Source organism: Bubalus bubalis, chromosome 7 (assembly GCF_019923935.1).
Source record: "Bubalus bubalis isolate 160015118507 breed Murrah chromosome 7, NDDB_SH_1, whole genome shotgun sequence".
Classification (NCBI taxonomy): domain Eukaryota; kingdom Metazoa; phylum Chordata; class Mammalia; order Artiodactyla; family Bovidae; genus Bubalus; species Bubalus bubalis.
This window is the reverse complement of record NC_059163.1, coordinates 65,407,027-65,551,205: the sequence shown is the minus strand read 5'-3', so window position 1 is coordinate 65,551,205 and position 144,179 is coordinate 65,407,027.

Genomic DNA, 144,179 nt, shown 5'->3' with positions numbered 1-144,179 from the left:
TAAAACTTCAACCTATTTTCATAATTATAATGCATATATATGTATATATTTATGTGAAATTAACTCAAAATACATTTTTAATAAACTGGCATAAGGTAGATTAAAAAAGCACAAATGGACTTTATAATACTGTTTTATGGTAATTATGTCACCAAACAATTTCATTTTCTAGGACACTAGATGATGACAGAGTTAGTATCAGATACCATTTAAGGATCCATCAATATACAGTACTTCTGAAGGCAAAAAAGCATATTTCCGTGAACACTTAAAGTGGTTTTAGGAAAGAGAAAATTGAATTAATAATTAACTAATTCTTTCTAAAAGGGCCTCATTTGGCAGGTTCAAAAACCAGATGGCTCATCGAGACTGACAGAAGCTTATTAAGATCTGAAAAAAGTATTTCTCTATTGGTTTTACAATGCCAGTACAGTTTAATCCATAAGAGAAGAGTAGTTTGTGGCAAAAGACAGGTGTGTTATTATTGATATGGAAATTAACTAGTTTCTTTTTTATAAGAATATTATAAAACTACCTAAAAATTTTAATACAAAAAGCAAAATAATTGTTGCAAAGTGTAAGGCCCAACACCAAATGTGAATTCAGGCTATTTCTTGGCTTGCAACCACCATGGAATCACTCCTTACAGTGAATAATATTATACTTGCCTTGATCCCGTGAAAAATTGACTAAGAAAGTCAATATTTGATAGGCCTTTTTGAATTTTGAGGAAATCACATTCAATAATTAGAGATATTAGTTGGTCTTAAATACCAAATAATTGGCATAGAAGCTATGAAATGTTTTCTTTACTAAATTTTACTGAATAGAGGGGTTAAAAAGCACTAGTGTTTTAAACTACACTAGGTATAAAATCAGAGAAGGCAATGGCACCCCACTCCAGTACTTTTGCCTGGAAAATCCCATGGACGGAGGAGCCTGGTAGGCCCCAGTCCATGGGGTCGCTACAAGTCGGGCACGACTGAGCAACTTCACTTTCACTTTTCACTTTCATGCATTAGAGAAGGAAATGGCAACCCACTCCAGTATTCTTGCCTGGAGAATCCCAGGGACAGAGGAGCCTAGTGGGCTGCTGTCTATGGGGTCACACAGAGTCGGACATGGCTGAAGCGACTTAGCAGCAACAGCAGCAGATATAAAATACATATTTTTTTTCCTATATTGATTCTTTTTTTTTTAATTTTATTTTATTTTTAAATTTTACATAATTGTATTAGTTTTGCCAAATATCAAAATGAATCCGCCACAGGTATACATGTGTTCCCCATCCTGAACCCTCCTCCCTCCTCCCTCCCCATTCCATCCCTCTGGGTCGTCCCAGTGCACCAGCCCCAAGCATCCAGTATCGTGCATGGAACCTGGACTGGCAACTCATTTACATTGAAAAAAAAATTAGTGTTATAGTTCTTACTGTAGAACTTCTCAAGGAGACTCCACAAAGGGAGGTCGTATATCTAGGAGCATGTCAAACTCTGTGAAAAGGACAACATTCATGAAATACTTGAACAAATGTTTATGGCTCTGAGTGTCATGCCCATCTTCTGACACTTTACCCCTGATGTAATGTGATAAATATAATCAACAGAGACCTTGGTTAATAGATCCAAGTGCTAAAATGGCTAAAAACAATTTTGAAGAGTTATTGCTTAACATCCTGTCAATGGAAAAATAGCTTTCTGGATGTTGTGGCTAAGCATCTGCCATAAAAATTATCTAAAGAAGAATGCATTTGACTCATCACTGATAGTCAAGTGGTTTTGGAGATAAGCACAGGGAAGCAGAGATACTGCAATATGGCAGCAGGAGTTGTGGAAATTACTGTGTTTCTAGACATTAAGCTCTTGGGGCTACACAGATACCTCATAGCTCAGTTGGTAAAGTATCTGCCTGCAATGCAAGAGACCTGGGTTCGATCCTTGGGGTCCAGATGATCCCCTGGAGTTGGAAATGGCAACCCACTCCAGTATTCTTACCTGGATAATCCCATGGACAGAGGAGCCTGGCATGGCGTCACAAGAGTTGGACACCACTTAGCAACTAAACCACCACCACCAGATACTTTAAAGGGTTTCCCAGGTGGCTCAGCCATCAAGAATCTGCCAGCCAATGCAAGAGATGCAGGAGACACAGGTTTGATTGCTGGGTCAGGAAGACGCCCCTGGAAGAGGAAAAGGCAATCCACTCCAGTATTCTTGCTTGAAAAATCCCATCGACAGAGGAGCCTGGTGGGCTACAGTCTATGGGGTCGCAAAGGTTCAGGCACAACTGAGAACACACACACACAGAGTTACTTTAAAAATGTGTTCCTAAAGTCAGGTTTGCTGATGTGTGAAATACAGAGCTTATGGAATATAAGCTGTGGACACAGAAAAATTAGATGTATGAGATGGGTAAGTATGGGAATTCAAATAGCACATAGGGGTGGGTTTATTTGAAGTGACTGCCTTAACAATTAACAAAGTCTAGAAAAACATGAGTCCAAGACTCACCTGTGCTATGGACTGAAACTATTAAGCAGTGAAATTTCTAGAGGACAGCATCTTGAATTGTTGTAAGAAGCATTTTTCTTTTGTATTTATGTCCACAGCACCAGACAAGGTTAAAGGAGGAGTATAATCCAATAGCAAATTAAACATTAAGTTAAAAATTAAAAAAAAAAAAAAAAAAACCTCTATATGGCTTTACTTTTATGGTCCCTACAAATTATTCAAGAAAGAGCTTAGAGCAAATATTTTGTTTGTTTTTTTTTTTTTTTTTTTTTTTATCAATTTGGACCTCCTGCTTAGATCTCTAATCAAAGAGTGCCTACACAGATTCTGTAGTGCAGAGAGAACAAAACACCATGTTTTGAAATATTCTTTTCCATCCATTTATACTCTCAGAGCAATAAATGAAATAAGGATTAAACTGGGTAGACAAATCAGTTACTACATAAAATGAGTAGACTTTGGATGGAACATGAAGGACTGACTTCTAGGTTAGAAAAAACAAAGTGCAAAGAAGACATATGAAAAAAAGTATCTATTAACATAAAGTCATGGCATTCTTTTTTTCTTAAATGCATCAAAACAAGCTGTGGGGAGGTGGGTGTATGTAATCCATACTCTGTAAGAGATTATATTCAAAAGAAACATGCCTGAGAAATGATTTTCGAACTTCTGAATCATCCCAAATTCATCTTCAGTGCTTATCTTCTTATCTCAGTCCTGGCAAATCACCGAAGAAAAGCATGGGAGTTTGAAAGCTGGCATTCAGGGTGATTGCTGAGAACAGTTCCAAGAAACTAGACGAAGAAAACGGTCTATCCAAAGACATACCACTTTTTTCCAAACCACATTATGAAACCTCACCAGTTGCCAAGAGCGTGGCTCAGAGTTCTTCTGGACACGATGTGTGTGCTACTGTGAGTAATTTCTTTATTATGAAGCATCATTCCTCCCTGGGCTTACACATAAATGCTAATTTTTCAGTAGTTATGCCTCTGTTTATTTTAAAAATAATATATCATAAATATAATGTTTTGCTTTTTTCTTTTTAAAAATGAAGACTTTATGAATTTTTGACTAAAGCTCAACAATTTTGCAAGTAGTATATGAAGGTTTTAGAATGATTTTATGGAAATACCTTGCCTGGTCAATAATAATGTCTCACAAAAAAAAAACTTACCAAATCACCTATGAATTATCTTTATAGTAACCATTCCTCTTTGTTTTACTTTACCTAACATGTGATGAATTGATATTTGTGGGAAACAAAGGTTAAACAAGAAAGAAGGAATTGAACAGTTAAGTAGGACCAAAATCAAGTGGTAAACAAAATACAGACATAACTAATTTTACTGTGCTTCATTTTGTTTCAGTTTGTAGATACTGCACTTTTTTACAGATTGAAGTTTTTTAGCAACCCTGTTTTGTCAGATGATGGTTAGCATTTTTTTTAGCAATAGAGTATTTTTTTTATTAAGGTACATTCTTTGTTTTTTTAGACATAACACCATTGTACACTTATAAGACTACAGTATAGTGTAAACATAAATTTTACATGCACTGGGGAACACCCAAATTAGTGTGACTTGCTTTATTGCGACATTTGCTTTACTGCGGTGATCTGGAATTATACCCACAAAAATGTTTGAGGTATGCCTATAATTATCCAGAGAGTATGATTATACTAAAAATATGGTGATTCAATGGGTGAGCATTTATGAATTATGAATTTTCAGGAGAGACAGTAAATGTGTAGAAAACCTAGATGGTGATATACAAAATTATATAAGGTCCTTTCGTTGTGTTGGTTTAACAGTCTGATCTTAGAACATACCTTTTAGAAACCAGGCTACATAATGAGTAGTTAATCATAGAGAAACATGATTGAAATGTATGATGAACCCTAAGCATTTTCAATTTTTTGTTTGCTTTTGTTCTTTAATGTCTATATTGTGTTCATAATGCCCCAAGTGGTTGTTGTTGTTAGAGTAAAATAAATTAGAAAATTTCCACAAGGAAAAAAAAAATTGGTATCTATCTTTAAAAACAAAACACCAAACTCAAGGTACCTTTCCTTTGATTGTTTGCTGCCCTTCCCTCACTGTTCAATGCATTTTCATTAACACACACTCCACACTCCACAGGCAGCCATCTGTGCTCCTGTCTTTAAGTTTTATCCTACAAGTCTTTTCCTCATGACACTGCTGCCTATTACATAAATCACAGGGACATTCAAGCCCTTGGAATGGAATCAGAAACCCACAAAGCTGACTGCTGTCAGGACTCATAAGGAGTGCAATTAATAAATTTATTATTTAGGAGTAGAGCTGTTTTCATTCCAAAAATTCATGCAAAATTGGAGTGTTATCCAGAGTACATATCAAAGTAACTAAGCTAAAAGTGTCTTTTCATCTTCAAGTTCACCCATTTGACAGTCATTATGTTTTCTGCTTCATCTCTGCTTCTGTAAGCTCTGCTGGTGTCAGAACACATCATTCATTCATTCAATCAACAAAGATCTACTTAATGCCAGTTTTCTTGTGTGTGTGATGAACAAGACAAATCCCTGCCATCATGGAGCATATGATCTAGATTTTAAAATTTATTTCTGTACTTGAAACTACAAATGTAGCAGAATTTATAAAGCTGAAAAGAAAGTAGATAATAATTATGTTAAAGAGAAATAAAATATTAAAAATTAAAACTGGTAAAACTGGCCTGCCAATTAGCAGAAATGCAATATGACATAGTTAAACATTGGCTAAAGCAAAGTTTCATAAGGATTTATAGAGGTAGTGTGGTCACTGAGATGTCAACATAGGTTGTTCCTGACTTCAGTTCCTCTCACAAGTAGTGTGTGTCTGCTCAGTCTTCTGACTCTTTGCAACCCCATGGACTGTAGCCCGCCAAGGCTCCTCTGTCCAAGGGATTTTCCAGGCAAGAATATTAGAGTAGGTTGCCATCTCCTCCTCCAGGGCATCTTCCTGACCCTGGGATTGAACCAGTGTCTCTTGTGTTTCATGGATTAGCAGGCTGATTCTTTTCTACTAGTGCTACTTGGGAAGCCCCTCACAAGTAGACCAACTAACAAAAACCAACAGACAAAATACCATTATGGAAGTTCTGGAATGCAGGAATAAGGCTAAAGAAATGCCTTAGTAGAGAACATAAAAGGATCACATTAAAAAGTTAAGAGAAACAGTTCCAATTTTACTGCCTGGCTCTTTCATGGCTTCCCTGGTGGCTCAGAGGGTTGAGTCTGCCTACAATGCAGAAGACCTGGATTCCACCCCTGGGTTGGGAAGATTCCCTGGAGGAGGGCATGGTAACTCATTCCAGTATTATTGCCTAGAGAATCCCCATGGACAGAGGTACCTGGCAGGCTACAGCCTTACCTGATAGCTGAACACACCCTGCAGCCTTGTCCAGGCAGGGAACTCAAGCATTGATCTTTTCCAATTGCAGAGCATAGCCTGTGGCCCAATCCAACCAGAGAGCCTGGACAGTTGCCCCTACCTAAATGCTGAGCACCGTCTCCATTCCCATCAACTGTGAAGTATAGATTGAGGCCCTACCTCACAGTTGAGCCCAATCAGTAACCTCATCCAATAACAGAGGAGAGCCAATAGATTTTCTGATCATAGAGCTTGCAGTTCCTTCCAACATTGAGTTATAGCCTGCAGGCCCAACTGGTTGCAAAGTACAGCCTGAAAACATATCTGAATATAAATCATAGCTTATGGTCCCACCTGAATGCTGAATTCAGCCAGCTGCATCACTAAAGGAGTACAACTTGAGGCTTCACCCAACTGATTGTAATAACAGAGTGTGTCCCATACCCCTTTTTATCATGGAATCTAGCCAGTGGCACCACCCTTCAGGAGAACACAGCTTGAGATCTAACCCAGTCAGAGGTGATTTTAGAGGCCAGCTAATTGCCCCACTTGACTTCAGAGCATAGTCAGAAGCCCTCCCTGACCAGGGAGTTCATCCATTGGCCCTGCTCAATCACATAGCCCAATCAAGACAACTTCAGAACATAGGCAGTGGCCCTGCCCAACTAGAGAACCTAATATAAAGCTGCACTTGCCCATGACTGCTATATGCTGATCAATCCAATATTTACAAATAATCTGACTGGTGAAGACTCTTCCCTGTTAAAACAGATCTGTAAAATTAGAAAGAAGAGACCACATACTCAAATACCCAAATGCCAAGAAAAGGATACAAAGATCATGAAAAATCAGGTAAATGTGACATTGTCAAAGGAAACAAAATGTCAATCAGATCAGATCAGTCACTCAGTCGTGTCTGACTCTTTGTGACTCCATGAATCGCAGCACACCAGGCCTCCCTGTCCATCACCAACTCCCGGAGTTCACTGAGACTCACGTCCATCGAGTCAGTGATGCCACCCAGCCATCTCATCCTCTGTCGTCCCCTTCTCCTCCTGCCCCCAATCCCTCCTAGCATCAGAGTCCCTTCCAATGAGTCAACTCTTCACATGAGGTGGCCAAAGTACTGGAGTTTCAGCTTTAGCATCATTCCTTCCAAAGAAATCCCAGGGCTGATCTCCTTCAGAATGGACTGGTTGGATCTCCCTGGAGTCCAAGGGACTCTCAAGAGTCTTCTCCAATACCACAGTTCAAAAGCATCAATTCTTCAGTGTTCAGCCTTCTTCACAGTCCAACTCTCACGTCCATACATGACCACAGGAAAAACCATAGCCTTGACTAGATGAACCTTTGTTGGCAAAGTAATGTCTCTGCTTTTGAATATGCTATCTAGGTTGGTCATAACTTTCCTTCCAAGGAGTAAGTGTCTTTTAATTTAATGGCTGCAGTCATCATCTGTAGTGATTTTGGAGCCCCCAAAAATAAAGTCTGACACTGTTTCCCCATCTATTTCCCAGGAAGTGATGGGACCAGATGCCATGATCTTCGTTTTCTGAATGTTGAGCTTTAAGCCAACTTTTTCACTCTCCACTTTCACTTTCATCAAGAGGCTTTTGAGTTCCTCTTCACTTTCTGCCATTGGAGAAGGAAATGGCAACCCACTCCAGTACTCTTGCCTGGAAAATCCCATGGACAGAGAAGCCTGGTAGGCTATAGTCCATGGGGTCGCAAAGAGTCGGACATGACTGAGCGACTTCACCTCACTTCACTTTCTGCCATAAGGGTGGTGTCATCTGCATATCTGAGGTTATTGATATTTCTCCTGGCAATCTTGATTCCAGTTTGTGTTTCTTCCAGTCCAGCAATAGCTGATCCTAAAGAAAAGGAGATCTATGAACTCTCTGATGAAGAATATAGAATAATCCTTTTAAAGAAGCTCAAAAAATATGAGAATACAAACAACTAAACAAAATTAGGAAATCAATGGATGAATAAGAGAAGTTTATTAAGTATAAATAAACTATATTTAAAAAAAGAAATTCTAGAGAAGAATAGAATAACTAAACTAAAGAATTCAATGAAGAACAACAGTAGACTTGAAAAAGCAGAAAAATCAGTGAACTTGAAGACAAATTATTTGAGATTTTTCAGTCAAAGAAGTAAAAGAAAAGAAAAGAACAAAAGGAATGAAGAAAGTCTAGGGGATTCATAGGAATTTTCAGAAGAAATTACATACACATTGTGGAAATCCCAGAAAGGGATGATAAAAAGAAATGGGTATCTAATGAGGCTCAATAGATCTGAAATAGGTTAAACTGAAAGAGGGTTATGCCCAGATACATTATAATTAAATTTTCAAAAGTCAAAGGTAAAGAATTTTGAAAGCAGCAAGAGAAAAAATATTCTTCGTGTACAAGGGAATCCCCATAAGACTATCAGTGGCTTTCACAGCAGAAACTTTGAGGACAAGGAGAAAATGGAATAAAAAATTAAAAATATTGAAAAACCAATTGCCAAAAAAGAATACCATACCTAGTAAAGCTATTTCTCAGAAATGAGAAATAGTTTCTTAAACAAGTAACTGAGGTTCATCAACACTGAATTTGTCTTACAAGAGAAACTAAAAGGAACTCTACAAGCTAAAATGAAAAAGTGATGCCACTGTGAAAATAAGTGAATCTACAAAAGAGATAAGTAATGGTAATATATAGTCAAAATCATACTCTCTAATATTATAAAAGTATTCTTTAATATTTAATTATGTAAATAATTTACAATTTTGCTTTAAAAGTTAAAACTATTAAGATGACTATAACTACAATCCTTTATTATTGGATGCACAATATAAAAAATTTTAAATTGTAGCATCAGTATCTTAATGTTATGGGGGAAGAAGTATAAAGTTTATGTGTATTAAGAAAGTTACATCGTTATCAACTTAAAATAGGATGTTACAACTATAAGATATTTTATATAAGTTTCATGGTAAACAAACACAAAAGAAAAATGTGTTGTAAATACAGAAAAGATCTTGATAAAGGAGTTTTAGCATGCTGCTACAATAAGTCATTGAATCACAAATGAATAGAACTAGAGAAGAAATAAGAAACAGAGAGTAGATTGGTTACCAGGGTTAGGGATGGAGTGGGTACAGATGGTCAAACAGGACAAAGAAACAGATATAATATGAATAAGTTCTGGGATCTAATATACAGCATGGTGGCCATAGTCAACAATGTGACAGTATGATTGACAGTTGTTAGGTCATAGATACATTAACTAATATCACTATATGTTATTTCAAATCATACTTATATCACATCATCACAGTGTACACCTTAAACTTACACAATTTTATATGCCAATTATTTCTCAGTAAAGCTGGAAATACACTTTTTTCTAGATTTAATGTCTTTTTTTTCAAAAGGGAAGCTAAAAATTAAAACCTGTAACTAACTGTGAAACAGTAGAATATAAAATCCATTTTAGCTATGTATATTGTGACTAAAATATTACTTAGTTTAGCCTGAAGCCATACTTACCAAGCATGAAGGACAGACTATAAAAAATATGGAAAGACCTTGGTTTTAAGATCTAAATTTGTCTTCTTTTAAAATGCTAAATTGACCATCTGTACTTTTTAAGATAAATGTATTAACTCTATGAACTTTTTATACAGTTTTATAGTCTAATTTCATAAGAAAAATGTCATACAAATTTGTGACAGACAGACTTGTTTAAGCTTCTTTATGTTCAACAGTGAAAGATAGTGCCCTATAGATAAATAGAAGAAAAATCAGTTAGGGTATTAATTATACCCATTATTATTCATAATGTGACATATTGGATTATGGATTGAACATTCTTAGAACAGGTAAATCAGAATGAAAATATATTTTAGTAAATATATGCCTATGAATAAACAACACAGGACCCTGAAATAGAAGTTAATATTATTCTGAACAATGTAATTACTTTTTCTAGAATTATTAGTTTTATATATATATATATATATATATATATATAAAAAATAGCTACCATTTTAGCCCCAGATATAAATCTGTCATATTACATGGTTCATTAAATTAACACAACAGCTGTGCATAAGTATCATCATCACTATTCCATGGGTGAGAAAACTGAGGCTAATAATATTTAGATAACTGGTTTATGATTACATGGGTAGTAAAGAAAAATCATAAAAATCTAGGCTTTATGATTTCACCATTGTACCCTTTCCACTACACATTCTATTATTTTGTAAGTCTTTGATATATTTTCATTTGGTGGTGGCTTAGTCACTAAGTCGTGTTTGACTCTTGCAACCCCATGGACTGTAGCCTGCCAGGATGCATTGTCCATGGAATTCTTCAGGCAAGAATACTGGAGGGGGTTGCCATTTCCTTCACAGGATCTTCCCGACCCAGGGAACAAGCTGGGTCTCCTGCATTGCAGGCAGATTCTTTGCCAACTGAGCTACAAGAAAAGGCCTATTTTCTTTTAGTTGCTTAATTATATTCATATGTTAATGTTTTAAAATTTCATTTTAAAGGAATCTTCCTACATGACAATTGTATACCAGATTCAGTGCTTGACTTGCCTAGCCTACTTAGAAAACAAGCTAGGCTGGCTGTACCTAAACTTCTGCTTCTCTTTCTGCTTTGGGAATCACAACTTAAATCTGGATTGTGTCAAAGTCTGCTGATTTGCTTGCTGCTGGGTTCTGAATTTTCTTCTATCAATAAAGTCTGTTTTAGCTGTGTGTTTTAGCTGTTTCAAATGTTCTTATAGCAAAAAAAAAAAAAAAAAAAAAGCCTTTAGGGCATATACTTCTAGGTTCTCATTACATTCTGTAATCTGAGAAACCTGTATTCAGGCCAAGATGCAACAGTGAGAACTGGACATGGAACTGTGGACTGTTTCCAAATTGGGAAAGGAGTATGTCAAGGCTGTACAGTGTCACCCTGTTTATTTAACTTATATACAGAGTACGTCATGCGAAATTCTGGGCTGGATGAACCACAAAGTGGAATCAAGACTGCCAGGAGGAATATCAATAACCTCAGATATGCAGAAGATACCACCCTCATTGCAGAAAGTGAAGAGGAACTAAAGAGCCTCATAATAAAGGTGAAAGAGGAGACTGAAAACACTGGCTTAAAACTCAACATTCAAAACCTAAGATCACGGCATCCTGACCCATCACTTCATGGCAAATAGATGGGGATACAATGGAAACAGTGACAAACTTTATTTTCGTGGACTCCAAAATCACTATGGATGTTGACTTCAGCCATGAAATTAAAAGACACTTGTCCCTTGGAAGAAAAAGCTATGAAAAGCCTAGACAAAATATTAAAAAACAGAGACATTACTTTGCTGACATAGGTACATATAGTCAAAACTATGGTTTTTTCCAGTAGTCATGTATACATGTAAGAGTTGTACCAAAAAGAAAGCATAGTGCCAAGAAATGATGTTTTTGAACTGTGGTGTTGGAGAAGACTCTTGAGAGTCCCTTGGACTGCAAGGAGATCCAACCAGTCCATTCTAAAAGACATCAATCCTGAATATTCATTGGAAGGACTGATGTTGAAGCTGAAGCTTCAATACTTTGGGCACCCGATATGAAGAACTGACTCACTGGAAAAGACCCTGATCTGGGAAAGATTGAAGGCAGGAGGAGAAGGGTACAGCAGAGGATGAGATGGTTGGATGGCATCACCAACTCGATAGGCATGAGTTTGAGAGAGCTCCGGGAGTTGATTATGGACAGGGAAGCCTGACATGCTGCAGTCCATGGGGTTGCAGAGTTGGACACGACTGAGTGACTGAACTGAACTAACCTGAATTTAAATCACCATTCCTGGAAGCAGTAGCAAATAAACATCAAGTATTTTTTCCACTGCTATGGCTTTATACCTTCTATAGCTGAATAGCATCCTTTTCCTTAAATAGTGAGGCTATTTGCTCTTGAAATCAGCAAACAAAAATTACTTCATTTAAGACATATTTGACTAATACTTTTTCTCACTCTTCTTACTAACCCTCCAAAGTAATCTAAATTGATGGCATTTTGTTTATGTTCTGTCATTCCCTATGTATATCATTATCATCACAATCATGTTATATTGTAGTTTTTTGTGAAGGTTTGTTGCATGTGTATTTATTCATGAGTTTGTCTTGTGAAATGTGAGATTCTTGACTGCAGTGACTATAAGCTAAGTCCTATTTATCCTTTATAGTTTTTATTAAGTATCAAATCTACAGGGAGTCCTTCCCTTTTCTCTCAAACCCCTGGTATTTCTGTTTGTTCTTAATTAAAACTTTCCTTCTTATAGAAACTTTCAGCCTGTACAGTGACTTCAGAGATTTTACAGTTTTTTTTAATCCTGGAATAATCATCAATTCCTGAAATATCTGTGTGGTTTCTTATCTGCTATCATTCAGAAAACTGTTCAAAACTGACTTCCTCAGAGATCATTTTTGACCACTCAGTTAAGATCTCTTCTCTTCTCTATTACTGCTATTCCTTTAATCTGCTTTATTTCAAAATACTCATTGCTATTATACATACTCCTTATTACCAAATTCAGACTTAAATTGAAGAAAGTAAGGAAAAACGCTAGACCATTCAGGTATGATCTAAATCAAATCCCTTACAATTATACAGTGAGTGAGTGACTGAGTGAAGTCGCTCAGTCATGTCTGACTATTTGCGACCCCATGGACTGTAGCCTACCACACTCCTCTGTCCATGGGATTTTCCAGGCAATAGTACTGGAGTGGATTGCCATTTCCTTCTCCAAGGGATCTTCCCTACCCAGGGATCGAACCTGGCTCTCCCACACTGCAGACAGACTACCGTCTGAGCCACCAAGGAATTATACAGTAGAGATGACAAATAGATTGAAGGGATTAGATCTGATAGAATGCCTGAAGAACTATGGATGGAGATTTCTGACATTGTACAGGAGGCAGTGATCAGTATCATCTCCAAGAAAAAGAAATGCAAAAAAGGCAAAATGGTTGTCTGAGGAGACCTTACAAATAGCTTTGAAAAGAAGAGAAGCTAAAAGCAAAGGAGAAAAGGAAAGATATACCCATTTGAATGCAGAGTTCCAAAGAATAGCAAGGAAAGATAAGAAAGTCTTTCTCAGTGATCAACGCAAGAAATAGAGGAAAACAATAGAATGGGAAACACTAGAGATCTCTTCAAGAAAATTAGAGATACCAAGGGAACACTTCATGCAAAGTTGGGAATGATAAAGGACAAAAATGATATGGACCTAACAGAAGCTTAACAGAAATGGTATGGACCTAACAGAAGACATTAAGAAGAGGTGGCAAGAATATATAGAAGAACTATACAAAAAAGATCATCATGTCCCTGATAACCACGATGGTGTGGTCACTCACCAAGAGTCAGACATTCTGGAATATGCAGTCAAGTGGGGCTTAAGAAGCATCAAACAAAGCTGGTGAGGTGAAGGAATTTCAGTTGAGCTATTTCAAATCCTAAAAGATGATGCTGTGAAAGTGCTGAACTCAATATGCCAGCAAATTTGGAAAACTCAGCAGTGATCAAGGACTGGAAAAGGTAAGTTTTCATTCCAATCCCAAAGAAAGACAAGGCCAAAGAATGCTCAAACTACTGCACAATTGCACTCATTTCACATTCTGTCAAAGTAATGCAATGCACAAAATTCTCCAAGCCAGGCTTCAACAGTACGTGAACTGGGAATTTTCGATGTTCAAGTTCGATTTAGAAAAAGCAGAGGAACCAGAGATCAAAGTGCCAAAATCAATAGGATCATTGAAAAAGCATGAGAATTCCAGAAAAACATCTACTTCTCCTTTATTGACTACACCAAAGTCTTTGACTCTGGGGATCACAGTGAACTGCAGAAATTCTTAAATAGATGGGAATGCCAGACCACCTTACCTGTTTCCTGAGAAATCTGTATGCAGGTCTGTTGCTACTGCTGCGAAGTCGCTTCAGTCATGTCCAACTCTGTGCGACCCCATAGACAGCAGCCCACCAGGCTCCCCTGTTCCTGGGATTCTCCAGGCAAGAACACTGGAGTGCGTTGCCATTTCCTTCTCCAGTATGCAGGTCAAGAAGCATCAATTAGAACCGAACATGGAGCAACAGACTGGTTCCAAGTTCGGAAAGGATTATACCAAGGGTGTATATTGTCCTGCTTATTTAACTTACATGCACAGTTCAGTTCAGTTCAGTCCAGTCCCTCAGTCATGTCATACTCTTTGTGACCCCATGAATCGCAGCATGCCAGGCCTTCCTATCCATCACCAACTCCCAGAGTTCACTCAGACTCACATCCATCGAGTCAGTGATGCCATCCAGCCATCTCATCCTCTGTCGTCCCCTTGTCCTCCTGCCCCTAATCCCTGTACATCATGTGAAATGCTGGGCTGGATGAAGCACAAGCTGGAGTCAAGATTGCCAGGAGTAATATCAATAACCTCAGATTCAAGGATGACACAATCCTTATGGCAGAAAGCAAAGAAGAACTAAAGAACCTCTTGATGAAAGTGAAAGAAGAGAGTGAAAAATTTGGCTTAAAACTCAACATTCAGAAAACTAAGATCATGGCATCTGGTCCCATCACTTCATGGCAAAGATGGGAAACAATGGAAACTGAAGACTTTATTTTTGGGGGGCTCCAAAATCACTGCAGATGGTGACTGCACCCATGAAATTAAAAGATGCTTGTTCCTTGAAAGAAAAGCTATGAAAAACTTAAACAGCATATTAAAAAGAAGAGACAATGCTTTGCTGACAAATGTCCATATAGTCAAGCCTATAGTTTTTCCAGTAGTCATGTATGGATGTGTGTTTGACCATAAAGAAAGCTAAGCACCTAAGAATTGATACTTTTGAACTGTGGTGTTGGAGAAGACTTTTGAGAGTCTTTGGACTGCAAGGAGATCAAACAAGTCAATTCTAAAGGAAATCAGTCTTGACTGTTCACTGGAAGGACTAATGCTGGAGCTGAAACTCCAATACTTTGGTCACCTGATGCAAAGAACTGGCTCATTTGAAAAGACCCTGATGCTGGGAAAGATTGAAGGCAGAAGGAGAAGGGGAAGACAGAAAATGAGATGGTTGGATGGCATCACTGACTCGATGGACATGAGTTTGAGCAAGCTTCAGGAGTTGGTTTTGGACAGGGAAACTGGCATGGGACAGTCCATGGGGTTGCAAAGAGTTGGACAGAATTGAGGGACTGAACTGATTATACTTCTACATACTGAAAGTTTTTAGTTGGTGTCTCCCTTTCATCTGTAATTTATCTGCCTCTTCCACTAAAATGATTCTCCACTAGGTCATAATTTTAGTTTGTCTCATCTTGGATTTTAGCCCCAATATCTAAAATTGTGCTCAACACATTCCAGGAATAAAATAAATAGTTGCTAAATGAGTGAACTGTTTGACTCTTTCTTCTACTAGATTCTTAACTTTATGAGTACAAAGCTTATGCCTATCTGGTCCTTCTTTATCCTTGATGTCTATTATTTCATAGTCATTCATCTTACAGATGACAAAAATAACAGAAACAAAGGATTAACTACAGAAAAACCATATAAGTTTTATTACACAACTTTCTAAAATTGGTGCTGCTCAGAAATTGAATGTTGACTGCAATTTTGATTTTTTTAAATGATATTAGATTTTAATTGAAATTAAAAATCTATATAGTACAGAGATAGAAAATAACAAAAATAAATTTTCTTAAAGTAAGAATTACAGAGGCATCTCTGGTAGAATCAAAATTTTCAAAGGTCAAACATCTAAAAACTTAGAAGTGGAAGTAAGAGTGTGAATTGACTTTCAGTGCTCTTTTATATTTGGCAAAATGGCTTCATTCACAGTTTTCCAATTTCTTAACTCTTTTGATAAAGACTTTAGAGAATCTACTGCTGATTACAACCATAACAGCGTGATAGGAGAAATTTTATAACTTTTTCCAAATTGATAAGAATATTATGAGACTAATCTGGATTTAAAAGAAACAAGTAAATATAATACGTAATAGTGGCATTTTAATAGTGGCTTTACAGTTCTTCAGATATATCAGTTTATGAAACATCACAACAAATAAAAGAGAACAACAAACAAACAAACACCGGGGGCTGAGAAGGGAAATATGTAATCTAAAAATAGCATATTCTTCCAGAATACCCATATCCTAAGTACAGTTACAGCCTTCCAATAATAGAACAATGGCAAATGTACAATTCAGATTCTATCAGTCAAATCATAAGTGAACCTTAATCATAAATCCTTGTCTTGGGATCAAGCAGGTCATTGGGTGCAGCAGATATGTTATAGAACTGCTATGCCTGTCTTTTCTTTTTCCTTGGGGATAGGTTATTTACCCCACTGCTTTTCCTACACAGTTGTCAGATCCAAGCGTTGATTCCTTGTAATAGCCTTTGCCTGACACAGTTTTTAACATCACATAAATGAAAGACTCTAATCACTCACATTCCATTGTGTTAAAATGTGCAGAAGTTGGCTGACCACTGCTGGAAATTTGTAGAAATACAAAAATAAAACAGATGACCTTGCAATGTGTTTTGTTATTTCTAGGGATGTCTGGGTCAATGTATTTATATTTTAAGGAGTGATAACAGCACATTCTGACTTTTAGATGGAGCTGTAGGATGTGGATACTGAATAATGCACCGAGATTAGGCACCAGTGGTTCCCGTAGGGATGGTTAATTACTTCCTCATTTCTCCCCTCCTATGATACAAGGCCAGGGAAGGCAATGGCACCCCACTCCAGTACTCTTGCCTGGAAAATCCCATGGGACGGAGCAGCCTGGTGGGCTGCAGTCCATGCGGTTGCTAAGAGTCGGATATGACTGAGTGACTTCACTTTCATTTTCACTTTCATGCACTGGAGAAGGAAATGGCAACCCACTCCAGTGTTCTTGCCTGGAGAATCCCAGGGACGGGGGAGCCTGGTGGGCTGCCGTCTATGGGGTCGCACAGAGTCGGACACGACTGAAGCAACTTAGCAGCAGCAGCAGCATGGTTCAAGGAGCAATCTTCGTGTCAAAGCAAGATATACACCCTCCGGCACTCAAAATTGTTACTCACTTCTGGCTTTCTAAATCTCCTCACTTCATTATTCACCTTGATTGCTTCCAGGAGTCAAAGTACCTAGAACCTCAATCAAGGCATTTCCTTGTCTTAATGAAGGAATTACCCAGTAATCTGATCATAGTACCTCCCAGTGTTTTTTGTTTTATTTTTTGTTTGTTTGTTTGTTTTTCCCAGAGTTAAAGGCAAATGTTTAATAGATCACGTTAGAACACAAACTAATCAATGAAGGACTCTAAGTTCAAAGAGACTCAGATAATCTTCATTCCTAAGAAAGTGAATCAGTTTCTCATTCTGATGAGTATTTTCATATTGCATTTTGCTACCACAAAATAAGTAAACGAGCAGAAAAAAAAAATAAGTAAACAGACATATTTTAGTGTTAGTCTATCACTAAAAGATTCAAATTAGGAGACTGAAGGAAAACATTTTGTTTGTGTTTATTTAAAAAAAAAATCTATCCATGTTGAGGAACAAGTTATTGGTTTCCTATGGAGGGAACATTCTCACAGAGGTACTATATACAAGGTCAAGTCAGTCCGCTTCATTTCTTGTTCTTTAGCAGATTTTGTGGTGCTGCCATTGTCCTGTTCAGGTTCAAGAAGTGTATTCAGTGGTATTGTAACACCTTCATGAGGCAGTTTAAATTCTTATGCTCATGATCCCAAATTTACTTTGCTTCCAGCTTGGTATACTATGATTTCAAACTGAAGGGAGTTCTCAGTAATGCCACAGTCAGTAATCTGTTTTACAGTTTCAAGTACTTGGAACTAGAGTGTGATAATAACATTTATTCCAATAAATCATCCTATATTTGTTTTCATCATATAAAATGTCATAAAAGATCATTCAAAATCATCCATGTATTTACAACTTACGGATAAAGCCTGCATCAATGGGTTTTTCTGTGCTCTAGGAGGTCACATTGCTGGCGAAAACTAACAAGATTTATTGCAAGCTCATCCTCATGACCTCTAAGGAGCCTAACTAACATCTTTACTAATATTCGGAAGAGATAAAGCAGGGGAAGGATAAAGACCAATGTAAATATTAACTTACATTGTTGTTACAAAATGAATATTTTAAAGCAAAATTGTGCTGGGAATATTGTTTTATAAATTGGTGAAAAAATCATTTATTGGAGTTTCCCAGGTGGCTCAGTGGTAAAGAATCCACCTGCCAATGCAGGAGATAGGGGTTTGATCCCTGGGTTGGAAAAATCCCCTGGAGAAGAAAATGGCAACCCAATCTAGCATCCTTGCCTGGAAAATCCCATGGACAGAGGTGCTTGGTAGGCTGTAATCCATGGGGTTGCAAAAGGGTCTGATGTGATTTAGTGAATAAATAGCAACAACAACAATTATCTGTTTAGAGCTGACAATATAGATTATACTTAGGCTTTTGCATTCATCATCTTATTTAACTTGTACAATAATTCTCTGATTTAGAAAATATCTTCTTTTTTATAAATGAAGATATTGAGACTTAGAAAAGTTTAATAACTTGTAATAAATAGGAGGGCTCATAAGAGCTGGAGACAAATGTTGACACCAGAGACTGAATACTTTAAAACAGTTACAAACTATTGTATTTAAATTTATTTTAGAATGCTTTTTAAATATCCTTTTGGCTAAATGATGAGAAAAACATATATTCCTACTGCTCTATCTTCCTGAAAGTGAAATTTTAGTTCACACTCTCCATGTAGTGTAACATTTTTCTGCTAGTAAGCCTGCAAATCATATCATTTTCAAAGGAATTTATTTAAAACCTAAAAAAAAAAAAAGTCAGCCAAAATATAAGTCAAAACTTTTGAATAAAGTGAAAGTAAAGTCACTCAGTCATGTCCAACTCTTTGCAACCCCATGGACTGCAGCCTACCAGGCTTCTCCATCCATGGGATTTTCCAGGCAAGAGTACCTGAGTGGATTGCCGTTTCCTTCTCCAGGGGATCTTCCTGACCCAGGAGTAGAACCTGGGATGCTCTACCCTTCTGAGCCACCAGGGACTCTTGAATACGTACATAGTAAATAAGGTGTATTTTTCTTTGAAACTGCAAGGAAGTTAAAAAATCAATCATATGCCAAGCCTAGAAAAAGAGGCCATAAATTTTCAATATTATAGATACATTCTAACCTAGCATAGAAATATCAGTATCAAATTGTTATTAATAGTGTCAAGAATCAAAGCCCTAGAATTTTCCCTAGACTTTAGCATTACTGAAATTTTTTCTCAAAGATACACGTTGTCTCATTGTTTTTTACATAAGGTGATGATGTTACAGTCACCAGTTGGTAGCACTGATATGTCACTTTCTGTTTATTTTTTGGTATATTTTAAAAGAATCTGAATTTATGGCAAACTTTAAAAAGACTAAATAGTAAGGCATATCATTATAAGTAATTTCAACTATCTGTCTTGGTGGTGATAGTATACCCTTCTGTCCATGATATTGTATGTGGGACTTAAAGAGAGGTATTTTTTTCTAAATTTCAGATTTCTCATATGGAAAATGCTTATAGTCTCACAATAAAAACCACTTACTTTTTTATGAAAATTAATTTAATTGATACAGATAATGAAGTTAGAGAAATTCATGTTTCATGGAAAGCACCTCATTTAATTGCATAGCATCAGATCAGATCAGATCAGATCAGTGGCTCAGTCGTGTCCGACTCATCGCGACCCCATGAATCGCAGCATGCCAGGCCTCCCTGTCCATCACCAACTCCAGGAGTTCACTGAGACTCACGTCCATCGAGTCAGCGATGCTATCCAGCCATCTCATCCTCTGTCGTCCCCTTCTCCTCCTGCCCCCAATCTCTCCCAGCATCAGAGTCTTTTCCAATGAGTCAACTTTTTGCATGAGATGGCCAAAGTACTGGAGTTTCAGCTTTAGTATCATTCCTTCCAAAGAAATCCCAGGGCTGATCTCCTTCAGAATGGACTGATTGGATCTCCTTGCAGTCCAAGGGACCCTCAAGAGTCTTCTCCAACACCACAGTTCAAAAGCATCAATTCTTCGGCGCTGAGCCTTCTTCACAGTCCAACTCTCACATCCATACATGACCACAGGAAAAACCATAACCATTATTAAAAATTATGTAAGTATATTTATATGTATATATAGTTTAACATTTTAACATGATTCCAATGCTTTGCTATATTTTTTCAGTCCCCTTTACCATTTTCATGTCTGACATATTCAAATGTGCTTTTTCTTACTAGTAGCCAGCTCTTGTATTTTTTCATCAGAAGGTTGCTCTCATGAATTATTTACAATATAGAGATGTTAACAGAACCCTTGATGATGTTTTAAAAAAACTGTTCTAACCAATTAAGGTTCTTTTTTTTTTTTTTTTCCAATTAAGGTTCTTAAGCATCAATAAAATGAAGAGCTCTGGCAAATTAATCTGGGAAATTTTCACAGAATTAACAAATCATTGGGATAGCAGGTTGCTTATAGACTTAAAGGATAAACTGAAGGACTAGTTTTGGGAAATGCATAAGAATTATGAGAAAAAATCCAATTCTTGGGCAAAAGAAATTGCTAGGTGTCCTCTCCACGGCATCATAGGCAAAGCATGGCAGAATCTCTGGTGGTTACTTGATTCTATACAAGTTGCACCATTTATTGGCTTGCCACTGACAAAATTATTTACAACTCTGTAGGGTAAAAATATAAAATGTAGTAAATTGACAGTAATGCAGATGGTTCCTATTAATCATAATGCAAGTGAGTTATTTTCCACTGGAGAATATAATTTCTACAATTCAAATTCTCATATGAACTAGCTTTAACATCTAACTGATTCTCTCATTAGTTTATTTTTGAATAAAAATATTCACTTGAGTATTTTATATTTGCATAATAACTTTTTGGAAAACAAAATATACCTTAATGTAACCAAAAACAAGCAGTTGCAACCATACCCAAGTTAAGTCACATGAGACAGCCTTGATAACAGACTGCTGCTAACAGTTTGGAGGGAAGTGGTAGGAACAATGTAGAATATTAGGCATGTGTTTGGTTTATGTTGCCACTTTTTGCACAATTTAAAAAGAAAACAATGCACTTGAACTAGAATTGACATATATAGAAGAAAATAAAATAGTACTTGCACATTAAATAAGCTGGTTTTAAGAGTGTTACAGATCCATTATTGCTTAATCTTTCAATAGCCTTAAAGCAACATGTAGGACATGTTGGACATGTCCAGGCTCTTAGGTTTCCTGGGAGGTGGAGGGAGGGAGAATCATTTAAATTTTAAGAGTTTTGCCAGATAAGATAACTGGCTTTGATTGTTAGCACATGGGAATCAGCTGAGGATATAAGATGGAATTTTATTTTTGTAGAAATCAGAACCCCCTCCAACATAATTAAACACTACCAATGACAATAAAACCTGATAAGCAAATAAAGCAACTAGTGCCCCCAAACTCCTTTCAACAGTACTGTTTTTGTGAAATATGGTCACCTCAAGGAAAGGCATCCTCTCTAATATATACTTCAGCTGTAGTATTTAAGTATGACAGGAAGAGTGAATCTCTTAGCAGTCAGAGCTAGGGTTGCTGTAAATCTGGTTAATGAGCAACAAGTTAAATATGACTTGAAAACGGCATTCAACCAACAATTGATAGGAATTTATGATGTTTCCCTTTCTGACTAAATATTGTAATATTTTTCCCGGTTTCTTCCATAATCATGCTGTTGTTTAGTTGCTATGTCATGTACAAATCTTTGCGACCCCATGGACTGTAGCCCACCAGGTTCCTCTGTCCATGGGATTTCCCAGGCTAGAATACAGTAGTAGGTTGCCATTTCCCTCTCCAGGGATTAAACCCAGGGATCAAACCCAAATCTCCTATATGGCAGGCAAATTTTTTCACCACTGACTGACCAGGAAGCCCCTCCTGAATCATACCTGGCTGTGTAAGTGGCAAGTAAATTAACTCTTACTTTATATCACAAGATCACAGGGAAGTACATTTTGTCCATATAAAGGCAATTCAAATTCACTGTAATTTTATCTTGGTACAATAAATTGAAATAATATGTGTATGTTCTGAATATGTTCTTTGTCTAAAATGTTTATTGTAGATAGATTATAATGCTGTGTTACTTTCTGCTATAATCAGTTATACACATATGTGTGTGTGTGTGTGTGTGTGTTCAGTTCAGTTCAGTTGCTCAGTCATGTCTACTGTTTGTGACCCCATAAACTGCAGCACACCAAGCCTCCCTGTCCATCACCATCTCCCAGAGTTTACCCAAACTTATGTCCATCGAGTAGGTGATGCCATCTAACCATCGAATCTTCTGTCGTCCCCTTCTCCTACCCTCAATCTTTCCCAGCATGAGTATCTTTTCAAATGAGTCAGCTCTTCACATCAGGTGGCCAAAATATTGGAGTTTCAGCTTCAATATCTGTCCTTCCAAAGAACACCCAGGACTGATTTCACTTAGGATGGACTAGGTGGAACTCCTTGCAGTCTAAGAGACTCTCAAGAGTATTCTCCAACACTACAGTTCAAAAGCATCAATTCATCGGTGCTCAGATTTCTTTATGTCCAACACTCACATCAATACATGATTACTGGAAAAACCATAGCCTTGAATAGACGGACATTTGTTGACAAAGACATGTATCTGCTTTTTAATATGCTGTCTAGGTTGGTCATAACTTTCCTTTCAAGGAGAAAGCGTCTTTTAATTTCACAGCTGCAGTCACCATCCGCAGTGATTTTGGAGCCCAGAAAAATAAAGTCAGCCACTGTATGCACTGTTTTCCCATCTATTTGCCACGAAGTGATGGGACCAGATTCCATGATCTTAGTTTTCTGAATGTTGAGCTTTAAGCCAACTTTTTCATTCTCATTTACCACTGTCATCAAGAGGCTTTTTAGTTCCTCTTCACTTTCTGCCATAAGGGTGGTGTCCTCTGTGCATCTGAGGTTATTGATATTTCTCCAAGCAATCTTGATTCCAGCTTGTGCTTCCGCCAGCCCAGCGTTTCTCATGATGTACTCTGATATAAGGTAAATAAGCAGGGTGACAATATACAGCCTTGACGTACTCCTTTTCCTATTTGGAACCGGTCTGTTGTTCCATGTCCAGTTCTAACTGTTGCTTCCTGACCTGCATACAGGTTTCTCAAGAGGCAGGTCAGGTGGTCTGCTATTCCCATCTCTTTCAGAATTTTCCACAGTTTATTGTGATCCACCCAGTCAAAGGCTTTGGCATAGTCAATAAAGCAGAAATAGATGTTTTTCTGGAGCTCTCTTGCTTTTTCGATGATCCAGCAGATGTTGGCAATTCGATCTTTGGTTCCTGTCTTTCCTAAAATCAGCTTCAACATCTGAAAGTTCACAATTCACTTATTGCTGAAGCCTGGCTTGCAGAATTTTGAGCATTACTTTATTAGCGTGTGAGATGAGTGTAACTGTGTGGTAGTTTCAGCATTTTTTGGCATTGCCTTTCTTTGGGATTGGAATGAAAACTGACCTTTTCCAGTCCTGTGGCCACTGCTGAGTTTTCCAAATTTGCTGACATATTGAGTGTAGCACTTTCACAGCATCATCTTTCAGGATTTGAAATAGCTCAACTTGAATTCCATCACCTCCACTACCTTGGTTCATAGTAATACTTCCTAAGGCCCACTTGACTTCACATTCCAGGATATCTGGCTCTAGGTGAGTGATCACAGCATTGTGATTATCTCGGTCATGAAGATCTTTTTTGTACAGTTCTGTGTAGTCCTGCCACCTCTTCTTAATATCTTCTGCTTCTGTTAGGTCCATACCATTTCTGTCCTTTATCAAGCCCATCTTTGCATGAAATGTTCCCTTGGTATCTCTAATTTTCTTGAGATCTCTAGTCTTTCCCATTCTATTGTTTTCCTCTATTTCTTTGCATTGATCACTGAGGAAGGCTTTCTTATCTCTCGTTGCTATTCTTTGGAACTCTGCATTCAAATGGGTATATCTTTCCTTTTCTCCTTTGCTTTTCACTTCCCTTCTTTTCATAGCTATTTGTAAGGCCTCCTCAGACAGCCATTGTGCTTTTTTGCATTTCTTTTTCTTGGGGATGGTCTTGATCCCTGTCTCCTGTACAATGTCATGAACCTCAGTCTATAGTTCATCAGGCACTCTGTCTATCAGAGCTAGTCCCTTAAAACTATTTCTCACTTCCAGTGTATAGTCATAAGGGATTTGATTTAGGTCATACCTGAATGGTCTAGTGGTTCCCCCATTTTCTTCAATTTCAGTCTAAATTTGGCAATAAGGAGTTCATGATCTGAGCCACAGTCAGCTCCCAGTCTTGTTTTTGCTGACGGTATAGTTTGTGTGTTTATACATATCTCCACTCTTTAAGCTTCCTTTTTCATATAAGTCATTACAGAGTATTCAGTAGAGGTTCCTATGCTATAGATATTTATTTACAGTAGTTATTTAATTTATATGTAGTAATCAGAGAAGAAAGCCACATTAATTCCTATAATTATCATTGAATTATTTAGTCTGCTATAGGGTTATTAGTATTAGTGTAATTTGACAATTCTCTCTCATTTTATTAAACACAACTGTGAGTAAGTTCTCCACCTAATATCTCTCTGTACTGACTGACTAGCTGGAAATACTCATGGAAATAGTCATTAGCCATACACATAAAATGCTGTGTTATGGTGTTGATACAATATATGCAACTTCCTGATCCTTCAGTTCTTTGAGGATTTGAGAATCAATTAATTATGTTTCCTGGATTCTCTCCAGTATAATTTGGAAATTTATTATACTCTTAGAGTCCATGAGCATTATTATCTTTACCATGTAAAACCAGCAGTAGCACATTGATTTTTACAACAAAACTAAAAATAAATGCACAAGTGACTTTGGATCATTTTTCTCTTAGTTTGTCCAAATTCTAGAATCCTATTCTTTGGGTTAATGTGCATCACAGTTTTGGAAGAAACAGTGAACTATGTTACACTAGATACTTGATTTAGTATTCCCAGAAGGAATATGAAATTTGTTTCTTACATTGTTACATTGGCTTGCACAGATCCATGCTTTATTGATCTTATTTTTTTAAATAATTAATATTATTAATTCTGAGTAAAAATCAAATATGAAATTTTCTCCTTTTTTGTTTTTCCTCCTTTCATTTGGAGCTTATTCACAGGTTTCTGATAAATAAAGGATCCCTTTATGGGAATCTGGGCAGAAGTGGTTCTAAGAGCATGTTCAGACTTTGATATCTCTTTTGGCTCAGTTTCCCCAGACATCCAGGACCAGGACAAGGATTTGAGTGAAAAAGTGAAAGTGTTAGTCACTCAGTTGTGTCTGACTCTTTGTGTTCCCATGGACTGTAGCCCACCAGGTTGCTCTGGTCATGGAATTCTCCAGGCAAGAATACTAGAGTGGGTAGCCATTCGCTTCTGCAGGGGATGTTCCTGACCCAGGAATTGGACCCAGGTCTCCTGCATTGCAGGAGAATTATTTACCATCTGAGTCACCAAGGAAGCCTGAGAGATTGCTTATTTGGATGATTATCTGAGGTAGGATAAGTGAGAGAATAAGGGGATGAGAAAGAAGAGGCACATTCATTATTAAGATGTCTACTAATGTTATTGCTATGGATGATGAAGGATTCTTTCCCCTGGAAGCTCATGAGAAACCTCCCTACCTTGTCCCCAGGAATATCTGAAAGCTGGCACATTTATCAGTGGTTTATGCGCCCTCTTCTCTGTCCTCTGAGGATACTAACTACTGTGCACTTCGGGGCAGGGCTTATATTCAGCCTGAGCACACTCATGTTGGCTGTCCTCAGGAAATTCTAAAATGAAAGATAGAACAAAAAGTGCTGTCAGTGTAACTTTCTATGAAATTATTCACCACAGGTGTGACTAAATTCAGATATTTGGACTTGACATCGTATGTATTTGTGGAAGAATTAAGTTATTCACTGTGTTTAAAATTTTGCAAGGTTTCAAGTGATGAAACTTTTGTTAAAATCTATAAATATAATAATGAAACACATCTTATTCAAATATTTTATAGCAAATGTGAAGAAAATGCTTTAGTTGAATTAGTATTTAAAATTAGAAAAATGTCAAACTGCAGGACTCCTTGCCAGTCTCTTGTAGCTAAGGAAATCATATGATCACTTAACAAAGTGTCATAAGTAAGACTCAGAGTGAGGTAGGAATCAGAGAAAAATTCAGGATGCATTAAAGACTTTCTTTAATGAGTGTATGCCTGAATATGTTTAAAGAGTTGCTAAAGAATCATGACGGTTATGCAGGAATTTTAAACTTTTTCTAAGTAACTATTAGATCTGATTACATGATCTCAGTAAAGGAAAAAATACAAGGTCTTATAGTATGAGAGAAAGTAGTACTGGATAAGAGGAAAATGGGAAATGAATTATGCAGTATTTAGAATTCTTAGACAGAGAAAGAACAAAACCTTAGCTCATAAGATGGACATAAACATAAAACAAACCATGATACCATACAGCATCAGAAAAGCCAGAAACGTGGAATGGGAGAAAAGGGATGTGAATCAGGTAAACTGAGGTGCAGGGAGTTAGGAAAAGATTGCTTGATAAATTTCATGTAGTGCAATTAAATACACAAATTTGTCTTCCTTAACTTATGCAGGGAATAAAATATTCTTCCTCTTGCCCTTCAGAAAACAAGAGGTTTATTATTTCAGGCTGGAAGCCTGGAAAGCTTAAGACTCAGGGCTCAACCACAGTTGAGAAGAGGTATTTCAGTTAGGATCTGTATTTTGCTGCATGTAACGTAGACTGACCATAGTAGTTTAATCATGTTTTCTCATTTAGTAAGAAGACTGCAGGGAATGCTTTTTGGCATTGATTCAGCGGCTTAAAGAAGTCAAATATAATGTTGGAAATTTTCATGGCTTTTTACTTGTAGTTGCAAAAATGGCTGCTGGAGTTTCTATTATTAAGCCTGCATTTCTGGTAAAATATTGAAGCATCATATTTTGCATTGACTAATGTTGTGTGATATGGCTACAATCTAAAAAGAAACGAGAGCAAGAGGAAGAATATTCTATTCCTTGCATAAGTTAAGGAAGAAAAATCAGTGTATTTAATTGCATTACATGAGATTTTTCAAGCAATCTTTTCCTAACTCCCTGCACCTCAGTTTACGTGATTCTCTGTCCCTTTTCTCCCATCCCAAGTTTCTGGCTTTTCCGATTCTGTATCATATCATGGTTTCTCTTATGTTTATCTCCTTCATAAGAAGGAAATAACCTTTGATTGTTTTAAAACCTTGCATATTATCAATCCCCAGTGGGTTCTGATATTAAGAAAAAAGGGTGATAAATATTGGCTTTGCCACTGTCAACATGTGCCAGTCTCTCTTTGGACAGCCAAATAAACTATCTCTCAGGCTTCCTTGGTGACTCAGATGGCAAAGAATTCTCCTGCAATGCAGGAGACCTGGGTCCAATTCCTGGGTCAGGAACATCCCCTGCAGAAGCAAATGGCTACCCACTCTAGTATTCTTGCCTGGAGAATTCCATGAACAGAGGAACCTGGTGGGCTACAATCCATGGGAACACAAAGAATCAGACACAACTGAGTGACTAGCATTTTCACTTTTTCACTCAAATCCTGGTCCTGGATGTCTGGGGAAACTGAGCCAAAAGAGATATCAAAGTCTGAACATGCTCTTAGAACCACTTCTGCTCAGATTCCCACAAAGGGATCCTTTATCAGAAACCTGTGAATAAGCTCCAAATGAAAGGAGGAAAAAAAGGAGAAAATTTCATATTTGATTTTTACTCAGGGTTAATAATATTAATTATTTAAAAAATATTAAGATCAATAAAGCATGGATCTGTGCAAGCCAATGTAACAATGTAAGAAACAAATTTCATATTCCTTCTGGGAATACTAAATCAAGTATCTAGGTATAATATAGTTCACTGTTTCTTCCAAAACTGTGATGCACAGTAACCCAAATAATAGGATTCTAGAATTTGGACAAACTAAGAGAAAAATGATCCGAAGTCACTTGTGCATTTATTTTTAGTTTTGTTGTAAAAATCAATGTGCTACTGCTGGTTTTACATGGTAAAGATAATAATGCTCATGGACTCTAAGAGTATAATAAATTTCCAAATTATACTGGAGAGAATCCAGGAAACATAATTAATTGATTCTCAAATCCTCAAAGAACTAAAGGATCAGGAAGTTCATACATTGTATCAACAACACTGTAATACACCATTTTATGTGTATGGCTAATGACTATTTCCATGAGTATTTCCAGCTAGTCAGTCAGTACAGAGAGATATTAGGTGGAGAACTTACTCACAGTTGTGTTTAATAAAATGAGAGAGAATTGTCAAATTACACTAATACTAATAACCCTATAGCAGACTAAATAATTCAATGATAATTACAGGAATTAATGTGGTTTTCTTTTCTGATTACAAATCTCCCATGCTCTTATAATGGGGGAGGCAGATTGTCTTCAATAAATTGTGAAAAACCAGTAGTGACTTAGGCAGCGAAGGCCTACCATCAATTTTGATAGGTTAAAATAATTCTGGTTGGCCTTGAGTATATTTGTCAATTTTTTTTTCCAAATGTAATTAAAAGAAAGAGAGATATAGTAAATTTGTACTGTTCTTTCACAGAACAAATAAAATCACACATCAAAAGGAGGCAATTGACAACCTAACTGTACTTCAGTCAGTTCAGTTCAGTTCAGTCGTTCAGTCCTGTCCAACTCTTTGTGACCCTATGAATTGCAGCACGCCAGGCCTCCCTGTCCATCACCAACTCCCAGAGTTCACTCAAACTCATGTCCATGGAGTCGGTGATGCCATCCAGCCATCTCATCCTCTGTCATCCCCTTCTCCTCCTGCCCCCAATCCTCCCCAGAATCAGAGTCTTTTCCAATGAGTCAACTCTTCACATGAGGTGGCCAAAGTACTGGAGTTTCAGCTTTAGCATCATTCCTTCCAAAGAAAACCCAGGGCTGATCTCCTTCAGAATGGACTGGTTGGATCTCCTTGCAGGCCAAGGGACTCTCAAGAGTCTTCTCCAACACCACAGTTCAAAAGCATCAATTCTTAGGCACTCAGGGTTCTTCACGTTCCAACTCTCACATCCAGACATGACCACTGGAAAAACCATAGCCTTGACCTTTGTTGGCAAAGTAATGCTACGTTCAAATATTAGACTTGAAAATAAAATTCCAATATTTCACATAACTCAGCTTTTTTGATGGAAGAGAAACTATAATATTGCTTACATTTTAGGACCTTTCTATTATGTAGCTATTTTGAATATATCTATTGTAATATATTTCTCTTTTTTATTTTTTTATTTTTGGTCTTCATAACCAATTGACTCATAGATCAACTTAAATTATAAACCATTTCATTTAATTATTTTTGTCTAGGTTTATAATTTAAAATGACTGAAAGAATAAAAAAGTTTGTATTATAACATATTTATATCTGACCTGACCAAAACATTTGTTTACTATAATACTGACTCCTAAATTATAGAAATAAATTTTGAAATGTAATTATCATTCAGTATAAGACTAGCTGGACATTTTTAAAACTACCACTGAATCTCTCTAGTGTGAAATGTGGTTTGACAATCTAGTCCAGTTTATTATGTCAGACTACCTGTGTATTTTCATTACCATATTGATAGCATAGCGCATCTTAAATTCAAGACATTTTACAATAAAACTATACACAATATTCCAAAAGCATAGGCATACATGAAGACATGATGTCAGAAAGGGGATGCAGCATAAACTCAACTAATAGACAGTATCCGGAGTTTTGAATGAGGTCTATGAATGCAGTATAAGCCTAGGCCGATGTGTAGTTCCCATATGAATAACAGGTTCATAAATTAGAACTATAATCAATGAGTATAATGTCAATACAAATGACATGTGGGTTTAGCTACCCTACTTCAATAAATAAACTGGAATAATTTTAATTTGGTCAGATCTTGATTTCTAACATTTTATAGTAGAGAACCACCTGCCCACACACACTCACACACATCCAAAATAAGGGGTTAGGAAAATATAACACCTTTAGCATAAATTTTTAAGAAATTAGCTTGGCTTTGTAGACTAATTAGTGCATGTACTATTTTAAATGTCTCATGACCATAACATGTAAGCCATATCACAACTACACATATATATCAATACCAAAACTACACATGGTAAAAATGAAGTCGCTCAGGCATGTCTGACTCTTTGCAACCCTGTGGACTGTAGCCTACAAGGATACTCTGTCCATGGGATTTTCCAGGCAATAGTACTGGAGTGGCTTGCCATTTTCTTCTCCAGAAAACTACACATATATTTATAAATATATGACAGTGTTACAGAATTATTTTATGCCATCATCATACATATTTTTAAAAGTTTCTGACTTTAAAATATAACTTCTTTTTTTTTTTTTTCACCTAGATGTGAGATTCCCAACCTCTAAGCCATGGACCAGTATCTTCGGTCATTAGCAGCAACATTAATTAGCAGTCAAAGATGGAGAAGCTCTATACAGTCAGCAAAAACAAGACTGGGAGCTGGCCGTGGCTCAGATCATGAACTCTTTACTGCCAAATTCAGACTTAAACTGAAGAAAGTGGAGGAAACCACTAGAACATTCAGGCATGACCTAAATCAATTCCCTTATGACTACACAATGGAAGTGAGAAATAGATTTAAGGGACTAGATCTGATAGACAGAGTGCCTGATGAACTATGGATAGAGGTTTGTGACATTGTACAGGAGACAGGAATCAAGACCATCCCCAAAAAAAGAAATGCAAAAAAGCACAATGGCTGTCTGAGGAGGCCTTACAAATAGCTGTGAAAAGAAGGGAAGTGAAAAGCAAAGGAGAAAAGGAAAGGATATAACCATTTGAATGCAGAGTTCCAAAGAATACAAGGAGAGATAAGAAAGCCTTCCTTAGTGATCAATGCAAAGAAATAGAGGAAAACAACAGAATGGGAAAGACTAGAGATCTCTTCAATAAAATTAGAGATACCAAGGGAACATTTTAAAGGACAGAAAAGGTATGGATCTAATAGAAGCAGAAGATATTAAGAAGAGGTGGCAAGAATACACAGAACTGTACAAAAAAGATCTTCATGACCCAGATAATCATGAAGGTGTGATCACTCATACTCACCTAGAGCCGGACATTCTGGAATGTGAAGTTAGTTGGGCCTTAGGAAGCATCACTACAAAAAAAGCTAGTGGAGGTGATGGAATTCCAATTGAGCTATTTCAAATCCTGAATATGATGCTGTGAAAGTAATGCACTCAATATGCCAGCAAATTTGGAAAACTCAGCAGTGGCACAGGACTGGAAAAGGTCGATTTTCATTCCAATCCCAAAGAAAGGTAATGCCAAATAATGCTCAAACTACCACACAATTGCACTCATCTCACACGCTAGGAAAGTAATGCTCAAAATTCTGCAAGCCAGGCTTCAGCAGTATGTTAACCGTGAACTTCCAGATGTTTAAACTGATTTTAGAAAAGTCAGAGGAACCAGAGATCAAAATACCAACATCTGCTGGATCATCAAAAAAGCAAGAGAGCTCCAGAAAAACATCTTTTTCTGCTTTATTGACTATGCCAAAGCCTTTGACTGTGTGGATCACAATAAACTGGAAAATTCTGAAATAGTTGGGAATAGCAGACCACCTGACCTGCTTCTTGAGTATGCAGGTCAGGAAGCAACAGGTAGAACTCAACATGGAACAACAGACTGGTTCCAAATAGGAAAAGGAGTACATCAAGGCTGTATATTGTCACCCTGCTTATTTAACTTCTATGCAGAGTACATCATGAGAAACGCTTGGCTGGAGGAAGCACAAGCTGGAATCAAGATTGCCAGGAGAAATATCAATAACCTCGAGTATGTAGATGACACCACCCTTATGGCAGAAAGTGAAGAAGAATTAAAGAGCCTCTTGATGAAAGTGAAAGTGGAGAGTGAAAAAGTTGGCTTAAAGCTCAACATTCAGAAAACTGAGATCTTGGCATCTGGTCCCATCACTTCATGGCAAATAGATGGGGAAATGGTGTACACAGTGGCTGATTTTATTTTTCTGGGCTTCAAAATCGCTGCAGATGTGATTGCAGCCATGAAATTAAAAGACGCTTTCTCCTTGAAAGGAAAGGTATGACCAACCTAGACAGTATATTAAAAACCAGAGACATTACTTTACCAACAAAGGTCCGTGTAGTCAAGGCTATGATTTTTCCAGTACTTATGTATGGCTGTGAGTGTTGGACTATAAAGAAAGCTGAGCACCAAGGCATTCATGCTTTTGAACTGTGGTGTTGGAGAAGACTCTTGAGAGTCCCTTGGACAGCAAGGAGATCCAACCAGTCCATCCCAAAGGAGATCAGTCCTGGGTGTTCATTGGAGGGACTGATGTTGAAGCTGAAACTCCAATATTTTGGCCACCTACATGCTGACAGCTGACTCATTTGAAAAGACCCTAATGCTGGTAAAGATTTAGGGCAGGAGGAGAAGGGGATAACAGAGGATGAGATGGTTGGATGGCATCATCAAGACCTTGGAAATGGGTTTGGGTGGACTCCGGGAGTTGATGGACAGGGAGGCCTGGTGTGCTGCGATTCATGGGGTTGCAAAGAGTTGGACATGACTAAGTGAATGAACTGTACCTAAATGAACTATAGAAACAAAGTGAAAAGTGTTAGTGGCTCAGTTGTATCCAAATTTTTGCAACCCCACAGACTATAGCTCTCCAGGATCTTCTGTCCATGAAGTTGTCCAGGCACCAATACTGTAGTGGATTGCCATTTCCTTATCCAGAAGATCTTTCCAACCTGGGGATCAAAGCTGTGTCTTCTGCATTACAAGGAATTTCTTTACAGTCTGAGACAAGGGGGCAGAGGTGGTACCAGGTTAGAGCCAAAGTGCACAATAAATGTATCCCCAATCCATCCCCCCACTCTTTGGTCTATGAAAAAGTACCTTCAATGAGACTGGTCCCTAGTGCCAAAAAGTTGGGCACTACTGCCCTAAATTACATGCTATATAGAAAATAGAATCTTGTACTTTGATGATAATTGTTACTAAATGTAGACTTTAGGATACATTCCCTAAACTTCATTCTTTACCCTGGATGTTACAAAAAATTAACTAAGCTAAGAACTTAAAATATCCTTACTTCGGTGAAGAAAAGGGCTTTTAAAGATTGTGTCTGCAGGTGACTCTAATGATCACTGAGTTTGTAAAGACACACACAAAAAAATAGATACTGGGAAAAATTACTTTTCCAGCACACGTTTTTGATGCGTTTCACACCCATTTTGTTCTTTGTGCCATGTATGCAAGCTCAGTCTCATGCTTTGCAACCCTTTGGACTATAGCACACCAGCCTCCTCTGTCCATGAAATTTCCCAGGAAGAATACTGGAGTGGGTTTCCATTCCCTCCTCTATGGGATCTTCCCAATCCAGGGATCAAACCAACATCTCCTGTGGCTCTTGTATCACATGTGGATTCTTTACCCACTGAGCCATCATGAAACCCCTTTGTTCTTTTAATATCTTCCCTAACACACATGGAGGAAAAAAGGAAAACATCCAGCTTAATACAATTTAAGAAAACCTATGGTGGTTCGAAAAAGTGTCATTTGGGAAATAGCTAAACTAATCAGCAGTTTGCTAAATACTATTATTTTATCTTCTTGCTTTGCCGCAGCTCTTCTCTTGCCAAGATCAGCTTAACTGGTCCTAGGCTCAAATACAGATCAAGCTTGTTTTCTACTTTGTGAAAATAAGTAGAAGTAGGTTAAATTAATCAGATAATCAATATAAGTAAATTCATTAAGTGGTTCAGTTCAGTCGCTCAGTCCTGTCCGACTCTTCGCGATCCCATGAATCGCAGCACTCCAGGCCTCCCTGTCCATCACCAACTCCCGGAGTTCACTTAGACTCACGTCCATAGAGTCAGTGATGCCATCCAGCCATCTCATCCTCTGTCGTCCCCTTCTCCTCCTGCCCCCAGTCCCTCCCAGCATCAGACTCTTTTCCAATGAGTGAACTCTTCGCATGAGGTGGCCAAACTACTGGAGTTTCAGCTTCAGCATCATTCCCTCCAAAGAAATCCCAGGGCTGATCTCCTTCAGAATGGACTGGTTGGATCTCCTTGCAGTCCAAGGGACTCTCAAGTGTCTTCTCCAACACCACAGTTCAAAAGCATCAATTCTTCGGTGCTCAGCCTTCCTTATAGTCCAACTCTCACATCCATACATGACCACAGGAAAAACCATAGCCTTGACTAGACGGACCTTTGTTGGCAAAGTAATGTCTCTGCTTTTGAATATGCTATCTAGGTTGGTCATAACTTTCCTTTCAAGGAGTAAGCATCTTTTAATTCCATGGCTGCAGTCACCATCTGCAGTGATTTTGGAGACCCCAAAAAATAAAGTCTGACACTGTTTCTCCATCTATTTACCATGAAGTGATGGGACCAGATGCCATGATCTTTGTTTTCTGAATGTTGACCTTTAAGCCAACTTTTTCACTCTCCTCTTTCACTTCCATCAAGACGCTTTTTACTTCCTCTTCACTTTCTGCCATAAGGGTGGTGTCATCTGCATATCTGAGGTTATTGATATTTCTCCCGACAATCTTGATTCTAGCTTGTGTTTCTTCCAGTCCAGCGTTTCTCATGATGTACTCTGCATAGAAGTTAAATAAGCAGGCTGACAGTAGACAGCCTTGACGTACTCCTTTTCTTATTTGGAACCAGTCTGTTGTTCCATGTCCACTTCTAACTGTTGCTTCCTGACCTGCATACAGATTTCTCAAGAGGCAGATCAGGTGATCGGCTATTCCCATCTCTTTCATAATTTTCCACAGTTTATTGTGATCCACACAGTCAAATACTTTGGCATAGTCAATAAAGCAGAAAAAGATGTTTTTCTGGAGCTCTCTTGCTTTTTTGATGATCCAGCAGATGTTGGCAATTTGATCTCTGGTTCCTCTGCCTTTTCTAAAACCAGCTTGAACATCAGGAAGTTCATGGTTCACATATTGCTGAAGCCTGGCTTGGAGAATTTTCAGCATTACTTTACTAGCATGTGAGATGAGTGCAATTGTGTGGTAGTTTGAGCATTCTTTGGCATTGCCTTTCTTAGGGATTGGAATGAAAACTGACCTTTTCCAGTCCTGTGGCCACTGCTGAGTTTTCCAATTTTGCTGGCATATTGAGTGCAGCACTTTCACAGCATCATCTTTCAGGATTTGAAAGAGATCAACTGGAATTCCATCACCTCCACTAGCTTTGTTTGTAGTGATGCTTTCTAAGGCCCACTTGACTTCACATTCTAGAATGTCTGGATCTAGGTCAGTGATCACACCATCGTGATTATCTGGGTCGTGAAGATCTTTTTTGTACAGGTCTTCTGTGATTCTTGCCACCTCTTCTTAATATCTTCTACTTCTGTTAGATCCATACCATTTCTGTCCTTTATCGAACCCATCTTTGCATGAAATGTTCCCTTGGTATCTCTAATTTTCTTGAAAAGATCTCTAGTCTTTCCCATTCTTTTGTTTTCCTCTATTTCTTTGCACTAAGTGGTTAATTAATGGTTAATTAAAAGACAAAACAAAGTAGCCCTACCCCTACCAAATTAAATACAAGTTACTTAAGATATGGGCTACACCAAAATTTTCTAAACTTAAAACAGTACATGTTGTTGCATTCAATCGCTCATTTGTGTCTGACTCTTTGCAGCCCCATGGACTGAAGCACCCCAGACTTCCCTGTCCTTCACCATCTCCTAGAACTTGTTCAAACTTATGTCCATTGAGTCAGTGTGCCATCCAACCATCTGTTGTCCCATTCTCCTCCTGCCTTCAGTCTTTCCCAGCATCAGGGTCTTTTTTAATGAGTCAGCCCTTCGCATCAGGTAGCCAAAGTATTGGAGCCTCAGTTTCAGCATCAGTCCTTCAGTGAATATTCAGGAGTGATTTCCTTTAGGACTGACTGGTTTAATCTCCTTTCAGTCAAAGGGACTCTTAAGAGTCTTCTCCAACACCACAGTTCAAAAGCATCAGTTCTTTGGTGCTAAGCCTTCTTAATTGTCCAATTCTCACATCCATACACAAATGCTGGAAAAACCATAGCTTTGACTATATGGACCTCTGTCAGCAAAGTAATATCTCTGCTATTTAATATGCTGTCTAGGGTTGTCATATTTTTTCTTCCAAGGAACAAGTGTCTTTTAATTTCATGGCTCTAGTCACCATCTGCAGTGATTTTGGAGCTCAGGAAAATAAAATTTCTCACTGTTTCCCTATCTGTTTGTCATGAAGTGATGGGACCAGATGCCATGATCTTTGTTCTTCTAAATGTTGAGTTTTAAGCCAGCTTTTTCATTCCCTTCTTTCACTTTCATCAAGAGGCTCTTTATTTCTTCTTCTCTTTCTGCCATAAGAGTGGAGTTATCTGTGTATCTGAGGTTATTGATATTTCACCCAGCAATCTTGACTCCAGCTTGTGCTTCATGCAGCCCAGCATTTCACATGATGTACTCTGCATACAAGTTAAATAAGCAGGATGACAATATACAGGCTTGACGTACTCCTTTCCCAATTTGGACCCAGTCCGTTGTTCCATATCTGGTTCTAACTGTTTATTCTTGATCTGCATACAGATTTCTCAGGATGCAGGTAAGGTGGTCTGGTATTCCCATCTATTTCAGAATTTGCCACAGTTTGTTGTGAACCACACTGTCAAAGACTTTAGTGTAGTCAGTGAAGTAGAAGCAGATGTTTTTCTGGAATTCTCTTGCTTTTTCAATGATCCCACAGATGTTGGCAATTTGATCATTCCTCTGCCTTTTCTAAATCCAGCTTGAACATCTGGAAGTACTCAGTTCACAAACTGTTGAAGCCTTGCTTGGAAAACTTTGAGCATTACTTTGCTAGTTTTTCAAATAAGTCCAATTGTATGGTAGTTTGAACATTCTTTGGCATTGCCTTTATTTGGGACTGGAATGAAAACCAACTTCCAGTCCTGTGGCCACTGCTGAGAGTTCCAAATTTGCTGGCATTTTGAGTGCAGCACTTTAACTGCATCATCTTTTAGGATTTGAAATTGCTCAACTGGAATTCCATCACCTCCTATAGCTTTATTTGTAGTGATGCTTCCTAAATCCCACTTGACTTTGCACTCCAGGATATCTGGCTCTAGGTGAATGATCACATCATCATCATTATCTGAGTCATTAAGATCATTTTTTGTATAGTTCTTCTATGTACTCTTGCCACCTCTTCTTAATATATTCTGCTTCTGTTGGGTCCATACTCTTTCTGTCCTTTATTGAGCTCATCTTTGCATGAGACAGTCCCTTATTATCTAATTTTCTTGAAGAGATCTCTAATCTAGTACTTAAAGAAATCACAGTCTAGATGGTTCATATCTGCATTTACTATATGCTAGCTTTCCTTTTCTACCTACTCTTTTGCAAAATGAGTTCTCCTACTTTATAAATCAAAGACATTTTTCTCACCTAACATCAGTCTTGTTTTGGCATATCATTACTCCATGTATAAAAAATTTTAAGGAAAGAAACAAAAGTACAACAGGAAATATTGTTTTTAAAGGGGATTTTTTTTTTTTTATGATTAATCAAGGCACAGTTAATCACTCTGGGACTTTTCTATATAATCATTGTGTTAAAATAAGGTATTTTGCCTCATTGGTATGTTGTTAAATTTGATCTTGCAGAGAAAATGGGCAATGGGAGATTTTAGATCTTCCATTTTTAAATGTCTTTGAGTAATATGTGTCCCTTATGAGAGAGTGCTGTGAGAGCAAAGCTAAGAAAGCACTGATATTTAAAAAATAAAGTGGTACATTTTCTCACAAATTTAAACATAAGTTCTTAGCTATTCTCTTCTCAGTTATGATTGTTAAAACAGAAAGTACTTCAAAGAAATTCTATTGACACTGATCCAAATAAATATTTTCAAAACTATAATTTTTTTAGAGTTATATTGGATATGGGTCAACTTTAAAGATTTGTATTCTTTCTTATATATATATATTATGTCCATTATTTACAAAGCTACTTCCAAACTATTTGCACAAATCATGAAATATTTACTCTATAATTTATTTTGTTTATTTCTAAATGTTTAATATATTTTAACTTCTAATAACAAAAATATAAAATCAAATGATAGTTGCTAAAGCTATTCTTTTAAATAATATGGGCCTTTATCATTTACTAACTTCACAAAATAATTTGATAGTGATGTCTAATGAAATTAATGGAGTTATAAGTGAATATTTACATGTGATCTTTAAATATTTATGAATCTTCAAAACACTCATGCTTAAAGTAATTATTGAAGTAATGACATTTTTATATCCTAATTATGATTTCATAAATATTTTGTAAATTTATCTATGTATTACAATGTTTTGGAAAATTTTGTATTAACAAACATCATTTATTCATGTTAATAAAGCTTATTATTATGTTTGGGCTGTGTCTACCATGATTTGAGTGCTATTCGTAATAAAGCTTATAAAACATAAAATGCAATGTATTTGTCATTGTACTTTTAATGTTTTATGCCATGTATATAAACAGTTTCATCTACTTCACAAATAAAGTCCCTCTTTGTTTGACAGAAAGTAAATCAAATTTGTCAAATTGGTACAGATTGATTATTGATTTGCTAAGGTGGTAGGAATGTGGTATGTATATTTATTCTACACACTCAAAGAGATAAATATATACATATGATATTTTGACAAAAAAAAAAAAAAACAAGGAATATAAAAGCATTTTATCCAAAAATGTAGTGTTGACGTAGACATATTGAAATTAACTTAAAAAGTATATTGACAACCCTTTGTAATCAAATTGGGCAAAAAAAGTTGCCATGAACTGAAACAAATATTACAGACATAACTATTACTCTTGCTAGAGACTTTATGATATAAAACTAACAAAGTTCATAGTTCTGAACTGAGTAGATGCAAATTCTTTTGTAGATCAATTGAGTTTTAATTTACTGTTTTTAATAAATAAGAAAAATTAATAGTGTGCATGTCATTTTAATATGTTATTTTTGTCTGAATTATAATCTGGGAGGATTATAAAGAACTCAGCAAATTTTCTTTAACAAATCACATGTACTTATAAAAATGAAAATCAGTATGCAATCATATTGATGACAAACCCAATACATTTTTATAAAATGGTAATAATTCATGGATTTTTTAAAAAATTGCTTACTAATCTCATTAAGAGATTGAGTTTTAATAAACTGTACTTATTTTCTAATAATTTTCAGTAATATACTTTTTATTTATTTATATTATTTATAATATTAATAATATAATATAATTTTTGTTTTTACTATTTATGGCTTTATCTATAATCATAAGATTGTTGAAAATATCAATATATAATGCCTATTTTCATTGCAAAGATATGATTGTCATCAATAAAAGTCTACTTACAGAAAAATATATTAAACTAGAAAAATATATTAAACTAGAAAAATTCTGTAGCATAAGTGAAATGGAGTTTTAATCATGTAAATGAAGAACATACCCTAGAGAACAACAGGGTAATTACAAGTAATCTTAATGCATAATTATATTATGCCGTAGAACCATTTCCTGGCCCTAGAATACTGAGGTACCTCTAAACTATGAAAGAATAAATAAATTTCTATATTGTCTGAGTCACTACATTGATTTTCTTCTTTACAATAATGTAGCCTGTGACAGATTCCTTTCAATTTATTGATGTAAGGAGAAAAGCAAATCAGTTGTTGGTTGAAAGACCAGGAGAATATTTCAATTTAGAATGAATGGGAAAAGTTCAGATTAATCAATGTGGAAAATTTAATAAGAAAATCCATGCATGTTGCATTGTAAAATTCAGCTTTGCCCCTCAGAAGAATCTGTATTCTTTCAATTTTTGTATGTATATTTTTGAGACAGGGTTAGAAAGATGACATATTTATAAACTTTTCAGGAATAAAGTTACAGAGGCATTTCTCCAAGAGATATGACTTCTGTCATTGCTATTTTACCAAGAAATTCTACATCATCAAAGCCTCATCATTTTGGTGATATACGATACTAATAAAGCACCAGGATGACCATGATGATGTATATGTAAGTCATAATACATCATCACAATGGTATCTCTGAAATGATTTATCAGGATAATACATCACTATAGTGACGTTCCATTGATGTTGAAATGCCAGCAAGAATACAGCCTTCAGACTTAAAACCTTTATTTTAATGATGTGTTTTATTTTGTCAGAAGTTATTTTTATGAGACATGAACTATTAAAGTATGTAAGGTTGGTGGAAAAAACCCCAAGAAAATAAAAATATTAAATCTGTGTTTTTCACTACCATTGAAAAGGTACTGTTGCATAAAGATTTAAGTGCAAAAATCATTTGAACTATTCAATTATTTCAAGCAATATTTTACTCTCATAAACCAATTAACTATAGCTAAAATTTTGTCCCAGATTTCTGGTGTTCTTTTTTTTTTTTACACATGTAGCACATTAAATTTAGTTTACAATAATCATGTGAAAAGAGGTTTTATGTTCAAATTTCCTCTTGAAAACCATTGAGAAAGTTGTATCTGAACATCAAAACATAAATGTGCAAATGAAATTTCAGCCCCAAGTCATAGGTGAATATATTTATTCTCCCAATTCTCCGAGAGCTTAAAAACAAACACAAAACAGAAATTCATGTAATTATTTATCTAAGAGCAGAGTCAATACCTCACTTACTAAGATTTAAATTCGTGAAATTTTTGAAGTTAAATAGAATGCTATATCATTGTGACTGCTGACCCTTTCATCTGTGGTGGACTGGGATGGAGGTGAAATAACCGGTGTAATGTTTCTGGCTTTCAAGTAACATGGAGGAAAAAGTAATTGTAAGGATTGTTGTCATGTATCATTGCTAAGCCAATTAGGGGGAAACAGCAGGCCCAGATTGATTAATCAAAATGTAAAGTGTGGGAGAGTCTCCTTGACAGTATTTACAGAGATGTTTAACTCGTGGAACCAGGGGATGTACAGGAATCCCCCAGGGAAGAGCAGGCAGAGGATGTAGATCTTATATAGCTAAAATTGGCAGTCTCAAGTCTGGGAATGTAAGACATGTTCTGTCACATGTTTTGGTGACAGTAGCAACAATCCATTGTAAAATGAACATGGTACATATAAGGTTGGGCTTGGGCAGATTCAGATGGCACAAAGAAGCTACATGAACATTTTGTTTGGACTCTTGATTTTTTTCGGCTCACTTACAGCCTATAAAGTGCTCCCAATAACCAGCTGAGAGTGATAGAAAAAGGCCAAGATTGTTTTATGAATGGGTCAGGCAAGTATGTAGGAACAAGCTGAAAATGTGTCTTCTACACTGCAGTCCCTTTTAAAAGTAAGCCTGAATGACAATGGTGAGGGGAAATCTTCCTACTGGGCAGAACTCGGGTATAGCTCCTGATCACTGGCTCTGCCTTGTGGGCAAAGGAACAATGCCTCGACTTATTTATTATACAAGAGCCTGAAATCAAAACTGAGCAAAGGGAATTGAGGAGAAGACATGAGGAAAAGGTGTGTTATAGATATACTGGATAGGGAACAAGTTGTAAGAATCCTTTTATTGCATAATAATACTCACCAGAAGACATTCACTAAACAGAAACATTTATATATATATATATATACATTTCTAAGTCTGTTGGTGATTTCCAAATGGAACATTTGCAGTTACCTCAACTTGTCCAAAAGCAAACACATCAGGAAACTTCTTAAAACTTACTTCTTTTCATTGCTTATTAATATTAATTGATTTGTAACACAGTATACTTATATTTTTAGAGTTTTATCACAACAAATGTCATTCTCCTTGTAAACCATCTGTAAATATTTGACAGGTTTTTGAAAATCATATAGATTTGTTTGTCAACAAAGAATTTAAAACAGCTATAAATATATTCAAAATCGATTTGCTGTAACTGATCTCAGTTATCTGAGATAGATCTGTTTTCTCTATCATCTACGTAAAGAAGACATAAAAATAGATGTTTGGGAATGGAAACCATTTCATAATAGAAAAAGTTAAAGTTATCATGATATCAAAGAAAATACTCAATTGAGAATTTTGTATTCAGAATGGTTTCTAAAAGAATACAGGGATATTCTTGAATTCTATATGGTTTTTCATGAACTCAAATAGATATCTGAAAGGCTTGCTTTTATTTATGCAGTTTTAACTAAAGCAGCTAAAAGTAGGGGAACTGAAAGGAAATATGTCTAAAGTATCCATTATTGTGACAGGGTGTAGCATGTACCCAGGCAACCACTGGGTGATTAATGATGCCTCTTAACATATACTAGTCAAGCAGCTTGGTGTAGAAGACAAAGAACCTCAGGTTGAAGATATCTTGTATGAGTCAGTTCAGTTCAGTTCATTTCAGTCGCTCAGTTGTGTCCGATTCTTTGCGACCCCATGAATCGCAGCACGCCAGGCCTCCCTGTCCATCACCAACTCCCGGAGTTCACTCAGACCCACGTCCATCGAGTCATTGATGCCATCCAGCCATCTCATCCTCTGTCGTCCCCTTCTCCTCCTGCCCCCAATCCCTCCCAGCATCAGACTCTTTTCCAATGAGTCAACTCTTCGCATGAGGTGGCCAAAGTACTGGAGTTTCAGCTTTAGCATCATTCCTTCCAAAGAAATCCCAGGGCTGATCTCCTTCAGAATGGACTGGTTGGATCTCCTTGCAGTCCAAGGGACTCTCAAGAGTCTTCTCCAACACCACAGTTCAAAAGCATCAATTCTTCTGCACTCAGGCTTCTTCACAGTCCAACTCTCACATCCATACATGACCACTGAAAAACCATAGCCTTGACTAGATGGACCTTTGTTGGCAAAGTAATGTCTTTGCTTTTGAATATGCTATCTAGGTTGGTCATTACTTTTCTCTACTTGTATGAGTAGGTCATGTTAAATAGTTATGTAATACCCATTCTTTTGAGAATCAATCATTGAATATCTAAGCTAATTAAGACTGAAATCTTGTTCTTGGGGAACTTTTAGATTGGGATATTAAATTTAAAAAAATGTGAACTAAGACGTTCAGGAGAAGAATCTATTGGAATGACTACTGAATTCAGATCAGATTTAAGGAAATTAATAAAAATAAATAAATCAGTAATTTAAATAAATTGAAGTAAAGTATAAAAATGTGTAGTTGTGGACAGGGAGGCCTGGCGTGCTGCGATTCATGGGGTCGCAAAGAATCAGACACGACTGAGCGACTGAAATGAACTGAACTGATTGTGAAATTGAGTGAACTCATGAGTAAACTATTTCTTGTAGCTTTTTCCTAAAGTTACAAACTACACAAACTGATTTAATTTATCTGTAAAATCATAATTGACAGTTGTTTGTGTCACTGCATACTTCAGTTTGCTTTTTGTTTTGGGATCTCAGCCATTTGCAGAAGAATATATCATCAAAAATAATGATTAAAACTTAGGTACTGCTGGTTTTGAAAACATAAAATTCTGTTTTTCTTTTTAGAATTCCTTCTTTGCATATATTATTCTTATGTAATTTCTTATTTTAGAATGACTTACAAACATGTGACATTTTATTGCTAGGCATTAACTAAAAAACTAACTGGTGTAACCTATTATTTTAATGGCTTCCATTATTTCAGTGATAGCTGATAATTCAGAAACATGTTATTAAACTTTAAGAAACTAAATTTTAATATTATTTTTATTAGGATATGTCAAATTTAGTATTAAACTAAGACCATACTCTGGATCTGCTACAGAATTCATATAAAGAGAACAGATGAGAACCTCAAGGTCAAAAATCAGGTGTTAGTAAGAGCAGAGTTTTTCAAAGCTTTCTTAGCTCAATAGTTGAATCCCCAGATGTTCCAGATTTGTAAAGGCAGTTAAAAAGGGCAAAAAGAGGTTATTACTTTCAGGGTTTATATATATTGAGGATCATTTTATTATTGATTCTATTTTTAGCTATATTTTTATAAATATAGCTAAAATATCATTCATAAAGTTAATGAATGATTTTTATTCACCTTTAATTTTACACTTTGTAAGTATATAAAACTATATGTTATGTATAAGTATAAACAAATATATAAATCCATAGTTTATGCATATATAGTTAAGCTTTTGTGAGTAGAATTTTACAATACATGAATTATTCATTTGAAACTAAATAATGGAGAATTAAATCTTATGTATAAGAATATGAAGTCACATCCAGAAATGGCTTATGGGAAAATATAAAAATAGTATTTCAAGCTGAGCATAGCATCACATTTGAATATCAAACAAATAAATTGACAGTGCTATACAAATTGCAGGGAATCTAAATTGCTTTACCAAGAACAGATGACACCGTCACCTGGGTAACAAGATTGTAAGTTATACATAAGGAATTCATATTAGATCTTAGAATCTTTATTTCCCCATATTCTCAGTTGCACAAAATAAAATAAAGTTAATTATTATATTAAAACAAACCATTTTTGGAATATCGCTTATGTGTGTCTGTGTGTCTTTTTGTAAACGTGTGACAATTCCTGCATTTTTAATCCAAGACAAAAATTTATAGCTATTTAAAAGTGGTTTTGAAAAAGTGCTTGGGTCCTATAAGTTTCTTCCTCAGCACAGACAGTGATGATTTTCGAGGTACTAACTGAAACCTAGCAAACTATGCTTTTGTTATTAAAGTCCTATATTCTCATTTTCTTTTTAGCAAGACAAAAAGATATAAAATGGGGTTAATTATTTAACTTTTATCAGAAGTATTTTGTTCTACTGTAGTTAAAACTTTATTATAATACTGTTATGTTATATTTCCATGTATTGCTGTTGTTTAGTCACTAAGTTGTGTGTGGCTCTCCTGTGACCCCATGGCCTGTAGCTTACCAGGCTCTTCTGTCCATGGAATTTTCCAGGGAAGAATAGTGGAGTGAATTGGAATATCCTACCCCCCCAGATCTTCCCGACCCAGGGGTTAAACCCATGTCTCTTGCATTGGCAGGCAGATTATTTACCACTGAGCTACCAGGGAAGCCCAATATTTTCATCTACAGAGACTATAATTAACATTAAGTCCCTAAACCTATGCCGACTCATTAGAAAAAAACCTGATGTTGGGAAAGATTGAAGGCAGTAGGAGAAGGGGACAACAGAGGACGAGATGGTTGGATGGCATCACTGACTCAATGGACATGAGTTTGAGCAAGCTCCAATTAAAAGGAAGCCTGGCAAGCTGCAGTCCATGGGGTTGCAAAGAGTTGGACACAACTGAGTGACTGAACAACAAAAAAACCTATGTCATTAAAATTTGAAGAGTTGTCATTTTATTTTCAAAATAATGAGTAGAGAGGGAATATCAGTCTTCTCAAAAAAAAAAAAATTGCAATGGAAAGAGAATGAAAGAATGGAAAACAGAAGAGAATTTAAAAATGAAATTAAACTCCTGTAGTAGAAATGTTAACCATATTTGAAGTAAATTTCTAATTATTCATTAATGAATCCTTTTGTACTAGGACAAAGAAATTTGATGAACAAAATTTCTTTCACAGTTTTTACAATGGAAAATAATAAATAGGACCTAATAAAGAAGACTGAGTGCCAAAGAATCAATGCTTTCAAAATGTGGTGCTGGGGAAGACTCTCAAGAGACACTTGACAGAAAAGAGACCCAACCAGTCAATCCTAAAGGAAATCAACTCTGCATGTTCATTGGAAGGACTGATGCTGAAGCTAAACCACCCGTACTTTGGCCACCTGATGCAAAGAGTTGACTCATTAGAAAAGACCTTGAATCTGTGAAAGAATGAGACAGAAGGAGAAGGGAGAGAGAGAGGATGAGATGGCTTAATGGCATCACCAACTCAATGGACACGAGTTTGAGGAAATTCCAGGAGATGGTGAAGAACAGGGGAGCATGGCGTGCTACAATATATGGGGGTCACAAAGAGTTGGACATGACTTAGCGACTGAAAAACAACAACACATTCAATATGATGTGGGGAAAAAAAAAAAAAAACATCATTATGTTGACATAATATTGCATTAAGTTGCAACTATTTATATTTTATGCCATATTTAAATCAATATTTTTTTGTTATTTTAACACTTAAATGAAATATTTGTTATTAGCACCTGAAATCCCAGCTTGGGTGAGCACCCCCAAAGAGTTAGGTTAGGAGGTGTGCTCAGTATGGATAATACTTTGTTTCTAAATTCAGATTCATCCAAATGTGTTCTCCTAGAAATTGTAACATTAATAGTTTGGTGAAGAGAATTTTAGGTATTGTTAAAGGGTTTTTTTCACAAAAATCAGAGATCTGCTTGTAGGTTAACAAATGAAAATCATTCAGTAATTTTCACATGATACATATTAAAGTGATAAATATCTCTAAGTCACAAGATGAGCATTCAATGCTGAATATACAATTCTGCTTCTTAAAATTTTCCATTAAAATATTTTATGCAATAGCAACAAACTCACATTTGTCTTATCCACAAGATGAAATCAAAACATAAAATTACATATAAGCTCAGTTATTTGTTCAGATAACATCTTTGTTTCAGAAAAATATTCTTGAAAAAGTCATGTAGTTTTGGAATATAATTGCAAATAAGGGATATACTGCCTAAATTTTTTTTTCCTGAACTCCTTTTTAAAAAATAGAGATAAATGTCCTATAGATAAAACATGTTTAAATCATAGTTTGATTTAAAGTGATTTGTAACAACAGTTTTCAGAAAATATATGTCATCACTTTGGCACAATACTTCTGTTTCAATCCTTGGCTTTTTTTGTCCATGATTTCTGTGTCATGAATTTGAAAGGTTGTAGACAGTGATTAAAATCTGGAATCTAATTCCTCCTGGATAGTACTGTTTCTGCCTCATTGTATTAACTCTTCTTGGAAACATGTAGGTAATTATTTGCTTCCTAAAAAAGGAAGTCAAAGTCAAGGTCAATGAAAGCCTGATATAGGTATGTACTTCACTTCAGAAATACACACTTTCATAGTATAAACTCCTTACTGCCAAATTCAGACTTAAATTAAAGAAAGTATGGTAAATCACTAGATCATTCAGGTATGACCTAAATCAAATCCCTTATGATTATACAGTAGAAGTGACAAATTGATTCAAAGGATTAGATCTGATAGACAGAGTGCCTAAAGAACTATGGATGGAGGTCCATGACATTGTACAGGAGTCAAGGATCAAGACCATTCCCAAGAAGAAGAAATGGAAAAAGGCAAAACAGTTGTCTGAGGAGGTCTTACAAATAGATTTGAAAAGAAGAGAAATGAAAGGCAAAGGACAAAAGGAAAGATATACCCATTTGAATGCAGAGTTCCAAAGAATAGCAAAGAGAGATAAAGCCTTCCTCAATGATCAATATTGAGAAATAGAGGAAAACAATAGAATAGGAAAGACTAGAGATCTCTTCAAGAAAATTAGTAATACCAAGGGAATATTTCTTATAAAGAAGGGCACAATAAAGGACAGAAAGAGTATGGACTTAACAGAAGCAGAATATATTAAAAAGAGGTGGCAGGAATATACAGAAGAACTATACAAAAAAGATCTTCATGACCCAGATAACCAGGATGGTGTGATCACTCACCTAGAGCTAGACATCTTGGAATGCAAAGTCAAGTGGGCATTAGAAAGCATCACTATGAACAAAGCTAGTGGAGTTGATGGAATTCCAGTTGAGCTATTTCAAATTCTAAAAGATGATGCTATGAAAGTGCTGCACTCAATACGCCAGCAAATTTGAAAAACTCAGCAGTGGCCACAGGACTGGAAAATGTCAGTTTGCATTTCAATCTCAAAGAAAGGCAATGCCAGAATGCTCAAACTACTGCACAATTGCACTCATCTCACACATTTGCAAAGAAATGCTCAAAATTCTCCAAGCCAGGCTTCAACAGTATGTGAACTGTGAATTTGCAGATGTTCAAGCTGGATTTCGAAAATGCAGAGGAACCAGAGATAAAATTGCCAACATCCATTGGATCATCAAAAAAACAAGAGAGTTCCAGAAAATCATCTACTTCTGCTTTATTGACTACACTAAAGCCTTCGACAGTGTGGATCACAACAAACTTTGTAAAATTCATAAAGAGGTGGGAATATATCAGATCACCTTACCTGCATTCTGAGAAATCTCTATGCAGGTCAAGAAGAAACAGTACCAGACATGGAATAATGGACTGGTTCCAAATCAGGAAAGGAGTATGTCAAGGCTGTATATTGTCACCCTGCTTATTTAACTTATATGAAGAGTACATCATGTAAACTGCTGGACTGGATGAAGCATAAGCTGGAATCAAGATTGCTGGGAGAAATATCAATAACTCAGATATGCAGATGACATCACCCTTATGGCAGAAAGTGAAGAAGAACTTAAGAGCCTCTTGATGAAAGTGAAAGAGGAGAGTGATAAAGTTGCCTTAAAGCTTAACATTCAGAAAACTAAGATCCCGGCATCCGGTCCCATAACTTCATGGCAAATAGATGGGGAAACAGTGGCTGACTTTATTCTTTGGGGTACCACAATCACTGCAGAAGGTGACTGCAGCCATGAAATTAAGACACTTGCAGCAGATGGCCAAATTATTGGAGCTTCAGCATCAGTCCTTTCAATGAATGTTCAGTATTGATTTCCTTTGGGATAGACTGATTGGATCTCCTTGTAGTCCCGGGGACTCTTGGGAGTCTTCTCTGATGCCACGGTTTGGGGGCATCGATTCTTTGGAGCTCAGCTTTCTCTATGGTCCAACTCAGTTAAGGACATTACTGAGTAAATAACTGACAAAATTGGAATACAATTGATAGATTAGAGTATTACATTGATGTTAAGTTCACTGAAATCGGTAACTATACTATGACCATATTAGAGAATATCCACATTCTTGAACTTTTTAGGAGTAAAAGTCTAATTTTCAAGCAAAGGACCTTCAAATGGTTCAGGAAACACACACACACAAATGTAAAAGCAACGTTTATATAGTTACAATAGACAAATCTGGATAGAGAGTATTTGAGTGTTTTGTTTGCAAGTTTAATTTTTGCTACTATTGATAAGTTTGAAATTATTTGTTAAAATAAGTTTTTAAAAAGAGAAAATTTAAAGAATAATTTGAGAATATCCATAACAACCTTATTCATAACATCCTAAAACTGGAATCCCCCTGTGCTCATCGACAAGAGAATGAGTAAATAGACTGCAATATAGCCAAATCATGAACCTCAACAGGGAAAAGGAAGAACTACTGATAAGCACAGTGATATGAATATCCAAAATGCTGGATGAAAGAAGATAACATGCGCACACACACGCACACACACACACATGCACTACTTGAGTCAGTGAATGTGAAGTACAATAACAAGCAAAATAACAAAAGCAATAACAAAAATAAATGTATGAAAGAAGTCAGAAAATGGTTGTATTTGGAAGTGGGGTAAAATTGACAAGAAGGAGCATGAAGAAGCTTTCTGGGGTGATAACATATACTCTGTTTTGTTTGGGGTGGTGGTTTCATGGGTGTTTACAAATGTCAAAACTCATCAAATTGAACACTTAAGATCTGTGCCTTTTGTGGTCTGTAAATTGTAAATCCAACTAAGTGAATAAATATGAATGAATAAGCAAACAAATTAAAAAATAAAATAAAAGACACTTTCTCATTGGAAGAAAAGTTATGACCAACCTAGACAGTATATTAAAAAGCAGAGACATTACTTTGCCAACAAAGGTCCATCTAGTCAAAGCTATGGTTTTTCCAGTAGTCATGTATAGATATGAGAGTTGGACTATAAAGAAAGCTGAGCACCAAATAATTGATGCTTTTGAACTGTGGTGTTAGAGAAGACTCTTGAGAGTCCCTTAGACAGCAAGGAGATCCAACCAGTCCATCCTAAAGGAAATCAATCCTGAATATTCATTGGAAGGACTGATGTTGAAGCTGAAACTCCAATACTTTGGCCACCTGATGCGAAGAACTGACTCATTTGAAAACACCCTGATGCTGGGAAAGACTGAGGCAGGAGAAGGGAATGACAGAGGATGAGATGGTTGGATGGCATCACTGACCCAATGGACATGAGTTTGAGTAAACTTCAGGAGTTGGTGATGAACAGGGAGGCCTGGTGTGCTGCAGTCCATGGGGTTGCAAAGAGTCAGACACAACTGTGACTGAACTGACATGACTGATAATATAAAACTTGTAGGACGTATAGAATGGGTATGATACAAATTATCCATAGTAAATCCTTCAATTTTTAATAAAGAATAAGTAGCCTCAGACAGGCAGCCCTGAATCCTTTATCTTTATTTTTATTTTTTTTATTTTTATTTTTTTTGAATCCTTTATCTTTAAAAACATTTTATAGTTAATATGTCATCAAGTATTCAGAAACTCCAGGTTCATACTTTTACCTTAATAGTTATTTCCTGGTCTCATATTTCAGAAGAGTTATGAAGGTAGAATATGTTACTTTTATGGTACAAGAGGGCAGTGAGAATACCTATAGTAAAGATCATTGCTTTCATAATGTAAGAGCTTAATTTAGCACACTTATCTTTAGAATTATGCAAAATATAGTTATATTCACAAGGTAAGCTTATTCTGAGCTATATAAAATCATGTTTAGCTTGAATAAAAGACTCCTAAAAAAAAAGACCACATTTAAAGCTTTATTGTATTTCTCAAGACCTCTAATTAATAGAATGTTATCAGAGAGTTCATTGAATTATAATTCCTTACCACCAAAAAAATAATATCTAGCGTGAATTAAGTGCCATACATTGTACTGAGCATTTTTAAAGGTATATTAATTAAATCTTCCAACAAGAGCTCTGGTAAGAAGTTGTTTTCCCCGTTTACCATATGAGGAAACAGGCTAAGTAACTTGTTGTAAGTTCACACATCGTCCTTGTACTTGACCACAACTCCATGCAGCCTGTGTTATAGCTCTTCATTCTTTGTAATAGTATAATCAATTCTTGACCAACAATGGCCATGGGAAATAAACAGATAATGAATTTTATTCTCTCTTCCCATTTGAGATCTACTTAGCATATCCTTGCTGTTACCGCTGTTGTCATGGATCACTTGTTTCACTCCAGCAATATATGTGTCATTTGCTTGCTATTTGTCCGATTTCAGGCAGAGCTTATATTAACCTGTACCTACTGGTTAACCCACATTGTTGTTTATAGGCATATCCTTGATTTTATAGTGCCCAAAGTCCTGGTAGTTGACTAATACTTTGAATATTATTCTTAGTGCCAGTCACCAAAAAGAAAATCTTCATCTTCCTTTAGGTAGTCATGAAATAAGGTAAATTATAAAAGAAAAAAATTATTCAAATAAAATATTAAAATTTAATTCAATATATCCTTTTATATATTTTTAAAGAAAAGCCTTATTCATTATTATTATTTTTATGGATATGTTTGTTAAAATGAATATCAATGATATAAAATTTTATTTTAACATATATATGTCTTTATTCATCTAATACAATTAATCTCCAAGACAAAATTAATTACACTGTGTGTATAATTAGTTACATAAAACATGCTGATACAGCTACACATGACAATTTTAGTCATTGTTAATTGATTAATTTGTTTTATTTATTTATTTTTTTTAATTTTATTTTATTTTTAAACTTTGCATAACTGTATTAGTTTTGCCAAATATCAAAATGAATCCGCCACAGGTATACATGTGTTCCCCATCCTGAAGAACTATTGTTAGTAGCATTAGTAATAAAAATACTTTGCATACTGGAATATTTCAGTTCAGTCTCTCAATCATCTCCAACTCTTTGCAACCCCATGGACTGCACCGGACCAGGCTTCCCTGTCTGTCACCAACTCCTGGAGCTTGCTTAAACTCATGTCCATTGAGTCAGTGATGCCATCCAACCATCTCATCCTCTATCATCCCCTTCTTCTCTTGCCTTCAATTTTTCCTAGCATCAGGGTCTTTTCCAATGAGTCAGTTCTTCGCATCAGATGACCAAAGTATTGGAGCTTCAGCTTCAGCATCAGTCCTTCCAATGAACATTTAGAACTGATTTCCTTTAGGATTGACTGGTTTAATCTCCTTGCAGTCTTTTTCTCAGCTGTTTGCATCTTACATTTCTATCCTCTAAATACAATTCAGGGCCTTGATGAATTGGTTGAATCTCAAAAAAGGTTTTGCTTTCAGGTTGAAACAACCTTTTAACTATTGGGTTAGATTTTTTTATTAAGGATTTAGAAATATCATTTTCCACAGTGTTTTTTTGAAAAGAATACAAATTTTAAATGCTTTGTTAGAAGATTTGTGTGTGTGTGTGTGTGCTAAAAGATATTCTGATAAAAGATTTTCGAAACATGCCACAGCAAGAAATACAACTGGGACGTGTTGTTTGAAAATGTATTTTTTTGAAAGTGAGGTTGTGTCAGAAAATTCAGGATATGTAGTCAACCAACTGAGGATTACAGAGACATGAAAGTAAGTTCAATATAAACCAGAGATGCTCATAACACACACACACACACGAGTTTACTGAATATTTTTTCCTCTGGGCTATATATTTTTAAATATTTGTTTTATGATGACATAATTCAAAGGGTGATTATCTAGTTAATGCTGGATTTCAGACTCCGACTTTTATACAGAATTTTATATATCCCCTCAAATTTCAAACACCTGAGGAATATTTTTGTGACATAAATTTGGAGTATATTTTTTCTAATTACAATTCATTATATAATCATACATTTCCAATGATTTCTTCTTCTTTTTCTGTCTTGCTCAAATTACGAGTAAACTCAAGCTTCACCATGGATGAAACATTTTATAATTAGCAAGATGATGTTATGCATATTACTCTAGATTCATGGGTATCTGAAAGTCCACAGAGGTTGCCCTGGAGTCCAAAAATTCTTGAATATTTATTTTTAATTTTCTAATTAAAAATATATGTGCTTATTAAAGTATATGTGCTTCTCACATATATCACTGTATGTATCCCTGAACATCTAGCTGACTACCATTAAATATACAGAGGGTTTTCATTTCTCTGTGTGTGTGTGTGTTTGTATATGTATGTGCTTTTCTAATAACTTTTTTGAAAAAAAATATTTATTTTTCTTGGAGAACAATCTTTTTACAACACTGTGGTGGCCCCTGTCATACATCTACATGGATCAGTCACAGGTGCACATGTGTCCCCGCATCCTGAAACTCCCTTCCACATCCCTCCCCACCCCATCCCTTTGTGTTGTCCCAGAGCACTGGCTTTGAGTGCTCTGCTTCATGCATTGAACTTGCACTGGTCATCTGTTTTACATATGGTAATACACATGTTTCAATGCTATTCTCTCATATCATCCCAGCCTCACCTTCTCCCACATAGTCCAATAGTCTGTTCTTGACATCTATGTTTCTTTTGCCCCTGTGTATGGGATTGTTGTTACTGTCTTTCTAAATTTCATATATATGTGTTAATATACTATATTGGTGTATTTTAATTTGGGGGGGAGGCAAAAATCACTGCATGTGAAATTCATTCATAATCACTCCATATGACTACAGCCTTGAAATTAAAAGACACTTGCTCAGTGGAATAGTTATGACCAACCTAGACAGCATATTAAAAAGCAGAGACATTACTTTGCCAACAATGGTCTGTCTAGTCAAATCTATCATTTTTCCAGTAGTCATGTATGGATGTGAGAGTTGGAAAGAAGCTGAATGTCGAAGAACTGATAATTTTGAACTGTGGTGTTTGAGAAGACTCGAGAGTCCCTTGGACAGCAAGGAGATCCAACCAGTCCATCCTAAAGGAAATCAGTCCTGAATATTCATTGGAAGGACTGATGCTGAAACTCCACCTGATGCGAAGAACTGACTCATTTGAAAAGCCCCTGATTCTGAAAAAGATTGAAGGTGGGAGGAGAAGGGGATGACAGAGGATGAGATGGTAGGATGGCATCACCGACTCAATGGACATGAGTTTGAGTAAACTTCAGGAATTGGTGATGGATGGGGAGGCCTGGGGTGCAGCAGTCCATGGGGTCACAAAGAGTCATACACAACTGAGTGACTGAACTGAACTGAACTGATTGGTGTTTCTCTTTCTGACTTACTTAACTCTGTGTATTAGGCTCCAGTTTCATCTACCTCTTTAGAACAGACTCAAATATGCTCTTTTTTTTTAATAGATGAGTAATATTCCATTGTGTATATGTACACACAATACGTTTCCTTATCCATCCATCTGCCGATGGACATCTAGTGTTTTCTTATTTTTTCCCCCTAGTCTCTTGCCAAGGAGTACTACTTTTATTATCATGAAGTAATGAGAAAAAGTTATTAACTTTCTATCATGCCAAAGGACCCCTGCCGGGTGAAAGCCAAACATTGTCTTGCAACTTTGGAGATATATATTTTTTTCATAATCTGAAGAAAAAAAAAATAAAAGAGAATAATTAAGTCAGCACTCTACACACAGCACTGTTAACATAACCATGCTAAATAAACCTGTGCCACAGAAATCATTACTGGGTCGTTATTTTGAGTAGTAATTCACTTTAGCAAAATAGTACATTAATAAAATTGTTTAAATATATATTTTATTGGTTTTATAGTGTTGTTCATTTTTATTTTTATTTACTTATTTGTTTTCTGTTCACCCTTCCTTTATTGGATTCTTCTAGCTTTGAGGAGTAAGTCATAAGGAGGTAAAATATAATTGCTAATCACCACATTATTATCAGTAGATTTGCATTCCCCTTTCAGAAACAAGAATAAAGAAAACTGCAAAAAGATGTAGATTATACTGCAAAACCTTCTTGTTTAATTATTTGTTTTTTAATTTATTTAACTGGAGAATAATTATTTTTCAATATTGTGTTGGTTTCTGCCATATATGAACATAAGACAGCCATAGGTATATATATGTCCCTTCCTTTTGAACCTCTCCCTCTCCTCCCATCCCATCCCAACCGCCTAGATTGTCACAGAGCATTAGATTTGACCTCCTCATGTCATACGGCAAGTTTCCACAGGCTATCTATCTTACATATAGTAATATATATGTTTCAATGCTATTCTCTCAATTTGTTCCACCCTCTCCTCCCTCACCCCGTATTGTAAAATTTTATTTATTTATTTTTTGTTTTGTTTTGATTATTTTATTTTTAACTTTACAATATTGTATTGGTTTTGCCATATATCAACATGAATCCGCCACAGGTATACACGTGTTCCCCATCCTGAACCCTCCTCCCTCCTCCCTCCCCGTACCATCCCTCTGGGTCGTCCCAGTGCACCAGCCCCAAGCATCCAGTATCGTGCATTGAATCTGGACTGGCGACTCATTTCATATATAATATTATACATGTTTCAATGCCATTCTCCCAAATCATCCCACCCTCTCCCTCTCCCACAGAGTCCAAAAGACTGTTCTATACATCAGTGTCTCTTTTGCTATCTCATATACAGGGTTATTGTTACCATCTTTCTAAATTCCATATATATGTATTAGTATACTATATTGGTGTTTTTCTTTCTGACTTACTTCACTCTGAATAATAGGCTCCAGTTTCATCCACCTCATTAGAACTGATTCAAATGTATTCTTTTTAATGGCTGGGTAATACTCCATTGTGTATATGTACCACTGCTTTCTTATCCATTCATCTGCTGATGGACATCTAGGTTGCTTCCATGTCCTGGCTGTCATAAACAGTGCTGCGATGAACATTGGGGTACACGTGTCTCTTTCAATTCTGGTTTCCCCAGTGTGTATGCCCAGCAGTGGAATTGCTGGGTCATAAGGCAGTTCTATTTCCAGTTTTTTAAGGAATCTCCATACTGTTCTCCATAGTGGCTGTACTAGTTTGCATTCCCACCAACAGTTTAAGAGGGTTCCCTTTTCTCCACACCCTCTCCAGCATTTATTGCTTGTAGACTTTTGGATCACAGCCATTCTGACTGGCGTGAAATGATACCTCATAGTGGTTTTGATTTGCATTTCTCTGATAATGCATGATGTTGAGCATCTTTTCATGTGTTGTAAATTTTTAATTTGAAAACTGCATTGGTTTCATTACTGAATAAACTGTATAAGCATTAAAAGCTAATTTGTACTTTTATGTTATACTTTTATATGCAATAAGTAATATTGCAATAAATGCTTCTATCTGAGCATCCAGGAAATGTATTTTGGTTTAAAAGTTAGCAAACAGTAAGCAAATGTAGAAAACTATTTTATATATCAAAAGGAAAGGGAAAATTATAACATTTTAATATAATAGAAGCATTTGCTATGATGTATCTATGATTAATATTAGGTATTTTATTAGGTTTCTACAAACATATAGAAGTGATAGAGTTGGGAAATTTGTTGTAGATTGACTTTTCTATGTGTTAAATATACATTATTTATTTTATAATTCTTTCCTTTTCTTAAAATATTTGTGTTAATCACTTTTTGGTATACTCAGCATTCCTTTAAAATATTGGTAAGTGTATAGAATAAAAGTATGTAAATGATAAATCTAACTATAAAGGAATAAAAACATTTAAAAAGTGACCTTTGATTTATCCCATATTAAAATGATCAAATGTGGTATTAGAATTGAAGTTCTTATGAAATGTGAACGAGAATGCTGAGCTTGGAGTTTAATTTCTTTATATATTATATTTAATTTCAGTAACCTATTAAAAACTCAGAGGTAGAGAAGATGAACAAGTATTGAGATTCAAGTACAAATTATCCTGACTTCAGGCAAGTAGAGTTTATTTTGATGAAGTTAACTCAATAAAAATAGAGTAGATGTTACCATTTTACTAGAAGATCTACAGAATTAACATGGTTTCCAAAGACTAAAAAATGACTTATAGAATGAACAGGCCTCCTAAATATCACATTATTACTGAATTAAATGTCACTGGAAAATTCAAAGTGAAAGGTGGTCATCTATTCTAAACTAATGTAGATGATATGATTTTTAATATTTTAGAATAAATGCACCAGTCAAGTATCAGGGAAGGGGAAGGGTAAACAATAATTTTAAACAAATCTAAACAATTACAGAAAACAAGAAAAGAGGTGAAAATATTGTCAGTGTAAATAATGTTAAATAGCATGAAGATATAATGAGATTTATTTTTCCCCTGAAATATAAGAAAGCCAAAATGTATCTGTCAGCCAAAGAGACAACAAGGCCTCTCACACTTTTTTAATACCTAATATATGCTGGGTGTGGTCCATGTGTTAATACACACAGAGTTCTTGTTGGATTAAATGATCTAAAACAGTAAAGCCCTGGAACACATGTGTCTATTATACAGCTAGTTCTCAGTAAGTTTCAGAACCTCCTCTTCATTCCTTTTCCTCCCCCAGCTCAATATTATGTCTGTTTCAGATAAAGGAATTCTTTCCATTGCACATGGCAAATGATTTCATCCAGCATCATTATACACAAAGGATATGAACATTTTATGCAACACTATATTTTCCAAATGCATAGGTTTTGAAACTTATGAACACTAGATTACCTGAAAGCCTGTACAAAAATGTAAGGCAGCAAGGGGAAAGATGCAATGAAAAAAAAAAATGCTATGTAATTATTTATCCTTAGAAATTAAGATAATACTGTGACCACATTTTCCCCAAGAATGTTTTCAAAGGACTGAAAGTAGTTTGTCAGAGAATTCTTGAAAAACATGAAAACTTATACTGATCTGAGAGTGTAGTACACATACAAATTGTGCAAAAGTGGCAAATATATCAATGGTTTTAAAAAACAATAGAGTTTTGACAGGAAGATCTTCTAACATGAATGAAGTTTATAAGCACCACAGTAAGACAGGAAAGTACTAGACATTAGAAATATAAGGAAAATGTACCTGATTATATGTCAAGACTTAAATATGTAAGTAGTAATAGATACTTTGTGGAGAATTGTGTGTTGATGATCTGATCTTCATTGTACTTCCTGGCCTCCTTCCCTTTCTTCATTAAGTATTTTTTCCTAAATTCCTATTTAATTCATAGATCATCTATAATGTTGCAAGTTTTAGAATTCAGGAGAACTACACTAGGGTAGTCCTTTTCATTATAGGGGACTGGAATGCAACAGTAGGAAGTCAAGAAACACCTGGAGTAACAGGCAAATTTGGCCTTGGAATACACAATGAAGCAGAGCAAAGACTAACAGAGTTTTGCCAAGAAAATACACTGGTCATAGCAAACACCCTCTTCCAAAAACACAAAAGAAGAATCTACACATGGACATCACCAGATGATCAACACCAAAATCATATTGATTATATTCCTTGCAGCCAAAGATGGAGAAGCTCTATACAGTCAACCAAACAAGACCAGGAGCTGACTGTGGCTCAGATCATGAACTCCTTATTGCAAAATTCAGACTGAAATTGAATCAAGTAGGGAAAACCACTAGACCATTCAGGTATGACCTAAATCAAATCCCTTATGATTACACAGTGGAAGTGACAAATAGATTTAAGGGACTAGATCTGATAGATAGAGTGCCTGATGAACTATGGACAGAGGTTCGTGACATTGTACAGGAGACAGGGATCAAGACCATCCCCATGGAAAAGAAATGCAAAAAAGCAAAATGGCTGTCTGAGGAGGACTTACAAATAGCTGTGAAAAGAAGAGAAGTGAAAAGCAGAGGAGAAAGGAAAGATATAAGCATCTGAATGCAGAGTTCCAAAACTTAGCAAGGAGAGGTAAGAAAGCCTTCCTCAGTGATCAATGCAAAGAAATAGAGGAAAACAACAGAATGGAAAGACTAGAGATCTCTTCAAGAAAATTAGAGATACCAAGGGAACATTTCATTCAAAGATGGGCTCGATAAAGGACAGAAATAGTATAGACCTAACAGAAGCAGAAGATATTAAGAAGAGGTGTCAGGAATACACAGAGGAACTGTACAAAAGAGATCTTCACAAGCAAGATAATCACGATGGTGTGATCACTCACCTAGAGCCAGACATCCTGGAATGTGAACTCATGTGGGCTTTAGAAAGCATCACTATGAACAAAGCTAGTGGAGGTGTTGGAATCCCAGTTGAGCTATTTCAAATCCTGAAAGATGATGCTGTGAAAGTGCTGCACTCAATATGCCAGCAAATTTGGAAAACTCAGCAGTGGCCACAGGACTGGAAAAAGTCAGTTTTCATTCCAGTCCCAAAGAAAGGCAATGCCAAAGAATGCTCAAACTACCGCACAATTCCACTCATCTCACATGCTAGTAAAGTAATGCTCAAAATTCTCCAAGCCAGGCTTCAGCAATACATGAACCATGAACTTCCAGATGTTCAAGCTGGTTTTAGAAAAGGCAGGGGAACCAGAGATCAAATTGCCAACACCCGCTGGACCATGAAAAAAGCAAGAGAGTTCCAGAAAAACATCTATTTCTGCTTTATTGACTATACCAAAGCCTTTGACTGTGTGGATCACAATAAACTGAGGAACATTCTGAAAGAGATGAGAATACCAGACCACCTGACCTGCTTCTTGAGAAATTTGTATGCAGGTCAGGAAGCAACAGTTAGAACTAGACATGGAACAACAGACTGGTTCCAAATAGGAAAAGCAGTACATCAAGGCTGTATATTGTCACCCTGCTTATTTAACTTCTACCAGAGTACATCATGAGAAATGCTGGACTGGAAGAAATACAAGTTGGAATCAAGACTGCCAGGAGAAATACCAATAACCTCAGATATGGAGATGACACCACCATCATGGCAGAAAGAGAAGAGGAAATAAAAAGCCTCTTGATGAAGGTGAAAGAGGAAAGTGAAAAAGTTGGCTTAAAGCTCAACATTCAGAAGACAAAGATCATGCCATCTGGCCCCATCACTTCATGGCAAATAGATGGGGAAACAGTGTCAGACTTTATTTTTTGGGGTCTCCAAAATCACTGCATATGGTGACTACAACCATGAAATTAAAAGATGCTTACTCCTTGGAAGAAAAGTTATGACCAACCTAGATAGCATATTGAAAAGCAGAGACATTACTTTGCCAACAAAGGTCCGTCTAGTCAAGGCTATGGTTTTTCCAGTGGTCATGTATGGATGTGAGAGTTGGACTGTGAAGAGGGCTGAGTGCCGAAGAATTGATGCTTTTGAACTGTGGTGTTGGAGAAGACTCTTGAGAGTCCCTTGGCCTGCAAGGAGATCCAACCAGTCCATTCTGAAGGAGATCAGCCCTGGGATTTCTTTGGAAGGACTGATGCTAAAGCTGAAACTCCAGTACTTTGAACACCTTATGCGAAGAGTTGACTCATTGGAAAAGACTCTGATGCTGGGAGGGATTGGGGGCAGGAGGAGAAGGGGACGACAGAGGATGAGATGGCTGGAAGGCATCACTGACGCAATGGACCTGAGTCTGAGTGAACTCCAGGAGTTGGTGATGGACAAGGAGGCCTGGCGTGCTGCTATTCAAGGGGTCGCAGAGTCAGACATGACTAAGTGACTGAATTGACTGACTTACTGACACTAGGGTACAGAGCATAACACATAATAGAGTAAGTGCATAGTTACAAAGCAGTATAATAACTAGATAAGAATGAAACACCTTGAGTGCCCAGGTGAGGTGGATGGTTGATTTGAAAGGCAAGAAGATTGTACAGTTAAAAAATAAAAAGAAATGCCAAATACAATTTCAACAAGGAAACATGAGCACATTCTTGGTTGCTAAATATTAAAAAAATAATAATAAAAGAAAGAAAGTATGGAAAGGATGTTTGGGGAAATATAATGGAGAAATGAAGTTAAAGAATGCAGGCCATGAAGATAAAAATGATATTAAAATCTTGCTTTAATATGTCGAACATTTCCTGTGAACTGCAGAGGAGAATGATAACTTTTTCTGTTTCATTTTCTAATGGTCATCCCATTTTATTACCTGCTTTTTTAGATTCTATATGTATGTTACCACCTCAGATGGAAGAGCTTAAAAACATCAATGATATTACTGATCAATGATAGTATTGATCATCACTAAGTGATTCAGTGGGCCATAAAACAGAGTGGGGTTGAACAGAGCACCTTTCACTTGAGGTCTCATGCAATTTTAGTAATGTGAAAGCTAATCCTGCTTACACCACATCTGGATTTGGCAGTCTTGCTTGATAAGTAACTATGCTGCGTTTGTACGTTTCACTATTTCATAGTATCTCACAAAAGCCTTTTTTTCTACATCTATCTCATTCTCTTAGCTGAGAGTTTCCAGAAATTTGGACTGGATCTTAATTCATTTTTTAATACTCAGAGACCTAACAAGGAATGATAAAATGCCTCTAAAAGCAAGGTTTAAAAAAAGTTAGTAGCCCAGATACATAGTAATAGTGAATGGCATAGAGGTTGGTGCTGGAGAAAGTGTGACAGTGTTTGCTTTTCTGCACAGCATACTAGACACAGTACTTGAGTGTCAAGGCATACAAGTATTTTGAGGGTGAATATGCTTAAAGTAAGCCTCTTTTGTGTCCATATTTGGGGGAAAAATAAACATATTTCAAAACTACTTCTGGAATATTTTCTTTGTTCTGTGAAAGTAAAAGTCTCTCAGTTGTGTCCGACTCTTTGCAAACCCATGGACTATACAGCTCATGGAATTCTCCAGGCCAGAATACTTAAGTGGGTAGCCTTTCCCTTCTCCAGTGGATCTTCACAACCCAGGGATCTGTGCAAGAGATGCACAAAATCCTAACACGTAAAAAATAAATGAGTTAAAATAAATGAAAATAGGGTTGTGAAAATGATCATTGGACTACCAAAGAAACATTTCTGTTTTTGTGGTAGAATGACAGTAAAGCATAAACATGATCGGTTAACAGATAGAACTGGTGCTCAGACATGGTGAGATACTGTCCAGGTTGCCTAGTTGTTTTACTGCAACTGCAGACACTGGGACTGAAAGCAGGAAGACCTGTGCACTCTGGAAAAGGGAGCACAAAATGAGCAGAATATACCTGAAAATGAGCATTTCTATGTGCAAATTCATTAGCAGCTTTACATTTTAAAAGTATTGTATGCTAATAAATGAAGCAACAATATCAAGGATGATAGTTTTACTTTCCCATAGAATGTGGCAGGACATAGAGAAGGAAGGGAAATGAGCAGCAGAAGGTCACAGCTGTTTACAGGTAGATAGATGCTATCATGAAAATAAACAAAAAAAAGCTCTCCTGGTTTTGTTAGAGCAAACTTTGTGATTAACCCTAAGTCCTTTCTTTCATGTGAAATATCTTAAAGGTATGGATGTGTGTGCCTGTAAAGATGATACAGGTAACAGTACATGTATGTGTACATATACTTACATATACATTAGAATATGGCCATGAGGCAGCAGTCTGTAATTTTTTGCCTAGCATACAATGAGTTCAAAATAATATGTCATTTGTTTAACACTGTTAATAAAAATGTACTTTGTCTTCACATATTCCAAATTCAATAATAAAGTGTAAATTCCAGTTTGGAAATATTTCATCATTCCACTCATCCTCTAGTGTAATATTTTTATAATGCTGTATATCCTTTGTTCTAAGTTGAAATTAGAAAAACAATGATAAAATAGACATGAAAGATTAAAGGTCACATAACACCCTCTAATATGTGTACAGAGCTTCCACTGAATTATGAGAAAAGAAGTCTCTAGTGATGCTACAAATGTCTTTTTAAAAGGTGACTGACACTGTCAGGTGTAGGAGTTGAGAAATCTATGTAATCTTGTTTGATGTTGAATCCAAGGGCAAAGTACAGATTTCATTGCCCAGAGCAGGACTGTTACATGATTAGGAGGTTTCTATTTTTAGATCTGTCTCATGAGGAACTTTTGAGGGAATGCTCACATAGGATAAAAAAATAAAGCTACTTAAATGAAAAAAGAGGATGCTTTCTGAGTAGTTCTTGATATGGTAAATTAAAATTCATTAGAAGAAAACATTTTATATTATGATCTGTAAATTAACATTTACAAAACTGAAGCAGAGTTGAAGTATAAAAAAATATTATGGAAGTCTAGTATGTAACTCAAAATCAAGACCTTAAGAGACTGGCATGTGATTTCTTGTACATTTTATTGATGATTGTGCAGAAAATGAGTTGTAAGAATCTGTCACTGATTATTTGAGCATAAAGGTGAACTGGATCAAAATCTAAAAAGAAAACTAAATAAGACTGAGAAGAAATCAATGGGACTTTTAAGTATATAATTAGTTCTGTTAATACATACTAATATGAAATTCTTAAAGACATTTATATAAAATATAAAACAAAACTATGAATTTTTATTTATCAAATACAAGAAGGGCACTTCCAGGGATATACAAAATGTAAAACAATCAGCATGTATATTTTTCTACAATATCTGCTACTACTATCAATCTCAAATTATTTTCTTTTTCTCATTCCTCAGTGTCTTGTCCATGAGGATATATCAATATCTAAAATATTTTCAAAACTTTAAAAATACAATGAACTGAGGACATCATCAAACAACAAAGGCAAATGTTCAATGTAGACAAACATGAAAAAGCAGCAGGTTAAGAAAACTACCGCACAATTGCACTCATCTCACATGCTTGTAAAGTAATGCTCAAAATTCTCCGAGCCAGACCATGATGTTGGGAGGAATTGGGGGCAGGAGAAGAAGGGGACGACAGAGGATGAGATGGCTGGATGGTATCACCGAATCGATGGACATGAGTTTGAGTGAACTCCGGGAGTTGGGGATGGACAGGGAGGCCTGGCGTGCTGTGGCGTGCAAAGAGTCGGACACGACTGAGCAACTGAACTGAACTGAAGAAAAGATTACTGTGTATTTTACAGTGTCAAACATAGTTCAATAAGTAATTCAATGAAAGTGAAATCTACAATGTCAAGTAGAGATGCAGGCTGGGGGTATTACAGACTGTCATTACTGTAATTAAGAAATGAAAAAAAAAACATTTCAGGACATAACAAAGTACACCATCTGGGCCTGCCAACTATAAATATTAAATATGGAAAAAGAAAGGACAAACAAAACTAATAGAAGCATTGAGTCATTTTGCAAATTCATAAAGAACCAAAGGAAATCAAAGAATCATTATAGTGTCTAAATGGTTCTAAGGGTAATTTTTTGATAAAAGGAGTTGGCATCACTTCATAATTTACAAAGGGAGATAGAAGACAGATGTCAGAAGCAGATGTACATGTCCCAGAAAAGAGAAGAAGAAATGCTGAAGCAAATCAGGATCATTTGCAAAATAAAGATCAAATAAACTGGAAAAAAAAAAAAAGACCAAAAAAAAAAAAAAAAAACACTGGTTTTACATACTTGGCTTAGATATCCTATCAAATTGATGCAAATCACCATGTTATAACCTCTCAAATTTGGAAATGGCATCAACTGAATAGAAAAATTATTGCTACCTATTCCATGCATACTACTGTGCCAGGCCAGGAAGACACCTCAAGATGAAGAAGACAACTAGCTGCAGGGAGCCCAAGGGAGGACTGTTTACAAGGTAGACAGTTACTCACACAAGTCAAAGCACGCTGAAATGTTCTTCATGAGATAGTTGAAAAAGAGTAATTTTGTATCCATCAATCAGTCACCAACTCAACCCCTCATCCACCATCCATTCATCTGATGTGAAGAACTGACTCATTAGAAAAGACCTTGATGCTGGGAAAGATTAAAGACAGGAGGAGAAGGGGATGACAGAGGATGAGATGGTTGGATGGCATCACTGACTTGATGGACATGGGTTTGAGCAAGCTCTGGGAGTTGGTGATGGGCAGGGAAGCCTGGTATGCTGCAGTCCATGGGGTCGCAATGACTCAGACACGACTGAGAGACTGAACTGAACTGAGCAAATCATTGACAAATAAGTCTAATTAAAGTCTTAGATACAATATAGTTGAGGGCATTCTAGAGGCCAAACAGATAAAATAAAAGTATAATTAATTTCAAGTAAAAGCTCTTTCTCAGATTTAAACAAACACTGGATCTGAGTTATTCTTCATTTAAATGCCTGAATGCAAATTCTACTTGTCAGATTATTTCCTGAAGACTTCAGGAAGTCCTCAGATTACAGCAATTGTACCTTCTATTTGCCTGATTACCCCTTGTGTGTGTGTGTGTGTATGTATTTGCATATATCTGCTCATGTATGTACTATATACATGCACACCTATGCATAATACAGGTTTGTATACATGTGTACACACAAATGTCTATATGTATAATATATGCATATGCATATGTCTGTAAGATACAAGTGAAGAATTTTTATTTCTGGATTCAGCAATAGAATTGGTCATATATACATACATATGAAGATGACTTTCAGCTGAAAAAAGCATTTGAGACTCAGCAGTGGAACTGATCCCAACTTAAACCTTTAAGTAACACAATATATATTTCTACATTTTGCTTTTGTGTCTCTTGTATTCTATTACTTACTCATAGAAAGTAAACACTAAGACTGAAAAAGTTGTTAACAACTGGTAATATTGATCACAAATACTGTCTCTCCTTCTAAATGACCCCAGTGATCCTTTTCTTTTAGAACCAGCTGTTCAAGTCCACTCTATTTCATTTAGTCCTTCCTAGAAAGACAGGTTCAAACAGATCCCTTTACTCTTTTGAACTTGCAAATATTTAATGTCAATTTAGGCCTTGATAAACTAACATTATGAAAAAGCAATGTGGCTTAAAACAAACTAGTGCATTAAAAAAGGAGCTGTTGATTCTATTTAGTCAATATGCTTTTAGTCTAGTGCCCAATTTATTATTTTTTTTTTTTTGCAGAGGGAAATTTACTTGAGACATATCAAACCATACTTAATAGAATAAAAAAAAAACTATGTAATATTATTTATTTACATAACCTATAAATATAAATATTTTCAAATCTCTGGCTCTATTGGGCTATTACTACTTGAGGAATATTGAATTAGGCAGTGTAACTACCAACATGTACTCAGTGCTTACAGGTTATGAATTACACTTTCACGGACTTTCTGTGGAATGACTAGACAGCAAACCCACTATATACATTTTTTGATCCTTAAAGAATCTTTCTTTCTTAAAAGAAAGGCTTGGCACAAATTCACATCAGTATATGCAAACTATGAAATGTGTGTGTGTACACACATACATTGTGTTTTGCAAGAGACAGTACTGGTTTATGTGTACAGTCTTGGTTTGATTATTAAAGTACCTTGTTCCATGCACACACACATATGTATATGTGTGTGTGTGTGTGTGTGTGTGTGTTAGTCGCTCAGTCATGTCCAACTTTTTGTGACCCCAAGGACTGTAGCCCACCAGGCTGCTCTGTCCATGGAATTCTCCAAGCAAGAACGCTGGAGTGGGTTGCCATTTATTTTTCCATGTATATATGAACAAATGAAATAGCTAACACATTTTATCACTTTCCTGTCTGATGCTACTCCTTTTTATGTGGATTCTTATTTTTATATGAAGCTATACACATATAAACATATGCATGCACATACACACACAAACACATATTTACATAAGCCTATGCACTCAGACACACTAACAGAATTTCCTTACATCTTAATAGTTTATGGGTATGGTTCTTGCCGTATGATCTATATATATATGGGAATTAGATCTTTTTTTTTCTAATCATATACACAACATTAGCCACTATGTCAAAAACATTTGTTTCTGTCTTCAGCTGAAAATTCTAATTTAAAAAGAAGGACAGCAACATGTACAAGATGGAGATGTCTAGAAGTGATAAATCAATAAAAATTATTTGTGGCTCAGATGGTAGAGAGTCTGCCTGCAATGCAGGAGACCTGGGTTTGATCTCTGGGTCAGGAAGATCACCTGGAGAAGGGAATGGCTAACCACTCCAGTATTCTTGCCTGGAGAATTCCACAGACAAAATTATATGTGTCTTGTAAAGTCATAAAGTTGATTAACAGTAAGACCTACAGGTTGTAACCCTGCAATGAGAATGTTTCTGGGGCTGCTAAATGGAGCTAGAAGTCTACCTCCATGTGAGAAGTAGAGGGTAACTTATTTATAAATGTGTTCTGTGTACCTCAAGTAAGATTTGACTTAAGCAAGAGCCTTAAAGTGATGCATTAAAGGAATGGTGTTGGAAAATCAATTACAACATGATTTTTAGACAAAGTCATTTTTTCCAGACACTTAAACGAGTTAGGCATCACTGGGTGCTGCATCAGTAATCTGGGAGAATAAAAGGCAATAACTATGTGTGAAATATGTTGAGGACTGTTTCTTCCTAATTTTGAATCGAAGGGTATAGTTTGAAAAACTTGTAAAGATCTAGGAAACTAGTTACTGTGAATAGAGTAGCAACAATAAGTTTATTCTAAGCTTTAACTGATCTCCTAAGAGTTTATTTAGCATAGATGAACACCTGACATTGTATTCTTTTTTTATCTACAACTATTTAAAATAATCAAACATGCATCCATTTTCCCACATGAATCAATTCAAGACTCCTGTTGTTCCCATCTGCTACTACCAATCCCATCAGCTTTCCTCTAAGTTTTTAATCTCCTCCACTACTTGTTATTCTGTTTCCAGAAGTTTATAAAACAGAAAATTGCTATTTCTACTGCTTGACAGGCAAGTTTGTGAGATAAAAAAGCAAACTGCATGAATGCTAACCCAAAATGAGAAGTGGCAAAGTGGGAGAGAATAGTGGTGATCAAGTTTGGGCATCAGAGTTCAACTATTTTAAATAACTTACTATCCATTTTTATCACCATCGGTTTTATGCTTTGCCTATATAATGGGTTTTAAATGTATAGGCTGGAAGGAATGGGAATCAAAACTTCATAAAAAGTTGGACTATAGGACTGCTAACTAAGGAGGAAATATATATTAAATAGATACACAAAAGCAACAATAGAGAAACAAGAGTTGGTGGTTAAGAAAGTTCTGAAGGAGATGTAAAGAATTTTGTGTATATATGTGTACACTGTTTTTTAATTCATTAATGATATAATCAATTTAGAGATTTCCCTCCATCTGTCCCATACAGCATGCTCTATATATAGAATATGATGTGAAAGGCACACCACAATGGGGGGAGTAGATATCCATGTTTGAAATCAAAGACTTTATCTCTTGCTTAGCTCTGACCCTGACCCTATGGCAAGATGTGTTCCAAATCCCTAACAATCAGCACACACATTCTTAAGATGGCCTTTGCTTACACTGCAAAATCAAAATATAGTTAATGATTCAGTACTGTAGTTCCAAAGTGACAAATTATGAATGATAAAATGATTGCTCATATACATAATTCTTTAACATGATTTATTTGACATAAACACAGTGTGCCACAGGAATGACAAAATAATTGACAAGTTATTTTCAAAATGAGAATTATTATGTTGAGTTGGATGCCATTTAAAAGTTGATTCTAAATTCAAAGGCTTAGTAGTGAAAATTACTTCAAGGATTTAAAAAGTCATTTCATTTCTGCATGCATTTGCATATATAAGTAAGTGTATATAACTTTTTATATGTTTGTTAATGGAAACTTTTGTATTTTGTATTTTCTAAATGCTAAACATGTTACTGTTTGTTTCTTTGAAAGCTGAGAGAATTAAGTTCAGTTCAGTTCAGTCGCTCAGTCCTGTCCGACTCTTTGCAACCCAATGAACTGCAGCACGCCAGGCCTCCCTGTTCATCACCAACTCCCGGAGTTCACTCAAACTCATGTCCATCAAGTCGGTGATGCCATCCAGTCATCTCATCCTCTGTTGTTCCCTTCTCCTCCTGCCTCCAATCCCTCCCAGCATCAGAGTCTTTTCCAATGAGTCAACTCTTCGCATGAGGTGGCCAAAGTACTGGAGTTTCAACTTTAGCATCAATTCTTCCAATGAACACCCAGGACTGATCTCCTTTAGAATGGACTGGTTGGATCTCCTTGCAGTCCAAGGCACTCTCAAGAGTCTTCTCCAACACCACAGTTCAAAAGCATCAATTCTTCAGTGCTCAGCTTTTTTTAACAGTCCAACTCTCACATCCATACATGACTACTGGAAAAACCATAGCCTTGACTAGTGGGGCTTTGTTGGCAAAGTAAAGTCTCTGCTTTAGAATATGCTATCTAGGTTGGTCATAACTTTCCTTTCAAGGAGTAAGCGTCTTTTAAGTTCATGGCTGCAATCATCATCTGCAGTGATTTTGGAGACCAAAAAAAGAAAGCCTGACACTGTTTCCACTGTTTCCCCAACTATTTCCCATGAAGTGATGGGACTAGATGCCATGATCTTCGTCTTCTGAATGTTGAGCTTTAAGCCAACTTTTTCACTCTCCTCTTTCATTTTCATCAAGAGGCTTCTTAGTTCCTCTTAACTTTCTGCCATAAGGGTGGTGTCATCTGCGTCTGAGGTTATTAATATTTCTCCCAGCAATCTTGATTCCAGCTTGTGCTTCTTCCAGCCCAGCGTTTCTCATAATGTACTCTTCATATAAGTTAAATAAGCAGGGTGACAATATGCAGCCTTCCTATTTGGAACCAGTCTATTGTCCCATGTCCAGTTCTAACTGTTGCTTCCTGACCTGCATATAGGTTTCTCAAGAGGCAGGTCAGGTGGTCTGCTATTCCATCTCTTTCAGAATTTTCCACAATTTATTGTGATCCAAACAGTCAAAGGCTTTGGCATAGTCAATAAAACAGAAATCAGTGTTTTTCTGGAACTCTCTTGCTTTTTTGATGATCCAGCAGATGTTGGCAATTTGATCTCTGGTTCCTCTGCCTTTTCTAAAACCAGCTTGAACATCTGGAAGTTCATGGTTCACGTGTTGCTGAAGCCTGGCTTGGAGAATTTTGAGCATTACTTTAGCAGCATGTAAGATGAGTGCAATTGTGCAGTATTTGAGCATTCTTTGGCATTGTCTTTCTTTGGGATTGGAATGAAAACTGACCTTTTCCAGTCCTGTGGCCACTGCTGAGTTTTCCAAATTTGCTGGCATATTGAGTGCAGCACTTTCACAGCATCATCTTTCAGGATTTGAAATAGCTCAACTGGAATTCCATCATCTCCACTAGCTTTGTTCGTAGTGATGCTTTCTAAGGCCCACTTGACTTCACATTCCAGGATGACTGGCTCTAGGTGAGTGATCACAGCATTGTGATTATCTTGGTTGTGAAGGTCTTTTTTGTACAGTTTTTCTGTGTATTCTTGCCACTTCTTAATATCTTCTGCTTCTGTTAGATCCATACCTTTTCTGTCCTTTATTGAGCCCATCTTTGCATGAAATATTCCCTTGGTATCTCTAATTTTCTTGAAGAGATCTCTAGTCTTTCCCATTCTGTTGTTTTCCTCTATTTCTTTGCATTGATTGCTGAGGAAGGCTTTCTTATCTCTTCTTGCTATTCTTTGGAACTCTGCATTCAGATGCTTATATCTTTTCTTTCCTCCTTTCCTTTTCACTTTTCTTCTTTTCACAGCTATTTGTAAGTCCTCCTCAGACAGCCATTTTGCTTTTTTGCATTTCTTTTCCATGAAGTTGACAGTAAATTATCACTGTGTTTAGGAATAAAAAGTTAAGTGTCTTGCAAATAGTAACCTCCCAACAAATATTAGGTTATTTCAAGAATAAATGAATTTTACACTTCTAAGACTATTTTTGTTTTTACTATTTTATCAATTTTACATCAAAATATATTTTACTTGTTTGCTGTAAATCTAAACACATTCTCAAAAGAAGGTCTGGGTTATAATATGCTTAAATTATATTTGAAGAATAACTCTAAACAGTTTTTCTATCACAACATACAAAATCAGTGCAGATGGTGACTGCAACCATGAAATTAAAAGACACTTACTCCTTGGAAGGAAAGATATGACCAATCTAGACAGCATATTAAAAAGCACAGACATTACTTTGCCCACAAAGGTCCATCTAGTCAAGGCTATGGTTTTTCCAGTGGTCATGTATGGATGAGAGAGTGGGACTATAAATAAAATTGAGTGTTGAAGAATTGAAGCTTTTGAACTGTGGTGTTGGAGAAGACTCTTGAGAGTCCCTTGGACTGCAAGGAGATCCAACTGGTCCATCCTAAAGGAGATGAGTCCTGGGTGTTCATTGGAAAGACTAATGTTGAAGCTCAAACTCTAATACTTTGGCCATGTGATGTGAAAAGCTGACCCATTGAAAAAGACCCTGATGCTGGGAAAGATTGAAGGCAGGAGGAGAAGGGGACAACAGAGGATGAGATAGTTGGATGGCATCACCGACTGAATGGACATGAGTTTGGGTAAACTCCAGGAGTTGGTGATGGACAGAGTGGTCTAGTGTGCTACAGTCCATGGCGTGCCAAAGACTCAGACACGACTGAGAAACTGAACTGAACTGAACCGAACATATAATAAAGAGACTATTCCAGCACTCTGAGGACAATTCTAAATGAGAATTGCCAAATATTCTGAACATTACTGCACCATCATAAATTAGCATTTCAGCTCAGATCAAGAGATCACATCCTCTACTTTGTGTGTGACTCTCACCCAGAGAGTTGAAGGAAACCTGGATAATATACATACTTTTCTCTTTAATATTTTCAGTGAAATATCCAATATTTTGATACTAATCCTACAAAGTATGCTTAATTTATGCAAATGGAATAAGTTTTTAATTTCTGGTTTGGTAACATATTGCTTTCGCTTTAAGATTCTTGGAGAGTCCCATGGATGGAGGAGCGTGGTAGGCTGCAGTCCATGGGGTCGCAAAAGGTCGGACACGACTGAGCGACTTCACTTTCACTTTTCACTTTCATGCATTGGAGAAGGCAATGGCAACCCACTCCAGTGTTCTTGCCTGGAGAATCCCAGGGACGGGGGAGCCTGGTGGGCTTCCGTCTATGGGGTTGCACAGATTCGGACAGGACTGAAGCGACTTAGCAACAGCAGTAGCAGCAGCAAGAGGGAAGAAAACAAAAACTGTTGTAAGAATATAATGCTTTTGAAATCTTTAAATTAGCTTTTCTATATGATTACCAGTTGTCTACTCAAATGTAATAATTCATTTCTCTTTTTATTAAATAAGCTTACTGAATTTAAATGATGGTAAGCAACCACAGTTGAATAAGTAGAATTTGGGAGATTTGATGTTTATTTTTTTAATTTTCCTAATGTATAATCACTGTTCAGTTCATTTCAGTCTCTTAGTCATGTCCGATTCTTTGTGACCCCATGAATCGCAGCACCCCAGGCCTCCCTGTCCATCACCAACTCCCGGAGTTCACTCAGACCCACGTCCATCGAGTCAGTGATGCCATCCAGCCATCTCATCCTCTGTCGTCCCTTTCTCCTCCTGCCCCCAATCCCTCCCAGCATCAGAATTTTTTCCAATGAGTCAACTCTTCACATGAGGTGGCCAAAGTACTGGAGTTTTAGCTTTAGCATCATTCCCTCCAAACAAATCCCGGGGCTGATCTCCTTCAGAATGGACTGGTTGGATCTCCTTGCAGGCCAAGGGACTATCAAGAGTCTTCTCCAACACCACAGTTCAAAAGCATCAATTCTTTGGCACTCAGCTTTCTTCACAGTCCAACGCTCACATTCAAACATGACCACAGGAAAAACCATAGCTTTGACTAGACAGACCTTTGTTGGCAAAGTAATGTCTTTGCTTTTGAATATGCTATCTAGGTTGGTCATAACTTTCCTTCCAAGGAGTAAGCATCTTTTAATTTCATGGCTGCAGTCACCATCTGCAGTGATTTTGGAGCCCCCAAAAAGAAAGTCTGACACTGTTTCCACTGTTTCCCCATCTATTTCATAAAAGATTAAAAACTATATAAAAAAAAAACTCAACAAATTTTAATTTACTCTTTGGAAAAGACTCTGATTCTGGGAGGATTGGGGGCAGGAGGAGACGAGGACGACAGAGTATGAGATGGCTGGATGGCATTACTGACTGATGGATGTGAGTCTGGGTGAACTCCGGGAGTTGGTGATGGACAGGGAGGCCTGGCATGCTGCAATTCATGGGGTCGCAAAGAGTTGGACACGACTGAGTGACTGAACTGAATTGAACTGAATAGAGAAAAAGACAAATGCTTGTTTAATATCATCTAGTTTAAAGATTAAGCTATCATTCAATTTGAGAAAACTCTTACTATAATCTGGGTACATATTAAAAAAGAAAAATTGAGAGTCCATTCCCTTATTGCATCCTTGTTTCTTCTGTTTGGAAAGCACTGTAGCTATTCTTGACCATACTCATAAATTTCAAAACTATTTTGTCAATTTGTGAAATTATTCCAGTTACTATGGGATTTCCATCATCAAAATAATGATAGCTTTGAAAACATATAGCTTTCCATGCCTTTGGGTCCACTTGTACTTCTTTCAAGAAAATGTCCTATTTTTCTCCAAAAGTTTTACATATTTTTATATTTCTAGATGATTTTTATTGGATTTCAGCTGATTTTTGTTTTTATGTATTTTGTCATCGCATTCCCAATATCCTATTTCAAAAATTTTATTTATTATATATTTCTTAATTTTCTTCCTTGACTTTTATTGATCAACTATTTGTTAACCACTTTTTGAAAGTTTCACATCTCTATAATACTATTTAATAGCTACGTTTTAATTTAATAAATGTATTCAATTTCACAAATTCCTAATGTAATCAATATCTCTTATCAGCCTTTGAAAAAATTCACAGGAATTTTAGAATGCTTCCACACAATTTTCTTCCTTTCAGCTATGCTATCTGGAGTTTGAGATCCATTATGTTTTCAACTTTAAATAAGACTTTATTTTTATTATACAGTGAATGATAATTATATATACCAAAAAGTTTCCTTTTTTTTTTTTTTTGGCTAAACTTGCTACATGCATCTCAACCTTTCCTCCTAACTTTATATATTGATATATTTTTAATTCATTTGGTGGGAACACATGAGTGATACCCAGTCTTTAAGATATCTCTGTATTACCCTCATTCATTTATGATAACTGATCTGGATATAGAATTCTAGTTCAACGAATATTTTCTTCCAGTGTTTAGTGAGAATACTGCTGATAATGTAATTAGTATGTTTTGTAAATAATTTTTTTTATCTCTAGTTACTACGATCTCTGTGTCTTTGATAATATGTGATTATTTCTGTTTTTGATAATACGGATTTTATTTTTTTTTAGTATCTTGTTTTAGACTCAGCATGTGCCTCCATATGAAGACTCCTATTTTTTTTCATATCTAGATAATTTTTAAATCTTTAGCACTTCTAATGGCTTTCTCTATTCTACCCTCTGGCACTCAATAAATCAATTCCTTAGAGGTTCTCAGTTTTATGCAAGGAGTTCAATTGGGATTTTGCCTTGATTATGCTTAAGATAATTTATCATGCCTTCACCATTGTGAAATACCAACTGTCAATTCAGATATGGTGCTAATGCATTGTTGTCACTTGAATTTTTCCTGATATTGTCTTATTTTTAGAATTTAAATTATATTTGTCTCCATGGCATTTCTATATATTTTTGGTCAGAATAAGACCAAATCCAACAACTCTTTTTCCATCTGCCTTAAATGCAGGAGACCCAGGTTTGATCCTTTGGTTGGGAAGATCCTCTGGAGAAGGAGATGACAATCTACTCCAGTATTCTTTCCAGGAAAATCCCATGGACAGAGGAGCCCAGCAGGCTACAGTCAAGGGGTCACAAAGAATAGGATAAGACTGAGTGACTAACACTTGGTTAGAAAAGACCAAATACAATCATCTCCTTTTGCCATATAAAATATTTACTCACATGATTTTCTAAAATATAAATTCTTAAAAGATAGAAAATATTTAGATATTTTTCAAATGAAAAAGTAAGCCCCAAAGCCAAAACATATCAAACTTCATAATTTATTACTTCTTGCCATGCAGCTTATTTTCAACTTAGTAAATTTAAAGATTTGTTGGCTTTTCTCCCTAGTATTCCCAGCAGGTTGACTGTGTCTTTTTCTTTTTTAAATACCCTTTAACCCAACTGTTTAGGAAAGACAAGGCAACTTCTTAAAATTCTGCCTGTGTTCTCAGGAAATGTCATTCATTTGGCAGGGTTCCCAATGTATAGCACAGCTTGATCCCCCTGAACAGTCCCCTAAACATCCAGGCTTGACACTAGGAAGCTCTTTCAATGACAAACATTCATTTCTCTGAACTTATTCTGAACTTAGAGAATATGTTGTGTGAGTTTTTGTTTTGTTTTGTTTAATGTACTCTGAGAGGCACATTCTGACATCTCTCTGACCAGTCAGTATTTCTTCTCTTTAAGTTGTTTTATGCAAGAGAATAATTTTAAGGAAATTTATTTTCTTTATATTTTAATGGAAGCTTTAAAATATTTGAATGAAAAAGACTTTAAAACGTTTTTTGGCTGTGTCCTTGCTTTAGAGTTGGCATTTAGCTTTGTTTAACCAGAAGGTAGAGCTTAAAGTTCACTCTTATTTAAGTATGATAGAGAAAAGAGGGACAAAGAAAAAATTACATAGTGTAAATTTTAATGTTAAAATTTTACATAGAAACATTCTGAGACCTTTTAAATTACTATGTAAGAAGCTTTTTAAATCAAATCAAAATTTCACAATTATGGATTGTAAAAAGTTGTATTGGACCTATGTTGACATGATATTATAAATTTAGTATCCTATACATTTTTATTTACTAACAAAATCTTACTTTATACAGAAAAAATTACTTTAGAAGCAGGAGCTCTAGATCAAAAATCTGGATCTCCTATTTACTGCTTGTGAAATATGAGAAAATGACAACCTCTCTGTGTCTCTTTATTGCCAATTTTATAATAAAGTTTAAGTAGTGTATTGGAGCGGAGAAGGCAATGGCACCCCACTCCAGTACTCTTGCCTGGAAAATCCCATGGACGGAGGAGCCTGGTAGGCTGCAGTCCATGGGGTCGCTAAGAGTCGGACAGGATTGAGCGACTTCACTTTCACTTTTCACTTTCATGCATTGGAGAAGGAAATGGCAACCCACTCCAGTGTTCTTGCCTGGAGAATCCTGGGAACGGGGGAGCCTGGTGGGCTGCCGTCAATGGGGTCGCACAGAGTCAGACAGGACTGAAGCGACGCAGCAGCAGCAGCAGCAGTGTAGTAGTGTTAGTCACTCAGTCATGTCTGATTCTTTGCAACCATAACACTTAATTCAGAGTAATTTGGTAAAATTAATTAATCCATGTACAATGTTTCAAACTGTGAGTGGTGCCCAGTTAATACCCAGTATTTGTTAGCTCTTAGTTGGTACTAACGTTTCTAGGCTTCATTCATCCATGTCCATCAGTTGCAAACAACATTACTTTTGTTGTTGTTCTTTTTACATTTGTTTTTTATTTTTTTGTTTTGAATACATAACAACATACATATGGCTGAGTTAGCAAAACAATATATCAAAATGTATATGGAGAAAGCTTATTGTTACCCCTCTCCCCATGTACCCTACTTTATCTTACCCCCTACCTTGGGTAACTTTTTTTTTTTCTTTTTAAACCTTTTATTTTGTATTTGGGTGTAGTTGATTAATAATGTTGTGGTAGTTTCAGGTGAACAGCTGAAGAGACTCAGCCATACATATCAGTTCAGTTCAGTTCAGTCGCTCAGTCATGTCCGACTCTTTGTGACCTCATGAATCCCAGCACGCCAAGCCTCCCTGTCCATCACCAACTCCTGGACTTTACCCAGACTCATATCCATTGAGTCGGTGATGCCATCCATCTAATCCTCTGTCGTCCCCTTCTCCTCCTGCCTTCAATCTTTCCCAGCATCAGGGTCTTTTCAAATGAGTCAGCTCTGCACGTCAGGTGGCCAAAGTATTGGAGTGTCAGCCATACATATACATGTATCCATTCTTTCCCAAACTCTGCTCCCAACTAGGCTGCCATATACATATACCATCAGAGTTCCATGTTCTATACAGTAGGCCCTTGTTAGGCCCAGTTGTCCATTCTAAAAATAGCAGTGTGTACAGGCCCATGCCAAACTCCCTAACTATTCCTTCCTCGCATCCTTCCTCCAGGCAACCAAAAGCTCCTACTTTCAGTCTATGAGTCTCTTTCTGTTTTGTAAATAAATTCATTTGTATCATTTCTTTTTAGATTCTACATATAAGGGATGTCATATAAGGGATTTCTCCTTCTCTGTCTTACTTCATTCATTATGACAATCTCTAGGTCCATCCATGTTGTGCAAATGTGACTGCTTTTATTAGTTTTTTTTTTAACATTTTATTTTATACTAGAATGTATTTCATTAACAATAATTATATATATTATTTTTCAAATAATTTTCCCATAGTATTATATTTGTGAACATTAACACAGCTTCCTGAGAATTGCAGCACATTCACTGATTTGTCTTATGACCCAGCATTAATAAAAGAGAAAGACTAATAACTGTCAACCAAAAAGCTAAAAAAAAAAAAAAAAGTTTCAGCTTTTATAAACTCTAAGTATAATTTAAGTAAACTAAGCTGTTAAGGAGAAAATCAGCATTCTCTAACAACAAAATCAAAATTGAACTTCTGATGTTTACTCTTGTGCTATATTTTGCAAGAACCACACTGCTGGGTTAACATTCTTTAAGCCATACATGAAAAAATATTTTTAAAGATTTTATTAAAATTAAAAATATACTAGCCTTGGCAAGAAATATCCACTCTATAACTATTAAGTGCCAAGAGCTGTGCTGGATCCTAATTAGGATGATTTACATCTTCACAGAATGGATTTACAGGCCAGTCTGCAGAATCCAGCTCCTCGTTAAGAACCTATCTGATTTTTCAGGCTTGACTATAGGCCTGACAAAGATGTCCCCTGGAAAGTCTCATGGGGAAAATCTGCTTTCCCCATGCCAGATATGGTGCACAGCCCAGGCACTACAGTCTCTGAGAGGAGTTGTGTTCAAGGACACAAACTAGCCAGTCACACTGTTTCCAGTATTTGGGCTCCATTCTAAGCACCTTCATTCCTAGGTCTCTTATCTAAGGCCTTGGCCAGAGATATTCTTCAGGTGCTTCTGCTGATGCTTCCTTAGAGACACAGAAAGGAGGCTTCATTGAAGAAAGTTTTTACCATTTGAACTCAATACCTAGTACCTTGCCACTCCTAATCCTTTGTCTCCTATCTTCTGTCCAAACCCAGGTCCATAAAACTACTGTAACATTTTTCTTTGGATTTGCTCAACAGTGAGATGATCCCCCCTGCCTGTACTGATCCACCTGATCCCCACCAGTGCCCTGCTGTATGGGGGAAAATGGAACAGAGAGAGTTGATGATTTTTTCAGTTTCATCCTCTGGCTTATACTACTGTAGTAAGTGTTAAAGACTTAACTTCATTTTGGATTTGTGGCTTTAATTAACTACTCCGATACCTGGCAATTCAGCTCACACAAATACACTTCTCTTAGCTCAACTCAGTCCTAAGATTATATACCTCCTAATGTTATCAGTAACTACTCATTTTCTCTCAGAAAGATGTTGTAAGATTGAGAGCCCAGTTTTGCCAAAACACAACATTGGCAGAATATCAGAAAATTTATTTGAAATACTCTGATTTAAGAACAAAGTACAAGCAGCATGGTACATATCACATTTTAAAAGTGTCCTGAATTTGGCAGTGTTTTGAACTCTTTTAACTAGAAGATAAAATATAGTCATATTTTCCAAAGAAATCCATTTATTAGTTGGAATATTGAGGATGCAAAAGATCTGTAGGTGCACATGTTCCTATTTTTAGAGTAAATGTTGTTAGAATAACCAGGTTGATTTGTCCTATTAATAAATTTAAAAAGATTGATTAGATAGGTTGAATATAACAGAAGCAGAAGATATTAAGAGGAGATGGCAAGAATACACAGAACTATACAAAAGATATCTTAATAACCCAGATAACCATGATGGTGTGATCATTCACCTACAGCCAGACATCCTGGAGTGTGAAGTCAAATGGGCCATAGGAAGCATCACTATGAACAAAGCTAGTGGAGATTATGGAATTTCATCTGAGCTTTTTCAAATTCTAAGAGATGATGCTGTGAAAGTGCTGCACTCAATATGCCAGCAAATTTGGAAGACTTGGCAGGGGTCACAGGACTGGAAAAGGTCAGTTTTCATTCCAATCCCAAAGAGAGGCAATGCCAAAGAATGTTCAAACTACTGTACAAATGCACTCAATTCATGCACTAAAAATGTAATGCTCAAAATTCTCCAAGCCAGGCTTCAACAGTACATGAACTGTGAACTTCCAGATGTTCAAGCTGGTTTTAGAAAAGGCAGAGGAACCAGAGATCAAATTGCCAACATCTGTTGGATCATAGAAAAAGGAAGAAGATTCCAGAAAAGCATCTTCCTCTGCTTCATTGACTATACTAAAACCTTTGACTCTGTGGATCAAAACAAACTGTTGAAAATTCTTACAGAGATGAGAATAGCAGAACACCTTACCTGCCTCCTGAGAAACCTGTATGCAGGTCAAGAAGCAAGAGTTAGAAATGGGACATGGGAAAATGGACTGTTTCCACATTGGGAAAGGAATACATCAAGGCTGTATATTGTCACCCTGCTTATTTAACTTATATGCAAATTACATCATGTGAAATGCTGGGCTGGATGAAGCTGGAATCAAGATTGCTCAGAGAAATATCAATAACCTCAGATATGCAGACACCACCCTTAATCCTAAAAGAAATGAATCCTGAATATTCATTGGAAGGACTGATGCAGAAGCTGAAGCTCCAATACTTTGGCCACGTGATGTGAAAAGCCAACTCATTAGAAAAGACTCTGATGCTGGGAAAAATTGAAGGCAGGAGGAGAAGTGGGCAACAGAGAATGAGATGATTGGATGGCATCACTGACTCAAAGGACATGAGTTTGAGCAAGCTCTGGGAGATGGTGAAGGACAGGAAAACCTGGCGTGCTGCAGTCCATGGGGTTGCAAAGAGTCAGACATGACTGAGTGAGCAACAACAATCAGGTAAGTTGAACTAATGATAAGGGCATCAAAAATACAAGAATTACTCTGTCTTACTAATATATTCATATTAGCTTTTCAATCATAACAATTTATTAGTATCTATTACGGTAAAAATGAGAATAATTCATAAAATTAAAGATTTAATATTAAATTTTGAAGTTTTGCTATTTTATTGTTTTATGTCAATTTGTGCAAACTCCTGTAGATAACAATTGGTCCTTTGTATGTGGAATCCACAGTCATGGACTTAAGCAACTGTGGATCAAATAATATCCAGGGGATAAAAATTCCAGAAAGTTCCCAAAAGCAAAATTTGAATAGGCCATGTGCCAGCAACTGTTTTTATAACATTTATATTGTATTGCGTATCATAAGTAACCACAAAATGCTTTAAAGTATACAATACAGGAAGACGTACATAGGTTATATGCAAATACTATGCCATTTTATATAATGGACTTGAGCACCTGTGAATTTTGGTATCAGTGGGGGGTCTTACAGCCAATCCTTTGGATACCAAGGGAAGACTGTAGTCATTGTAAACTGTTATGAAGATTCTCATTAGCTTAAGCTTGTGTGAAGGAAACCTATCTAGTAACTCTTCCTTTACAGGTACCAGGTGGCAGCTATAATTCAGCACGTTATGGTGGTATAGTTGGTAATTTGTGTCCCACTCTTGCAACCCTATGTATTGTATCCTGCCAGGCTTCTCTCTCTACAGGATTTCCCCAGCAAGAATACTGGAGTGGGTTGCCATTTCCTTCTCCAATAATTTACAATATATCTCTTGAACTACTTTTTTACAATTAAAATTTTGAGGACTTCTGGTAGACCTTAGAATTTCCATAGCATAAAAAATATATTATTATTCATGTTGTGGTCTGACACAAAAGAATAAAATTCTGTAAAGCAATTATTCTTCAATTCAAAAATAAATAAATTAAAATGTATATTATTATTATTACTGGAAACCCCTTTCTACGTAGCTATTGACCTTTGGGTATTAAAGGAACAATATAAAAATGAGGAAAATTTAATTGTACACATCACCATTATTTGATACTTGGCATGACTAAGAGAACATATTTCATCTCCAGAGTATAAAATAATCTTTCAAAATGTGTAACCACCTCTTCCGTAGTTGTCTTAAGTCCTTTCTCCAAATTCATAATCGAACTCTTAAGTACTAGAATTCAATCAAAAAGTGAAATACCTTAAGGGTAAAAAAGAAAAGAAATATTTCTGACTGGTAGAAATCAGAGGTAAATTGAAAAATTAGATAATGAGAATAGCAGGTCTGCATCTTAGCTTGGAAAACAACATGAAGCAGACAGTTAATGCTTTTTTTACATGACTGACCTACTGCTCTCAGCTTCAGCCTGTAGAAGTGGTCATGTCTCAAACTGTTTCTGTCCTCACTTCCCAAATACATATACATATATATGTATATATATGAGATTTATTATAGGAATTGACTTGAAGGGTTATAAAAGCCAAAAATTCCCACAATCTGCCATCTGCAAGCTGGAAAACCAGAAAATCCAGTTGTATAATTCAGTTGGAGTTCAAAGGCATGAGAACAAGGAGGTCCAAGGTGCAAGGGCAGAAGATAGATGTCCCAACTCCAGAAGAGAGAATTCAGCTTTTGCCCCCCACAGATTGGATTCTACTCACCCATACTGGTAAAAGATTCACAGACACTGGACGTCTCTTTCTAGTCAAATGAAGTTCACAAATAAAATTAACCACCTTTGTTTGTATTACTATAACTATAATTTTGTTTTCTACATGATTTAAGAAACTAAAACATTAAAGCAAACTATTATTAGTCTAAAAGCTAGTTTTATGTACTTTGGTTTGTAATTCCACGTTTTGTTTCCTATATAATTTAAGAGACTGATGCATTTAAAAGTGATTATTTGCTTATGTTTTGGAACACATAATGTATAATTTTGTGACATCAATAATCAAAAGAAAGGATGAGGACAGATCTGTAGAAAAGCAGAGATTTTTTATATTATTGAAGTTAACCTGGTTTAAGATCAAATTAGAGTGTTATAACGTTAGGATGTTAAATGTAATCTTCACAGTAACCACAAAGAAAAGAGCTACACAATATATAGAAGAGGAAATGAGAAAGGAAGTTAAATATTTGACTACAAAAAAATAAAAAACCTAGTTACTTTGGGAGAAGGGTTCAGGATGGCTCTGTGGAAAGACCCTGAACTCACCTTCTCACACAGACATGTCAGATATACTTCAATAGATAGAACAGTTCCTCCTAGGGAAGAATTGCTGCTGCTGCTGCTAGGTTGCTTCAGTCGTGTCTGACTCTGTGCGACTCCAGAGACGGCAGCCCACCAGGCTCCCCCGTCCCTGGGATTCTCCAGGCAAGAACAATGGAGTGGGTTGCCATTTCCTTCTCCAATGTATGAAAATGAAAAGTGAAAGTGAAGTTGCTCAGTCGCATCCAACTCTCAGCAACCCCATGGACTGCAGCCTACCAGGCTCCTCCATCCATGGATTGTCCAGGCAAGAGTACTGGAGTGGGTTGCCATTGCCTTCTCCAGGGAAGAACTAAAGGATGACTAAACAGAATCCGTACAACAAATCACAGAATAATGACAGAGATTGGTAGAAGAGATGGAGAAACTGTAGGGATGGAAACCTCACCCATACAGAAAGGGATATCATTGTGGGGATGATCTGTAGACATGTTCACCCAGGGCCATAGCAGAAAAACAGCAGCTTAAAGGGCACTAGACTATTATATATATATATATATATATATATATATATATATATATATATGTATTTATATAAAGGAAATCCATTTACCAACCCTAGAGTCTCTGCCAAGTGGGTGAAGAACTGCTGGAATTCTCTCTAGGGACCAAAAGACATCAAAGAGCACCATTTCCCCCTTCCCTCTCTATCTCAACAGCATGAGCAGGGCAAACCCAGGGAACTCGAGCCCTGAAGCCGTGTTTCCCGGGCCTCCAGTGCATGCCTGCTCCATCTCCTCTTCCATCCTTCCAATGCAGTCCCAGCATGGCACACCTGGGCAACCCTAGTTGTGGCCACTCCAGATTCAGTTGTCTGACCAAGGTGAACCCAATACAGTGCAAACTAAGGCTACCTGCTGATTTTTCAGCAGAAACTTTGCAGGCCAGAAAGGAGTGGAATGCTATATTTAAAATAATGAATGTTAAAAAAAATCTTATAATCAAGAATACTCTACCTGACAAGGTTATCATTCATACTTGATGAGAAATAAAAAATTTCCCAAACAAGCAAAACTAAAGGGATTTATCACCACTAAATTGGCCTTGTAAGAAATGTTAAAGTTCTTCTTTAAGCACAAAATACCATAAATCAGAAAATATATAGAGGAACAAAATCTCACTAACGAGAAAATATACAGCAAAGGCAGTGAATCGGTCACTTAAAAGGGGCTAATATAAAGGTTAAAAGACAAAAATAGTAAAATCAACCATAACCAGAGCAAGTAGTTAGGATGTACACACAAAAAATGATGCAAATCATGATGTCAAAAACATAAGCCTTGGTGAGAGATGGGGAACAAAAATGCAATGATTTTAGAATACATTCAAACTTAAGTGACTATCAGCTTACAAGAAACTAAGTTACACATATATATGTAATATTTAATATATATACATGGAACATGCATATGTGTGTGTATTATTGACCTATATATAAGTCAATATTAATGAACCTAATTATAACCACAAACCAAAACCTACAATGCATATACAAAAGATAAAGAAAAAGAAATCCAAATGTAACATTAAAGAAATCTACTTCTCATTGTTAAATGAATGGATAAAGAAGATATGGTACACACACACATGCACACACACATTGAAATATCACTTAGTTATAAAAAGAATGAGGTCTTGCTACTTGGGATAATAAGGATGGACCTAGAGGGGATTATTCAAAATGAAATAAGTCAGAGAGAGAAAGATAAATACTGTATGATTTTACTTATATGTGGAATTCTAAAAACAAAAATGAACAAACATAACAAAACAGAAACAGAGTCATAGGTAGAGAACAAACAGCTGCCAGAAGGGAGGTGGGGAGGATGAGTAAAATAATTGAAGGGGAATAAGAAATATAAACTCCCAGTTACAAAATAAGTCATGAGGATGTGAAATAGTATTTTAATAATTTTGTGTGATGACAGATAGTGACTAGACTTATGATGGTAATCATTTTGAAATTTGTAGAAAAATTGAATCACTATGTTGTGCACCAGGAATTAACATAGTATTGTAGGTCAATTATAGTTCAAAAACTAAGCAAACTCATAGTATAGTTTAAAGGAGTTATTACTAAAAAATCAAAACATATGTCTCATTTATTACATGTGAACCATTAAATTCTGGATACAAGATTATATAATAATATGATGCTTCACATTCACTCTAAGTCTATGGAAGAATAATAATAATTTGGGTGCTAGATATAGAGCCTGTAGTGTCTACCTTATTACAATGTATAATTTCAGAGTAGTAATATGGAAGTAGGTAGAGACCAGTGATTTCCAGGGAAGTTAAATTACCCAGGGATATTTCAAATAGGTAAGTGTCTCCCTATTTGCCTTACCTTCTACATTTCTGGTAACTGGAAAGACAATACATTATTTTCACTTCTTAAATTCTTCCTAATGTCTCATAACTTCAGAAGTCTCCACCTCAGAACTAGATATTCTTCTGAAACCATGCAAACCCATTTTTATAAAGGAAAAATATTGGTGCTATAAAATAATCATAAAAAAAACAACAAAAAATGATTCATCAGATAATTTGAACCAACTAAAAGGATCTTGTGTCTACAAAGTATTCCCATAATCCATAATTCAGAGTTTATATACTTAACATTTTCTGTCAGTCTTTCTAGGGAATAGACTAATTTTTTGAAGGTATACTAAAAAAATTGAGAGCAACCGTCTTTACAAAAAGTGAAATGTATACCCAATATTATTCCTATGACGATGATGACTGAAAGCAAGGGCTTTGGCAGCAGACTGCTGCTGCTAAGTTGCTTCAGTCGTGTCCGACTCTGTGCGACCCCATAGACGGCAGCCCACCAGGCTCCCTCGTCCCTGGGATTCTCCAGGCAAGGATACTGGAGTGGGTTGCCATTTCCTTCTCCAATGCATGAAACTGAAAAAATAAAATGAAGTCGCTCAGTCGTGTCTGACTCCTAGCGACCCCATGGACTGCAGCCCACCAGGCCCCTCTGTCCATGGGATTTTCCAGGCAAGAGTACTGGAGTGGGTTGCTATTGCCTTCTCTAGCTGAGTTCAAACTTGGCATTTACTTTCTTGGCTGTGAAATGTAGAGTTACTGCACCTCTCTAAGACTCAGTTTTATTCCCTGTCAAATTTGAGTAAGAAACACTTTATGTTAATGCATGGTTAAACATTAGATAAGTTAATATATGCACAGAACTTTCAATACTGGGCACTATGGGTGTGCTAAGTTGCTTCAGTCAAGTCCAGCTCTTTGAGAACCTATGGACGGTAGCCCAGCTGGCTTATCTGTCCATGGGACTATCTAGGCAAGAATACTAGAGTGGATTGCCATGCCTTTCTCTAGGGGATCTATCCAACTCAGGGATCAAATCCACATCTCCTTCGTCTCCTGCATTGGCAGGCAGATTCTTTACCACTGAGCCACTTGGGCACTATGCTGCTGCTGATAAGTCACTTCAGTCGTGTCTGACTCTGTGTGACCCCATAGACAGCAGCCCACCAGGCTCCTCTGTCCCTGAGATTCTCCAGGCAAGAACACTGGAGTGGGTTGCCATTTCCTTCTCCAATGCATGAAAAGTGAAAAGTGAAAGTGAAGTTGCCCAGTCCTGTCCGACTCTTAGCGACCCCATGGACTGCAGCCTACCAGGCTCCTTCATCCATGGGATTTTCCAGGCAAGAGAACTGGAGTGGGGTGCCACTGCTTTCTCCACTTGGGCACTATACCAGCATACATACATACATCTTAGCTGCTCGGTTTAATAAGAAATCTGGAAGTGTTATTTAATTATGCCATCCCTCTGTGTAACTTAGTGTGTTAAAGCCAAAGAATAGCCTGAGAAGTTCTGTAGTTCAATTATTAAATCTGATAGCCTCATTTAAATCCTATCTAGATAAGTTAGGGGTCCTTTTGCACATTTTAGGAAGTCCATAGATTCCCTAAAATTTCAAGATCCATTTGTGTATAATGGCCTATATACATTTTTACAGGAAAAATCCATATCCTCCCAAATCCACAAGCAATATTTTTTTCATTTCATTTAGCTATATAATTTGCTAAGATTAAGCAATCATATTAGAATTTTTATTAACCTTTTTCTCTGGATAAATTGTTTAACTTCTGTAAATATTTATAAAATAGAAGTAATTATAATTATTTTTCATATTTCTAAAAATTGCTAATTTAACATTACAAAAAATACATAATTAACCTGAGATACCAAAAACTCAATTATTTTCTGATGGTAAATTAGACATTTCTGGAGCATATGCTAGCATATTCAGGTCAATATATTTCTATGCAGTTGTCATTTATTGCCCACAGCTTGAGTGAATTAATATACTTTCAAAATTTTCCAAACCTTTGCTCTCCAGGGAATATTTGACTCAATAGACATTTTTGACTAATGGAGTTTACCTTTTAAAATTTCATTTTATGACCTTAATATGTTGATTTTAGGCAGTGATAGATATTAAGGACAGAGAAGGCGATGGCACCCCACTCCAGTGCTCTTGCCTGGAAAATCCCATGGATGAAGGAGCCTGGTGGGCTGCAGTCCATGGGGTCGCAGAGAGTCGGACAAGACTGTGTGATTTCCCTTTCCCTTTTCACTTTCATGCATTGGAGAAGGAAATGGCAACCCACTCCAGTGTTCCTGTCTGGAGAATCCCAGGGACGGGGGAGCCTGGTGGGCTGCCCTCTATGGGGTCGCACAGAGTCGGACACGACTGAAGCAACTTAGCAGCAGCAGCAGATATTAAGGAAGGGCAAGCTGTCACAATTAATAGAAGCTGGAAACAGTGTCAGACTTTATTTTTCTGGGCTCCAAAATCATTACAGATGGTGACTGCAGCCATGAAATTAAAAGACGCTTACTCCTTGGAAGCAAAGTTATGACCAACCTAGATAACATATTCAAAAGCAGAGACATTGCCAACAAAGGTTCGTCTTGTCAAGGCTATGGTTTTTCCTGTGGTCATGTATGGATGTGAGAGTTGGACTGTGAAGAAGGCTGAGCGCCAAAGAATTGATGCTTTTGAACTGTGGTGTTGGAGAAGATTCTTGAGAGTCCCTTGGACTACAAGGAGATCCAACCAGTCCATTCTGAAGGAGATCAGCCCTGGGATTTCTTTGGAAGGAATGATGCTAAAGCTGAAACTCCAGTACTTTGGCCACCTCATGTGAAGAGTTGATTCATTGGAAAAGACCCTGATGCTGGGAGGGATTGGGGGTGGGAGGAGAAGGGAACGACGGAGGATGAGATGGCTGGATGGTATCACTGACTCGATGGACGTGCGTCTCAGTGAACTCCGGGAGTTGGTGTTGGACAGGGAGGCCTGGCGTGCTGCGATTCATGGGGTCGCAAAGAGTCGGACACGACTGAGCGACTGATCTGATCTGATCTGATCTGATGCTTTTGAAATTGTAGTTCCACTTTGTGGATTTTACATTTTGTCCTACATCATCTTTAATGAGTAAGCTGATAAGATAATAAAATAAGTATGCTTATTTCACATATGGTATATATTGATTGGTTTCAATATTTTAATATTGGTTACCGGAGCAAATGTTTATTTACTAAATAGCATAGAAACTCAACCACAGAATGATACTGACTGAAATTTCATGTTAGGTGTGTTTTCTTCTTAAAGTGTTAGGTTCTACAGTTGTGTGTTTAGTTTGTTTATCTGTTCGTGTTTTTAATACATTGACCCTGAAACTTTCTGGGTCTGATTGTTCATAAAGTTTCTGAAATAGAATATATGTAATATTAAAAAATAAAAGGAAAATAGTCTATTTTAAAGTAGGTGATGATTTAAATCCATCACTGTTTATATTCATGACATTGCCATATTTATTCAATATAAGAAAATGGGAAGATTTTTATTGTAGGAAATTAGGATAGGGTGGAATAGAGGAGAGTAAGAAGGATGTTGGGGGAAAAAAGCCAGTTATCTCTATATGTATTTTCAATCACATAAGGAGTAATTGCAAAACAAAGACCAAAACAATGGCCAAGTGGCACAAATTAAGAATGTTAAAAAATAACAACACAGGAAGAATGTAGGTAAAAAGTAGGAAATAAGAAAGCGTTCTAGCAGCAAAGCTAGGAAAAAGCCAATAAAGCATTACCTACTTCTAATAATTATTTATTCAAGAATTTGCCAGCTAGGATTATTACTATTTTTTCTGAAAATGACCTTTGCACAAGTGTTTTTCCCTCCATTTTTAATGACATTTGTTCTTTCCTAATTTTATGAGCCATACATGTTCATTGTAGACAACAAGAAATACATAAAAGCATAAAGTAAAAATATCAATCATTCATAATCCCCACCCACCAGAGATAACCATCATTAGCATTTTGATACATTTCCTCCCACTGTCTATGAAGTTTTAATTGAAATATAATTGACTGTAAACACATTAGTTCCAGGTACACAAATAGTGATTTGATATTTCTATACATTGCAAAATGATTTCTATTATAAGTCTAGTTACTATCTGTCACCATACAAAGACATTGTAGTATAATTGAACTATACTCCCTATGTTTTACATTTAATCTGCGTGACTCACTTATTCTGTAACTAGTAGTTTGTATCTCTTAATCTTCCCACCTATTTCCTCATGCCCCCCTCATTACCCGTCCCTGTGGCAAGCAACTATTTGCTCAAAACCTACAAACAATAAATGCTAAAGAGGGTAAGAAAAAAAGGGAATCCTCCTACACATTTGGTGAGAATGTAAATTGCATAGCTACTATTGAGAAAAATATGGAGATTCCTTTAAAAACTAAAAGTAGAACTGCCATAGAATTCAACAGTCCCACTTCTGGGCATATATCTGGAGAAAACAATAACTTGAAAAGATATATGCACACTCATGTTCATTGCAGCACTATTTACAATAGCCAGGGAATGGAAGCAACTTAAATGTCCATCAGTAGAGAAATGTATAAGGATGTGTTATGTAACATAATGGAATATTGTTGTTGTTGTTTAGTCACGAAGTCATGTCTGACTCTTTTGTGATCCGACCCCCCAGAACTGTATCTCACCACGCTTCTCTGTCCATGGGCGTCTCCAGGCAAGAACACTGGAGTGGGTTGCCATTTCCTTCATCAGGGGATCTTTTCAATCCAGGGATCAAACTCATGTCTCTTGCTTGGTAGGCAGATTCTTTACCACTGTGCCACCTGGGAAGTAATGAAATTACTTCCATTACTGAGTAATGGGGGCCTTCTTAGGTGGCACAGTGGTAAATAATTCATCTGCCAATGCAGGAGATGCAGAAGACATAGGTTCCATCCCTGGGTTAGGAAGATGTCTTAGAGAAGGAAATGGCAACCTACTCTACTGTTCTTGCCTGAAAAGTTCCATGGATAGAGGAGCCTGGCAGTCTACAGTTCACAGGGTTTCAAAGAGTCAGACACGACTGAGCCACTGAGTGTGCAAGCACTAAGAAACAGAATAATGTATGTGCATGTGTGTTAGTTGCTCAGTTGTCTCCAACTCTTTGCAACCCATGGACTGTAGCCCACCAGGCTCCTCTGTCCACGGGATTCTCCAGGCAACAATACTGGAGTGGGTTGCCATGCTCTTCTCCTAGAAGGGAACATTGCTGCTGCTGCTGCTAAGTCGCTTCAGTCATGTCCGACTCTGTGCGACCCCATAGATGGCAGCCCACCAGGCTTCCTGTCCCTGGGATTCTCCAGGCAAGAACACTGGAGTGGGTTGCCATTTCCTTCTCCAAGAAGAGAACATTACTCAGCCATAACCTCCTATCCCTTATCCCCTGGTAACCATGTTTGTTTTCTACATCTGTGACTCTATTTCTGTTCTGTAAATAAGTTCATTTGTACCTTTTTTTTTTTTTTTTTTTTTTTTAGATTCAGTATATGTTATTTGTCTTCCTCTGTCTGACTTAACTCAGTATGGCAATCTCTAGGTCCATACATGTTTCTGCCAATGACATTAGTTTGTTCTCCTTTATGGCTGAGTAATGTCATTGGCAGAAACATGGATGGACCTAGAGATTGCCATACTGAGTTAAGTCAGAAAGAGGAAGACAAATAACATATACTGAACCTAAAAAAAAAAAAAAAAAAAAGTACAAATGAACTTATTTACAGAACAGAAATAGAGTCACAGATGTAGAAAACAAACATGGTTACCAGGGGATAAGGGACAGGAGGATAAATTGGGAGATTGAGATCGACATATACATACTACTATATATAGAATGGGCTTCTCTGGTGGCTCAGACAGTAAACAATATGTCTGCAATGCCCGAGACCCAGGTTCATAAAGCAGGTAACTAATAAGGACCCTACTGTATAGCACAGGGACCTCTACTCAATATTCTGTAATGGCCTATATGGTCCCATATAGAGTGGATAAAAGTATTGAATATATGTATAACTGATTCACTTTGTTGTACACCTGAAACTAACAAAACATTGTAAATAAACTACACACCAGTAAATATAAAAAAAAAAATGTTGAATATAACCTGAGGAAAAGTAGAAAAAAAGAAAGATGGAGAGCTGTGCCCTACAAGTAGATTTCCCTCTGAAGCAGGTTCTCAGAAGGTCTATGCTGCTATAATATATCTTAATTGATTAAAAAAATAAATGTTTAATGCCAACACAGAAAATGGAACAAAATATTTACAAATATTTATCTAATAAAAATTATATTTAGAATATAATGAACAAAAAGTCAGAATAAAAATATAAATATCTCAAATAAAAATTGAATGATCTGAATAAACATTTCTACAAAAGATACAAAAGATCAGTAAGCATATTAAAAGATGTTCAACTTTCTTAGTCAATAATGTGATATAAATCATAAACACAATGAGATCCTTTAGGATGGCCTTTTTTTTTTAATTGAAAGAAATTATCTACAAATGTTTGTCAGGATATGGAGAAATTGGAATCCTCATATACTGCTGCACATAAAATGGTAGATCTCTCTTGGAAAACTGTCTGGCATTTTCCCCAGAGTTTAAAAATATAGTTACCATATATCCCAGCAATTTCATCCTATGTATATACCCAAGAGTAAACATAAATCCATACAAAGACTTCTACATGAATATTTATGACCTATTCATAATAGCTCCAGGAAGGAAACCACCTAAATATTTATCAACTGATGAAATGATGAACAATATGTGATATATCTATAAAATGGAATATTCATCAATAAACTGGAGTGATACAGGCTACAACATTGATGAATATTTGTGCCATCATTCTAAGTGAAATAAACCACTCAAAAGCACCACATACACTCTTATTCCTTTCACATTTTATATGAGCTTTCAATAACCAGAACAGGAAAATCCATAGAGATAGAAAGTAGATTAATAATTGCTATGGTTTGGGGAGTTGGTGGTAAATGGCAAGTGACTGCTAATGGATATATGTCTATGTATGGAATAATGAACATGTACTAAAATTTACTGGTGTGATGGTTGCAATTCTGAAAAAATACATTTTATGGTAAAATTTAAATGATGAATTGTATGGTATGTGAATTGTATCTCAATACACCTTTTACATATTTTTTCAAAGAGCACACCTACCAGTGGAAAAAAAGACTAAAATATTTATCTAAAATGGAAAGTAATTAATATTTTTTTGCTATGATATATTGACTCGTGGTTGCCAACATGGAAGCTAAAATCATCTGGAATATTAGGGCAGTATTTTGTCTTATGACAATGCATATTTTGTTATTTGAATTCTTGGGTTACATTTTATTTTCTATCTGAAGCATCCATAGAAGTATTTCCAACTATATTTGTTTTACAAAATGCACCATCTTCTCTTAAAACAATTTAGGTCAACAAATGCACACAGATAAGTGCAATATGCTTTAAACATATGTTCATTTTTTTTTAACAACTGAGATTTCTATTTGAATAAGTTTTCAGACTATTTCAAATTCTCTTTAGCTTATTATTTAAATGTTCTAATGGATTTGTAAGCAACTATCTAATAATTTTTAATATCTATGTGATACTGTGGAAACTAAACATCTGTGAACATTACTTAATCTGTACAAATTATACTAGAAAACTATATATCTTAGAATTAGCATCCCAGGAAAATCAATGAATAGAAAAAATAAGTGAGCTGGAGTAAAAATAAACATAATCATCAATTTAGAAATATATTCATTGCATTATTTGAAGTTGAAAATAAAGCTATATATCTAAATATGTGACGTTTTCATAATTAATTAAAATATGCATTATAATATTTATGGAAGTGAAGACATGAAGTTTGATGCTAAGGATAATCTTCAGAGTAATCCCATAAGCAGTTGCTTTGCACATTTGTGTGGGACTATAAAAATGACTATGAAAGCTAAAAGTATGGAAAATGATTAATTAATGTGAAAGATTATAATTATTCCATAATACATAAAAATTCAAAATATGTTAATATCTGTTATAAAGAGAAATAAAAAATATAACTAATATGTATTTGATGCACACTTATTTAAAACATTAAACTGTTTCTATTTCTTTAAAAATGTATATCAAGAATTGTTTGAACAGTTCTTGCCTTTTCAACGTACAACTTTTAACATCGAGTGACCATCTTTCCAATAACTTAGTAGACTGTTTTAGTTATTTCTAAGTTTGGATTGGCTGTGCCCATGATAATCCTTGATATTTTCAACATTGTGAAGTATCTCTGATAGTTCCTTTATTGTGAAATATTTTGCTGGTGTAACTTTCTTCAATACATCTTTATTTATCTTTCACTGGCTCATTCCCTTTTAATAAGATCTAGGTTGTTGATACTCAAGGTGTAGACTGAAAACGGAAAGGATAGACTTCAGTTAGGAATTTATTAAATATGCAGAGTATTAGATCCTACCTAGGATTTATTAAATCATAATAATAATAAGATGACAAGTTTATATATACATATATATAGAGTTTATATATATACATATATATTATATATAATATAATATATAAACTTTCCCATGTGGAACAATGGTAAAGAATTCACCTGCCAATTCAGGAGATGCAAGAGATGCAAGTTCATTCTCTGGGTCAGGAAAATCCCTGGAAAAGGAAATGGCAACCCACTCGAGTATTCTTGCCTGGAAAACTCCATGGACAGAGCAGCATGGTGTGCTACAGTCCATGGGGTGGCAGAGTCAGACATGACTGAGCACAAACACACAAATAAACTTTGGGAAGCAGGGGTCTTAATTACCAACTACAGTTCACTGATTTTTGATTCAAGTATTTTTTTTTTTTAGCTAATAGAAAGTATCCATCTACAAATGAACTTACTAATTTTCCAGTAAAAAATTTTTACTTTTTTAGTAGACAAAATTAGCAATATTTAAAAAGCCACAAGAGTCCTTATGATGCTTATCTCAAAGGTTAACTTATCTGGAAATTTTTATTTATTTCTTCATGGTTTTCTTTATAAATTAAAAAAAAATAAATGCTGCTAATCAAACATGTATAATATTATATAAGAAACAAATCACGTCCAGGTTCCATGCAGGATACAGGAAGCTTGGGGCTGATGCACTGAGATGACCCAGAGGGATGGTGTGGGGAGGGAGGTGGGAGGGGGGTTCAGGATTGGGAACACGTGTACACCAGTGGCAGATTCATGTTGATGTATGGCAAAACCAATACAATATTGTAAAGTAAAAAAAAAAAAAAAAAAAAAAAAAAAATTAAAACAAACAAAATTATCCTTCAATTTTCTGTTTTCAAACTTTATACGATTAGAATCACACTGTTGATACTTTCATTCAATTGTTCATTCACCATTATGTTCCTGAAATTCAAGCATATTAATTATATTGCTTTACTTCACCTAATTTATTTTCACTGTGCGATAAGATTCAATGATAAGAATATGTGTGCTAATTGCTAAGTCATGTCCGACTCTTTGTGACCTCAAGGACTGTAGACCACCAGGTTTCCCTGTTCATGGGATTTCCCAGGCAAAACTACTGGAGTAGGTTGCCATTCCCTTCTCCAGGGGACCTTCTGGACCAAGGGATTGAACCTGGGTCTCCTGCATTGGGCTTCCCTGGTAGTTCAGCCGGTAAAAATCTGCCTGCAATGCAGGAGACTCTGGTTCGATTCCTGAGTCAGGAAGATCCCCTAGAGAAGGGAATGGCAACACACTCCAGTATTCTTGCCTGGAGAATCCAATGGACAGAGGAGTCTGGCAGGCTCCATACAGTTCATGGGGTTGCAGAGTCACACAGGATGGAGCCACTAAGCACAGCACAGCACATTCCTGCATTGCAGGCAGATTCTTTACCATCTGAACCACCAGGGAAGATGCAATATATGAATATACCAAAATTTATTTATTAATTCAGTGGCTAATGCACATTAAAACAGGTTTCAGTTTGGAGCTAGAACAATATTGCTGCTACGAAACTTCTTATATAAATCTCTGGAATATAATCTAGAAATTTGAATTACTATGTCATAAGTTATATACATTATATAGATACAAAAGTTTCCAAATTAAACTGGAATTATATATATTATATGAGATTGTATATTTTATAATATATAATTATGCATTATATTTGGAATTATATACATTATATGGTTACAAAAGGTTACTATCAATTTATACACTAATCTCATAATGAACTAGTAACATTTATAGAATAGCGCAAATCTCCACCCTCAATTTAAATAGTACTAACTTACTGTGATTCATGGGGTCGCAAACAGTCAGACATGATTGAGCGACTGAACTGAACAGAACTTCCGCTGAATTGATCATATTGAACTTAAGAGGAAAAATGCAAACTACAGTCAATCACACCAGAAAAACATCCACTTCTGCTTTGTTAATTACTCCAAAGCCTTTGACTGTGTATATCACAACAATCTGGGGGATATTCTTCAAGAGATTGGAATATCAGACCACCTTAACTGCCTCCTGAGAAACGTGTATGCATGTTAAGGAGCAACAGTTAGAACCAGACATGGAAAAACAGACTGGTTCCAAACTGGGAAAGGAATACATCAAGGCTGTATATTGTCACCCGACTTATTTAACTTATATGCAGAGTACATCCTGTGAAATGCTGGGCTGGATGAAGCATGAACTGGAATCAAGATTGCCAGGAGAAACATCAATAATCTCAGCCATGCAGATGATACCACCCTTATGGCAGAAAGTGAAGAGGAACTAAAGAGCCTCTTGATGGAAGTGAAAGAGGAGAGTGAAAAAGCTGGCTTAAAGCTCAACATTCAGAAAACTCAGATTATGGCATCCAGTCCCATCACTTCATGGCAAATAGATGGGGAAACAATGGAAACAGTGATGGACTTTATTTTGGGGGGCTCCAAAATCACTGCAGATGGTGATTGCAGCCATGAAATTAAAAGATGCTTGCTCCTTGGAAGAAAAGCTATGACCAACCTAGACAGCATATAAAAAAGCAAAGATATTACTTTGCCAACAAAGGCCTATCTAGTCAGAGCTATGGTTTTTCCAGTACTTATGTATGGATATGAGAGTTGGACTATAAAGAAAGCTGAGCACTGAAGAATCAATGTTTTTGAACTGTGGTATTGGAGAAGACTCTTGAGAGTCCCTTGGACTGCAAGGAGATCCAACCAGTCCATCCTAAAGGAAAAAAGTCCTGAATATTCATGAAAGGACTGATACTGAAGCTGAAACTTCAATATTTTGGCCACCTGATTCGAAGAGCCGACTCCTTGGAAAAGTCCTTGACTCTGGGAAAGATTGAAGGCAGGAGGAGAAGGGGATGACAAAGGATGAAATTGTTGGATGGCATCACTGACTCAATGGACATGAGTTTGAGCAAGCTCTGGGAGTTGGTGATAGGGAAGCCTGGCGTGCCTCAGTCCACAGTGTTGCAAAGAGTCTGACATGATTGAGTGACGAAACTGAACTGTCAATCATGTTCAATCTATGATTGAACAGTCAATCATAGTGTTTTTTCATTCTTTTATATATGATGTATGGGAACATTTCCCAGCCCAATCAAGTGAGATAAGGTATTCACAGTCTAGGTTGTTTCCACTTATTCATTTGTTATTTTCCAAATTCAACATTTTTCAGTTGCATGACTATTTTGTGTTATATACTTTTCAAAGTTGGCCATGTGTGTGTATATACATTTCTATATATATGTATATATACATATATATGCTTGTTATATGTGTATATATCTACATATATTTGGCATATTAACAAAACACATGTATTAATAAAGCTCTTTTGTGTAGCAAACTGTAAAAATTGGGAGAATGGTATCAATATTTTAGAAATAAGAAAGAAGGATACTGTTGTAAGTTGTTTAGTAACAGGTATCTCTCCAGAGAAATTAAATTTAAATAATATGTTCCAAAATGTGAAATAGATCCTTCTATAAAATTCACCGTGAAGTAAAAATTATATCAATCAAAGGTGACTATATACTTTTAGTTGGATGTTTAATATAAAATTTGAAATCTTTTTATATTTCAATAAATATGCCAAAACTTCAAATATATTAGCAATTATTTTTTAAAAACAGTTTATAAAGGTAGTTTGCTCTGGAGTTCAAGTTCATGAAAAAGGGGAGAAATGCTTTCCTTATACTATAGCATCAGAAGAAAGTAATTCAGTATTACTGAAGCTGGGTAATGTCATCTGCTGACTAAATCAAAGGTTCTGAAGACTTCCAAACCCAAAATGAGTATTGGATATACAGAACTTCAATTTTGTGTTAAAAAGATTAGTAATTATTTAGAGGCACATAAAGCTCAATTTAGAAAATCTGATTTTATTTTAGGAAAGCTCTATAATTTTAGATAATTTGCACATAGATCATTATCTTTTGTTTGTTTGAAATAAATTTTCACACTACCTTATAAAAATACATATATTTCCACTTGTAATTCATTGCTGATAATTTCCCTTTCCAACAGAGAACAAGCAACTTCCTACCCCTCCAAAAATTAACTACATTAATTTCTTGACTGTTCAGAAAGGAAAAATGTCTTCTCTCAAATTTTCCATTTCCTCTTGGTCCTACCTGTATCTTCCTTCATAATAGCATATTTAAAAAAAATTTTTATATTTTTGATAAATATTTTATTTGTTTACATGTGGTACATATATGAATTTTACTTACAATCATTAGTGATATTTATCAAACCCTTATACAGTTTGTATTTACACTTTGGTCTCTAAGGACCTTAAACTACAAAGACACAAAAATTACTCATCTTGTTTCCCCAAGAGAATCTTTAAGGATCTATTTGTCACTCATTCACTCCTTTAAGTAATTTTAATGATGAAAATGCTCCCTGAGGCCTTCTACTGTGTTATTTAGCTTAGATAGTGTTTAGAAGTTATTGACAATATTCATGTTAATATGTCTTCTTAAATTTTCTAAAATAAGCTTGTCTCTCTAAGCATAGAAGGAGCTTTACCTATGAAAAGTACTATAGCTTTGAGTTTATTTGAAGACAGGAACTCAAAATTTACTTAGGTATGTAATATTCATGGGAAATAGTCTAAACTATTTTAAAGGTGTACAAAATGTATTCATGAATAAATAAATTCATTTATTGAACAAGACTTACTGGTGTCTTCTTTGTGTCTTCAACAGTCCTATGAGCCATGTTTTTAGCAATAGACAAATAAGAAATATATATCTATATCCTGGCAGCATAGAGCTGCCATTATTATGATTAAAAGACAAAATTAATGAGCAAACATATATTCAAGTGCCAGATATTAATCAGTGGGTAAGACTACACTGAAAAGGGAATATCTGAGAATACAGTCCAAAATTTTAAGAAAGCACATTTAAAAAATGACCTTCATCTATAAAGAAAAAAAAAAATCAGTCAGTATGAAAGAACCAAAAACAGTCCAGATGCTGTAATACATGGACAAGTTCTTAAAATTAAATGATACATATTTAATGAATCATAAGAAGTTGGCAGTAATGTTTGCAGGGATGACAAATTTTAGACGATACTGGAAAATTATAATAAAGAACTAAACAAAACTCCTATAATTAATTCAATATCTAGATTTTTTAAAGGCATTGGATACAACTTGCAAAACATAATTGTAAAAGAGTAATCATATTCAAAACATCATTATCCAAACTGAAGCTCTAAGAGAAAGAAAAATTGAAGAAAGTGAACATGTTTTAATGACTTGTGAGACACTATGTAGTGATCTAACTGAGGCATAACTGGAGTAAAATTGGATTTCCTGAAGAATAGAAAAGACAAAATGAATAGATACACACACATACAGAGAGAGAGAGAGAGATGAACACTGAAATGAAAATCAAAACAAGTATGACCAAATTTCATTTGATGATGCCATCAAATGCCCTGATCAATAAATCTAAAAAAATCATATTGCACTGTATCATTTATCCTGAGAAAACCATAAATAATAATTAAAAAAATAGTAAAAGGCAAATGGAGGTTGAAATGGGAATTATTCATTACTTAAAAGAGAATCCTGATAAGAATAAGTATAGACCTATCATCAGGAAAATGAAGAAGAATCTAGAATACATAGGGAAAACAGCTTTAAATATTGGATGAGACGGTGGGAGAAGGGAGTAATAACACAGAATTCTATATTCTGTAGAAACAGTTTAAAAATGAAGAAAACAGTAAAATACTGACAATTTTCAGATTTTATTTCCCCCCAAAATATCAAAAAACAAGCAAAGCCATTTACACATGTAGGAGGCTTAGAAGTTGACACTGTCCTAAACAGTAAAAAGTAAAACAGACTGAAAAGTCAATAACTCTTCTTGGATCTACAAGAAAAGAAAGAATGCAGGGCTAATTGTTGCCTCCAATATTAGAGAGACAGAGGCATTTACAGGGTTCTTGACTTATCAAGGCCAGAAACTGCCTTAGGAAACAGTGCTGGGGTGAGACAATCTGAGCAGCAAGCAGCGGATTGCTGAAGACTCAGTGTCAACAATTTCTGAGAGTTAAAAATTCAAGGGGAATCTAGTCATAGGGGAGTTCCCATAATACTGTGCACTATATCTACAGGAGCCTCACCATTTTCCGACAATAAATACTAAGAAAAATCCCCTTGTCTTTCATCAGGGGAATGGAAAAGGAACCATTATGAAATACATCAGAGCATTCTCTTCGTAACAAGGTCTCTCGGGGGAAATTAGTTAACCAGACCCTAACCTCCCAGAGTACCATCTGGGAGGTACTCCCTAACTGCCCTAAGGAAGGAAAATATCCAAATACAGCTGTTTCTAGCCATCAAGTCTAATCTAAGTGGTAGGGATTGGGGGCTGCACTGAGAAACATATGTTAAATTCACAGTTCAAGGTATAGGTGCACAAAAGAACATAGACCTAATCAGAGAACTATAGAACAATTCCTATCCACCACCACCTAACTACCACATTGCTAAAAGCTGATTTACAGAAGATCATTTTACCTGATGCATCATATCCAGTAATGAAGAAAAAAATTATAAGGCACAACTAAAGGCAAAAAACACAATTTTAAGGCACATTGAACATTTTCCAAGATAGATCATATTAGGCCCCTAAATGAGTCTAAATAAATTTGAAATACTTGAAATCATGGAAACTATCTTTTCTGAAGTTAATAGAAGGAAGCTACACATTAATAACAGAAAAGAAACTGGAGAATTCACATATATGTAGAAATAGCTCACTCGTGTGTGTGTGTGCTAAATTGCTTCAGTCATGGGCAGCTCTTTGTGACTCTGTGGACTGTTGCCTTCCAGGCTCCTCCATCCGTGGGATTCTCCAGGCAAGAATACTGGAGTGCGTTGTTAGTTCCTTCTGCAGGGAATCTTCCCAACCCAGGGATCGAACTCATGTCTCTCAAGTCTTCAGCATTGGCAGATGGGTTCTTTATCACTAGCATCACCTGCAAGCCACACTTTGAACAACCAAAAAGTCCAAAAAAAAAAAAAAAAAGTTACAGAGGAAATTAGAAAATACTTATAGATGAATAAAAATGCCAAACACAATATGCCAAAACTTAATGGGCTTCAACAAAAGCAGTGATTAGAGAGAAATTTACAGCTGAAAATGCATCCATTAAAAAAGAGGAAAGAACTCAATCCAAACCTTAATTTTACACCTTGAGTAACTAGAAACAGAACAGCATACTAAGCTCAAGATTAGTAAAAGAGAGAAAATACTAAATATTAGAGTGGAGGGCTTCCCTGGTGGCTCAGATGGTAAAGAATCTGCTTGCAATACAGGAAACTAGGGTTCAGTCCCTGGGTTGGGAAGATCCCTTGGAGAAGGAAACAGCTACCCACTCCAGTTTTCTTGTCTGGAGAATTCCATGGACAGAGGAACCTGGGGTCGCAAAGAGGCGGACATGACTAAGCAACTAACTGGTAAATAAAATAGAGGTTATAAAACCAAGAGAATTGACAGACTAAAAGGTGGCTCTATTAAATGATCAATAAAATTGAAAAGCATTTTACTTTAATGATAAAGAAAAAAGAGAGGAGAAAAAAAAATAACTGAAATCAAAAGTGAAAATAGGGATATTACTGGGTTTCCCAGGTGGCACTAGTGATAAAGAACTCACCTGCCAATGCAGAGATGTAAGACATGCAGGTTTGATCCCTGGGTCTGGAAGATCCCCTGGAGGAGGGCATGGCAACCCAACCAGTATTCTTGCCTGGAGAATCCCATGGACAGAGGAGCCTGATGGATCGCAACAGTCAGACAATACTGTAGTGAATTAGCATTCACACAGGGATATTACTACCAATTTTACAAAAAGAAAAGCTTTATAAAGAAATATATAAAATTTTGCTCTAACATATTAGATAATATAGCAAAATAGGCAATTCCTATAAACACACATTATCTAAGCTGATTTAAGAATAAATAGAAAATATCAATATACTTATAAAACTAAAGATATTGAATCAGTAATCAAAAACTTTCTCCCCAAATTAATTCAGATGACTTCAGTGATGAAGGCTATCAAACATTTTAAAAAGTTAAAACTAATTTTTCTCAAATATATGGAAAAAATAGAAGAGAATGGAACACTTCCAACTCATTCTATGAGTTTAGCATTATTCTGGTACCAAAGACAGATAAAGAATCCAAAGGAAAAAAATATTGGATAAAAAATTTATAAATTATTTACAAATAACAAAGTGAAAGTTATTAACAACATACTAGCAAAATGAATCGAACAACATATGGCCAAGTGGGATTTATCACAGGAATAAAAGTTGATTTAGCATAAGCATATCAATCAATAGATTATAACATTAATAGGGAGAGTTCAATTCGGCTTAGTTGCTCAGTCCTGCCAGAATATTTGTGACCCCATGGACTGCAGCACACCAGGCCTCCCTGTCCATCACCAACTCCAGGAGTTTACTCAAACTCATGTCCATTGAGTCAGTGATGCCATCCAACCATCTCATCCTCTCTCGTCCACTTCTCCTCCTGCCTTCAATTTTCCCAGCATCAGGGCCTTTTCAAATGAGTCAGTTCTTCACATAAGATAGCCAAAGTATTGGAGTTTCAGCTTCAATATCCATCCTTCCAATGAATATTCAGGACTGATTTCCTTTAGGATTGACTGGTGGATCTCCATGCAGTCCAAGGAATTCTCAAGTGTCTTCTGCAACACCACCATTCAAAAGCATCAATTCTTCGACACTCAGCTTTCTTTATAGTCTCCCTCTCACATCCATACATGACCACTGGAAAAACCATAGTTTTGACTAGATGGACCTTTGTTGGCAAAGTAATGTCACTGCATTTTAATATGTTATCTAGGTTGGTCATAACTTTTCTTCTAAGAAGTAAGCATCTTTTAATTTCATGGCTGCAATCACCATCTGCAGTGATTTTTGGAGCCCACCCCCCTCCAGAAAAAAAGTCTGTCACTGTTTCTACTGTTTTCCCATCTACTTGAGATGAAGTGATGGGACTGGATGCCATGATCTTAGTTTTCTGAATGTTGAGCTTTAAAGCATCTTTTTCACTCTCCTCTTTTACTTTCATCAAAGGCTCTTTAGTTCTTCGCTTTCTGCCATAAGGGTGGTGTCATCTGTTCTAACTGTTGCTTCTTGACCTGCATACAGATTTCTCAGGAGGCAGGTAAGGTGGTCTGATACTCCCATCTCTTTCAGAATTTTCCACAGTTTATTGTGATCCACATAATCAAAGGCTGAAATAAATGCTTTTTCTGGAACTCTCTTGCTTTTTCAATGATCCAACAGATGCTAACAATTTTATCTCTGGTTCTGCTTTTTCTAAAACCAGCTTGAGCATCTGGAAGTTAATGGTTCACATATTGTTGAAGACTGGCTTGGAGAATTTTGAGCATTACTTTACTAGAGTGTGAGATGAGTGCAATTGTGTGGTAGTTTGAGCATTCTTTGGCATTGCCTTTCTTTGAGGTTGGAATGAAAACTGACCTTTTCCAATTCTGTGGACACTGCTACATTTCCAAATTTGCTGGCATATTGTGTGCAGCACTTTCACAGCATCATCTTTTAGGATTTTAAATAGATCAACTGGAATTCCTTTACCCCCACTGGCTTTGATCATAGTGATGCTTCCTAAGGCTGACTTGACTTTTCACTTCAGGATGTCTGGCTCTAGGTGAGTGATCACACCATCATGATTATCTGGGTCATGAAGATCTTTTTTGTACAGTTCTTCTGTGTATTCTTGCCACCTCACCTTAATATTCTTCTTCTGTTATGTCCATACAATTTCTGTCCTTAATTGACCCTATCTTTGCATGAAATATTCCCTTGATATCTCTAATTTTCTTGAAGAAATCTCTAGTCTTTCCCATTCTATTATTAGCCTCTATTTCTTTTTTTATTTTTTTCTGATTTTATTTATTTATGTATTTTTATATTTATTTATTTTTTAATTTTATTTTATTTTTAAACTTTACAAAATTGTATTAGTTTTGCCAAATATCAAAATGAATCCACCACAGGTATACATGTGTTCCCCATCCTGAACCCTCCTCCCTCCTCCCTCCCCATACCATCCCTCTGGGTCGTCCCAGTGCACTAGCCCCCAGCATCCAGTATCATGCATCGAACCTGGACTGGCAACTCGTTTCATACATGATATTTTACATGTTTCAATGCCATTCTCCCAAATCTTCCCACCCTCTCCCTCTCTCACTGAGTCCATAAGACTGTTCTATACATCATTGTCTCTTTTGCTGTCTTGTGCACAGGGTTATAACAATAACAATAGCCTCTATTTCTTTGCATTGATCACTGAGGAAGGTTTTCTTATCTCTCCTAGCTATTCTTTGGAACTCTGCATTCAAATGGGTGTATCTTTCCTTTTCTCTTTTGCTTTTAACTTCTCTTCTTTTCAAAGATATTTGTAGAGCCTCCTCAGGCACCCATTTTGCCTTTTTGCATTTCATTTTCTTGGGAATTGTCTTGAACCCTGTCTCCTGTACAATGTCATGAACCTCCATCCATAGTTCATCATGCACTCTATCAGATTTAGTCCCTTGAATCTATTTCTCACTTCCACTGTATAATCATAAGGGATGTGATTTAGGTCATACCTGAATGGTCTAGTGGTTTTCCCCACTTACTTCAATTTCACTCTGAATTTGGCAATAAGGAGTTCATAATCTGAGCCACAGTCAGCTCCTAGTCTTGTTTTTGCTGACTATATAGAGCTTTGCCCCTTTGACTGCAAAGAATATAATCAATCTGACTTTGGTGTTGACCATCTGGTAATGTCCATGTGTAGAGTCTTCTCTTGTGTTGTTGGAAGAGGGTGTTTGCTATGACCAGTGTGTTCTCTTGGCAGAACTCTATTAGCCATTGCCCTGCTTCATTCTGTACTCCAAGGCCAAATTTGCCTGTTACTCCAGGTGTTTCTTGACTCTCTACTTTTGTGTTCCAGTCCTCTATAATGAAAAGGACATCTTTTGTGGGTGTTAATTTTAAAAGGTCTTGCAGGTCTTCACAGAACCATTCAACTTCAGCTTCTTCAGCATTACTGGATGGGGCATAGACTTGGATTACTGTGATACTGAATGGTTTGCCTTGGAAACAGAGATCATTCTGTCGTTTTTCAGATTGCATCCAAGTACTGCATTTCAGACTCTTTTGTTGATGATGATGGCTACTCCATTTCTTCTAAGAGATTCTTTCCCACATTAGTAGATATAATGGTCATCTGAGTTAGATTTACCCATTCCAGTCCATTTTAATTTACTGATTCCTAAAATACAGATATTCACTCTTGCCATCACCTGTTTGATCACTTCCAATTGCCTTGATTCATGGACCTAACATTCCAGGTTCCTATGCAATATTTCTTTTTACAGCATCGGACTTTGCTTCTATCACCAGTCACATCCACAGCTGGGTGTTGTTTTTGCTTTGGCTCTGTCTCTTCATTCTTACTGGATTTATTTCTCCACTGATCTCTAGTAGCCTACTGGGCACCTACCAACCTGGGGAGTTCATCTTTTAGTGTCCTATCTTTTTGCCTTTTCATACAGTTCATGGGGTTCTCAAGGCAAGAAGACAGAAGTGGTTTGCCATTCCTATCCTCAATGGATCACATTTTGTCAGAACTCTCCACCATGACCCCTCCATCTTGGGTAGCCTTACATGGCATGGCTCATAGTTTCATTGAGTTAGACAAGGATGCCGTCCATATGATTAGATTGGTTAGTTTTCTGTGATTGTGGTTTTCAGTCAGTCTTCCCTCTGATGGAGAATAATGGGTCTTATGGGAGCTTCCTGATGGGAGAGACTGACTGAGGGGAAACTAGGTTTTGTTTTGATGTGTGGGGCTCTGACTCTCCCTGCTATTTACCTGGGACCAAACTCCTTCCGAAGAATTGATGCTTTTGAACTGTTGGAGAAGATTCTTGAGAGTCCCTTGGACTGCAAGGAGATCGAACCAGTCCATTCTGAAGGATATCAGCCCTGGGATTTCTTTGGAGGGAATGATGCTAAAGCTGAAACTCCAGTACCTTGGCCACCTCATGCGAAGAGTTGACTTATTGGAAGAGACTCTGATGCTGGGAGGGATTTGGGGGCAGGAGGAGAACGGGACAACAGAGGATGAGATGGCTGGATGGCATCACCGACTCGAGGGACGTGAGTTTGAGTGAACTTGGACAGGGAGGCCTGGCGTGCTGCGATTCATGGGGTCGCAAAGAGTCGGACATGACTGAGTGACTGAACTGAACTAAAACTATTAGAGGGAGTAGAAAAAAACTAAAAGGTATGATCATCTCGTTTGATGCAGAAACAGTATTTAATAAAATATAACACCCTTACATGATTAAAAAAAAAAAAAAGCCTCAGGAAACTGAGAATAGGAATTCTGAATTGCCAAAATAACTTTGCAAAAAGAACATGTCCGGAAAATTCTTAGCATCTCACTCCCGAAGTATCTAAAATGCTACAGTAATCAAAACAGTGTAATACTAGCATAGGAATATACAGCATATGTATAAATCACTGGAATACAATTGAGAGTCAAGAAACAAAAGTATACATCTGTGGCTAATTGCTTTTTGGTGGGGGTGCCAAATCTATCAAATGGGGAAAAACAGTCTTCAATAAACTCAATTGTTATGCTGAATTTACACACGCAAAAAAAAAAAAAAAAATGAAGTTAGACCCCTACCTCATACTTATACATAAATTAATCCAAAATAGATCAAAGACCTAAATATAAGCACTAAAACCATAAAACTCTTTGAAAAAGCTTTATGACCCTAGATTTGGCAACGGATTCTAAAATATGTCACCAAAATACAAGAAACAACAGAAAATAATAAATTAGACTTCACCAATTTTTGTAAGTGCATTAAAGTGCACTGCCAGAAAATGAAAAGACTACCTACAGCACAGAAAATAATATCTGCATATCATACATCTGAGAAGGGCCTAATGTCCAGAATAAACATAGATATTTAAAATTCTTAAAAATCAACCACAAAAAGACAATCTAATTTAAAATGGCAGAATATATGAATAGAAATTTTAGCAAAGATACACTAAACACAAATAAATACATGAAAAAATGTTCATCAATTATTGGGTAAATGTAAATCAAAACCATAAGTATAAACCACTTCCACTTCATATCTACTAGGTTGGCAATAGTCCAAAATATGTAAATCAATAAGTATTATAAAAGATGTAGAGAAACAGGAGCTTCTCTGCATGGGATTGTTACAATGGTGCAATTTCAATGGAAAATAATTTGGTATCGCATTTAAAAGTTAAACAGAAAACTACCATAGGATCTATTAATACCATTCCTATGTATATACTCATAAAGGAATTGAAAGCAAGGACTCAAAAAAATAATTTTACACTAATGTTCATTATAGAAATACCCATAATTCAAAGGATGGAAACACCTTGTATTCCTGAACAGATGAATGAATGAGCAAAAATGTATTAACACATAAAAATAGAATACTTTTCAACCACTAAAAGGAATGAGGTTCTAATATATGATAAACATTGATGAGCCTTGAAAATTTTATGCTAAGTGAAATAAACTAGACTCAAATGACACATATATATGATTAAATTTATTATATATGTAATATTTATATAGAGGGAGAAGGTAGATTGGAGATTACCCAGGGTCTGAAGGGAAGAAGTAATGGGAATTACTAATTTTTACTGATTTTCTATTGGAAGTGATAAAAAATATTTGAACATAGTAGTGATGGTTCTGCAACATTATGAAAGCAATTAATGATGGTGAACTGTACACTTAATTTTTTTTTCTATTTTTTTAGGTTATTTTTATTTTTTTATTTTCATTTATTATTTTTTAAATTTATTTATTTTAATTAGAGGCTAATTACTTTACAATACTGTATTGGTTTTGCCATACATCAAAATGAATCTGCCACAGGTGTACATGTGTTCCCAATCCCGAACCCCCCCTCGCAACTCCCTCCCCATACCATCCCTCTGGGTAATCCCAGTGCACCAGCCCCAAGCTTCCTGTATCCTGCATCGAACCTGGACTGGCGATTCATTTCTTATATGATATTATACATGTTTCAATGCCATTTTCCCAAATCATCCCCTGCTGCCTCTCCCACAGAGTCTAAAAGACTGTTCTATACATCTGTGTCTCTTTTGCTGTCTTGCATACAGGGTTATCGTTACCATCATTCTAAATTCCATATATATCCATTAGTATACTGTATTGGTGTTTTTCCTTCTGGCTTACTTCACTCTGTATAATAGGCTCCAGTTTCATCCACCTCATTAGAACTGATTCAAAACTCTCCAGAGCAGGAATAGAAAGAACATAGCTCAACATAATAAGAGCTATACATGACAAACCTACAGCAAACATTATCCTCAATGGTAAAAAATTGAAAGCATTTCCCCTAAAGTCAGGAACAAGACAAGGGTGTCAACTTTCACCACTACTATTCAATATAGTTTTGGAAGTTTTGGCCACAGCAATCAGAGCAGAAAAAGAAATAAAAGGAATCCAAATTGGAAAAGAAGAAGTAAAACTCTCACTGTTTGCAGATGACCTGATCCTCTACATAGAAAACCCTAAAGACTCCACCAGAAAATTACTAGAGCTAATCAATGAATATAGTAAAGTTGCAGGATATAAAATCAACACACAGAAGTCCCTTGCATTCCTATACACTAATAATGAGAAAATAGAGAAATTAAGGAAACAATTCCATTCACCATTGCAATGACAAGAATAAAAGACTTAGGAATATATCTATCTAAAGAAACTAAAGACTTATATATAGAAAACTATAAAACACTGGTGAAAGAAATCAAAGAGGACACTAATAGATGGAGAAATATACCATGTTCATGGATTTGAAGAATCAATATACTGAAAATGAGTATACTACCCAGAGCAATCTATAGATTCAATGCAATACCTATCAAGCTACCAACAGTATTTTTCACAGAGCTAGAACAAATAATTTCACAATTTGTATGGAAATACAAAAAACCTCGAATAGCCAAAGCAATCTTGAGAAAGAAGAATGGAACTGGAGGAATCAACCTGACTGACTTCATGATCTACTACAAAGCCACAGTCATCAAGACAGTATGGTACTGACACAAAGACAGAAATATAGATCAATGGAACAAAAGAGAAAGCCCAGAGATAAACCCATGCACCTTTGGATACCTTATCTTTGACAAAGGAGGCAAGAATATACAATGGAGAAAAGACAGTCTCTTTAACAAGTGGTGCTGGGAAAACTGGTCAACCACTTGTAAAAGAATGAAACTAAAACACTTGAACACCATACACAAAAGTAAACTCAAAATGGATTAAAGATCTTAACATAAGACCAGAAACTATAAAACTCCTAGAGGAGAACATAGGCAAAACACTCTCCGACATACATCACAGCAGGATCCTCTATGACCCACCTCCCAGAATACTGGAAATAAAAGCAAAAATAAACAAATGGGATCTAATTAAAATTAAAAGCTTCTGCACAACAAAAGAAACTATAAGCAAGGTGAAAAGACACCCTACAGAATGGGAGAAATTAATAACAAATGAAGCAACTGACAAACAACTAATCTCAAAAATATACAAGCAACTCCTGCAGCTCAATTCAAGAAAAATAAACAACCCAATCAAAAAATGGGCCAAAGAACTAAATAGACATTTCTCCAAAGAAGACATACAGATGGCTAAAAAACACATGAAAAGATGCTCAACATCACTCATTATCAGAGAAATGCAAATCAAAACCACAATGAGGTACCATTTCACGCCAGTCAGAATGGCTGCGATCCAAAAGTCTACAAGCAATAAATGCTGGAGAGGATGTGGAGAAAAGGGAACCTCTTACACTGTTGGTGGGAATGCAAACTAGTACAGCCACTATGGAGAACAGTGTGGAGATTCCTTAAACAACTGGAAATAGAACTGCCATGTGACCCAGTAATCCCCCTGCTGGGCATACATACTGAGGAAACCAGAAGGGAAAGAGACATGTGTACCCCAATGTTCATCGCAGCACTGTTTACAATAGCCAGGACATGGAAACAACCTAGATGTCCATCAGCAGATGAACGGATAAGAAAGCTGTGGTTCATATACACAATGGAGTATTACTCAGCCATTAAAAAGGAATACACTTAAATTTTTAAATGACAAATTTTAATATATTTTATTACATTAATTTTTTAACAAAGAAAGCAAAATTTAAACATCTTTTGGTGAACAGAATAATCTCTTTTGATAATCACAAATCATGTAGCCTCTGAAAAACTTCACTGCAATTCAAGATAGGGTAAGAGTTTAAAACATAGATAAGATCTTAGGACAGTGATTCTCAACAGTAGAAAATTTGGCAGTATTTGGAGACGGTTTTGTTAACTCACACAGGAATCTAGTGAGTAGAAGTGATGCAATGATGCTAAACATCTTATGAAACACAAGAAATACCTACAACAATTACCCTGCCCAAAATGTCTAAACTGCTTAGTGAATCCACTGAATCCACTGAAAAGTACTTGGGATACTCACAGTTGAAGCTCAGTAGGCCATAGAAGAAGTTTTATAATTTATGACTCAAAAAGTATTTAAAGTATCTTGTTTCTACAGAAAGTATAAACCAACAGATAAACACTATTATTTTTGCTTGAGAAAAGTCATGTTTACCATTTATCATAGACAACAGTATGTGTTTTCATTTTCTAATTAATAAGGTAATAACAAATTTTCAGAGACATTATTTTGCCAACAAAGATCTGTCCAGTCAAGGCTATGGTTTTTCCAGTGGTCATGTATGGATGTAATAGTTGGACTCTGAAGAATGCTGAGCACTGAAGAATTGATGCTTTTGAACTGTGGTACTGAAGAAGACTCTAGAGAGTCCCTTGGACTGCAAGGAGATCCAACCAGTCCATCCTAAAGGAGATCAGTCCTGGGTGTTCATTGGAAAGACTGATGCTAAAGCTGAAACTCCAATACTTTGGTCACCTCATGTGAAGAGCTGACTCTTTGGAAAAGACCCTGATGATGGCAGGGATTGTGGGCAGGAGAAGAAGGGGACGACAGAGGATGAGATGGCTGGATGGCATCACCGACTCGATGGACATGAGTTTGAGTGAATTCCAGGAGTTGGTGATGGACAGGAAGGCCTGGCGTGCTGTGATTCATGGGGTCGCAAAAAGTCGGACACGACTGAGCAACTGAAATGAACTGAGCAAATTTTCTGAAATTAAATCTTGAAATTGAATGATGTCACATTAGTATGTAAAGTAAACAGGAAATCTGTTATTTTACCATACGCTATATATAAACCTCAGGCATCTATTTCTCATTGGTCTACAAAAGCATGAACTAGACCAAGCATGATTCCCTTCAATTCATCTTCAATTCTGTAAAGCAAAGGCCTGTTCAGGCTAGGATACTCCCTATTCAGTGTGTTTAGATAGGTGCCTATCTTTATCCCCCTGGCAGTAAAAACTCAGAGTAGCATGGTTTAGAAGCCTTGTTTAAGACCCTGCTGTTTATTTCGGGATACAAAAGTACCCTGCTTACTTCCAACTTCTCATCAAGCAAAGCACAGCATGACTCCCTACAGAGTTTTACTTTTGTGTTGCAAAAGCAATTTCAAAGAAACCTTCTACAAAGCCAACAAGCAGTGAGTCAGGGATCTTGGAAAAAGGTTCAGAGAGAATGGCAGCTCCTTAGGAGGGAGAGCACATCACTGGTTATATGTGAGCTGTCCAGATGTGGAGTTGATATCGCCAATCAGAAAGACTAGACAACTGGAGAACGTGGAAAAAAAAGTCACAAGTTAACTTTACTTCTGGGAAGGTCTACTGAATTCACAGTGACAGTGGAATTCACCATTCTGTCACTTGTCCTCAATCCTTCACACATACTTAGATGATAAAAGTAACCCCTGAAACTCAGAGTATAGTTACTTAAATCAGCATATTCAACTATATCACGGCAAGCACTGAAAATCTCTTTTAACCATGATGCAATGCTGTTCTATGACTTCATATTATGATATTATTATAGCTAAAAAGTGGTCCTTGGAATCAGAATAGCATCATTTCCTTGAATATGTTGCAAAATAGGTATTCAAATACTGGATTATTTTAAAAAGTAACAGTAGTGGCTACATAGTGAGCCACTCCTTATTGGCTAGCAAGAAAGTCACTCAGTTGTGTCTGACTCTGTGACCCCATGTGCTGCCAAATGATCTGGGACAGAGCAATGAGAATGAAGACAGAACACGAAATCTGGTGCAATGGATCAGGGGACCTGTAGCCTCTAATGGACTGAGGTACAGAGTCCACTCTGAGTCCAGCTTTTATTCCTAATTGCAGACTACAGGACTTTCTCAGATCTTATCTTTGTCAAGACACATGCTGTGTTAATCACATATCCCTAAATATCATGGACTACACTGACATAGTCCAGATCTCCTTGTGTTTACCCCAGGCCTTTCCCTTCTGGGCTAGTCTTGGGAACAATTAGCAAGTGCACAGGCAGTGTTCATGCCTGGCGCCAACCTGGTGTTCCAAGGTCCATGCTTTTATGATCCCAGTCATTGTCCCTTCTGGGTCTGGCACTCTGGTTTGTAAAAAGGCTATTATTCTAAGAAAGACATGAAAAATAATCATCAACACAGTTTCTTAATATATGCTATTTTTCCAGGTGCTGTTTCTGTCAAAGTTCTCAAGGCTGTGAAAATACATTATTAGCAATTCCCACTACAACCATGGACTATACAGTCCATGGAATTCTCCAGGCCAGAATACTGGAGTGGATAGACTTTCCCTTCTCCAGGGGATCTTCCCACCCAGGGATCAAACCCAGGTCTCCCACACTGAAGGTGGATTTTTTACCAGCTGAACCAAACCAGGGACGATCCCCTTACTGGCTAAGCACTTTACTAAATATTTTCCAAATAATATTCATGGAAATCTTAAAACTTCATGAGGTAGTATTCTTACTACTTTTTTATAGAGATGGAAATCAATGCTTGGAGTGTGGAGAAAATAAGATCACAAGCCTATTAGTGATATAACCTGAGTTAGGATCAAATTTCTGAAACTCCAAAGTTCATTTTCAGTAATCACTAAGTGATACTGCCTCCTAGATTGATATTATTATAATTTTATCTTTAAGGAAATGCCTACTTTATTGAAAATTACGTAGGATTTTCCCAGAACTGATATTGGTTTACCAGGTGGCACAGGGGTAAAGAATCTGCCTGAGAATTCAGAAGATGTAGGAGATGTGGGTTTGATCCCAGGGTTGGGAAGATACCCTGGAGTAGGAAATTGCAACCCAGTCTAGTACTCTTGACAGGAAAATTTCATAGACAGAAGAGTTTGGCAGGCTAAAGTCCATGGGATCTCAAAGACAGACACAATTGAGGGACTGAGCATGCATGATTGCATGTGTATGCACGCACACACACATACACACACACACTATGTAGGACAGACAATCACAGAAAGATTAAATGAATACACTGATAACGAGATTGGAGAAGGAAATGGCAAGCCACTCCAGTGTTCTTGCCTGGAGAATCCCAGGGACAGGGGAGCCTGGTGGGCTGCTGTCTCTGGGGTCGCACAGAGTTGGACACAACTGAAGTGACTTAGCAGCTGCACCAGCAGATAATGAGATACAATAAATTAATAATAGGAATAGAAAGATTTATCCAGACAATCACACAATAGTTTAATATTTTGGAAATGAAACATTATAGAAGCTCAGAAATCAATACTAATAAATATAGCATGGTCAGTATATAGGTATCACTAATCATTAGCACGATGGTGTGATCACTCACATAGAGCCAGATATTCTGAAATGTGAACTCACGTGGGCCTTAGAAAGCATCACTATGAACAAAGCTAGTGGAGGTGATGGAATTCCAGTTGAGCTATTCCAAATCCTGAAAGATGATGCTATGAAAGTGCTGTACTCAATATGCCAGCAAATTTGGAAAAGTCAGCAGTGGCCACAGGACTGGAAAAGGTCAGTTTTCATTCCAATCCCAAAGAAAGGCAATGCCAAAGAATGCTCAAACTACTGCACAATTGCACTCATCTCACACGTGAGTAATGTAATGCTCAAATTTCTCCAAGCCTGGCTTCAGCAATACATAACTTCCAGAAGTTCAAGCTAGTTTTAGAAAAGGCAGAGGAACCAGAGATCAAATTGTAAAATCTTCTGGATCATCAAAAAAGAAAGAGAGTTCCAGAAAAATATCTATTTCTGCTTTACTGACTATGCCAAAGCCTATGACTGTGTGGATCACAATAAACTGTGGAAAATCCTGAAAGAGATGGGAGTACCAGACTACCTGATCTGCCTCTTGAGAAACCTATATGCAGGTCAGGAAGCAACAGTTAGAACTGGACATGGAACAGACTGGTTCCAAATAGGAAAAGGAGTATGCCAAGGCTGTATATTGTCACCCTGCTTATTTAACTTCTATGCAGAGTACATCATGAGAAACTCTGGGCTGGAAGAAGCACAAGCTGGAATCAAGATTGTTAGGAGAAATATCAATAACCTTACGTATGCAGATGACACCACCCTTATGGCAGAAAGTGAAGAGGAACTAAAAAGCCTCTTGATGAAGGTGAAAGTGGAGAGTGAAAAAGTTGGCTTAAAGCTCAACATTCAGGAAACGAAGATCATGGCATCCGGTCCCATCACTTCATGGGAAATAGATGGGGAAACAGTGGAAACAGTGTCAGACTTTATTTTTGTGGGCTCCAAAATCACTGCAGATGGTGATTGCAGCAATGAAATTAAAAGAAGCTTACTCCTTGGAAGGAAAGTTATTACCAACCTAGATAGAATATTGAAAAGCAGAGACATTACTTTGCCAACCAAGGTCCGTCTAGTTAAGGCTATGGTTTTTCCAGTGGTCATGTATGGATGTGACAGTTGGACTGTGAAGAAAGCTGAGTGCCGAAGAATTGATGTTTTTGAACTGTGGTGTTGGAGAAGACTCATGAGAGTCCCTTGAATTGCAAGGAAGTCCAACTAGTCCATCCTGAAGGAGATCAGTCCTGGGTGTTCATTGGAAGGAATGATGCTAAAGCTGAAACCCAATACTTTGGCCACCTCATGTGAAGTGTTGACTCATTGGAAAAGGCCCTGATACTGGGAGGGATTAGGGGCAGGAGGAGAAAGGGACGTCAGAGTATGAGATGGTTGGATGGCATCACTGACTCAATGGACATGGGTTTGGTTGAATTCCAGGAGTTGGTGATGGACAGGGAGGCCTGGCATGCTGCAATTAATGGGATCGCAAAGAGTCGGACACGACTGAGCGACTGAACTGAACTGAATCATTAGCTATATGCACTTAATTTTTTCTCTAACATGGGAGAAAAAAATCTGAAATCATAATTCTATGAAGTGCTGAAACAGAATGAAAATTCAGATGGTTATCTCTCATAATTCTTAGTCCAAATTTGGAAATTTTAGCAAATATAATAAGTATACAGTTATATAAATGCATAGTTAAGTGGAATTTATTTATTCTGAAACTTAATAACTTGGTCATTAGGCAAATAGGAAAATAATGGGAACAGTGACAGACTTTATTTTTGGGGGGCTCAAATGAATGCAGATGGTTACTTCAGCCATGAAGTTCAAAAATACTTGCTCCCTGGAAGAAAAGCTATGACCAACCTAGACAGCATATTAAAAAAGCAGAAACATTACTTTGCCAGCAAAGTTCCATCTAGTCAAAGCTATGGTTTTTCCAGTAGTCATGTATGGATGTGAGTTTGACTATAAAGAAACCTGAGCATCGAAGAATTGATGCTTTTGAACTGTGGTGTTGGAGAAGATCTTGAGAGTCCCTTGGACTGCAAGGAGATCCAACCAGTCCATCCTAAGGGCGATCAGTCCTGGGTGTTCATTGGAAGGACTGATGTTTAAGCTGAAACTCCAATACTTCGGCCACCTCATGCGAAGAACTGACTCCTTGGAAAAGACCCTGATCCTGGGAAACATTGATGGTGGAAGGAGAAGGAGATGACAGAGGATGAGATGGTTGGATGGCATCACTGACTCAAGACATGAGTTTGAGTAAGCTCTGGGAGTTTTTGATGGACAGGGAAGCCTGGCATGCTGCACTTCATGGGGTCTCAAAGAATCAAACATGACTGAGCGACTGAACTGACTGAAAAACTTGGTCAATTATTGAATAACTGAATAGCTTATTTTTACACATATCTTGCATTCATAACTATGAACATAATTTGATTTTTTATTGTTTTTTATGCCACTTCTTGAGAAATCTTATATTTTATTTCTTCCTATTTCTCTCCTCATGAGTAGCAGAGTAGGAATGAGTAAATATAAGTTAAAAATCAAATTGAAGTCATGAGCATACTAGGATGTATAAATGAATATCATTGTTCCATCAAGCTGCAAACCACCTTTTCTGGTCTGTTTCCTCTAAAACAATGTCCCCCTCTACCACCATCTTTTCTTTATTATCTGTCAAACTTCTCAAAGCTTTCAAAATTCTTATTTATGTTCTAAATGCCATCCCAAATGTCAGCCTCTTCCTACTTATAAAATAAAATTTCCTATTATCCACTGTTTACCAGCATACATTTTTCTATTATGGCATTTATCTTGCTCTACTTTGTGTCTACTTTATGTTTCCCTCTCTCTTTGTGTGTATGTGTGTGTGTGTGTGTGTGTGTGTATATATATATATATATATATATATATATATATATATGTAAAATAAGAATAGAAATAATATCAAGGTAATGGAGATACCCAGCGTCCGAGGTCAGGAGCGGCAGCCGGGAGGACCTACCCCACGCCCCAAGCCTGAGGCCAAGGGCAGCAGCCGGGAAGACCTACCCCACGTCCAAGGAGCCGTGGCTGCATGGGCGCAGGAGGGTCTAGAGGAGCTATCCCACATTGAAGGTCAGGAAGGGCGGCGGTGAGGAGATTCCCCTCGTCCAAGGTAAGGAGCAAAGGCTGCACTTTGCTGGAGCAGCCCTGAAGAGATACCCCACGCCCAAGGTAAGAGAAACCCAAGTAAGACGGTAGGTGTTGCAAGAGGGCATCAAAGGGCAAACACACTGAAACCATACTCACAGAAGCCTAGTTAATCTAATCACACGAGGACCACAGCCTTGTCTAACTCAATGAAACTAAGCCATGCCCGTGGGGCAACCCAAGACGGGCGGGTCATGGTGCAGAGAGTTGACAGAATGTGGTCCACTGGAGAAGGGAATGGTAAACCACGTCAGTATTCTTGCCTTGAGAACCCTGTGAACAGTATGAAAAGGCAAAATGATAGGATACAGAAAGAAAAACTCCCCAGGCAAGTAGGTGCCCAATATGCTACTGGAGATCAGTGGAGAAATAACTCCAGAAAGAATGAAGAGATGCAGCCAAAGCAAAAAGAATACCCAGCTGTGGATGTGACTGGTGATAGAAGCAAAGTCCAATGCTGTAAAGAGCAATATTGCATAGGAACCTGGAATGTCAGGTCCATGAATCAAGGCAAATCGGAAGTGGTCAAACAAGAGATGGCAAGAGTGAAGTCGACATTCTAGGAATCAGAGAACTGAAATGGACTGGAATGGGTGAATTTAACTCAGATAACCATTATATCTACTACTGCGGGCAGGAATCCCTCAGAAGAAATGGAGTGGCCATCATGGACAACAAAAGAGTCCGAAATGCAGTACTTGGATGCAATCTCAAAAACCACAGAATGATCTCTGTTCGTTTCCAAGGCAAACCATTCAATATCACAGTAATCCAAGTCTATGCCCCAACCAGTAAGCTGAAGAAGCTGAAGTTGAACGGTTCTATGGAGAACTACAAGACCTTTTAGAACTAACACCCAAAAAAGATGTCCTTTTCATTATAGGGGACTGGAATGCAAAAGTAGGAGGTCAAGAAACACCTGGAGTAACAGGCAAATTTGGCCTTGGAATACGGAATGAAGCAGGGCAAAGACTGATAGAGTTTTGCCAAGAAAATGCACTGGTCATAACAAACACCCTCTTCCAACAACACAAGAGAAGACTCTATACATGGACATCGCCAGATGGTCAACAACAAAATCAGATTGATTATATTATTTGCAGCCAAAGATGGAGAAGCTCTATACAGTCAGCAAAAACAAGACCAGGAGCTGACTGTGGCTCAGACCATGAACTCCTTATTGCCAAATTCAGACTTAAATTGAAGAAAGTAGGGAAAATCACTAGACCATTCAGGTATGACCTAAATCAAATCCCTTATGATTATACAGAGGAAGTGAGAAATAGATTTAAGGGCCTAGATCTGTTAGATAGAGTGCCTGATGAACTATGGAATGAGGTTCATGACATTGGACAGGAGACAGGGATCAAGACCATTTCCATAGAAAAGAAATGCAAAAAAGCAAAATGGCTGTCTGGAGAGGCCTTACAAATAGCTGTGAAAAGAAAAGAAGCAAAAAAGCGAAGGAGAAAAGGAAAGATATAAACATCTGAATGCAGAGTTCCAAAGAATAGCAAGAAGAGATAAGAAAGCCTTCTTCAGCGATCAATGTAAAGAAATAGAGGAGAAAAACAGAATGGGAAAGACTAGGGATCTCTTCAAGAAAATCAGAGATACAAAAGGAACATTTCATGCAAAGATGAGCTTGATAAAGGACAGAAATGGTATGGACCTAACAGAAACAGAAGATATTAAAAAGAGATGGCAAGAATACACAGAAGAACTGTACCAAAAACATCTTCACAACCCAGATAATCATGATGGTATGATCATTGACCTAGAGCCAGACATCCTGGAATATGAAGTCAAGTGGGCCTTAGAAAGTATCACTACGAATAAAGCTAGTGGAGGTGATGGAATTCTAGTTGAGCTGTTCCAGGTCCTTAAAGATGATGCTGTGAAAGTGGTGCACTCAATATGCCAGCAAATTTGGAAAAGTCAGCAGTGGCCACAGGACTGGAAAAGGTCAGTTTTCATTCCAATCCCAAAGAAAGGCAATGCCAAAAATTCTCAAACTACCGCACAATTGCACTCATCTCACATGCTAGTAAAGTAATGCTCATAATTCTCCAAGCCAGGCTTCAGCAATATGTGAACCATGAACTTCCTGATGTTCAAGTTGGGTTTAGAAAAGGCAGAGAAACCAGAGATCAAATTGCCAACATCCGCTGGATCATAGAAAAACCAAGAGAGTTCCAGAAAAACATCTATTTCTGCTTTATTGATTATGCCAAAGCCTTTGACGATGTGGATCACAACAAACTGTGGAAAATTCTGAAAGAGATGGAAATACCAGACCACCTGATCTGCCTCTTGACAAATTTGTATGCAGGTCAGGAAGCAACAGTTAGAACTGGACATGGAACAACAGACTGGCTCCAGATAGGAAAAGGAGTTCGTCAAGGCTGTATATTGTCATCCTGTTTATTTAACTATATGCAGAGTACATCATGAGAAATGCTGGGCTGGAAGAAACACAAGATGGAATCAAGATTGCCAGGAGAAATATCAATAACCTCAGATATGCAGATGACACCACCCTTATGGCAGAAAGTGAAGAGGAACTCAAAAGCCTCTTGATGAAAGTGAAAGTGGAGAGTAAAAAGTTGGCTTAAAGCTCAACATTCAGAAAACAAAGGTCATGGCATCTGGTCCCATCACTTCATGGGAAATAGATGGAGAAACAGTGGAAACAGTGTCAGACTTTATTTTTGGGGGCTCCAAAATCACTACAGATGGTGACTGCAGCCATGAAATTAAAAGACGCTTACTCCTTAGAAGGAAAGTTATGACCAACCTACATAGCATGTTCAAAAGCAGAGACATTTCTTTGCCAACAATGGTTCGTCTAGTCAAGGCTATGGTTTTTCCAGTGGTCATGTATGGATGTGAGAGTTGAACTGTGAAGAAGGCTGAGCGCCGAAGAATTGATGCTTTTGAACTGTGGTGTTGGAGAAGACTCTTGAGAGTCCCTTGGACTGCAAGGAGATCCAACCAGTCCATTCTGAAGGAGATCAGCCCTGGGATTTCTTTGGAAGGAATGATGCTAAAGCTGAAACTCCAGTACTTTGGCCACCTCATGCGAAGAGCTGACTCATTGGAAAAGACTCTGATGCTGGGAGGGATTGGGGGCAGGAGGAGAAGGGGACAACAGAGGATGAGATGGCTGGATGGCATCACTGACTCGATGGACGTGAGTCTGAGTGAACTCCGGGAATTGGTGATGGACAGGGAGGCCTGGCGTGCTGCAATTCATAGGGTCGCAAAGAGTCGGACACGACTGAGCGACTGATCTGATCTGATCTGAATATACAATAATATGTAAATATTTTAGTTTTGTTTCTTCCATCATTTTTAATCAATTGCAAATTATGGATTGATTTTCTTGATGTTTTATATCTCTAGCAGCATGAAATAGAAAACTAGTTGGGTATATGACAAAGAAGAATGAAATTTAGTTAGGCATTAAAAGTTAAAAAGAGAAAATATTCATTTCTGGCTATGATATATGATTATATAAAATAAGTTATTCCCCAAAATTTAAATTGTAAAAAGTACCTTTTGAGTGTTGTTTACAACTCTATAATCTTCCTTACATTAAAATAAAACTTCAAATACTCAGAGCTGATAATATACTGCTGTTAATGTGGTTGTCATATAGAGTGAATGTAACTCATTGTTAACAGTAGTGACCACTGTTAAAATGCATTTTTTTTTTTATTCCAAGTATGTTGATTTACCTGGTAAACAATGGTTTAAAGCTATCTAGTAGTAAAAATAGATTAGTTTTATTGAAAACTATTAATAGTATTTATTCATCATCAATAATTCCAATTTGAATCTTATGACATTATACTACCTTATGAAAAATAAGAAATCATCCTAACGCACTGAAGATTCAGGAAGAAAAAATTGACTCTTTTGATAATTTGCAACCAAGAATGAGCCTGCCATAACATAAATGTAGATTTCAAATTTATAAAACTCTGTAAAAGTATAAATTACAAACTAAGAAATTAACTTAAAGTTGCACTAGGTTGATAGCTCTACCTAAGATTTAATAGAATCAAACTCAAACTTTCTGCAATAATAAAAATTACCCACTATTTGTGACAACATGGATGAAACTTGAGGACATTATACTAAGTGAAATAAATCAGAGATTGACAAATAGTGTATTATCTCACTTATGTGCAAACTCTCAAAAAAAACTCATGGAAAAAAAGAATCAGATTTGTGGTCATATGTAGGAAATGGTTGGGGAAATTAAAGGTGGTCATATTGTGCAAACCTCCAGTTATAAGATAAATAAGTACTGGGATGTTATAACAGCATGAGGACAGTAGTTAACACTACTGTATAGATTATTTGAAAGCCAGCAAAAGAGTAGATACTCTTTAAATACTTAAAGTTCTCATCATAGGGGGAAAAATAATTTTTACTTTTTTATACCTATATGAGATGATGGATGTTAACCAAACTTATTTTGATAATCATTTCACAATATCATAAAGCAAGTCATTATGCTATACACTTTAAATTTATACAGTGCTTTATGTCAATTATGTCCCAACAAATCTGAAAGACAAAAAGCATCACCCAATTATACCTTCAGAATTCCACAGATACAATAAAAATTTACCTTTTAAAAGTTGGCAACAAATGGAATCAGTAAAGAAACAGAAAAATAAGGATCCTCAACAAAATCAATTATTGGATTTTTCATATAGAATTATAAAATACATCCACATATTATTAATATTATTTAAATTAAAACATAAAAATGAGCAGGAGATAAAACATCAATAAAAGGAATAAAGTAGGTTTTAAAAGTGCGAGTCAGTATATTTAGAAATAAAAAAGATTTCTTATATTAACAACTTAATAGATACAGAGTATTAGGCAAACATAAGAATTAGTAAGCCAGACAACATAACTAAAGAAATTAAGTGAATTTAACTCAGAAATAAGAGATGGAAAATAGGAAGTAGATATTTACAGAAATGGTGAATAGAATAATAAGCAATATACAGTTATTGTGATTATAGAAGTATAAAGAAAGCCATTGAGCTAGAGAAAATATTTGAGAACATGATGATTTACATAAAATGCTATCTTTTAAAAAAGTATTTAGATCTCTCAGTAATGCCTATAATTAGTATCAAATATTCATGTTGTTTTTACATTTATCTCTTTATGTGTGTATATATCTCTGTCTCTCTGTCTCTAACTATATATCTATTTATCCATTCATCTACAAAAGTGATTGACATGAATTGCATAATATTGCAAATCATGTACCTGTTGTTAATTCAATACCAAATCCTACATACTAAAGAAACAACCTACTTAGAAAAATAAAAATGTTCAGCACTCTGGAAAATGACAATTCCTTCTAGAAGAACATATGCTATTTATGCTATTGGACACATTAATTAAATTGTGTTTTCCCCCTTATCTAAGTGTTTCAATCATACAAGCTTTCCTCACCCTCAGAAAGAATGTCTATGTTCTATTTAAGTGGAAGCTCATGACAATCAGAGTAGACACTTTTTTATCCCTCAAAGATTTTTTTAAAAAAATGATGTGGAGGAATATCCTTTAGCAACTTGAACAGAGCTAGTTACAGGAGTGGATGTTTAGAGTTATGGGTCATACTGTGCCATCACTGGGTCCTGAGTGAAAAAGATACTTACTCTTAAAGAATGCATTATTTATATTAATTGTAATAATTAAGCACTTTCTAAGTGTAGAACCCACGGATAGGGCCTTTCCAGACTAGTCTAAGAGTAGTTTATAAAGTGCACCTTGGAAGAATAATAAAGATAGTACTGAAATTAATATCAAGTTGATTTCTGGTAGAGAAAGAGTGTACACTTCATCTATATTGGTGTCTTAGTTCACTAGGACTGCTACAACAGAACACTGTAGACTAGGCAGAAATATAGAAAAACATATATATATATTTCTTAAAATCCTGGAGACTGGGAAGTCCAAGGTCAAGGTATCTGGTTAACTGTCTTCTCACTATAACCTCACATTGCAGAAGAGGGCAAGGAAGCACACCAAGGTCTATTTTATAAGAACACTAATCCCATTCATGAGGATTCTGTCCTCAAGGCCTAATCATCTTCCTAAACTCCCACCTCCAAATACTATCACATTGGGAATTAGATTTCAACATACAAATTGTGGGGGAAAGACATTCAATCTATAGCAATTGATAACATTCTACTTCATAAACTGTGTAGTTTATTCACTGTGTTTCTTTTATCATTATGATTTATAACTTTCAAAGATAATTGTTTGCTTAAATACCTCTTTTTCCAATCCCAATATCTTCCCATGGTCTTTGTAATTTCAAATTAAAATCATAGAAGTTCTTTTATCTACATGCAATTTATATTTTACATAATAATGAATATTAAAATACTGTTTATAGTGTAACTTCTGTATGATCATAATATCACATTACACAAAATGCTTTCAGTTACATAAATTCCTTCTTCATCATCACTGAACACACTGTCACTCAGTCTCTCAGTGTTCATATCTATAAGTCGAATGTCATTATCAAGAGGAACCATCTGTTCAAAGTCGGACATCATAAATTGTTAGGCAGCTCCTACAGCATATGTACCAAAACCTACTTGTCTTAGATTATTGATTCATTTTATTAAAAAATTGTTCCTTTTTTTGCTCTCTGAAGTCACATGCAACAACTTAATTATCAAATAACTGAATTATAGTGATTACATATACTTAATTCTATTATAGATAATTAAGTATATAAATATTAATTTTATTATTGTATGTGGACAATATAAAAATGTTCCAGTTGGATCCCTGTCTCATCACAGAACGTTTTATGATTGGTGTAAATTCCTAAAATTTGTTACTTTAGACTCAAACTATTATTCCAGAAATGAAAAAAATTATCCCAGAAAAATTTTGTTTTTTTACAATGTAACAATCAAAAAGGTAGTAACTTTAATAGGACATTTCCATTCATCTTTATGTAAATAAATGGTAGACAGACAGACACCTCGAACAGCAAAAATGCCAGTTATCAACCATGATGTACCAAGAATTGAGTAAAATAAGGATTATAGAATTTCAATGTGCTAAATTTTATTTTGAAGGTTTGATAAGAAAGCCTTAAACTATAAGTTGTCTTAAATAATTTCAAATTTAATATTACTTTCTCTCTTGCCTATTTCCTGTATGCATTTAGAAAATAGATCTTATTTGGTTCTTATGGATGTGCTTATTTTTTTTAATATTTTATTTTTTAGCCTATACAATTTATTTTTAATTTTGATATATATATATAAAAGAAAAAATAGGCCTCTTGTTAATTTCAGTGTCTTTAATTAAAAGTAATTTGAATATTTTATAGCAAAGGAAATTATCACATTGTATTCAACTACTATCTGCTTGGGAAGCTGATGTTTTCAGCATGAATGCTTATGAACGGCAAGACTACAAGAAAGGTTTAACTGGAATTCAGTATATATTTTTCTTATTCGATCAAATCACTGATAAAATTCACCCCAAGGTATATTATATGTAGACTGACATTTGGGGTCAAATGATATTGTGCAGTTCAGAATATTATGATATGAATTCCTACCTATATATTTAAATTTATATTGAGAAGATAATTTCTGTTTGTGTGACTACAACTTTTCTAAGGCTTGGCTTTACTTTCATGATATTGTATAATAAGTATAAAAAAAAGGAGAGAAACAGTATGGACCTAACAGAAGCAGAAGATATTAAGAAGAGGTGGCAAGAATACAGAGGAACTATACAAAAAAAGATCATCATGACCCTGATAAACATGATGGTGTGATCATTCATCTAGAGCCAGATATCTTGAAGTGCAAAGTCAAGTGGGCATTAGGAAGAATCACTAAGCCAGTGGAGGTGATGGAATTCCAGTTGAGCTATTTCAAACTCTAAAAGATGATGCTGTAAAAGTGCTGCACTCAATATGCCAGCAAGTTTGGAAAACTTAGCAGTGGCCACAGGACTGGAAAAGATCAGTCTTCATTCAACCCCAAAGAATGTTCAAACTACTGCACAATTGTACTCATCTCACTCACTATCAAAGTAATTCTCAAAATTCTCCAAGCCAGGTTTCAACAGTACCTGAACCCTGAACTTCCAGATGTTCAAGCTGAATTTAGAAAAGGCAGAAGAACCAGAGATCAAATTGTCAAAATCTGTTGGATGATAGAAAAAGCAAGAGAGGTCCAGAAAAACAACTACTTCTACTTCATTTACTATGCTAAAGCCTTTGACTGTTTGGATCAAAACAAACTGTGGAAAATTCTTAAAGAGATGAGAATACCAGAACACTTTACCTGCCTCCTGAGAAACCTGTATGCAGGTCAAGAAGCAGCAGTTAGAATTGGACATGGAACAACAGACTGATTGTGAATCAGGAAAGGAGTACATCAAGGCTGTATATTGTCACCCTGTTTATTTAACTTATAGGCAGAGTACATCATGAGAAAGGCCAGGCTGGATGAACTACAAGCTGGAATCAAGATTGCCAGGATAAATATTAATAACCTCAGATATCCAGATGACACCACTCTTATGGTAGAAAGTGAAGAGGAACTAAACAGCCTCTTGATGAAGGTGAAAGAGGAGAGTGAAAATCTGGCTTAAAACTCAACATTCAAAAAATGAAGTTCATGGCATCCAATCCCATCCCTTTATGGCAAATAGATGGGGAAACAATGGAAACAGTGACAGACTTTATTTTCTTGGGCTCCAAAATCACTGCAGATGGTGATGCAATCATTAAATTAAAAGACCCTAGCTCCTTGGAAGAAAAGCTATGACCAATCTAGACAACATATTAAAAAGCAGACACATTACTTTGCTGACAAAAGTCCATTTGGTCAAAGCTATGATTTTCCAATACTCATGTATGGATATGAGAGTTGGACCATAAAGAAAGCTGAGCACTGAAGAATTGATGCTCTTGAACTGTGGTGTTGAAGACTCTTGAGAGTCCCTTGAACTCCAAGGAGATCAAACCAGTCAATCCTAAAGGAAGTCAATCCTGAATATTCATTAGGAGGGTGAAGGCCAACTCATTAAACCCTAAAGCTGGAAGAGTTTGAAGGCAGGCGGAGAAGGGGATGACAGAGCACGAGATAGTTGGATGACATCACTGATTCAATGAACATGATTTTGAGCAAACTCTGGGAGATTATGAAGTACAGGAAAGCCTGCTGTGTTTCAGTCTGGGACACAACTGAGCCGGACACAATACAGCAACTGAACAACAGCAACAATAATAAATATGAATAGTTTAACAAGTTAAAATTTTATTTTAATCTCCTGAGTCATAACTGCTTTATTTAACTATAAACATATTCTTACAGTTCATTTTTTCAAACAATGTGATTACTACTAAATGGTAAATTAAAACAAAAATTAATGTAGAATTGAATATGCTACATACATTTGTATATGAAATATATGTCATCAATGCATGTCAGGTAGAAATAAGTCTCTCTCTGTAATTGCTTCACTATATAACAAACCAAATACTTAAATAGAATTTTCTATTTTCTAGATTAATATTGAGGGTTTCCTTTTTCTATCATAAAAATAAATCTCCCATTCTAGGCTAAGAGAATGGCTATCATACATTAACCTATGGTTAAATATTAATTTATAGTATATAAAATATAAATTTATAGTTTATAAGTTTATAATTCATAAAGTATCTTCCTAATAATAATTAGTCTTACAAGAATTTGTTCATTTATATTAAATCTATTGCCTTAGATTTAACTGGTATTTAAGATAATTTTGTAATAAAATTCACATTTGTGTAGGGTTCAACATTCAGAGTTATGGTCATCAGATATAGATTTATCATTTACCAGTAGGGTGATCACTTATAGATCCCCAAACCCTTCTGTTCCTAAGCATATTCATCCATGAAAATTGTGACTAACTAGGCTCCTCTGTCCATGGAATTCTCCAGGCAAGAATACTGGAGTAGATAGACATTCCTTTATCCAGGGGATCTTCCCAACCAAAGGAATCTAACCCCAGTTTCCTGCACTGCAGGCAGATTCTTTACTGTCTGAGCCACCAGGAAAGCAACAAGTACCTTCTATGATTAATATGACTCTAAATCTCTTTGACTTTAATTAAATAATCTGGGTGTCTGAATACTTAAAGAGTAAAATTTAATTTGATTTTACTATTTCTACAAATATCATTTCAGATGTAAATAAGGCTGTCAACATTTCAGTTTACTAGGCTCCTAAAGCACATAGCAATGAACTAGAACTGCACTCTTTCCATAAACATAAGAGTAAATAGGGGGCAGTCCCAAGATGGTGGAGGAATAGGACAGGGAGACCACTTTCTCCCCCACAGATTCATCAAAAGATCATTTGAATGCAGAGCAACTTCCACAAAACAACTTCTGAATGCTGGCAGAGGACACCAGGCACCCAGAAAGGCAGCTTATTCTCTTCAGAAGGAGGTAGGAAAAAATATAAAAGATAGACAAAAGAGTTAAGGATGGAGATCTGTCCTAGGGAGGGAGTCATGAAGGAGGAGAAGTTTCCAAATATCAGGAAACTCTCTCACAGGTGGGTCTTTGGGGAGTTTTGAAATCTCAGAGAGCAACATAACTGGGAGGATTAAAAAAAAAAAAAAAAACCACACAGAATAGACACCTAACCGCAACTGCCAGCAGAGAAGTAGCCCAGATGCTTGCATATGCTACCCATGAGCAGGGGATGAACAGGGAGGTAAGAACTGGGCCTGAATGCCCTGAGGACAATCTGAGGAACAAACGTGAGATACCAACCCAAACTGTGGGATCTCCAAAGAGGAAAAAAAGGCGAGAAAGAGAGAGAGAGAGAACTTTTCTGCAAAATGCTCTAACTTGCAGCCTGGCCCGCTCAAAGAACAAAGGGTAGAGTGAATACCAAAGGACAGCTAGCCTGCTATGTATATGTCCCTCCACCCTGCTGGATGCAGAGAGGCAGCCGCGTGACAGCCAGAGCTGGAAGGCAAGGGGCTGCTCCAATCTCAGCCCCAGAGACTGGCATCCTCCATCAAACTGTGAGAGAGCTCCCAGTTGCTAACCAAGTCTTCCTGGGACAATTGATATCTGCCAGGAGGGTCACAGCCTGAGATCAGCTCCCCGGAGGAGACACATGGCACACCTGAGATGATACCTGGGAAACCAACTGGCCAGTACCAGGGAGGTGATTAAGATGCATGGCCCACCTGGGACAGTGCGCTCACCAAGCACCTGATCGCCTGAGCTGCTCAGATCTGGAAAAGGCACAAAATGCATGCCCAAATGAGTCTATGCCCTTGTGGAGTACCCGAAAACCTGAACCAGAGTGGCTTAGACCTCGGAAGTGCACAAAATGCACGGTCTGCTTTGGACAGTGTCCTGCATAGTACCCTGGAGTCTGAGTAGTGTAGACCCAGAAAGCACATGCCACTGTGAGCTGGGGCAAACCCAGTGTGGCCCATACACTGCAAGCACTGCCCACACACACCAGTGATATTTGTTTGCAATGTTCTTCCCTCCCCACAACACAACTGAACAAGTGAGCCTGAATTAGTGACCACCCTTGTCCCCTTGTGTCAGGGCAGAAATTAGACACCAAACAGACTTGCAAACAGGGGAAGCCAAAACAAACAAAGAAGAGGGAACCACTCTGGAAGTGACAGGTGCAACAGATTAAAACCCTGTAGTCAACACTGACTAAGCATTGGAGAGGCCTATAGATCTTGAGAACAAGTACAAGCTGGAACAAGAAACTATCTGAAACTGAGCTGACCCCACACTGCCCACAACTCCAGAGAAATTCTGAGATATATTTTAACTACTATCACTTTTTAATTTTTTTTAAATTTAAGTTCTTTATTACTCCTTTAATTTTCATTTTTATAACCTACTATTACCTTGCAAAAAAAAGACCTATTTTAAAAGCAAATTTCATATATACATTTTTTATAATTTTTGTGATTGGTTTTGTTTTGTATTTTTAATGTATTGTTGAGAGTCTAACCTCTACTCTAGATTTTTAATCTTTGCTTTTTGGTATGTTATCAATTTTGTACCTTTAAGAATTTAATCTTTAGTATCCATTTTCACTTAGAGGTGTGATTACTGGCTTGATTGCTCTCTCCTCTTTTGTCTCTCCCTTTTCTCCCACAGGTTACCTCTATCTTTTCCCTCCCCTTTCTCTTCTCTACTTAACTCTGTGAATCTCTCTGGGTGTTCTGGGCTGTGAAGAACACTTAGGGAACTGATTACTGGCTAGATTGGTATCTCCCCTTTTGACTTTCCCCTCTTCTCCTCCTTGTCATCTCTATATCCCTCCTCTCTCTTTTCTTCTCTATGTAACTCTGTGAATCTCTCTGAGTGTTCCACACTGTGGAGAGCACACAGGGGCTTGATTACTGGCTATATTGCTCTTTCACCTTTTGACTCCCCCTCCTTCTCCTAGTCACCTTTAACTCTCTCCTCCTTCTTCTAATCTCCATGTAACTCTGAACCTCTCTGGGTGTCTCTCGCTGTGTAGAACTGTTTTACCATTAACCTAGATGTTTTATCATCTGTGCTTCATGGATGCAGAAGTTTTGAGGCTACTATAAGACTGAAAGCCAGAGGCAGGAGACTTAACTCCAAAACTTGAGAACATCAGAGAACTCCTGATTCTAGGGAACATTAGTAGACAAGAACTCATCCAAAAGCCTCCATACCTACACTGAAACCAAGCTCCACCCAAGACCCAACAAGTTTCAGAGCAAGACATACCATGCTAAGTCTCCAGCAAAGCAGGAACACAACCCTTAGCATTGAAGGACAGGCTGTCCAAAGCCATACCAAACACATAGACACCCCAAAACTCACTACTGGACACTTCATTGCACTCCAGAGAGAAGAGATGCAGCTCCACCCACCAGAAAACCTATACAAGTTCCCCTAAACAGGAAACCATGAAAAGTCACAGGGAGCAGCCTCCACAATAGAGAAGAACCACAAACGGCCAGCCTACAGAAAGGGAATCCCAAACACAGCAATCTAAACAAGATGAAAAGGCAGAGAAATACTCAGCAGATAAAGTAACATGATAAATGATCACCAAACCAAACAAAAGAGGAGATAACGAGTCTACCTGAGAAAAGAAATCAGAATAATGATAGTAAAGATGATCCAAAATCTTGAAAACACAGTGGAGTTACAGATAAATAGATTAGAGACAAGGATTGAGAAGATGCAAGAAATATTTAATGAGGACCTAGAAGAAATAAAGAAGAGTCAATAAATAATGAATAATGCAGAAACTGAGATCAAAAACAAAGTGAAGGGAACAAACAGTAGAATAAATGAGGTAGAAGATAGGATAAGTGAGGTGGAAGATAGAATGGTGGAAATAAATGTGGCAGAGAGAAAAAAGAAAAAATAATTTAAAAAAATGAAGACAACCTCAGAGACCTCTGGGACAATGTTAAATGCCCCAACATTTGAATCATAGGAGTCTCAGAAGAAGACAAAAAGAAAGGGCAGGAGGAAATACTTGAGGAGATAATAGTTGAAAACTTCCCTAAAATGGGGAAGGAAATAGCCACCCAAGTCCAAGAAACCCAGAGAGTCCCAAACAGGATAGATCCAAGGCAAAACACCCAAAGACACATATTAGTCAAACTAATGAAGATCAAACACAATGCTGCTGCTCCTGCTAAGTCACTTGAGTCGTGTCCGACTCTGTGTGACCCCACAGATGGCAGCCCACCAGGCTCCCCTGTCCCTGGGATTCTCCAGGCAAGAACACTGGAGTGGGTTGCCATTTCCTTCTCCAATGCACAAAAGTGAAAAGTGAAAGTGAAGTTACTCAGTCATGTCCAACCCTCAGCAACCCCATGGACTTCAGCCTACCAGGCTTCTCTGTCCGTGGGATTTTCCAGGCAGGAGTACTGGAGTGGGGTGCCATTGCCTTCTCCGTCAAACACAATGAGTAAATATTAAAAGCAGCAAGGGAAAAGCAACAGATAACACACAAGGGGATTCCCATAAGGATAACAGCTGACCTTTCAATAGAAACTCTTCAGGCCATAAAGGAATGGCAGCACATACTTAAAGTGATGAAAGAGAAAAACCTACAACCTAGATTACTGTACCCAGCAAGGATCTCATTCAAATGTGAAGGAGAAATCAAAAGATTTACAGAAAAGCAAAAGCTGAGAGACTTCAACACCATCAAACCAGCTCTTCAACAAATGCTAAAGGACCTTCTCTAGACAGGAAAAACAGAAAGGGTTTATAAACTTGAACCCAAAACAACAAAGTAAATGCCAACGGGATCATACTTATAAATAATTACCTTAAATGTAAATGGATTAAATCTCCTCAGCCAAAAGACAAAGACTGGATGAATGGATACAAAAACAAGACCCCTATATATGCTGTCTATAAGAGACCCACCTCAAAACAAGGGACACATACAAACTGAAAGTGAAGGGCTGGAAAAAGATATTTCATGTAAATGGAGACCAAAAGAGAGCAGGAGTAGCAATACTCATATCAGATAAAATAGACTTTGAAATAAAGGCCGTGAAAAGAGACAAAGAAAGACACTACATAATGATCAAAGGATCAATCCAAAAAGAAGATATAACGATTATAAATATATATTCACCCAACATACGATCACCTCAATAAATAAAGCAAATGCTAACAAGTATGAAAGGGGAAATTAACACCAATATAATTATAGTCAGAGATTTTAATACCCCACTCAGACCTATGGATAGATCAACCAAACAGAAAATTAGCAAGGAAACACAAACTTTAAACAATACAATGGACCGGTTAGATCTAATTGATATCTACAGGACATTTCACCCCCAAACAATTCCTTTCGCCTTTCTCTCAAGGGCACATGGAACATTCTTCAGAATACATCACATGCTGGACCATAAATATAGCCTTGGTAAATTCAAAAAAAATTAAATCATTTCAAGCATCTTTTCTGATCACAATGTGGTAAATAGATGTCAACTACAGGGGAAAATCTATTAAAAATACAAACATATGGAGGCTGAATAACATGCTTCTGAATAACCAACAAATCATGGAAGAAATTAAAAAGGAAATCAAAATACATAGAAGCAAATGAAATTGAAACACAACAACCCAAACCCTATGTGATTCAGTAAAAAACAGTGCTAAGGGGAAGGTTCATAGCAATACATGCTTACCTCAAGAAATAAGAAAAAAATCAAATAAATAGTTTAACTTCACAACTAAAGCAACTAAAAAAAGAAGAAATGAAGAATCCAAGGATTAAAAGGAAAGAAATCATTAAAATTAAGGCAGAAATAAATGAAAAAGAAACAAAGGAGACTATAGCAAAAATCAACAAAACTAAAACATGGTTCTTCAAGAAGATAAATAAAGTAGACAAGCCATTAGCCAGTCTCATCAAGAAAAAAAGGGAGAAAAATCATATCAAGAATATTGAAGTGAAAATAGAGAAATCACAACAGACAACATAGAAATAAAATAGATCATAAGAGACTACTATCAGCAATTATATGCCAATAAAATGGACAACTTGGAAGAAATGGACAAATTCTTAGAAGAGTATAACCTTCCAAAACTGAACCAGGAAGAAATAGAAAATTTTAACAGACCCATCACAAGTATAAAATAGAAACTGCAATTAAAGATCTTCCAACAAATAAATGCATGGTCAGATGGCTTCATGGGTGAATACTACCAAAAAATTTAGAGGAGCGCTAACACCTATCCTGCTCAAAGTCTTCCAGAAAATTGCAGAGGAAGGTAAACTCCCCAAACTCATTCTATGAGGCCACCATCACCTTAATACCAAAGCCAGACAAAGATGCCACACACACAAAAAACTACAGCCAATATCACTAATGAACATGAGTGCAAAAATCCTCAACAAAATTCTAGCAAACAGAATCCAACAACATACCAAAAAGATCATACATAATGACCAAGTGGGCTTTATCCCAGGGTTGCAAGTATTCTTCAATATTCACAAATCAATCAATATGATACACCACATTAACAAACTGAAAGATAAAAACCATATGATTGTCTTAATAGATGCAGAGAAAGTCTTTGAGAAAATTCAACACCTATTTATGATAAAAACCCTCCAGAAAGTAGGCATAGAAGGAATATACCTCAACATAATTAAAGCCATATATGATGAACCCACAGCAAACATTATCCTCATTGGTGAAAAATTGACAGCATTTCCCCCAAAGTCAGGAACAAGACAAGGGTGTCAACTTTCACCACTACTATTCAATATAGTTTTGGAAGTTTTGGCCACAGCAATCAGAGCAGAAAAAGAAATAAAAGCAATCCAGATTGGAAAAGAAGAAGTAAAACTCTCACTGTTTGCAGATGACATGATCCTCTTCATAGAAAACCCTAAAGACACCACCAGAAAAGTACTAAAGCCAATCAATGAATACAGTAAAGTTGCAGGATATAAAATTAATACACAGAAATCCCTTGCATGCCTATACACTAACAATGAGAAAACAGAAAGAAAAATTTAAGGAAAATAAGGAAACAATCCCTTTCACCATTGTGATGAAAGAATAAAATATTTAGGAATAAATCTACCTAAAGAAACAAAGGACCTATATAGAAAACTATAAAACCCTGATGAAGGAAATCAAAGATGACACAAATAGATGGAGAAATAGACCATGTTCATGGATTGAAAGAATCAATATAGTGAAAAGGAGTATACTACCCAAAGTAATCTATAGATTCAATGCAATCCCTATCAAGCTACCAAAGCTATTTTTCACAGAACTAGAACAAATAATTTCACAATTTGTATGGAAATACAAAAAGCCTCCAATAGTCAAAGCAATCTTGAGAAAGAATAATGAAACTGAAGGAATCAACCTGCCTGACTTCAGGATATACTACAAAGCTACAGTCATCAAAATAGTATGGTCCTGGCACAAAGTCAGAAATATAGTTAAATGGAACAAAATAGAAAGCCCAGAGATAAATCCACGTGCCTATGGACACATTATCTTTGACAAAGGAGGCAAAAATAAACAATGGAGAAAAGAAAATCTCTTTAACAAGTGGTTCTGGGAAAACTAGTCAACAACTTGTAAAAGAATGAAACTAGAATATTTTCTAACACCATACACAACAATAAACTCAAAATGGATTAAAGATCTAAATGTAAGACCAGAAACTGTAAAACTCCTAAAGGAAAACATAGGTAAAACACTCTGACATAAATCACAGCAAGATCCTCTATGACCCACCTCCCAGAGTAATGGAAATAAAAGCAAAAATAAACAAATGGAACCTAATTAAACTGGAAAGCTTTTTCACAATGAAGAAAACTATAAGAAAAGTGAAAAGACAGATTTCAGAGTGAGAGAAAATAATAACAAATGAAGCAGCTGATAAAGAATCAATCTCAAAAAATACAAACAGCTTATACAGCTCAATATGAGAAAAATAAAAGACCCAATTAAAAAAAAATGGGCCAAAGAACTAAACAGACATTTCTCCAGAGAAGACATACAGATGGCTAACAAACACATGAAAAAATGCTCAACATCACTCATTATCAGAGAAATGCAGATCAAAACCACAATGAGGTACCACCTTACGCCGGTCTGAATGGCTGCTATCAAATAGTCTACAAACAACAAACGCTGGAGAGGATGTGGGGAAAAGGGAACCCTCTTACACTGTTGGTGGGAATGCAAAATAGTACAGCCACTATGGAAAACAGTGTGGAGATTCCTTAAAAAACTGGAAATAGAACTGCCATACCACCCACCAATCCCACTGCTGAGCATACACACTGAGGAAAGCAGAATTGAAAGAGACATGTGTACCCCAGTGTTCATTACAGCACTGTTTACAATAGCCAGGACATGCAAGCAACCTAGATGCCCATTGACAGATGAATGGATAAGAAAGCCGTGGTACATATACACAGTGAAATATTACTCAGCTGTTAAAAAGAACACATTTGAATCAGTTCTAATGAGGTGGATGAAACTGAGCTTTTTATACAGTGAAGTAAGTCAGAAAGAAAAACACCAATAGAGTATATTAACGCATATATATGAAATTTAGAAAGGTGGCAATGACAACCCTATATGTGAGACAGCAAGAGACACAGATATAAAGAAATGACTTTTGGACTCAGTTGGAGAAGATGAGGGGGGATAATTTGAGAGAATAACATTGAAACATGTATATTACCATATATGAAATAGATAACCAGTCCAAGTTTGATGCATTAAACAGGGCACTCAAAGCCAGTACACTGGGAAAATCCAGAAGGATGGGATGCAGAGGGAGGTGGGAAGGGGATTCATGATGGGTAGCACATGTACACCCATTGACTATTCATGTCAATGTATGGCAAAACCACAACAATATTGTAAAGTAATTAGCTTCCAATTAAAATAAATTATTTTTTTAGAAAATAATAAATATAGTAAGCAAAATTACTGAAAATATAAACATATACATCATTTGCAGTGTTTTTTTTTTAATTAAGTTATGTTTTGGATTTATGGAAATATTACTTCAGGAAATCATTTATGTGAAGAGTAGAATTTATATCCATTAAATTAAGTGCATCCATTGAAAACTTTTGAAAGAATTTATGCAGTAACTAGAATATTGTCTGATGTCTATAAAATATATTTGTATATGAATCCAAACTATTTGCATATTTAATAATACTTTTAAAGTTAATGTTAGAAGCTATGTACCTTGTTTTAACACTTTTTCTGATGACCATATTAAAATTAGGCTCACAAAATATAGTTAATTATTGTTGTCTCCATCATGAACAATCCCAACTGTCAGCAGTTTCATATGTGAACACTCTGTCCAATATAACACCTCTTTGCTTTGTTATCAGATCCAATAGATTTGGCAAAATGCATTTCATGGGAAAACAAGAAGATAGTTTGGTGATGGCCTTGCAACAGCATTGTTATTTCACAGCTGAGTAACCTCAGACTCTGCTTTTTTGTGTTTCAGGTGGGTATGAAGAGGCTTAACGTGATCACATCTTTGAGTTAAAATTTTTGTTTGTCTGGAACTAAGGTTTTCTAAGCAGTGCTGTTAGCTGTCATGGAGTAAGTATATTCTTATCATGCTGTCCTTTGAAGCATGACATCATGACTAAAGATGAGACACCTGAGCTGAATTTTGATGGACTTTCTGTAGCATGCTGTAATCTATGGGGACAGAAAACCATGCCCACTGACTCACCAAAGGACCAAGTGATGTTTTAAAAAGAAAGGAGAATAATTTCCTGAAAGGTGGATGTTAAAAATGTCTAACTTATTAGATTAGTGAATTCAGTTTTAACAATGATTGACTAATTACAATATAAGGCACATTCTTTGCTATAGTAATTTTTTTTGTAAACTCCAAATAAACCTTTAGAATTAAAAAAAATCACCTTTTATGTCATAATTACATAAACAAAAATATTTGTATTGTCTTGCAGTTTTAAAATGTCACTAATCATGTTTTTATAAATAACCGTGTAGTGTAAAATTATACAGGTATTCTGAAGTCCCCTAATGTCACACAACTAAAAGGTGGTCTTTAGCTAAATAATAATAATTTATATCCTGGTTCCTAATAGTCATATTTTTATGTCTGTGTAGCTGTAATATTTCAGAGAATATACAAACAGATTTAATGGCTTGCCTTGCATAATTAGCATTTAAATAAAAATTTGTCATTTTTTAAGAATGTTGCCTTTTAGTGTTTCAAGGTACATTAGAGGCATAAATGTTGAATTGTATGTGTTTTAAGTATGCCAGGAGATACCTATGAGAATTTATCAGTAACAGATTAACCTAATAGGATAAGTTCTATGATTATAAAATATCCTGATTGCTGGTGTTAATCTCAACCTGCTTTGTATACTATAAAAACATAATAAATTATTTGATTGGAATGCTTTTTGTGTGTTTTCCAAGATCTCTTTATTAGAATGTTGAGAGGAAGAAACTCAACTAATACAAGGTTGATATCATCACTCAAACATTATTCATAAAAAATGTTTTATTTTTTTGCTCTGTTACTATTTACTGGATACTATGTTATATGTTGGTTATAAAATAGTGAGGAAAAAAGAAGCTGAACTCTTACTTGCAATTGATTATAAGGGGAAGATATTAAACCAATAATTGTATAAATCGATCATTTCAACTTTGACAAATGGGACAAACCACATGTTGATTCCAGTACTAATAATGGGTAATCTAGTTTAGGGTTTAGATAACAATCTCTCTAGAAAGTTAACAACCTAGATGAGTTCTGCAAAGAAGGCCATGGCAACCCACTCCAGTACTCTTGCCTGGAAAATCCCATGGCCGGAGGAGCCTGGTCGCGAAGAGTCAGACATGACTGAGTGACTTCACTTTCACTTTTCACTTTCATGCATTGGAAGAGGAAATGGCAACCCACTCCAGTATTCTTGCCTGGAGAATCCAAGAAATGGGGGAGCCTGACGGGCTGCCGTCTATGGGGTCACATAGAGTAGGACACGACTGAAGCAATTTAGCAGCAGCGGCAGCAGCAGCTGAATTCTGAAGCATGAGTAGTAATTGTAGAAGAAATGGGACATGGGAAAAAAGAGAAGGAGGAGCACTCTGATGCAACATATGTAAGCCTGTGGCTGTTTAATGTTGATGTTTGGCAGAAACCAACACAATTCTGTAAAGCAATGATAATTAAAAAATAAATTAAAAATAAATATGAAACAGATCGCCAGTCCAGGTTCGATGCATGAGACAGGGTGCTCAGGGCTGGTGCACTGGGATCACCCAGAGGGATAGGATGGGGAGGGAGGGGGGCTCAGGATGGGGAACACATGTAAACCCATGGCTGATTCATATCAATGTATGGCAAAAACCACTACAATATTATAAAGTAATTAGGGTCCAACTAAAATAAATAAATTAAAAGATAAAATAAAATAAATAAATAAATAGAAAATAAATTGCTATAATGATAATTTTAAAATAATTTTTTTTAAAAGAAAGAAGCACAACATGTTTAAGCACCTTTTAAAAGCATAGTCAATTTAAACTTGAAATATAAAGGATGTATTTTTGAAAACATGTCACCACAGTTTACAACAACTTATTTAATTAAAATTGATTAACCCTTATTTATATTACCATTTTACAGATGAGTTAACTAAGATTCAGGTGATGATGTGAAGTCACTCAGTTGTGTCCGACTCTTTGTGACCCCATCGACTGTAGCCTACAATGCTCCTCCATCCATGGGATTATCCAGGCAAGAGTACTGGAGTGGGTTGCCATTTCCTTCTCCAGAGGATCTTCCCAACCCAGGGATCGAACCTGGGTCTTCCGCGTTGTAGGCAGTTGCTTTACCATCTGATCCAGGTATAAATGTAAATTCACCAAAGTAAATATATAACATACAGCAGAACAGGGATGTGAAAACCAGTTAGTTTGACTCCAAAGTGTCTACTCTTTCAAATATTATATCCAGTTTCTCATATGAAAAAGATAAACACTCTATAGAAAATAAGAATAGTGTGAATCAGCTTATTCAAAAATAAGATGTTACATGATTTTGGTAGGTAGTATATATAATAGTGCTTCCATGAGCCATATTGAAGCCTGAGACAAAAGGAAAAATACCATTCTTATCTTTATGTATAGTTTGGTGTTTTTCTTAAAAACTTATATGCACTAATTTTTTTTAATTACATTAAAATGCCATTATCTTATTTATAAGCTTTCACTGACACTTCACATGTTGGGCAGAAGGTACCACAACCAACTCCTCTGTTCCATACATATAGGAAGGAAAAAAGGAACAGTGGTTTGAGCCTACATGTAAAGGAGTGGTAATAGAATTAATCAGATAGTAAAATGGCTGTAGAGGAAAATAAGCAGATAAAAGGAATACTAAAGAAGAAATGACAGGCAGTCAAAGCTAAAGTTCCTGGAAAAGTGACATATATTTTGGAGAAGAGGTGGAGGAAGGAAAACTGGAAGATCAGGAAGCATTGTTCAGAGTTTAGATTCCCTTTCTTTGGGATTGGAATGAAAATTGACCTTTTCCAGTCCCATGGCCACCAAAGAATGTTCAATCTACCACTCAGTTGCACTCATCTCACATGCTAGCAAAGTAATGCTCAAAATTCTCCAAGGCAAGCTTCAAAAGTACATGAACTGTGAACTTCCAGATGTTCAAGCTGGATTTAGAAAAGACAGAAGAACCAGAGACCAAATTGCCAACATCTACCGGATCATTCAAAAAGCAAGCCAGTTCCAGAAAAACATCTTCTTTTGCTTTCTTGACTACGCCAAAGCCTTTGACTGTGTGGATCACAACAAACAGTGGGAAATTCTTAAAGAGATGGGAATATCAGACCACCTGACCTGCCTCCTGAGAAATCTGTATGTAGGTCAAGTAACAACAGTTAGAACTTCACTTTTCTTGCTGACAAGAAGATCTTATTGTAGTAAACCTAGATATAATAAAAATATTATATTTAATGTTAAAAAAAAAAAAAAGAACTTCACAAGGAATAACAAACTGGTTCCAAATGAGGAAAGGAGTATGTCAAGGCTCTATAATGTCACACTGTTTATTTCACTTATATGCAGAGTATATCATGCAAAATGCTGGGCTGGATGAAGCACAAGTTGGAATGAAGATTGCTGGGAGAAATATTAATAACCTCAAATATGCAGAAGGCAGAAAGTAAAGAGGAACTAAAGAGCCTCTTGATGAAAGTGAAAGAGGAGAATGAAAAAGTTGGCTTAAAACTCAACATTCAGAAAACAAAGTTCATGGCATCCAGTCCTGTCACTTCATGGCAAATAGCTAGGGAAACAATGGAAATGGTGAGAAACTTTATTTTTTGGAGTGCCAAAATTACTGCAGATGGTGACTGCAGCCATGAAATTAAAAGAGGCTTACTCTTTGTTCCTTGGAAGAAAAGTTATGACCAACCTAGACAGCATATTAAGCAGAGACATTACTTTACCAACAAAAGTCCATCTAGTCAAAGCTATTGTTCTTCCAGTAGTCATGTATGGATGTGAGAGTTGGACTATAAAAAAAGTTGAGCACTGAAAAATCAATGCTTTTGAACTGTGGCGTTGGAGAAGACTCTTGAGAGTTCCCTGGACAGCAAGGAGATCCAATCAGTCTATCCTAAAGGAAATCAGTCCTGAATATTCATTGGAAGTACTGATGCTGAAGTTGAAATTCCAATACTTTGGTACCAGATGTGAACAACCAACTCATTGGAAAAGACCCTGATGCTGGGAAAGATTGAAGGCAGGAGGAGAAAGGGACATCAGAGGATGAAATGGTTAGATGCCATCACCAATGTGATGGAAATGAGTTTGAGTAGACTCCAGGAGTTGGTGATGGACAGGGTAGCCTGGCGTGCTGCAGACCATGGAGTTGCAAAGATTCAGACACACTGAGCAACTGAACTCAACTTAGATTTCCTGAGATCAAGTTTTAGGGGAAAGTTAAGCTACTGGCAATAATAAAGAAAATGACTGAATAAAAATCTCCATGATGCCAATTAACTTACATTACCATTTGTAAAACTGATACCCAAATGGAATTTGCTGTATGACTCAGGGAACTCAAACAGGGGCTCTGTATCAAACTAGAGGGATGGGATGGGGAGGAAGACAGCAAGGAAGTTAAAGAAGGAGGGGATGTATGTATACCTATGACTCATTCATGTTGATGTTTGACAGAAACAACAAAATTTTATAAAGCAACTATCCTTCAATTAAAAATTAAAAAAAAAAACAGAAAATCTTTTATAAATATTGCTACAATTGTACTTTAGGCTAATTACCTGCCCCAATAAGTTTTACCATTTTTATTTAAATAAAAAATAATTTTATTTGTTGAAATAAAAATATTCTAAGCCTACTTAAGTACTATTTGATATAGAATCATTGTATCATTTGTCAACTGCCAAAATATTTTTGTTGTACCTGATGCCAAAATTTAATAAAGTGGGTGAAATAAGAACCAGGAAACAGTCTTTACACTCTGCTATTATATTCGTTCTGAACAAGAACCAATTGCCATGTAATGAATATCTATAAACACTGATTTTTCAAACCTTAAAATATAATTATGAGATAATTTATAATTATTGTCCAGGCTTCTCCCACAGTATTTAACAGCTTCTATGATAAATGATTGTTATGTGCAATATGGTGTGTTAACAACTGAATTAAAACATTTTGGCCATATGTCTATCACTGCAGGCAAAGTCCAGGGGGATGATGTGAAGACAAAAACACAGGATAAATTCTCATCATAATTACATGAAAATAGAAACTGATGGTTGACAGATAGTAAATGAGATGTAAAATTATTATTTCAAATGTTTGGAGATTAATAAATGGGGACAATAATGAAAATATATTCAATACCCAGGAGTTAAGGCAAATTTCCATTCAGAAATATATGTACTTAACCAAAATTCTTCTTAATATGAGATCAAAGGCAAAATTCACTAGTTCAAACACAAGAGCTTCAACCCATAAATCTGGGTGAGTCACACCTTTTAAAACTGCAAATTGAAGTTAACAGATCAAAATCAATTAGGTCTGCTAATCTGTTCACAAAGGTGTAAATTCTAAATCAGAATTTATTACAAGGCTGACAATGTAATTTAACAGCTGTACTTAAATCTTGATCAGACAATTCAATTTTCAGACTCAATTCATTTTTTTTTCCTTTGAAGGAAATAAAAAGACTGTTTTAATGCTAGCATCATAAGGCAATTTTAACTTTAAGTATGTATAATATATACCATGTGTTACACATAAATATAAGATATAATTTATATGTTAGAAATGATATCACTTAGTACTGTGCTGCAGTCCATGGGTTTGCAAAGAGTCGGACACAGCTTAGCAATGGAACAACAACAAATTGAGATTTGAGACTTTTTTTTTGTGAGAGCTGGTATTTATATTATGAACATTCTTTTATGTTGGAATGGATCAGGTGATAGTTTTCCCTAAAATTCCTATTTTGAAACCATATCAAGTATGTTCTCAAGTTTCTATTATAAGGACTGATTCAGAGCAGTGTAGTGCCTTTTTGAAATGAAGCCATCTGTACTATCCCCACTGCCATTGGTGACAAGAGATCCCATTAGTTTCAAATTGTTTAGCAAAATTGGCCCCCTTAGGTGTTTTGCAAACTATACAATACCTGGTGCCTTCAGAAAATGACATATGGAATATCTGTGATAGTTGATGCTGGAGATTAAACTTTTATTTTTTGCTTTAACTGAATTGATGTTTATCGAGAGTCTTTTATAAGTATAAAACAAGTTATTTGGAGTGGATATTTATAGATACTATAGAGATATCAAGGGCTTACTTTGTTCTGGTAACTCAGTTCTGCTTTGGCTGACATAAGAGCATCTATCACTCTATGATGAAAATAAGATCATGGAAAGTTAACTGTGTTAAATTTCTGAAATCTAATTTTGAAAAATACCTTACAATAGACTTTGGTTACATGTGAATACAGGCATGCCTCAGAGAAATTGCAAGTTTTTTCCAGACTTCCACGATAAACAAAATATCACAATAAAGACATTCATGCAAATGTTTGGTTTCCTAATACATATAAAAGTTATGTTTACAGTATATTGAAGTCTATTAAGTGCACAATAGCATTATGTCTGTAAAAAAAGTTGTACATACCTTAATTTTAAACTTTGTTGTTGTTCAGCCTCTCAGTAGTGTCCAACTCTTTGTGACTACATGAACTGCAGCATGGCAGGCTTCCCTGTCCTTCACCATTTCCCAGAATTTGCTCAAATTCATGTCCATTGAGGCCATGATGCCATCCAACCATGTCATCTTCTGTCACCCTCTTTTCCTCTTGCTCTCAATCTTTCCCAGAATCAGGGTCTTTACAATGAGTCAGCTCTTTGCATCATGTGGCCAAAATATTGCAGCTTTGGCTTCAGCACCAGTCCTTCTGATGAATATTAAGGGTTGATTTCCTTTAGGACTGACTGGTTTGATATCCTTGCTGTCCAAGGAGCAGGGAAATTTATTTGTGTACATTTATTTTATGTACATAAAAGTAATGTATACACCTCAATTTAAAAATACCTCATTGTTAAAACGGAGAAGGCAATGGCACCCCACTCCAGTACTTTTGCCTAGAAAATCCCATGGATGGAGGAGCCTGGTAGGCTGCAGTCCATGGGGTCGCTAGAGTCGGACAGGACTGAGAGACTTCACTTTCACTTTTCACTGTCATGCATTGGAGAAGGAAATGGCAACCCACTCCAGTGTTCTTGCTTGGAGAATCCCAGGGATGGGGGAGCCTGGTGGGCTGCCCTCTATGGGGTCACACAGAGCCGGACACGACTGAAGTGACTTAGCAGTAGCAGCAGCAGCAGCATTGTTAAAAAGTGCTAATGATTATCTAACCCTTCAGTAAATCCTAATATTTTTTTCTGGTGGAGAGTTTTACCTAGAAGTTAGTGGCCACTGATTGATCAAGGTGGTGGTTGCTGAAGGTTTACGTGGCTATGGCAAGACAACAGTGAATTGTCCTTCATCGACTGATTCTTTCTTTCATGAGCTGTTGTTTTTTTTGTTTTTTTTTTTTTGTTTGTTTTTTTTTTTTTTTTTTTTTTTTTGTAGCTTGTAATGCTCTTTGATACCATTTTAGCCACAGTAGAAATTCTTTCAAGATTGGAGTCAATCTTCTCAAACCCTGCTACTGCTTTATTGACTAAGCTTGTGTAATAAACATTTTGTTGTCAATTCAACAATCCTCACACTGTCTTCACCAAGAGTAAATTCTATTGCAAAAACAACTCACTTTGCTCATTCATAAGAAAGAAATTATCATTTGCTAAAGTGTTATCATTGAATGAGTGAATGTTAGTTGCTCAGTCTTGTCTAACTCTTTGTGACCACATGAACTATAGCCCACCAGGCTCCTCAATACAGGGAATTCTCCAGGCAAGAATACTGGAGTGGATAGCCATTCACTTCTCCAGGGGGTCTTCCCAACCCAGGGATAGAACTTGGGTCTCCCACATTGCACGCAGATTCTTTACTGCCTGAATCCCAACACCAGGGAAGCCCCAAAGTGTTTTCAAGAGACTGTAGCAATTCAGTCAAGTCTTCAGGCTCCCTTTCTAACTTTAGGTATTTTGCTGTTTACACCACATCTGCAGTTTCTCCCTCCACTGAAGCCTTTAGTCCTTCAAAGTGCTATCCATGAAGATCAAAACTGAATTCTAAACTTCTGAGAAGCAAAAGGCAAAAGAGGAAAGGAAAGATATACCCATCTGCAGAGTTCCAAAGAATAACAAAGAGAGATAAGAAAGCCTTCCTAACTAATCTATGCAAAGAAATAGAGGAAAACAATAGGATGAGAAAGATTAGA